Genomic DNA, 144,179 nt, shown 5'->3' with positions numbered 1-144,179 from the left:
CAGACTCTTCAGGTGAGATGATTTCCCACATAGGAAGAATGTTCAAAGGTAGTAGATATCCGAAAAGAATGATGAATGTCCACTATACTTGCACTGATTGATTTTTCTTTATTCCATTTTTTTCCCTCTAGTGGTTTTGAAAATAAGCTTCTTATTTCTATTTTTCTAGTAATTACCTTAAAATTTTAAACACTCAAGTTTATACTATTCTATAAACATTGAGAATTAATAAACCTCTATATCCTTTCTCTAAACAAGGTAAGATTTTTAGCATGCTACCACTAACCTCTCTGGCCTCAGTGCCCCCTCACTTTCTGTCTCAAGGTGTGATCATTTGAGGTTTTTTATTAACATCTTTACTGGAGTATAATTGCTTTACAATGTTGTGTTAGTTTCTGCTGTATAACAAAGTGAATCAGCTATATGTAAGCCTCTTCAATAAGTGGTGCTGGGAAAACTGGACAGCTACATGTAAAAGAATGAAATTAGAACACTTCCTAACACCATAGACAAAAATAAACTCAAAATGGATGAAAGACCTAAATGTAAGGCCAGACACTATCAAACTCTTAGAGGAAAACATAGGAAGAACACTCTTTGACATAAATCACAGCAAGATCCTTTTTGACCCACCTCCTAGAGAAATGGAAATGAAAACAAAAATAAACAAATGGGACCTAATGAAACTTAAAAGCATTTTCACAGCAAAGGAAACCATAAACAAGACGAAAAGACAACCATCAGAATGGGAGAAAATATTTACAAATCAAGCAACTGACAAGGGATTAATCTCCAAAATATACATGCAGCTCATGCAGCTCAATATCAGAAAAACAAACAACCCAATCCAAAAATGGGCAGAAGATCTAAATAGACATTTCTCCAAAGAAGATATACAGACTGCCAACAAACACATGAAAGGATGCTCAACATCACTAATCATTAGAGAAATGCAAATCAAAACTACAATGAGCATATAGTATTTGTTTTTCTGTTTCTGACTTACTTCACTCTGTATGACAGACCCTAGGTCCATCCACCTCACTACAAATAACTCAATTTCGTTTCGTTTTATGGCTGAGTAATATTTCATTGTATATAGGTGCCACATCTTCTTTATCCATTCATCTGTTGATGGACACTTAGGTTGATTCCATGTCCTAGCTATTGTAAATAGAGCTGCGGTGAACATTGTGGTACATGTCTCTTTTTGAATTATGGTTTTCTCAGGGTATATGCCCAGTAGTGGGATTGCTGGGTCATATGGTAGTTCTATTTTTAGTTTAAGGAAACTCCATGCTGTTCTCCATAGTGGCTGTATCGATTTACATTCCCACCAACAGTGCAAGAGGGGTCCCTTTTCTCCACACCCTCTCCAGCATTTATTGTTTGTAGATTTTTTGATGATGGCCATTCTGACTGGTGTGAGGTGATACCTTATTGTAGTTTTGATTTGCATTTCTCTAATGATTAGTGATGTTGAGGATCCTTTCATGTTTTCGTTGGCAATCTGTATATCTTCTTTGCAAAAATGTCTATTTAGGTCTTCTACCCATTAACATATATATATGGAATCTAAAAAGAAAAATGGTTTTGGAGAACCTAGGGGCAGTACAGAAATAAAGATGCCGATGTAGAGAATGGACTTGAGGACACGGGGAGGGGGATGGGTAAGCTGGGACGAAGTGAGAGAGTGACACTGACATATATACACTATGAAACGTAAAATAGATAGCTAGTGGGAAGCAGCCACATAGCACAGGGAGATCAGCTCGGTGCTTTGTGACCACCTAGAGGGGTGGGATAGGGAGGGTGGGAGGGAGAGGCAGAAGGAGGAGATATGGGGGATATATGTATATGTATAGCTGATTCACTTTGTTATAAAGCAGGAACTAAACTAACATACTAGCAGAAACGTCACCATTATGAAGCAGTTATACTCCAATAAAGATGTTAAAAAATAAATAAATAAAATAAATGGAGGGGGGAACTACAATGAGCTATCCTCTCACACCAGTCAGATTGGCCATCATCAAAAAATCTACAAACAATAAATGCTGGAGAGGGTGTGGAGAAAAGGGAACCCTCTTGCACTGTGGGTGGGAATGTAAATTGATACAGCCACTATGGAGAACAGTATGGAGGTTCCTTAAAAAACTAAAAAACTAAACATAGAACTACCATTTGAGATTTTAATTCCAGATTCTTATGAGTTGCTATTGCCTTAGGCATTAGCAATTATTTAGAATTACCTGAAGTTTTTACCTTTTTGTTTTTGTTGTTCGTCATTGTTTCCTGCAGTGGTGTGATGAAGCCAGCTTGCACTGACTCACAAGAGCCAATTTGTTACCAATTCTTTCAATTCTGTGTTCAGTGACGTCATGTTGGTAGCTTGATGTCAGCCATCATGGGACTATGTATACCACAGAAATCAGCGAACAGTACAAATTGGGGCTCTTCCCCCAGGGAGTCAATTGTTAAACATTTATCAGCACACCACTGGTTTCTTGTATGTCATGTCTTTCCCTTTATTGTGTTACTTTTCAGTTTTAGTACCCCCTTGAGTATTTCAGAGATGGTCTATGAATGGTAAATCTGTGAGTATATATTTGCCCTCATACTTGAATGTCAGTTTGCCTAAGAACAGGACTTACCAAAGAGACTGCTAATTGCCTAACCAAAGTCCAGTTTACCCTTTTTCCTCAGGAACTAAACCTCAATTTTCAGCACAGTACACTGCTTCTTGGAGTAAATACTATATTTTTCAATCTTTTTTCAGCCAAGTGTGGCCACAAGATCAAGTGCTGGCCAATGAAATTATAGTAAATACTGTGTGGGACTCCTAAGAAGCCTCCTTAAAGAGTACTGTCAAAACTGGGAGGAGTGTCCATTTTACTCTTCCTCCCCTTCCTTCATCTGGCTGTTTAGAATATGGGTAAGATGGCTGGAGCCCCAGCAGCTACATTAGACTGTGACATAAACTGTGGATAGAAGCCATACTTCGAGAATGGTGACAACAGAAAGACAGAAGGAGCCCGAGCACTGATAATTTCATGAAGCTGGGTTGATCTTACATGCCTCAACTTTTCTCTGACAGTTTCCATCTCTTTGCTTTATATTTGGGGAGATTTCTTCCACCTGAGTTTCCAAAAACGAATTCCTTCTTTAGCCACACCCATTCTATTATTCATCCATTTTGCTGAATTTTTTATTTTAGCAGTGAGGTTTTTAATATCTGAAGACACTCTCCTACTCTCTGATTGTAGACTAAATATTGTAATAAGCTCTTATTCTTCCTCTTGTTCAGCTCTGCTCCAAATGGATATTTAATATTCATAGATTGAGTAGAATCAAAAGCTTTTGAATTCTGGATCTCAACTTCCAAATTACTATCTGGTGCTCTATCTCTGTGAGCTCCTTGGGAATAGAGAAAATAGGAGTTGCTGAGTTAGTACTTATGTTAAATTCACTGGTAAAGATTTTTATTGAAGAATCAATTAGCAGAAAAGATACTTAAATATCCATTTCATCCTCCTCTAAATAACTTCAGGTTTGGGGTTTGAGGATGTGAACTGATAAATAGTTATCACCTAATAAAAAAACAAATAACCATTCATCATTCTGGCAGAGGAATTGATAAGCTTTTTTTGTAAAGGGCCAGATACTAAATATTTATGGTTTTGCAGGCCATACAGCCTCTGCTGCAATTACTCTGCCACTGTAGTGTGAAAGCAGCCATACACAATATATAAATGAACGGATGTGTTCCAATAAAACTTTCCTTAAGAACAGTAACATTTGATTTCATATAATTTTCAATTGTCATGAAATATTATTCTTCCTTTTATTTGTTTCAATTATTTAAAAAAATGTAAAAACCATTTTAGCTAGCTGGCCATACAAAATCAGGTAGCAGGCTGGATTTGGTCTGCAAGCCATAGTCTGCTGACCTCTGTTCTAGCTATTATTTTCAATGCCTGTTTTGGCCAGATAAATCCTGCAGTGTTTATAGCTCTCTTCTTCTTTCACCTCAATTTCCTCATCAACTAATGGATGTTTGGGAAGGGATCATAGGTGTTTCCTTTCTGTTATTTCCTTTCTACTCAGCCTCATTTGGGCCAATTTACATGCATATTGAAAGCCTATGGACTGGTCCCAGCATTATTGCTTTACTTTGACTCTGTTTTTCCTATTATTTCATTTTTAACCCAGCAGTGATGTAAGCTACATACATACATGCACATACACACACACACACATACACACAGAGGGAGGTTAAGAGAGATATTGAGATAACTATTTTTCCTTATTACTATGAGAAATTGGGGTGGCTGAGTCCATCAACATTTTGAATTTTTGTACTCCAGACAATGAATAAAGTCTGTCCCTTTACAAGAAAGGCAGGCAGTATGTCCTAATCCCAGAACTGTGAATTTTAGAGTCAAAAAGGATTAGAATATTCATTCATGCAGATCATTCCGTCTGATGGACCTTAACTACTTCTCATGTTGTGCTTCAAACCAGAAACATTTCTCTTCAGAACATGGGTTCTGGTATTTGAGGACTGAGAATTCTAATCCTTCATTGCACTAATTCCCTTAGCCAGCTGGGCTTTACTTTTCTAGTTTTACTTTTCTGAAATAAGGCCAGCCAATTTAATGATAAATAATAATGATGATGATAATAATAAGGGAGCCAACTTCCCTAGCCAGTGTTGTTAAGGAAATGAGGAGAAAGAATGTGAATTTCATGAAAATGTTTGCCAAAGCACATTGTTCCTTTGCACCTCATATCATATTTGCTTAAGAATAAATGATCTGATGTCAATAGTTTTTATTGTCCAAACAACAAGGCATTTGTAAAGGGTTCAGCCTTATTCTCTTTTTGACACATCCTTAGTAGAATAGAATTAAGGTAAATCTGTGAAGAAAGCAGACGCAGTTGCTTCAGGCTGGGCCACATTACTGAGGTCACCATGAGTGCCAGCGTCTGGTGCTCAGTGTAACAAATTCAGTAACTTGATTTTTATGGCATTCACACTGCGGTGATCAGGCTGCAGGGGACTGACTCATGCTAACCAAATTTACAGGGGACTAACTGATTAAACAGGAAGCCAATTGATTAATTTATACTGAAAAATAGAACTGCCAGCTAGCCAGTGCATTCTCTGCCAGAAGAAAAGACAATTTGAAAAACCAAATTAAAGTCCAAAGGTTGTTTGAAGAGTATAGAAATCCGGACAAGAGTTATTAGATGGATTTAAAGTACAGTCACCACGCTATGGCAGCCTGATGAGTTCTGCTTCTCTAATGGAGTGACAAACTTTTCCAGCAGATCCCAGGATTTATGTTAACTGATTAGGGACCCCTCTCTTACGGCCACTGCTGGAGACACACTGACTATAAGTTACGCTACAGAACTCCTTTTTCAAGTCTCTAAGAAAACTGTGTGATATGAAACATAGCCCAGGACACACAAACAATATTCTGTTGCCTCCACCCAATGGACCAAATATTTCTACATCAAAGTCCACTCCTTTCCCTAAACTGTTTTTCCTATAATCTTAGTCTATTCTTTGAAAATTTCCTGCCCCTTCTAGCTCTAATTGAAATTCAGCTCTCCCCTGAGAATGTCCTTTCTCCCGTTGCCTTCTTAGGTGATGGTTTTCTTTTTCTACCAAACTCCCCCATATTACTGAATCTGGAGGTGGCTTAGGTGTCCGTCTTGTTTTCTATTGCCATTTCCAGACAATTCTTCCCTCCAGCAAAACACCTTCATTTTGAATCCTGTGTCATCAGGTCAAACCACTTACAATGCCCACCTTGTTGCAGTCACCCACATAGCACCGATTCCTCGAATATTTTAGCTCTTGGCACACTGTCACTCTCTCCAGTGCTGCATCTGCCTTAATTCCTGGCGATTTCAATAATGCACACAGATAATCCTACCTGAAGCCTGAACTCTTGGTTTCTGGACCTCCTCTTCTCCAGTGACCTTGTCCTCCCCTACCATTTCAGCCACTCACTCTCATGACCAAACCCTAGAGTTAGTCATTACCAGTAACTACACTGCCTCCATGATCTGAATTTTATGCATCCCACTACCCCACCACCACTTCTTATTTTTTCCACTCCTTCCCTCTAGTACCCCATCTCCAGCAATCCTTCAATCCAATTAGGACCTATAATTCATTAATCCTCTCACCTTTTCACTATTTCTTATCCCTCGTAGACTTTACTTCCTTCAGTACACAGCTTAGATTCCATGGCCAATCACTGTAAGTTCTCTCTTGTATATATCTATACCCATGACTCCCTTGCCCTTGTCTTGCTTCATCATACCTATCTGGCAAAGTCTCCACTCTTTTTTTTTTTTTTTTGGCTGTGTTGTGTCTTTGCTGCTGTGTGGGCTTTCTCTAGTTGCAGAGAGCGGGGGCTACTCTCTGTTGCGGTGCGCCGGCTTCTCATTTTGGTGGCTTCTCTTGTTGCGGAGCACAGGCTCTAGGCGCACGGGCTTCAGTAGTTGTGACACACGGGCTCAGTAGTTGTGGTGCACGGGCTTAGTTGCTCCGCAGCATGTGGGATCTTCCAGGACCAGGGCTCGAACCTGTGTCCCCTGCATTGGCAGGTGGATTCTTAACCACTGCACCACCAGGGAAGCCCCCTCCACTCTCTTTTAATCAGATTTTCTGCCTCCTCTAAACCTGCATCTGTACAGCTAAACATGCCTGGGGAAAATATACCGAATGCCTACTGGTCTCACTGTAATTTCATGACCACTATCCTCAAGTGGACCTTTAATGCTGCTCAGTAATTTTATTACATTTACTCATTCATTCATTCTTCCACTCTTCTATACAAGTAATACCTTACTTTCTTCCCCAACCTCCAGCACCTCCCTCATCCTTCTTCTCAGCTGATGACCTTCTTTAATTCACTAGAAATTAGAAGCAATCAGATGAGATGTTGTTTCCCATACTCTCACCACCAGCTGACCTCCATCTGTGTACATACACTGCCCCCCACCATTACTATAAATAAACTCTCTGTGCTCTTAGTTAAGACCAACTCCCCAACTTGTGCACTCAACCCCAACCCATTTCACCTACTTAAAGACAGGCTTCCACCAATTCACTTTCCTCTCCTACATCATCAATTTTTCCATCTTTACTGGATCAACTCATCAGCATACAAAGATGCAGTTATGTCTCCCATCTTAAAAAATGCTTTTAATTTTATATTGCCCTCCAATTACTACCCATTTTTTCAATTCCTCTCCTCCAATTCTCTCTTAAACCCATTGTGATCAGACTTTCATCTCCACCACTTCATTAAAGCTACCCTTGTCAAGGTTACCAATGACCTCCACCTTGATGACTCCAGTGGTCACCTCTCAGTCCCTACCGTATCTGATTTACCAGAAGCATTTGACTCTCTGTACTACTTCTTCCTCCTGGAAATACTTGCTGTGGTTGGCCTCCAGGACTCCATATTCTCCTGGTCCTCTTCCACCTCACTGGCCTCTCCTTCTCAGTCTCCACTGCTGCATCATCCTCACCTCCCTCATTTTTCAGTACTGGAATTCCGTGGCAATCATTCCTTGGGCCTGTTATTCTCTCTCTACACTCACTCCTTTAGTGATCTCATCCAGCCTCATGGCTTTAAATGCCATCTACACGGTGACAACTCCCAAAGTTATATCTTCAGCCTAGATCCCTTTCCTGAATTTCAGACTCATGTATCCAATTTCCTACACTCCAGAGCGCCACTCAGATATATATATTTGACATCTCAAGATCAACATACACAAAATCAAACTCTTGACATACCTTCTCCACACATGTCTATTGCTGAAACCTGCTCCTCCTGTGGTCTTACTATATCGGTAAACGGCATCTCCACCCTTCCAGTTTTTTCAGGCCCCAAACCTTGGCATCACCTTTGATTCCTCCCTTTCTCAGATACTCACATGCAATTATCAGTAAACTCTCTTGACTCTCCTCCAAAATATAACTAGAATCTAACCTCTTCTCACCACGTCCCTTACTACCACCATGGTCTGAACCACCATCATCTCTTGCCTGGATTATTGCAATACCTTCCTAACTGGTTTTCCTGCAACACTTACCTCATTACAGTTTATTTTCAACACAGCGTACAGAGTCGATTTGGTCAAAATGAAAAATTAGATCATGTCCCTCTGCCCAAAACTTCCCCAAAGCTTCCTATCTCCCTCAAAGTCAAAGCCAATGTCCTTGCAATGGCTTATAAGACTCTATATAACCTCATTCACTCTGTTCCAGCAGCCCTGGCTTCTCCGTTCTTTATCCAACCTATCAGGCAGCTCCTGCCTTAGGGACTTTGTCCTAACTGTTTTCTCTGCCTAAAGCGGTCTTCTCCCAGGTACCACTGTGGCTCACTCACTCCTCTCTTTCAGGCTTTACATACATGATACATTATTTTATTTTTAAAAATTTATTTATTTATTTTTGGCTGCATTGGGTCTTCATTGCTGCACGCAGGCTTTCTCTAGTTGCAGCGAGCAGGGGCTACTCCTCGTTGCAGTGCACGGGCTTCTCATTGTGGTGGCTTCTCTTGTTGCAGAGCACGGGCTCTAGGCGCGGGCTTCAGTAGGTGTGGCACGTGGGCTCTAGAGTGCAGGCTCAGTAGTTGTGGCGCATGGGCTTAGTTGCTCTGCGGCATGTGGGATGTTCCCAGACCAGGGCTCGAAACTGTGTCCCCTGCATTGGCAGGCGGATTCTTAACCACTGCACCACCAACACACCACTGGAAGCCCTGATACACTATTTTAAATTGCTCCACACAAACCCAGAATTCTCTATCTTCTTCCCTGTTTTTTAAAAAAAATTTATTAACTGCTTTATTTTTCTTCATTGCATTTATTTCCATCATACAAACCATATATTCTACTTATTTGTCTTGTTTATTGTCTGTTCCCCACTACCACCACCATCTCCACTAGAATATAAGCTACATGAGGGCAGGGGGTTTTGTCTGTTTCATTCACTTCTGTATCCCCAGAGCCTAGAAGGACACCTAGATCACAGAAAGAACTTAAGAAATATGTTTAAGGCAGGGAGGGAAAATAGACATTTAAAGGGCAAAGGATTTTGGTCTATTTTGTCTCTACGGGAAATTTTCACATGAATTAAATCAGTTTCTTGGGAATACATATATATTTTGTCATAGAAATAATGGTACACAACATTGTTATTAAAAGTAATAGCTCTCTAGGGGCTTCCCTGGTGGCGCAGTGGTTGAGAGTCCGCCTGCCGATGCAGGGACACGGGTTCGTGCCCCAGTCCGGGAAGACCCCACATCCTGCGGAGCGGCTGGGCCCATGAGCCATGGCCACTGAGCCTGTGCGTCCGGAGCCTGTGCTCCGCAACGGGAGAGGCCACAACAGTGAGAGGCCCACGTACTGCAAAAAAAAAAAAAACACAAAGAAACAAAAAATAATAAAAGTAATAGCTCTCTAAATGCAATACTGTGTCCTATATTGGATCCTGAAACAACAAACGGACATTAGTGGAAATCCTAATAAGGTCTGCAGTTTAGTTAATAGTAATATACCAGTATTGGTTTCTTAATTATGACAAATGTACTATGGTAACGTAAGATGCTAACATTTGGAGAAAAATGGGTAAGGGGATCTGAGAACCCTCTCTGTATTGCCTTTACATTTTTCCTGCAAATTTAAAACTATTCAAAAATGTTTTAAGTTTATTATGTGCATGTGGGCTAGGTAGGATAACGAGCCCCCCAAATTTCTACATCCTCACCCTTGGAACCTGTGAATACGTTAGGTAATGTGGAAAAGGGGAATTAGGTCACGGATGAAATTAAGATTGCTAATAAACTGACCTTTATTTGTGGGGAGAGTATCCTGGATTATCCAGGTGAGTCCAGTGTAATCACAAGAGTCCTCAAAAGTGGAAGAGAAGAGCAGAAGGGAGAGAAAGGAAGATTTACTATCAAAGAATGCTCCAAGAGACACAACATTGCTAGCTATGAAGATGGAGGAAGGAACTAAGAATGCAGGAAGGCTTTAGAAGCTGAAAAAGGCAAGTGAACAGGTTATCTGCTAAAGAGAGAATCAGAAGGGAATACAGCCCTGCTGACACCTTGATTTTAGCCCATTGAGACCCAGTTCAGATTTCTAACCTACAGAAATCGTGAGATTAAAAATTTGTGTTGTTTTAAGACACTGAGTTTGAAGTCATTCGTTATGGCAGGAACAGGAAAGTGAATATACATAATCTGTAGTTATTACTACAACCCAGAAAGGTAGGTATCATCTCCATTTTATAGAATAGAAAACTGAGCTTCACAAAAACTAAGGTCACAGAGCAAGTAAGTCACAGAGCTGGGACTCAAACCACGTTCTGACCCTTAATTTATGCTCTATTATCAACATGCTGCCTCTCTAGTTAGGGTCTAAGCCTTGGCCCACAAATCCCTATTTAACCCATAGGATGGCCCAAATACTGTATGTCCAAAAGTTTTTAAAAAAAAAAATTTGAAAAACAAAAAGTATATTTTAGGGCTTCCCTGGTGGCGCAGTGGTTGAGGGTCCGCCTGCCGATGCAGGGGATGCGGGTTCGTGCCCCTGTCCGGGAAGATCCCACTTGCCGCGGAGCGGCTGGGCCCGTGAGCCATGGCTGCTGAGCCTGCGCGTCCGGAACCTGTGCTCTGCAACGGGAGAGGCCACAGCAATGAGAGCCCCGCGTACCGAAAAAAAAAAAGTATATTCTAAAAGGGCATATGTAGATACTTTAAAAAATACATATGCACCAGTTCTCTATCATGTTCTAATACCAGCAAATGAAATGTCATATACTTGCGTAGGTAGTGTTTGTTTTTCTTGAAGACTGCTTAAAGTAAGTCAGATTAATTAAGAAAAATAAGGAGGTAGACGAGACTTCTGTGGCGAAGCTGAAGGTGAGTTTGGGCCATTTTTCAGGGCTTTAGAGATTGAGGGCACTGGGGGTTTTTTTGTTTGTTTGTTTTGTTAATGTCTAATTTTACTTCAAAGCTTATGGATACGGATGCATCACTAGCGCTGCTCTTACCTAGCCTTGATCACGATTGTTTTCAGCTCACAAAAGAACATTGCTTTCACTCAGAAACAACGAAAAAATTGCCCCAAGCCTCAAAGCAAAATTTCGTAATCCATTTAGTTTACTCTCTCCTAGGTCCTGGGTTTCTCAGTTTGTTTTTGTCTTGGGCTCTGTGGTTTTCTATCTCCGCTTAAGATATGGGTATTTGTGTTTGGAGTTGGCAAAGTACTTTCTTCTCCATTAACTCAGTTTGATTTTGCTATTCTCGAAAACCCTTTGAGGTAGGTAAAATAGGTATTACTATTCACATTTTATAGATAAGTAAATCAAACTCAGAGAGATGGAGCTGGGACGCAGATCCAAGAGAGTCTAAAGTGAGTTCTCTTTCCACCACAACCTGCTACTTCATCCCCAAGTATGGAGCCATGCTCCACTGGAGCCTAGGTTGAGGAAGAGCTGAAAATGAGGAGATGCCCTCCCCATGGAGGAAAATTTTGAGGAAGGAAAAACCAGGAGAACAATGATGCTGTTGTTCCTATAGGGAGTGAGAGAGGGAGAAGAAAAAGACGGTGCTTATGGGATCAGGGGATGAGCGCGTGGGTCAATCATCTATGCCACTGATGGACGGTAGATGGGGAAGGCGGGGGCCCAAGGCATGGGAAGGAAAGGAGATTCACAGTTGGCAGCATCAGAGGGGAAAGCAGAAGGTAGGGAAGCCATTCATAAGTAATGGATGTTCGTAATTTGGGATTCATCTGTAAGGGATGTTTATAATTATAAGCTGGGGATAGACTCCCTGAGGAACTACTGAAGCAAACTACACGCAAGCTCTGTAAACTGTAGATCGGATTCTAACATCTCCCTAGTTTCACTTTCTAGCCCATCCTTGCTTCCAAATGCAGACCAAAGGCAGTTCCCCTGGGCACTGGGAAGCATGGGCCTTTAGGTCTGGAGCCCATATTTACCCTTCAGTCTCAGCCACCCGAAGGCTGACTCAGAGCTGTCTCTGGATTATGTTTGCTGGGATTCCTGAACCAAACATTATTCACCTCTTGGGGCCCCATGCTGGGGTCAGTTATCAGAGCTGCTCCCAATGGGAATGGTTCTCAACCTTTCGGAGATGTTTAGAGACATTTGCCTCAAGTTTACTAAATTCTCTTCACCTCTGTACTGTCGCCCCACCAACACCCACCCCCTCAATGACAACAAGGTCCCCCAGTACAATTTAGTCCTCAGCTTTCTTGGTAGCAAGAAGCTCATATTTTTGTAGACCTCATTGTATTTTCCAAACAAACATCAGCACATCTTCAACTTTCTATTTTAGTTACTTCTGGCTACTCAACTGAGATTTCCTTTTCGTCTACAATATTACTGGAGGAGCACTTATAGCATCAGGATCATGATATGATCTGTTTACTCCTACCTTTATAAAATCTAGTCTGAGAAATAACAGTGATAATCCTTATGCAAAACACTTAGCAATAACATTTCTTCAATTTCAGGTCACCATACCCAAGTCCATAGATTAATTTAGGGTGTTTTCTTCCTGATTATATGTATAAATACCTGAACCTCAAATCATGGGTTACTTCTTGTAGAGTTTCCTATAGAACAATTAGCCCGATCATGGCATGAAGGTTCTCATTACTTCAGTCCCAGAGCTCTCTCCTGTCTCCTGGCTGTCCTGTTCTCTTCCCTTTTGTCTTCATCATCCTTTGTTGTACACTGTAGGCCCCATCTGCTTTGGAGGAACCCCTCTGCATATCACCTATACATTTATGATTCTATCTGTCAAATAATTATTTTGGTTTCAAAATTAAATTTAATATGTGAATTCCAAGAACCGTACAGAACGGCTTCAGTTATCTGAAGGTGGGACTTCCAGCAGCTTTAACCATCTGGAACATGGCCTTAAGCCCAGAAAGAAATGAAAAATGTCTAGGAGCATGGAGGGCAGTAGCCATGCAAAAGCCTCCCTGCAGCCTGTGGATTAGAATGGGTGTCAAGTATGCATATTTGTTTCACAAGTGTGATGGTCAGTTTTATGTGTCCACTTGACTAGGCCACAGTCCCCGGTTATTCCATCAACTACTAATCACAGTGTTGCCGTGACAGTATTTTGTAGATGTGGTTAACATCTACAATCAGTTGATTTTATGTAAAGGGAACTACTCTTGATAATCTGGGTGGGCCTCATCTAATCAGCTGGAAGAGCAAAACTGAAGGTTCCCTGAGAAACAAGAAATCCTGCTTGTGGACTGTAGTGTCAGCTCCTGCCCAAGAGTTTCCAGCCTGCCCTTCCTGATGGCCTGCCCTACAGATTTCAGACTTGCCTAGCCAGCCTCCATAATCATGTAAGCCAATTCATATATATATATACATATTCACATATATAAAATATATGTTATGTATAATATATAAACACACACATACATTCATTTGAAAATACATTAAAAGGGAGGCAAGGAGGGGGATGTTTGAAGCTGACACACTAACAAGTGAAGTTAACAGGAAGAAAGAGGATGCCAGAATCATCAAATCATCATGAAAAAGGTTAACTTACGTTCAGCGTAGTAAAAACATAAATATGGGATACAATGCTTAAAGGAGCTTTCAAAATTCTGTCTGGGTTGACTACGAAAAATATGTCTTCTACATTAAATGAAAGCCCAAGTTTAAAAACTTGAATCATTCTGATTTTGTAGGCTAAGTAAATGATTTTGTTCTTTATTCTAAGAGAAGGATTTTGTGCGAGGGATAGCATGATCATATTTGTGTATCAATGTAATCACTCTGCCTTCTGGGTGGATATCAAACTAGAGGGAGATAAAATGGAAGTGGAGAGACCAATTAAGAAACTTGCAAGCACAGAGAACTATATTCAATATCCTATGATAAACCAAAATGGAAAAGAATATTTAAAAAATGAATGTGTATATATATTTATGCATATATATATATATATACGTATAACTGAATCACTTTGCTGTACAGCAGAAATTGACACATTGTAAATCAAGTCTACTTCAATAAAAAATATTGATAAAATAGAAAAACTAAATAAAGTAGATTCAAACCCGCCAAATAAAAAAATAAAACCTTAAAAAAATTTTTTTAAATAAAAATCACTCAAAAGAAAAAGAACTTGCAATGGTCCAGACCAGGTGAGAAAAGATGGTGGCTGGAACTAGAACTGTGGCAATGGCAATAAAGAGAAGTGGGCAGATATGGCTATATTTTGCAGGTTGAATTGATGGTTCGGACTTCCTGAGGGACTGGCTATGAGGCTGAAAGGGTGGGATGTGTCACTGATGACTGCTAGGTTTCTGGCTAATAGAACAAGATAGATGAAGGTGTCATGAGCTGACAAAGAGAACACTGGAAGGCGGCCAGGTTTGGTTGAAGGGGATGATAGAGAAGGAGAGAGAGAGAAAGAAAAGCATAAATTCTTTTGAAGACCTGTTTCATTGAAAGTTCTGGGAACCATCTAAGAGGAGATGTCAAGCTGGCAGCTAGATGTATAGGTCTGGATCTCAGAGCAAAGGTCTGGTCTGAAGATACAAACATGTGAGTCATCTGCCTATGGGTGGTAATTGAAACAGAGGCTGTAAATGAAATTACCTAAGGAGAGAGTATAGGGTAAGAAGAGATGAATAGCCTAGGACTGGGCACTGAGGAGCTTCAATGTTTAACAGCTGGATACATATGCCTGCTCATGATATAGGCTCAATAAATGTTTATTGAACTACCCTTATGAAAAAGGTAGTGATGCACCTGTTGTTGATGACTGCGCCTATAGAGATCCCAAACACACATCTTTAAATGTCATAGTAGATTCCGGCCTGAAATAGCCTCCACCCACTTGGCACCAATCCAGCCTTTCCCACAGAGATCTGGGAGATTGCTGCTAGATCTGTTTCTCACTTGCTTTCTTCTGTAGCCCAAGACACAGTCCACGCAGGCTAGTTTACTCGTGTACTTTCTTTACACCCTTCCAAACTCTACCTTGTACCAAATGGAATTAGATAGCTAGAGTCCTAGTCCTGGTATTATGATTTAAAATAACTTTAGTTTTTTTAAAAGAAAAACACACAATATACATTTTATAAAACACCCATTGGCATTTTATGAAATTACTTTGACCACATCTCCATGATTTAATCAAATATTTACTGAATGCCTACTCTTTGCACAGCCCCGTGTGGAATAGGAGAAAAGCAAAAGATATAATCTCTACCTTTGAAGAACTTTCAGTCTATTTAGAGAAACAAGAGTAACACTTGTGACACGTGCAGAAAGAAATAAAAAAGACCACATGAATCAAGTGTATATGGCAAAGCACAGGGCACTAAGGTCTATCAGAGTTCAAAGCAAAGAGCTCTAATTTACCCTCGCAGAATAAGGCCTCAGAGAGACTTGATGGAGTTGTGCTGCTCTCACAGCACCACTATTCTTGCTCGTAGGAGGAACTGGACAGAAAACATATTTGACAAGCATATCTCTAGGGGAGAAGGTTGCACAACCACCTGCAGAAACCAATTCAATCTCACATAATAGAATTTGAACTTCTTTTAAATGATTTAGGCCACTTGAGAGTTTTACAAGTCAGTTCCCAAATTAATTTAGCATTTATCTTCCAGACAGGCTATTACAGCTAACAATAAACTCCCGTTAAAGGAATTCAGATGAATGTGGCTGAGGAAAGGAGTTCCTCATTTCTCACCCCCCTTAACTTTCCTGCAGCAGTTGACACTGTTGACCCGCCACGCACGCTCCCCACTCTACCCAGCAACACACTCTTCTGGTTCCCTTCCGACCTCTCTGACGGCTAAGCCTGCAGCCCAGGATCGGGCACACAGTAGGCACTCAATATTTCTGAATGATCGAATGCTTCTTAGTCTCTTCTCCACTGACTCTTCTGCTTTCATCTAAGTTTCCATTTCTGGCTGTCTTCTCTTCTACTATACCTGCTCCTCATGAGTGATCCCACCCACTCCCACGGCTTCAGCTGCCACCTGTACTCTGACGACATCCCAATTGCATATCTCTATCTGTCCTCTAAGGCCCATCTTTCAACTGCCTATAGGAACTCTCCCAGGTGTGTTGCAGGCAATTCAAGGTCAATGTGTCCAAAGCTGAACTCATTATCTTTCTCCTTAAAGTTATATTCATTCCTGTTATGAGCGTAGGTTTACAGACCCACTATCCCTTCTGTCACTAGGGCTAAAACCTTCAAAAGCATCTTCAACCCCACACACACGCCCACCCCCAATGTCTAATCCTTGCCAGCTCCTATCAGTTTTCCCCCCATGTTATCTCTGGTAACTGTCTCTTCCTCATCATCCTCACTACCATGGCACCTTCACTGTTTAGTGCCTGGATTCTTGTCACTACTACCTCACTAGTATTCCCTACAACAATTCAACTCTCTAATTTATTTTTCACACTGTTATCAAAATATAACCGAAATCATGTCCCTCTCTCCAAAAATCGTTCTTTATTCTTATAAATCACTTTTTGGCTTCTATAGTTCTTTCATAAACTCTGTATCATTAAGAATGATTTTGGATGCAGGTAACAGAAACGCCAACTAACTTGTACAAATAGAGGGCTATTTTTCTCACATAAGACTAAGTCCAGAGGTAGGTGGTTGTTGGCATACGCTTATTGGTACCATCAAGGGCTCAGACTCTCTTCTGGTAGTTCTGCACTGCCATCCATCCTTAACATGTCGGCTTTTCATCTTCATTGCCGCCAGTAAATCAGCTACAAGACGGCTGTTAGAGCCCCAGGTATCAGGTCTGCATTCAAGGCAGAAACTAGGGTGAAGCAGACAGCATTGGCAATGTCTATATATTTTCTTCAGGAAAGAAAAACTCTGCTAGATGCCCCTCAGCAGGCTTTTGTTTATGTATCATTAGCCATAAGAATATTACTGTCATGTGGCCACCTTGAGCTCCAAGGGAGACTAACCATGTATTCGGTTTTGCAAGCCTCTGTTGCAGATGCAGGCAAGGGGGACTGGGACTGGGAATAGATGTTGGGTTATTCGACCCACAGCGTCTGCCAAGTTCCCCTTTCATGTGATCAGTACTAAAGCCTTATAAGTAGGATAATTACCTTCGTTTGCAGGTTAAGGAAATGTAGGTCCTGAGAGGTTAGGTGATTTGCCTAAGGTCACAGCTAGTTGGTGGCAGAGCCATCGATACTACTTGATGATTCCTACTGAGAGTTTTACCATGCACGGCTGTGTGAAATGAACTCTTATCTCAGAGCATAGCGTAAGCTCCACAGTACTGAAAGTCCTCAGGAATCTGACCCCAGGCTGCCTTTCCAGATTCATCTCTCATAACACCCCTCCACACTCCTTATGCACTATCCGAATTCTTGGTTACTCCTTGATCGCGGCAGATAACTGCAGGCTGCCATGCCTTTGCATGTGCTGATCCCTCAACTTGGAATGACCGTCCTTTTCTATCCTTGCCCCTAACGCCACTCTGAGGCTTTGTTTATTGAATTGAATTCTTATGCATACCTCAAGATCCAGGTTAAATTCTGCTTCCCAGCTTAAGCATTCTTTAACTACATCAGTCATTATTCCTTCTTTCTGCCAGTAGCCCTAAGCTCTAGTATAGCACTTTCTTTTACTCCATCATGATAGTTGCTTCCTTTCCTACCTGCCTCTATCATTATCCCCTTGCAGGCTCCCGAGTTTTAGTTATCTCTGTACCCATGCCTCAAGCACCTAGTAAAGCATCAGGCAAAGAGAACTGGGCCAGTGAGCATTTTCTTTGTAACAGCTTTATTGAGATATAATTCACATACCATGCAATTCACCCATATAACTCAATGGTTAGTTGTACAACAATCATCACAGTTTAAAAATGTTTCCATTACCTCAAAAAGAAATCTAATACCCTTTTAATATCACCCTACAATTCCCCACTGCCCCCTAGCCCCAGCCCTAAGCATCCACTAACCTACTTTCTGTCTCTAGAGAGTTGCCTATTCTAGACATTTCATATAAATAGAATCATCTATGTGGTGTTTTGTGTCTGGCTTTTGCACTTAACATGTTTTCGAGGTTCATCCATGTTGTAACATGAATCAGTACTCTATTCCTTTTTTTTTAAATTAATTAATTTATTTACTTTTATTTTTTGGGGGGCTGCGTTGGGTCTTCATTGCTGGGCACGGGCTTTCTCTAGTTGCGGCGAGCGGGGGCTACTCTTTGTTTCGGTGAGCAGGCTTCTCCTGTTGCAGAGCACAGGCTCTAGGCGCACAGGCTTCAGTAGTTGTGGCACGCAGGCTTCAGTAGTTGTGGCTCGCGGGCTCTAGAGCGCAGGCTCAGTAGTTGTGGCGCACGGGCTTGGTTGCTCCGCGGCATGTGGGATCTTCCTGGACCAGGGCTCGAACCTGTGTCCCCTACATTGGCAGGCAGATTCTTAACCACTATGCCACCAGGGAAGTCCCTCTATTCCTTTTTATGGTCAAATAATATTCTATTATATGGATATACCACATTATTTATCCATTCACCTGTTGATGGACATTTGGGTTGTTTCCACTTTGGACTATCGTGAATAATGCTGCTGTTAACAATGGTATAAAAATATCTGTTTGAGACCCTGCTTTCAATCATTCTGGGTATATTCCCAGAAGTGGAATTACTGGGTCATATGGTAACTCTATGTTTAACTATTTGAGGAACTGCCAGCCTGTTTTCCACAATAGCTGTATCATTTTACTTTCTCACCAGAAATATATGAGGGCTTCAGTTTCTCCACATACTTGCTAATGCTTGTTATTGTCCGACTTTTTGGTTATAGCCATCCTAATGTGTGTAAAGTAGTATCCCATTGTGGTTTTTATTTTCTTTTCCCTAATGACTAATGATGTTGAGCATCATTTAATATGCTCATTAGCCATTTGTGTAATACCTTTGGGGAAATGTCTATTCAAATCCTTTGTGCATTTTTTAAGTGAGTTGTTTATATTTTTATTATTGAGTTGTAAGAGTACTTTACATATTCTAGGTACAATTTCCTTATCAGATATAAGATCTGCAAATATAGGCCAGAAAACATTTTTAAACAAAGGAATTCCAAAATTGCTATTTAAATTTTTAGATGTTCCTTGTGAAAGCTAACATTCCAGCAAAGTTTGCTTTAAACTTCTCATAAAATTGGAGCTGGATCTCCAGGGAGAAGACTTGACCACTGAATGTAAGCAAAGCACAGTCAAGAATGCCACAAATCTTCTAAACAGTCTTATTTATGTTCTGATAGAAGGTAGCAGAATATCAACAACCCCAAATATTATCAGTTCCCCTAAATTAGTTGCAAAATGAAAATAGTAAAATAGAAATAGAAGGAAACCTCTAGCCATGGACTTCCCAGCCCCTTCTGACCACACAGAGTGTTCCCACTCTAGGAAGAGCCAATCTTATAGCCTAGCAGTTTGCAAAGTTTTTCATCAGCCTCAAGGTACCATAAGACTTCCAAAGACTCTCATCTAAGTCCTAACACTTTCTCCTGTTTTCTGTATCACTGATTGGCCTTTTCCCAGACATAGCTGGCCAATAGCACATGATTATTTCAACAATGCTGTTGAAGGGAAGAAGGTAGCAGCACATAAAACTGAACACTGGAATCCCCAGGCCACGTTCAGCATTGAGTGAGTGACCGCATAGCTGCTGACATAGGCAGCCAGTAAGGGTCTCATGATCATAAGGAAGCCAGGAGACTGTACCTGTACTAATTGTATTCCCAGTTTTTCATTCAATTAATAATTGATATATTTTCGCAGTAAGTGTATTTTACTACAAAATATGTTGTCCTGATGTTTCTAGGACTACAGTGGCTGCTCCAAAGAGCAGGGGGATTCCAGCGTTCCAGGTCACAACAACAGTAAGGATCAGACAGCCAGCTTAACTCAGTGCACTTGGAGGACTTCCTGTCTTAGGGGAAATGTGTGAATGTTTAGTGTGTTCCTTTCAGCTTTGTAATCCTCTTCCGGGAGAGTGGAAAGAAGCCAGAATCAATAGTCATAAAACCTCAGTTCCAGTCCTGGCTCAGTGTGAGCTCATTCCTACCTATGTTTTTACTGGCAAGTCTGTGTGCCTCAATTTTCATATCTTTAAAATGAAAATGATGACTATACTTGCATCAGATTGAATTGTGTAGTGGAGGAAATACAGGCACAACTCATTGTATTGCACTTCACTTTACTGCACTTTGCAGATATTGCATTATTTACAAATTGAAGGCTTGTGACAACCCTGCATTGTCAGATAATGGTTAGTATTTTTTTAGCAATAAAGTATTTTTAATTAAGTTATGTAGACTTTTTTAAGACATAATACTATTGCACATTTACTAGACTACAGGATAATGTAAACAGAACTTCTATATGTACCGAGAAACCAAAAAAAATTCATGTGACTTACTTTATTGTGATATTCGCTTTATTGCAGTCTTCTGAAAAGGAACCTGCAATATCTCCAAGGTCTGCCTGTAGACAAATAGGTTATGCAATGTGATAAGCTCTCTCTTTATAAGTCACAAAATCTAAGAGATTCACCCACTCTTTCCCTCTTTCCCCTGACCTGGTTTTCCCTTGTTTTCCATCTCCACTGAGATTACAAAGTATAAAACCTAACCAAAAGGGTTAGAAAGAAAAAGTGAATAGTTTACTTGCAGGAGAAGGGGATGAAAAGCACGAGTGGAGGGCATGAGAAACAAGGCTCCAATAGAGAAGCCAAATTATAAGCTTGGAGGGCCATGCTAAGAAGTTTAAATATTATCTTGTCAAAAATGAGAAGCCATTGAGAAGTTTTGAGCAGAACGGTACTGAACTCCTATCCGTGTGTTTAGAAAGATCACTCTTCCAGCAGTGTTGCGGGGTGCGGTGAGCTGGGGGAAAGAGACAGAGGACAGTTAGGAACAGCTGGGAAGCTATTCGCTGATCTCATATAAACTTAAGATAGTGGTAGTTATTGTGGAGAAAAGACAAATTTGGGTGGTATCTAGGAAGAATGGAGAGCATTTGATGTCTGATTCAATGTGGGGGGACGTGAAGGGGGAGGAGTAAAGGATTCTAACTTAGACAACTGGGTGAATTATAGAATCATTAACAAGAGAGGGGATACAAAATGTTTGAGAGAACATAATTTTGTTTGGGATACGTTGAGCTCAAAGTGCTCACAGCCCATCCATCTAGAGAAGCCTAGAAAAGTCTTCAAATAGGTATTTACAGGTTGAAGAGAAGGGGCAAGAGATCTGGGTTGGATTTAATTATGGGTACCTAGAGATGGTAACTGAAGCCATAATAGCAGCTGAGACAGCTTAAAGAGAGAACACAGAGTGAGAAAATGGTGTCAGTGTAAGCCCTGAGCGACAAGAGTTTCCAAGGAGCAGAGGAGGAAGAACACACAGAGAAGACTGACACAGAGGGACCAGGAAGGATGTTCAGTAGATAAGATTTTAAGAAGCAGGGAACGTTCAAAAGCATCAGATACCTATCCAGCCAAGAGTGTGGGTAGGATAAGAATGGAGAAAAGACTATTGGGGTTAGCAATTAAATAGTTAGCAATTAAATAGTGTCTGGTCATGGCCAGGTCTAAGACAATTTCAGGTGATGGGGAGAGAGCTGAAAAGTGACTGGAAGGCAATTATGAAGATACAGCAATGACGAAATACTCTTAGAAAGCTTGGTGAAAGCACTGAGCAGGGAGGTAGTTGTAAGAATAAAATGAGTCCAAGTGAGATAGTGTATAAGAAAGTTCTGTAAAACAAATTCACAGGACAGTTATTATTCCGTTAAGCAAGGGCTATTCTCCAGAAAAGGAAACACGCACTCCCACCAGCAAGTGAATGAGTCATTAGGTAAAGAAACCGGAGTTTCTGTTATTATTCCCGTTTTCATGGAAATGGCAGCACTGTCCATTCATATATGTTTTCAGGGATCTCGTTAAGAAATTACTCCCTCAGGTTGATCTGGCAGCTTCCTTTGATACCCAGAGTGGCAGAAGGCAACAAGGTATTGCATTAAGCAAAAGGCCACGAGCTTGCCACTGTCTTTTAAGGTAGGAGACAGGTTCTACCTATGTAAAGACCAATCAAGGGGCTTTGATGACTTATGCACTGAATTGATCCTGATTTGGTACTGTGTTGACCCAGCCTGGGTCTCCCAGTCAACCGCCAAGTCCTTGTATCAAACCTCACATCACACACACTTTAGTAGTGAGAAAGAGAAAAGAGAACTGGCCTCACCCAGCCTGAGTGTTCTCAGGGACAAAGCTTAGAGGGAGAGAGAGAGGGAGGGAGGGAAATAGAGAGAGAGAGAGAGAGAGAGAGAGAAAGAGAAATTGACTTGTTATTGCATAAAAATATCAGGCTATGGGGAACTATATTCAGTATCTTATAATAAACCATAATGGAAAATAATATAAAAAAGAATATATATACTTCAATTTAAAAATTAAAATACAAAATATCAGGCTATGGGCAAGTAGGAATGTTAACAGAGTGGAAATTATGACCCGTGACACTGGTTTTCTGCTATTCCAGTATCATCTGAAATAAGGAAGAAGAATTACTTTGGCAACAACAATAATTTTTTTTTTTTTACAATTGACAGAACCCCTCCACATCCATTCTGTCATTTGATCCTAACAATCTGACAAGGTAGGTTACGCAGTGACTATAGTCCCCTTTTGCAGCTGCAGTAACTAAAGGTCAGAGGGCTATAAGTGATTTCTCCACATGGCACAAACAGTAACTAGCAGAGCCAGGGTTCTGCCCCAGGTCTCCTGACTCTGAGTCCAGCACTCATTCTGCTAACTACACAGCCAGTCTAAACAAACAGCAGCCAAAGGACTCCGTGGCCCCAGCGGCACCACGGGCACAACACTAAGAAGGTAGAAACAGGTGCTCAAGGATATTTGGGGGCCTGTCTATGAGGTCAGGCTTTTGTTCCTTAGAGTTAACTTTTTCTTCCTGAACTGCAGATCACTCACTTAAATTCTTGGTGCGTTATGTAAAGATTCTTGTTTGAGTGAGACAGACAGTCTTGCCCGTGCTGTGCCCATGTCTGATTTTCTGAACAATGCTCCTCACTTTGTTAAATCCTCCTAGATTTCTTACTCATCTACCCCTCACATTCATCTGAGAAAAGCCACCACACCTGTGAATCCTACATTCTGAAATTGGAATCACAATTTGGATTTATTTCCATGTCTATTATTACTGTCAGAATATAAGATGAGGGAAAATGGACACATTAGAGAAATGAATTCAGCATAATGAAGGTCATTTTCAATTGTGACTGCCCATTATACAACTCTTTGGCTAGCATTACAGACAGATGCCATGCCATAGAATTTGTTTCCTGATATCAACTTAGCTTCTTGGCAGACCAAGGCAGCTCATTAGTAATCTTGGATCTCGTTCTATATTTGTGAGTCAACGCTAGATATTGGATAGTAGGTGAACTAGGCTTTGTGCCATTAAAATCCACAATGACATTTCCATGCAAATTCTGATTACTGAGAGGGCAGTGCCCCTTCTTAAGACCCAAGTCTGTTTTACCCTGAATTAGTAACCCTAGTGTAGGGTTAGCTAGGGAAAAAAGAAGGAAACGGAGCAGAATATGGAAGAGACAGAGGAATAGGAGAAGGAGCCAGATCTCAGTTTTAGTTTAAGAGTAACAGTTGTGGGGCTTCCCTGGTGGTGCAGTGGTTAAGAATCCGCCTGCCAATGCAGGGGACACGGGTTCGAGTCCTGGTCCGGGATGATCCCACATGCCACGGAGCAACTAAGCCCGTGCGCCACAACTACTGAGCCTGCACTCTAGAGCCCGTGAGCCACAACTACTGAGCCCATGTGCCACAACTACTGAAGCCCACGTGCCTGGAGCCTGTGCTCTGCAACAAGAGAAGCCACCGTAATGAGAAGCCTGCGCACTGCAACGAAGAGTAGCCCCTGCTCATTGCAACTGGAGAGAGGCCGCGCACAGCAGCGAAGACCCAATGCAGCCAAAAATAAATAAATTTAAAAAAAAAGAGTAACAGTTGCAAAGAACATTTTTTAAATGACCTAAAACAAGCTACAGAATAATTTTCAGGTTATTCCTATAAAGGTCTGGTGTGGCATTGTTTTGTATGTGTGTACAGGAATGGTGATCAATTTCATTTTGCTTAGTTTATGTCCTAGGGTTCTTTTTCTAATAACCTAAGTTTTTATTCTCTGGGAGTTGACTCCTACAAAGTGAAGCAAAATTAGAAATTCCAAGAGGTTCTTCCTCTGACAACCAGTCTCCCCATTTCTAGTCTTTTCCCCCATCAAGTCTATCATGCACATTTCTGCCAGTGATCTGCCCAAGAACAAATCGCACCATGGTACTCTTCTGCTTAAACGCTTCAGTGGCTCCACTCACTCCTACCCACCCTATCCTTTAGCCACACCAAATTATAAGCCATTCTGAACATACACTCTTATTCAGTGACTAGTACATCTATGAGTCTGTACTCTTTGAGTTTTCAATAACAGAAACTCAACTTGGACAAGTTTAGACAAAAAAGGAAAATTACTGAAAGTGTACTGGGATAAAGCTGAGGGAAGGGCAGGGATGCAGCTGGATCTCAGGAAAAAAATGAACCTAGGAAAACACCGTCTCTCTCGCGCTCTCGCTCACTTCCACTCCTGCGCTATCTCTCACCCCAGCTTCCGCCTTAACTTCAGCTTCATTCTCTTTCGTTGCATACTGGCATCCTTTATATGATGAAAACTATAACCAGGAACACGTCCTGAGTTTTACCTGTTACTACATCCACCAACAGATACTGAATCTATCGATTCTACTTTAAAATACCTTAGGGAAGAATTCAATCTACCCGGTTGAGAGACTTGATATAATCATGTGGTTGGGGAGAGAGCAGACAGCTCCCAGGGAAAGGGAAGGCTGTTGTATAGATATGCCATAAATGCCCGCTACGTTATATCTGCTCCCGGCCTTACCCTCATCTCTGCTTGTTGTGGTTGTTCTACTTTGGCCTACATTCTCCTCTCATTTCTCTAAACTTCTATAGAGCATGTTAATATCAACCATCTGATCCTTGGTTAGAACACTGTCTTCCTTTTTTGCTTGACTATTTCACAGGGTTATTACTTTGTATGCCAATGACATTGTAAGTGACTCGGGGGACAGGGACATAACTTGTAATTCTTTAGAGTCCTGCCACTGTTTCTACAACTGTTCTAATACATAGAAATTGCTCACATGCTTCCTGAGTTTAACTGAACATTCATTAGACTTCCATGGCAGAGAAGCTTAGATCCTAAACAGAAATAATTCATCTATCTACTCCTAGCTCTAGCCACTCAATGGAGAGAATGACATTTTATTTCATTCCTTCCATCCATTCATCCATCCATCCATTCACTGGAAAACATTTAATGAATTATTACTCTATTTCAGTTTCTGTGTTAAGTGCTGAGGATACAGAGATTAATTAGATAAGGTATCTGCCCTGGAGGGCACAGTCTGGCCAGAAAACAGACATGGAGACAAATAAATCATCAGCACACCAGCTAATGAGTGTATAACGAGAGTAGAGTACAGAGTGCTGAAGGAGCCCAGAGGAGGTGATTACAGGAGGGTCTCTGGTATTGGGATTAGAACTCCTAAGAAACAACTTCATATCTCATTGATCACAGTCTACATAAGATCATTCACCTTTGACAGTTTCCTTACAAGCCTGTGAGACTCCAAAACAAGTGAAAGAAACCAAGAGAAGCAATTTTCTCTTTTCCAAATTCTTTCCTCAGGAGTAGGATTCAGTGTCCTGACTTCTTTCTTATTAGCTCCTTGTGGGTACGTCCCACTCTCCCCTTCCAACATGGCCTTGTCTGATGGAGCAAGATAACCAGGAAATCAGGCACTCAGGTGAAAGGATCTAACAACTGGGACATTCTGCCAAATTATTCCTCTTTGGATGAGCTCCTGTTTTAAATTTTACTGGCTATTGTTTCGGATGATGTGTAAACACCCAGAATATTTCCTCTGTGAAACTACTTTGCAGAGGTAAAACTGTACTCTGATATGCAGGTCTGACTTCACTGAGATGTCAAATAGATTTTACTTCACAGCTGTTATAAGGAACCTGATGGTGGAAGAAGACATTTGGAAGGTCAGGCAGTTTGGAGTGCCGCTGCCCTTTCCACGTTCCTGATTTGGGACCAGCAGTTTTGTAAATGTCAGTTCACCATAGACTCTGGCTATGCAAAACCTCTTTGTTTACCAACTAATAAACATGCAGAAAACTACCCTTTGAAGGTTCCAAATGTGATGGGAGAGCAACCAGGTCAGCAATGCGGCGAGAACAGAAGAGAACCAAGCAGCCTTCAGCACAGGTCCAGAGAAACAAGGAGCGTTTCTACTAACCATCTGGCAGTTTTAGAAATTTATGTTCTCATCACAGATGTTGCTTCAGAATCCAGCCACACCTTCACCATGCCAACACCGCCACACAGCTGTTCTTGGGAACTGGACAGACAAATCGCACTAATGATGTGACCAGCTGCGATCTTAACTCTCAATGGGCATGAAACCACTTTCAAGGAATTTCTTGATACTAAGCTTGGGGTCTTCCCACTCTACCTAAGATACCGGGAGAGGTACCACCACCTGTGCTGGAGCAAGCAAGGCAAGGTTTGACCCCGAGCATGGCAGCTAACTGCAACATTCAAAGGAGGCTGCATTGGGTACTTCACCTGCTCACCAGCATTTAGTGGAGAGAACGAAATATGTGAATCCAACAGAGCCTTCAGATCTACCCTGTGTGGCTTGTCAGTACACACACAAAATAAAATTGCAATTAGCCATCATGCTGTATTTGCTATAACAGTGGTTTGGCACCCAAGCATTTAAAATTGCACTAGATCAACGAACTTTTCCTTGCCACTGACATCAGTTGTTAGGGAAGCTCACTCCTGGGTACTTTCTCAATAGACTCTTGGGGGTGGTTTTTTTCCTCTTATTTAAGGCAGATCTTGGAGACTTAGTTTGCTAAGTTCTTATTCCAGAATCCTTCTGGTCTTCCCATCTTCTGATACATGTAACTTATTCCTCACTTTTTTAAGGGTTGCTGTTTGCCTTACTTTGGTGTAACTCTTGTATTAAATAAATTCTGCAACAGAGTCCAGGCTACTGTTGGACACAGGAAATTAGAAATCCTGATTCACTTGGTCCAACAAGCTATATAGGAATATATGTTATTCTGATCAATGCACATGACATTTCTCCTCTCTTTTTTATTACAAAGAATTTCATATATACACATACACACACATACACACATACATATATACAGACAGAGACAAAGAGACAGAGAGAGACAGAGATGGAGAGACAGAATAGCACAATGAACCTCTATGTACCTATAACTGGCTTTAACCATTATCAACTGGCCAATCTTATTTTATCTATACCCACATACACCTCACTCTCCTACATTATTTCAAAGTAAATCCTATACATCATATAACCTCATCCATAAATATTTCAGGATATTCTCTTTTTTTCATTTTTTATTCTTTGGGCTGTGTTGGGTCTTCGTTGCCGCGCGTGGGCTTTCTCTAGTTGTGGTGAGCGGGGGCTACTCTTCGTTGTGGTGCGTGGGCTTCTCATTGCGGTGGCTTCTCTTGTTGTGGAGCGCGGGCTTCAGTAGTTGTGGCACGCAGGCTCAGTAGATGTGGCACTCAGGCTCAGTCGTCGTGGCTCACGGGCTCTAGAGTGCAGGCTCAGTAGTTGTGGCGCACGGGCTTAGGTGCTCCGTGGCATGTGGGATCTTCCCGGACCAGGGCTCGAACCTGTGTCCCCTGCACTGGCAGGCGGATTCTTTTTCTTTCTTTCTTTCTTTTTTTTTTTTTTTTTTTTTGTGGTATTCGGGCCTCTCACTGCTGCGGCCTCTCCCGTTGCGGAGCACAGGCTCCGGATGCGCAGGCTCAGCGGCCATGGCTCACGGGCCCAGCCGCTCCGCGGCATGTGGGATCTTCCCGGACCGGGGCACGAACCCGTGTCCCCTGCATCGGCAGGCAGACTCTCCACCACTGCGCCACCAGGGAAGCCCTGGCAGGCGGATTCTTAACCACTGCTCCACCAGGGAAGTCCCTGGATACAGATTCATTTTTAAACAAAATTACAGTACGATTATCACACACAACATCAAATAAAGATATCCTCTCCTCTCTTCTTAAGAACACTCTTAAAACAAGTTCGGCAGAAGACCACCTTGGAGCCTGAAGTGGAACACCATGAGAAGACTGTGTATGAGTACATGTTAGTCTACTTGGGAACCCCTGGATCTGGACTTGATGGGGCCAGGGACTTGGGGTGTAGCACTAGGTAGATGGAGGCAGCAGCCAGAGACATTGAAATTATCTCTGTTAATACAATCCCATTAATACCCACCCACTTGACAGGGCAGGAGAAATTAGTTATACCACGATATTAAATGGGGTTACTTTAAACCACCAGCTGATCATTTGAAAAAAGTTTTTAAAAAATGTTTCCCTTTCACAGTAAAGGGTTGAGTTTGTTTTGTATCATTTTAAACTGTCCACCTTCACAAAGTATAAAGCACTTTTTTTTTTTACATAGAAACTGGATTATGCATTGTTGAGAAAGGACTAGAATTGGACTCACAATACAGAGTTCTACTCTTAACCTCTGTCACTTGCTATGTGTGACATTAAAGAGGTAACTTAGTGCACTGGATTTTACTTTTTCTCATTTAGAAGTGAACCTAATAAAATTAACACACACAGTTGTTTCAAGGATGAAATGAAAAAAAATCATTGCTAGAATGCTATGAAATGTAAGATATTGTATTATTATAATATAGGTAGTTTGCAATAAAATTTGATTAAGCAATTTTTTAAATGGGGTTACTTTAACAAAAATTAGATTACATGTGGAAACTGAAACCCCTCTCATCATCCTGATCTCTTACATGTTCTCTGGTCCCTAGAGAAGCAGGAGTCTTCTTGTGCTGAGCTCCCTGTGGTCCCTGTTACATGTACTGCTGCCAGTGTCATGCTGCCAGGTCTCCCATCCCACCAACGTCTCCAGCCATGTGTCCCTAGCCTAACTGCACTGGGACCCATACTGGTGAGAACCCTCACCTCAGGAACATCCTCAGCATTTCCCCTGAATTACCAAGTATCTGTCAACTTGCCTGTAAAATAACCATTAGTTCTAATGGAGAGATGAGGCAGAAAAACTCTCCTTTTATCTCTGGTTTCCTATTTAAGGGGAACAATCTCCCCTCTGCTACCACAAGTCACCAAGATCCCCTTTCCTCAATTCTCAGTTACAGACCCTGACTCACACTCCCCCTAGTGGCTGGCCCAGTTAACGTCCACCCCCAACCCTCCACTGGGGTTAAAAGCTTTTAATTCACCCCCACCATCCCAGAGAATTCTTCTCTTGCTCCATCATCCCCAGAGTGGATTAACCACGCCCCCCCCCATAGCACCTGAGCTAACTTCTATCAGTACTTATAACACTGTACTGCCATTCTCTCACCCACTGACTGTGCATCCCTTCAGGGCCAAAAAGCAGGTCTTATTCATCTATGTGAACGCGGGGCCCAAGACAGTGCCTGGTGTACAGTAGATATTCAATGAATGTTACTTGAATCAACGTTGCTGGGAAAGATTTCTGCCTTCTCTTTCTCCACTGTAGCCTCAGCTTTGGGTTAATGGGCTCCTCTAACATATACCTCTAACCCTTGAGAAGCAAAACACACACACACACACACACACACACACACACACACACACACACACACACACTCCTACCTTTGACTGTCTTTGACTACCACATAACACCCAGAGTAAGATTTTTATGAATATTCTACTTTACTGTGTGTTATACCCGGGCATATGTATGTACTATGTCTTGTTGAACATTCTTGGCACAGAGTTATACTGAGAAGTTTAATTCACAGCAAGCAATATTTAACAACATTTGTTCAGTAGTTGGTATAGGAATCTGGCAAGCTCCCCTTCCCCCCATACTGCCAAATTCCTGTTCTTATAAGCCAAGAGTCTTTCCACTCAGGCTTTATTGCCTCTGCTGCATGCTGTCCTGACTTTCTCACTTCAACCCTTCAATTCATCACCTCTCTGTGGGATCTGGGGGCCACATAGAGGTCGCCTGTAATTCCAGCTGTGAGCCAGACTGCTTCACTCACTCCCAAACCCCCTATTACTAAGCTCGTTTTGCTAGGAGGCAGAGGCTCTTTCCTCCACTGACCTCTACCCCCAACTTTCAAGTATTCCTTTTCCTCTTAACTCCTTCGTTTCTCTTTTTTGCTTTTCTGCTTTCCAGCCTCAAAGGGAAGCCTTTCCTCTCCAATCAACAGAAAGACACCCACATGCACACACTACATCTCCATCAATGCCATGGAAAAGCCCTAGGCTTGCCAGATGTTCTCCATTTATGATCAAATCATATACAAATATATCCACAGGCTCATAAAACCTTGAGACTGGAAGAGAACTTAATGGTGCCCTAGTCCCACTGCCCTTGCAAAGCTTGAATTCCCTTGGTTTGTAATGGACTGAGGACTTCAGCTAGAAGAAAATCTAGCCACAGCAGGATCTGACTCAGTCACAGTCCTACAGGTTTAGCAGTTTACTGTGCAGGTTATCCTGCTGTTGAAAAGCAAAGCAAATGTGCTCTTTCTCATGAGCTCTTGGGGCTTGCACCAAATTACCAACAAAGAATACTGACTTTTACAAACTGAGTAGAGGTTTCAACCATGTGCACATCCACACTCCAGCATGAGCCCTCTCAGACCTTGTGCTAACACGCAGAGTTCAGAGTTGCCATATGCGGTGAGACTGGCAGTGGCCAAGAGCCCAAGCTCCCTTGAAGATGGAGGGACGAGAAGTCGACTTCACACCTTCTCAGGCTCCTCTTTTATCTCACTTTGGGGCTGTGGCCTTAACTGCTGCTTTCACCTCCGTCTTCTCTTGAATCACAGATTCTCCCAGGGGACATTGGCCTTAGTTTTAGTTGATAGTCTCCTCACAAGGCACATGTGATTTCAGTCTGAACATGATTTCAATTTGATATGCACCTTGGCCACTCTGCCTAAGAGCACGTTTTCGCTGCATATAATCTCTCTTTTAGCCCAGACTTTATATCACCCTGCTCTCAGGGTCACCATTCAAGTGCTCAGCCATGCATCCACATTAAATCTGAGAGGTGCAATATAGACTCTGCTGATTTGATACAGGAGTTTTGGATTCAATAAAGAATTTCATCCATTCATGTCAACACATACTTCATTTTCACACTTATCAAAACGGTCCTAGTTTCAATCTTTTCCTTCACTTGGTTGCACATTCCAACAGGAGACCTGTACACTTCATACAAAACAGGGACCTAGACAACTTGGCAGTTTGGATCAAAAGCCTTAAAATGTGTACGTTCCTTGACTCGGTGATCAACTTCTTTGAATACTATTAAAGAAAACAAATGTGGACAAAGATTTGGCTACAAGTGGATATTCACTGAGGCATTATTTATAAGAATGAAAAAGGAAGGAAATCATATGTCCAACAGCAAGCATCATTAAATTTTTTATTTCCATGAGATGGAATACTATAGTCATTAATAACAAGATTATAGATTTATATTTATTGGTAGTTGAAGATGTGGATAAATTGTTCATTGAAAATTTCAGGTTTCAAAGCAGCAGGTATGTTATGCTCCTTTTTTAAAAATATATGTGTGTGAATACATGTACAGCAAGATACCTGGAATTCCATGCACCAAGATATTAATGGTGGTTATCTGTAGGTGGCAGCAAGATGGGTGACGTTTTATCTTTTTCCTTATCTATATTCCTAATTTTACAACAGGAAACTTACAATGCATTCATAATTTATAAAACAGTACTAGAGACTTACAGTCCATATCAGAAAGGGTTATGGTAGAAGTAGTACAGTCAGCAACAGAGTGGTATACTAGCAGCAGCCACTGGAGCAGAATTGCTTACACACAGAACTAACAAACTACACAAATCCTCAGTGGCTTAAATAATGCAATCATTTCTTTTATTATGATTGTGCAATTTGGGCAGAGCTCAGTAGGGATGGCTTGTCCCTGCTCCACGTGGCACTAGCTGAGACAGCCCAACTGGGGCTGAAGGAGCCACTTTCAAGATAACACATTCACAAGGCCGGCAAAATGGTGGTAGCTGCCATGGGGGAGCTCAGCTAGGGTTGTTGCCCAGGAGACTTGGTTTTCTTCTCATAGGCATTTCCACAATCCTTCTTGGTCTTCTTCACAACAGAGCGCTGGGTTCCAAGAAACCCAGGTCGGAGCTGCAAGGCTTCTTATAACTTAGCTGCAGAAGTCTCAGAACATTACTAGGGCCAGCGCAGATTCAAGTGGAATAGAATTAGACTCTGCCTTTTGATAGGAGAAATAGCAAAGAATTTTTGGCCACCTTTAATCCACCACACATGGGAACACAAGTAGCTTTTCCACTTGGGCAAGGACCCAGGTCCTGGTGAAGGCTGGATATACTTTGATTTCCCATGACTCTCCCCTGAGGTATTATGTTATTATCAATACAACCATTATCCAAATAAAGAAGCATCTGTTTATGTGATAATTCTTGGAGAATGAAGAGATCATGCTCAGTAAAAAGTTGTTAGACTTTCTTCATTTCTGAATTCTTCATTTTTAAAAGTTGTAATTCCAGGGCAGCAACCCCTACTATGGTCTCCCATGATCCTTCTTTTTAAAATGGGGTATAAAAAGCACAAGTTGACACTGCTGATTACATACCATAAAACTCTGAATATGTCCCAATCTTTCCAACCTCTTGGCCTTTGTTCTTTCTGTCCTCTCTGTCTAGAATGCCTTTCTCGTATCAATGTCCTTCCTACTTATTCTTCAAAGCCCTGCTTGAGTCCTGCCTTCCTCAGATAAAATTCCCCTCTCCAACTCCCTGTCTATATATGTTTTTGCAATTATCACAGTCTGCCTTTCTAGCACAGACCTTTTCCCATAATAGATGTGCAGTAAATATTCTTTTAATGGATAAATAAATGAATGCTAGAGTTGCTGGTATGGCTGTCTTCTTTACTGAGCTAGTAGTCCCTGGCAGACAGGCTCCACATTATAGTAATCTCTATAGTCTTACTCCATCCTAAAACCAATAAAGAACCCGCAGTGAGTCTTTCCTTCTTCCTTCCTCCCTCCTTCCTTCCTTCTTTCCTTCCAACAAGTGTGTATTGAAGCCCTGCTATGTGCCAACCATTATGGTAGTCCCTGTCCTTGTGGAGCTTATATTCTGATGCACGTGACACAGGAGTAAACAAAATAATTCTAAACTGTGATAAATGCTACAAAGGAAAATAACAGTGTGCTATGAAAGAGAATAAGAGTGTGTAACATTTACCTAGACCTAAAGAATAAGCAGGAGCCGGCCAGCTGAAGAGTATTGATTGCTATGGGTGGATGATAACCCAAGCTTATCCTTGATGACCATATCTCCTGATCTTTTAACTTTCTCCGTTGCAGTTCATAGGTCTGCTGCTTTTAAAGAAAAAGAAGATTGAAGATTACTGTATTTGCATGAAATGATGTGATACATGGTATTTGCTGGAATGTGATACATGGTATAATCTCAAAGTGAATAAGTTATAGGTGAAACAAGGTTGGACACGAGTTGATAATTGTTGAAGCTGGATGATGGGTATACAGGGGTTCACTATACTATTTAATATACTTCTGCATATTTTAGAGAGTTTATATAACAAAGGTTTTTAAATAAGCATATTTGCTGACATAGTCCCTCCGTATTTTCCCTAAGATTCTCAGTTATCAATAATGCAAAAGAGAAGGGAGGCACTACAATAGAGAGCTGATGAAGGAAGAAGGCGGGAGAGGATCATGGTGAGGAACATTTCTCTCTTAGATTTCTAGATGCTGAGGGATTCTAAAGTAGTGCTTGGTGAATGTGCAGAAATTGCTAGTTCTGCCCTGCTTCCGTGGTAATAGAATCCTCCATTTTTACCTGGGTACACAGCCAGTCAGCATAAAAACTACATTTCCCGGCCCACTTTGTAGCTAAGTGAGGCTATGTGATAAGGTTCTGACCCACTGGACATGAACAGAAGTGAGTTTTGCAACTTACAGTTTGTGCCCTTAAAGAGAAGGAGCACCTCTTCCCTTCTTTTGTTCCTTCTCCCTGGCAGGAATGCAGAATTGGTCATGAGCATGATGACAGCATCTCCGGGAAAGCTAAGCCAAAAAAAAAATAAGGAGCCTGGGCACTGGACAGAACCACCAGAGCAAGATCACCAAGACAGCTCAGACCTTTATGTATAAGAGAACTAAACTCTCTTGCTTAAGCCCCTTTTATTTTGTGTGTCTCAAAAGTTTAGCCAAACTTATACTCAGCTAATGCAGTGAATTAGATCGCAAAGGAAGAAGGACTTGGAAATCTTGGTGCAAAATGTATGCTTTTAGAGAAAGTGGTTTCTGGATCAGAAAATCCTAACGCAAATGAATCAGAATGTCTCCTTAAAGCAAAACAGCCTGCAAGCATGCCAACAAACACAAAGAGTACAAATACCAAATGTCGACACATAGGCTTAACCCAACACAGAACAAGGTACATACTGTAGACAAGTCAGAGATTTAGAAAATACCTGCAACAAGGATGACAAGTGAATTCATGACATCATGAATTCATGACATCATGTTTGAAAACTGAAAAGAACAAGGCAAAGAATTCCATAAAACACCGGCAAAAGATATGAAGAGTCAATTCAGATAACAGCTAATCCAAAAGGCCAACAAGCATATGGAAAGATGTTCAAACCCACTCTTAGAGAAGTGAGAAATAATATAACACTGACATAGCACATTATGTTCATGAGACTGGCAACAATTTAAAGTGTAGCGACATCTATCTCCTATATGTGTTAGTTGAAATATAAATCATTATGGCCTTTTGATGAAACAATCTGGCAATGGCTACAAAATGTAAAATATGTGTGCCCTTCTACTGAGCAATCCCACTGCTCAGAAAAGATAATGTGGATTAAAAGCACCAATACATAATGATATACATGCAAGGATGTTTACTGCAACACTGTTCTCAGTGGCAAATTTTTTAAACAAATTGATGCCCATCAATCGGGAAATGATGGAATTTAGGTACATATACATCTATACCATGAAATATTATGGACATCAGAGAGAGAGAGAGAGGATAAGAGCTATAACAGTGGACTTGGAGAGATTTCCACAGGATACTGAAAAGTGAGAAAAACAAGATACAGAACTCTGTATATGACTCCATTTTTCAAAAGTAACAACCAAGAAAATTTTGCATGCGTGTGTGTTTGTATATGAGTACGTGGGCATGGAGATGTATATTTTTATATATGGAAATATATTTCTATATATAATATATTAAATATAAATTTAAATCTACATATGCATATAGATTTATAGTATATATATACATGAAGAGAGATTCATGAAAGAATGATTATTAAACTGTTAATGGTGGTATTGCACTGTGTTTGCTTTCTTCTTCCTCATAGTATTTGAATTTTATTTGACAGTGGGCATGTATGGTCAAAATGATTAGAAAAAATAATCTGGTGCTGGATATTTTGTTTGCATCTCCAGATTCATTCTCCACTCTCCACCCTTCTCCATCCTGCTCTGAACTCTTCCAACTTTCTCTAGAAGACAACAGGTTGATAACAATTTTTTTTATTTTTTATAACTATAAAACTGTCAAAAGTAACCTCACAACTCTATTCAGGATATGTGTGACCATAAGAAGTTCCCCAGATGTGAAGTAAAACCATAGAGCCCGGATTTCCATCTCAGGGAAACCTGAGTGCTGTTAGAGACCTTGACCTCTGTATGTGTACGCTACACTCCAGTGAGCGACCTTTGCTCCCAGAATGAGAGCCCTTGAGTTTATATTTATATAGTCCATTTGATACAGCCTCAGTCTTATTGGTTTTTTAAATCAGAACTAGAATAAAAACACAGCTCATCAGATTTTGATAGGTTTTTGTTCCTTTGCCCAGTTGCACCGCAATTGTCTGGTTTCCCATCTCCCAGGTGTGTATAAGTGTTGGGAGATCCTTCCATATAATACCAAGAGGGAAGAGTGTACTTTTGTCTTTGGAAATGAAAAACACAATCTCTTATGATCCATATAATACCAAGAGGGAAAAGTGTACTTTTGTCTTTGGAAATGAAAAACACAATCTCTTATGATCCTAGCTCCAATGAGGCCTCAGCCACGTCAGCACAGGCCACATTTAAATGGCCCCCTGAGGTCCCTGCTATTGTGATTACTGAATCAATTACTCCCATTATTAGATCACATGGCACAATATAGACCAAAATGTTTCTTGGCCAAAAGAAATATCTTACAGATGATAGCAATAGTCCTCAGAGCTTGGATGAGCCTGAAGAAGAATACTGGGTCATTACCTGGAAGAGAAATAAAAAGATTGCTAACCAGATCGTCTCTTTAATTTACATGGAAATGCAGCCTTGAGAGAAAGAAAAAGAAAGAGAGAGAGAAGCACTTATGTGTGATTAAAAAATACAAGCTGCTCCAACATTATAAATGAGCTGTGTTTCAATTGGTCGTTTATAAATCAGTGCTTTGGATCTAGAATGTGTTTTCCACAAAGACAATAAGCTCTATAGTTGAGGGGGTCCTAGGCTGGCCCTGCACAGCCCACCATCCTGAATTCAGAGAGCATCTCCATGAACCCAAGGCCTGTCAGGGAAATGGCTCATATTCTGCAGTTGTTCATAACTGGGCTTTGGAGCCAGACAGATCTGGGTTGCATCCAGACCCTTCCATTTATTATCTATGAGACCTTGGGCAAGTCACCTAAACTCTTTGCTCTTATCTCTTTCTCTGTGAAATGAGGATTATAATTTCTATCCCACAGAGTTATTGTGAAGCTTAATAAGATAACACACCAAAAGTGCCTGGCATGTGGTAGAAAATATTATATAATTACTGTTGTTAGGGGCAGAAATAAACTGTCAAAAATCAGTGGTGGGGCTTCCCCAGTGGCGCAGTGGTTGAGAATCTGCCTGCCAGTGCAGGGGACACGGGTTCGAGCCCTGGTCTGGGAGGATCCCACATGCCGCAGAGCAACTAGGCCCGTGAGCCACAACTACTGAGCCTGCGCGTCTGGAGCCTGTGCTCCGCAACAAGGGAGGCCGCGATAGTGAGAGGCCCGCGCACCGCGATGAAGAGTGGCCCCCGCTGGCCACAACTAGAGAAAGCCCTCACACAGAAACGAAGACCCAACACAGCAAAAATAAATTAATTAATTAATAAAGTCCTACACCCAACATCTTCTTTAACAACAACAAAAAAATCAGTGGTGCTTATCTTTAACATCCTTCACCCAGCATTTTCTTCATATCCATAGCTTTTATTTCTGCTCTAAGTTACCCACTAGGACACTTTACCAAAGTGCCCTCCCTGCATTAGTGTTCCATGCTACAAAATTACATGAAGTTTTTCTTCTCTGCCCTATCCCCCATCAAAACTCGTATTTAATGTGGTTTGGAAAAATCAGTGGCCTGTTAATCAGAAATAAATTGAATTTTTCAGAAGAACCCTGGTTAACTTAAATGATACTCCAATTGGTGAAACTTCAGGCAATAAAACAAAAAATTCTAGACAGCACCAGGGGAGATATTTCAGAAGCCCAGATGCCAGGAAAGTGAGAACATCTATTCATGAGAAACTTTTTAAAAGTACAACTTTGGGCTTCTGCTTCCAGGAAGATAGGGTAGATGTACATTCCCCTATTCTTCTCACTAAGTGAAACTACCCCCTTGGACACCTGCATACCATATATGAGACAACCATAAAAAGACTCTGAAACATGCAGAGAGAAAGCAGACTCTTTAGGAACCTTGGAACCCAAGAAATGACACAGTAATAAGTTCCTTAGATTTTCTTTTTGCCTCATATATTCCAGACATGGAGCTGAAGAAGCTGATAACTTGGAAACACCAACAGAAGCAGACAGAAAAAATCCCCACTGCAAGCTTTCTCTCTCTTTCCAATACATCAGGAAAGGTGAAGCCTAGGAATGAAGAAAAATTTTAGACAACAACCACTCTACTCCAGCTAAATGTAACAGAAGAAACTCTGGTCCCATTACCACCCACACAAGCAAAGACCAGATAGGGAATGTGGACTTCCATTCTTGGAAGGCTTTAATAAGACACCACAATACCCCAAGCAGTGTGCTGTCAGAGAAGGCCAACTAGGGAGTCAGAACTTTCATCCCTGCTGGTAAGTAATGACCCCAACCCACACAGTGTCATTAAAGACCACATGAGGAGGCTGTACTTCTGCCTCCATTTGAAAGTTATGAGGTGGCCCTCCTCTTCTCTGCTGGGTTAGTGTCAGACGAGGCCTAGTGGAGAGTCAAGACTTTCACCACTGTCCAGTGGTTACAAAACCATTCCCACCACAGTGTCAGTGAAGGCCATGTGTGAAGCAAGAACTCCCACCTCCACCCAACAGCAGCAAGGAGCATGCCCCCTGGGTGTCAATGTAGGCTAAGTGGGGAACCTGGATTTCTACCTCTAACTCGCAATAACAAGGCAGTGGACTCACCTTTCCCTGCCAGAATAATGTCAGAAAAAAGACAACTAAAACATAAGATTTAAATAAGATCCACAGTCTCATAATACAAAACTGACCAGGTTACAATAAAAAAATCACTGGTCATACCAACAATCAGGAAGATTTCAAAATGGATGTAGAAAGGAAATACTTGTCAACAGGAACATGACAGAAATGTTAGAACTATCTGACAAAGACTTTAAAGCAACCATGATCTAAAATGCTTTAAGTGGCAATTACAAACACTCTTGCAACAAATGAGAAAATAGAAAGCCTCAGAAAAGAAACAGAAAGTCTCATCAAAGAAATAGAATATGTTAAGAAAAACAAAGTGGAAATTTTGGAACTAAAAAATATAATAACTAAAGTTAAAAGCTTAGTGAGGGCTTCCCTGGTGGCGCAGTGGTTGAGGGTCCGCCTGCCGATGCAGGGGACATGGGTTTGTGCCCCGGTCTGGGAAGATCCCACATGCTGCAGAGCGGCTAGGCCTGTGAGCCATGGCCACTGAGCCTGCGCGTCCGGAGCCTGTGCTCCGCAACGGGAGAGGCCACAACAGTGAGAGGCCCGCGTACCGCAAAAAAAAAAAAAAAAAAAAAAAAGCTGAGTGAATAGGCTTGACAGCAAAATGGAGGTGACAGGAAAAGAATCAGCAAACTTGAAGATAGAACAATAGAAATTACTCAACTGAACAAAAGAGGAAAAATAGATTAAAAAATGAACAGAGCCCACAGGGACCTATGGGAACATAATGCAACATCTAACATTCAACGTCATCAGAGTACTACAAGGAGAGGAGAAAGAGGACAAGGCTGAAAAAGTACTCAAGGAAATAATGGCTGAAAACTTCCCAAATTTTGAAGGAGACATAAACCTACAGATTAAACTTGAGCAAATCCCAAACAGAATAAACTTAAAGATGGTCCCAGAAGGAAAAGAGAGAGAGAAAGGTGCAGAGAACTTATGTGAAGAATTAATTGCTGAAAACTCTTCTAACCTGGGAAAGGAACACATCTAGGTTCAGGAAGCAGAGAAATTCCCAAACAAGATGAACCCAAAGAGGACCACAGCAAGACACATTACAATTTAAATGGTAGAAGTTAACGATAAAGAGAGAATCTTAAAAGCAGAAAAGCAACTAATTACATAAAAAGGAACTCCCGAGTGTCCTTGTCCCCTCGGTGAGGCACAGCCACCCCCTGCCTCTGCAGGAGACCCTCCAACACTAGCAGCCGTGTGGCTGACAGCATCCTGGTGCTCCAGCCCGCTGTCAGGCCTGAGCCTCTGATGTGGGAGAGCTGAGTTCAGGACACTGGACCACCAAAGACCTCCTGGCCCCATGTAACATCAACTGGCGAGGGCTCTCCCGGAGATCTCCGTCTCAACACTAAGACACAGCTCCACTCAATGACCAGCAAGCACCAGTGCTGGACACCCCATGTCAAAAACCTAGCAAGACAGGAGCACAACCCCACACATTAGCAGAGAGGCTGCCTAAAATCATAATAAGTTCACAGACACCCCAAACTCACCACCAGACTCAGTCCTGCCCACCAGAAAGACAAGATCCAGCCTCATCCAGCAGAACACAGGCACCAGTCCCCTCCACCAGAAAGCCTACACAACCCATGAAACCAAGTTTACCCACTGTGGGCAGACACCAAACACAACGGGAACTATGAAGCTGCAGCCTGCAAAAAGGAGACCACAAGCACAGTAAGTTAAGCAAACTGAGAAGATAGAGAAATAAGCAGCAGATGAAGGAGCAAGGTAAAAACCCACCAAACTAAACAAATGAAGAGGAAATAGGCAGTCTACCTGAAAAAGAATTCAGAATAATGATAATAAAGATGATCCAAAATCTTGGAAATAGAATGGAGAAAATACAAGAAACGTTTAATAAGGACCTAAAAGAACTAAAGAGCAAACAAACAATGATGAACAACATAGTATATGAAATTAAAAATTCCCTAGAAGGAATCAATAGCAGAATAACTGAGGCAGAAGAACGGATAAGTGACCTGGAAGATAAAATAGTGGAAATAATTACCGCAGAGCATGATAAAGAAAAAAGAATGAAAAGAATTGAGGACAGTCTCAGAGACCTCTGAGACAACATTAAACGCACCAACATTCAAATTATAGGGGTCCCAGAAGAACAGAAAAAGAAAGGGACTGAGAAAATATTTGAAAAGGTTATGGTTGAAAACTTCCATAATATGGGAAAGGATATAGTCAAGTCCAGGAAGCACAGAGAGTCCCATACAGGATAAATCCAAGGAAAAACATGCCAAGACACATATTAATCAAACTATCAAAAATTAAATACAAAGAAAAAAAATTAAAAGCAGCAAGGCAAAAACAATAAATAACATACAAGGAAATCCCCATAAACTTAACAGCTGATATTTCAGAAGAAACTCTGCAAGCCAGAAGGGAGTGGCAGGACATATTTAAAGGGATGGAAGGGGAAAACTTACAACCAAGATTACTCTACCCAGCAAGGATCTCATTCAGACTGGATGGAGAAATCAAAAGTTTTACAGACAAACAAAAGCTAAAAGAATGCAGCACCAAACCAGCTCTACAACAAATGCTAAAAAAACTTCTCTAGGCAGGAAACACAGGAGAAGGAAAAGACCTACAATAACAAACCCAAAACAATTAAGAAAATGGTAACAGGAACATACATATCAATAATTACCTTAAATGTAAATGGATTAAATGCTCCAATCAAAAGACACTGACTGGCTGAATGGATACAAAAACAAGACCGTATATATGCTGTCTACAAGAAACCCACTTCAGACCTAGGGACACATACAGACTGAAAGAGAGGGGATGGAAAAAGATATTCCATGCAAATGGAAATCAAGAGAAAGCTGGAGTAGCAATTCTCATATCAGACAAAATAGACTTTAAAATAAGACTATTACAAGAGACAAAGAAGGATAGGATACTACATAATGATCAAGGGATCAATCCAAGAAGAAGGTAAAACAATTGTAAATATTTACGCACCCAACACAGGAGCACCTCAATACATAAGGCAAATACTAACAGCCATAAAAGGGGAAATCGACAGTAACACAATCATAGTAGGGAACTTTAACATGCCACTTTAACCAATGGACAGATCAACCAAAATGAAAACAAATAAGGAAAAACAAGCATTAAATGATGCATTAAACAAGATGGATATGATTGATATTTATAGGACATTCCATCCAAAAACAACAGAATACACTTTCTTCTCAAGCGCTCATGGAACATTCTCCAGGATAGATCAAACCTTGGGTCACTAATCAAGACTTGGTAAATTAAAGAAAACTGAAATCGTATCAAGTATCTTTTCTGACCACAATGCTATGAGACTAGACATCAATTACAGGGAAAAAAACTGTAAAAATTACAAACACATGGAGGCTAAACAATATGTTACTAAATAATCAACAGATCACTGAAGAAATCAAAGAGGAAATCAAAAAATACCTAGAAACAAATGACAAGGAAAACACGATGACCCAAAACCTGTGGGATGCAGCAAAAGCAGTTATAAGAGGGAAGTATATAGCAATACAATCCTACCTCAAGAGACAAGAAAAATCTCAAACAAACAACCTAAACTTATACCTAAAGCAATTAGAGAAAGAAGAACCAAAAAACCCCTAAGTTAGCAGAAGGAAAGAAATCATAAAGATCAGATCAGAAATAAATGAAAAAGAAATGAAGGAAACAATAGCAAAGCTCAAAAAACTAATAGCTGGTTCTTTAAGAAAATAAACAAAATTGATAAACCATTAGCCAGACTCATCAAGAAAAAAAGGTAGAGGACTCAAATCAATAGAATTAGAAATTAAAAAGGAGAAGCAATAACTGACATTGCAGAAATACAAAGGATCATGAGATTACTACACGCAATTATATGCCAATAAAATGAACAACCTGGAAGAAATGGAAAAATTCTTAGAAAAGAACAACCTTCTGAGACTGAAACAGGAAAAATAGAAAATATAAACAGACCAATCACAAGCACTGATATTGAGACTGTGGTTAAAAATCTTCCAACAAACAAAAGCCGATGACCAGATGGCTTCACAGGAGAATTCTATCAAACATTTAGGGAAGAGTTAACACCTATCCTTCTCAAATGCTTGCAAAATACAGCAGTGGGAGGAACACTCCCAAACTCCTTCTACGAGGCCACCAACACCCTGATACCAATACGAGACAGAGATGTCACAAAAAAACAAAACCACAGGCCAATATCACTGATAAACACAGATGCAAAAATCCTCAACAAAATATTAGCAAACAGAATCCAACAGCACATTAAAAGGATCATATACCATGTTCAAGTGGGGTTTATCCCAGGAATGCAAGAATTCTTCAATATACGCAAATCAATCAATGTGATACACCATATTAACAAACTGGAGGATAAAAGCCATATGATAATCTCAGTAGATGCAGCAAAAAGCTTTTGAAAAAATTCAACATATTTAAAGGGATGAAAGGGAAAAACCTATTTATGATAAAAACTCTCCAGAGTAAGCATAGAGGGAACTTACCTCAATATAATAAAGGTCACATATGACAAACCCACAGCCAACATCGTTCTCAATGGTGAAAAACTGAAACCATTTCCTCTAAAATCAGGAACAAGACAAGGTTGCCCACTCTCACCACTATTATTCAACATAGTTTTGGAAGTTTTAGCCAGAGAAATCAGAGAAGAAAAAGAAATAAAAGAATCCAAATTAGAAAAGAAGAAGTAAAACTGTCACTGTTTGCAGATGACATGATACTATACATAGAGAATCCTAAAGATGCTACCAGAAAACTACTAGAGCTAATCAATGAATTTGATAAAGTAGCAGGATACAACATTAATGCACAGAAATCTCTTGCATTCCTATACACTAATGATGAAAAATCTGAAAGAGAAATTAAGGAAACACTCCCATTTAGCACTGCAACAAAAAGAATAAAATACCTAGGAATAAACCTACCTAAGGAGACAAAAGACCTGTATGCAGAAAACTATAAGACACTGATGAAAGAAATTAAAGATGATACAAACAGATGGAGAGATATATCACGTTCTTTGATTGGAAGAATCAACATTGGGAAAATGACTATACTACCCAAAGCAATCTACAGATTTAGTGCAATCCCTATCAAAATACCAATGGCATTTTTCACAGAACTAGAACAAAAAATGTCACAATTTGTATGGAATCACAAAAGATCCGAATAGCCAAAGCAGTCTTGAGAATGAGAAATGGAGCTGGAGGAATCAGGCTCCCTGACTTCAGACTATAGTACAAAGCTAGTCATCAAGACAATATGGTACTGGCACAAAAACAGAAATATAGATCAATGGAACAGGATAGAAAGCCCAGAGATAAACCCATGCACATATGGTCACCTTTGTTTTTTTTTTTGGCGGTACGCGGGCCTCTCACTGTTGTGGCCTCTCCTGTTGCGGAGCACAGGCTCCATACGCGCAGGCTCAGTGGCCATGGCTCACAGGCCTAGCCGCTCTGCAGCATGTGGGATCTTCCCAGACCAGGGCACGAACCCGTGTCCCCTGCATCGGCAGGTGGACTCTCAACCACTGCACCACCAGGGAAGCCAGGTCACCTTATCTTTGATAAAGGAGGCAAGAATATACAATGGAGATAAGACAGCCCCTTCAATAAGTGGTGCAGGGAAAACTGGACAGCTACATGTAAAAGAATGAAATTAGAACATTCCTTAACACCATACACAAAAATAAACTCAAAATGGATTAAAGACCTAAATGTAAGGCCAGACACTATAAAACTCTTAGAGGAAAACATAGGCAAAACACTCTGACGTAAATCACTGCAAGATTCTTTTTGACCCACCTCCTAGAGAAATGGAAATAAAAACAAAAATAAACAAATGGGACCTAATGAAACTTTTGCACAGCAAAGGAAACCAGAAACAAGATGAAAATACAACCCTTAGAATGGGAGAAAGTATTTGCAAACAAAGCAACTGACAAAGGATTTAATCTCCAAAATTTACAAGCAACTCATGCAGCTCAATATCAAAAAAACAAACAACCCAATCCAAAAATGGGCAGAAGACCTAAATAGGCATTTCTTCAAAGAAGATATACCAATTGCCAACAAATACATGAAAGGATGCTCAACATCACTAATCATTAGAGAAATGCAATGCAAAACTACAATGAGTTATCACCTCACACTGGTTAGAATGGCCATCATCAAAAAAATCTACGAACAGTAAATGCTGGAGAGGGTGTAGAGAAAAGGGAACCCTCCTACACTGTTGGTGGGAATGTAAACTGATACAGCTTCTATGGTGAACAGTATGGAGGTTCCAATAAAAAACTAAAAATAGAACTACCATATGACCCAGCAATCCTACTACTGGGCATATACCCTGAGAAAACCATAACTCAAAAAGAGTCATGTACCACAATGTTCACTGCAGCACTATTTACAGTAGCAAGGACATGGAAGTGACCTAAGTGTCCATTGACAGATAATGGATAAGGAAGATGTGGCACATATATACAATGGAATATTACGAAACTGAGTTATTTGTAGTGAGGTGGATGGACCTAGAATCTGTCATACAGAGTGAAGCAAGTCAAAAAGAGATAAACAAATACCGTTTGCTAACATATATATATGGAATCTAAAGAACAAAATGGTTCTGAAGAACCTAGGGGCAGGACAGGAAAAAAGATGCAGACATAGAGAATGGACTTAAGGACATGGGGAGGGGGAAGGGTAAGCTGGGATGAAGTGAGAGAGTGGCACTGACATATATACACTACCAAATGTAAAATAGACAGCTAGTGGGAAGCAGCCACATAGCACAGGGGGATCAGCTCAGTGTTTTGTGACCACCAAGGGGTGGGATAGGGAGCGTGGGAGGGAGATGCAAGAGGGAGGAGATATGAGGATGTAAGTGTACATATAGCTGATTCACTTTGTTATACAGCAGAAACTAACACAACAATGTAATGCAATTATACTCCAATAGACATGTTAAAAAAAAAAGGAACTCCCACAAGACCATAAGATGTTTTTAAGCAGAAATGCTGCAGACCAGAAGGGAATGGCACTATATATTCAAAGTGATGAAAAGAAAAACCTACTGCCAACAATACTCTACCTGACAAGTATATCATTCTGATTTGAAGGAAAGATAAAGAATTTTACAGACAAGCAAAAGCTAACAGAGTTCAGTACCACTAAAATGGCTTTATAAGAAATGTTAAAGGAACTTCTCTAAGCAGAAAATAAAACACCACAACTAGAAATATGAAGATTATGAAAGAAAAGGTACAGGTAATACCTCAACCATTTATAAAGCTAGCAGGAAAGTTAAAAGATAAGAGTAGTAAAATCATCTACAGCCACAATAAGTAGTTAATGGATACAAAACAAAAAGATGTAAAATATGGCACAAAAAACATTAAACGTTGAGGGGGAGTAGAAATGCAGAGTTGTCAGAATGCATTTAAATTTAAGAGATCATCAAATTAAATATAGGTATATATATATATATATACACACACCTCTTGGTATCCACAAACCAAAAACCTATAATAGATACACACAAAAGAGAAAGGAATCCAAATATAATACTAAAGATAGTCATCAAATCACAGGGAAAAGAAAAAGAAGGGAACAAAAAAGAAGTACAAAAACAATTAGCAAAATGGCAATAAGTACATGCCTATCAATAATTACTTTAAATGTAAATGGACTAAACTCTCCAATGGAAAAACAAAGAGTGGTAGAATGGATTAAAAAAAAAAAGGCCCATATATATGCTGCCTACTAGAGACTCAATTCAGATCTAAAGGGACAGAGAGACTGAATGTAAGGGAATGGAAAATGGTATTCCATGAAAATAGAAATGAGAGGAAAGCTGGGACAGCAATATTTACATCAGATAAAAGAGACTTTAAAACGAAGATTGTAACAAGAAACAATGAAGGACATTACATAATGATAAAGGGATCAATGCAACAAGAAGATATAACAAATTGTAAATATATATGCACCCAACATGGGAGCACCTAAATACATAAAACAAATATTAACAAATATAAAGGGAGAAATTTACAGTAATACAATAATAGTAGGGGACTTTAACACCCCCACTTACATCAATGGACAGATCATTCAGACAGAAAATCAGTAAAGAAACACTGGCCTTAAATGATACATTAGACCAGATTGAATTAATAGATATATGTAAAATATTTCATCCAAAAACAGCAGAATACACATTCTTTTCAAGTACACATGGAACATTCTCCAGGATAGATCACACGCTAGGCCACAAAACAAGCCTCAAAAACTTTAAAAAGACTGAAATCATATCAAGCATCTTTTTGATGGCAACAGTATAACACTAGATTAACTAAAAGAAAAAAAAAACTGCAAAAAACCCCAAACAAATGGAGTATAAACAACATGATACTAAACAACCACTAGGTCACTGGAGAGATCAAAGAAGAAATAAAAAAATACCTAGAGACAAATGAAAATAAACACAGAACAATTCAAAATCTATGAGATGTCATTGCTGCACTATTTACAATAGCTAGGTAACGGAAGCAACCTAAATGTCCATCAACAGACAAATGGATAAAGAAGATGTGGTACATATATACAATGGAATATTACTCAGCCATAAAAAGGAATGAAATTTGGTCATTTGTAGAGATGTGGATGCACCTAGAGACTTTCATACAGAGTGAAGTCAGAAAGAGAAAAACAAATATCGTATATTAACGCATATATGTGGAATGTAGAAAAATGGTACAGATGAACCGGTTTGCAAGGCAGCAACAGAGACACAGATGTAGGGAACAAATGTATGGACACCAAGGGGGAATGCCGGTTGGGCGGGTGGTGGGATGAATTGGGAGATTGGGATTGACATATATAAAGTAATATGTATAAAATAAATAACTAACAAGAACTTGCTGTATAAAAAAAAAGTAAAATAAAATTCAAAAAAAACAAAAAACAAAATCTATGGGATGCAGTAAACACAGTTCTAAAAGGAAAGTGTATAGTGATTGCAAGCCTACCTCAGGAAACAAGAAAATTTTCAAATAAACAATCTAATCTTATACTTAAAAGAACTAGAAAAAGAAGAATAAACAAAACCCAAAATTAATAAAGGAAAGATATAATAAAGATCAGAGTAGAAATAAATGTAATAGAGACTAAAAAACAATATAAAAGATCAATGAAACTAAGAGCTAATTCTTTGGAAAGATAAACAAAATTGATAAACCTTTAGCCAGACTAATCACCAAAAAAAGAGAGAGGGTCCAAAAAATAAAATCAGAAATGATATCAGAGGAGTTATAACCAACACCACAAAAATACAAAGGATCATGAGAGATCACTCCAAATAATTGTGCACCAATAAAACTGACAACCTAGAAGGAATGGATAAATTCCTAGAAATGCATAATCTCCCAAGACCAAATCAGGAAGAAAAAAAATATGAACAGATGGATTACCAGTAATAAAGGTGAATCAGTAATTTAAAAATTCCCAGCAAACAAAAGTCCAGGACCAGATTGCATCACAGGTGAATTCTACAAAATATTAAAGAACAGTTAACACCTAACTTCTCAAACTACTCCAAAAAATGGAAGAGGAAGGAACACTTCCAAATTCATTCTATCAGGCCAGCATCACCCTGATACCAAAATCAGGCAAAGACCCCCTCCACACACACACAAAAGAAAATTATACGCTAATAGCAATGATGAACATAGATGCAAAAATTCTCAACAAAATATCAGTAAAACAGTAAATTCAACAAAACATTAAAAGGATCATACACCATAATCAACGGTGATTTATCCCAGGATGCAAGGATAGTTCAAAATCTGCACATCAATCAATGTGATACACTACATTAACACAATGAAGAATGAAAATCATATGATCATCTTAATAGATGCAGAAAGGCTTTTGACAAAATTCAATATCAATTTATGATAAAAACTCCAAACAATGTGGGTATAGAGGGAACAGACCTCAACATAATAAAGACCAAATATGACAAACCTACAGTCAACATCATACTGAAGGGTGAAAAGCTGAAAGCATTTCCTCTAAGATCAGGAACAAGACAAGGATGCCCACTCTTGTCATCTTTATTCAACATAGTACTGGAAGTCCTAGCCACGGTAATAACACAAGAAAAAGAAACAACGTGAATCCAAATTGGAAAGGAAGAAGTAAAACCGTTACTGTTTGCAGATGACATGATACTATACATAGAAATCCTAAATATGCCACCAGAAAACTAGTTGAGCTCATTAATGAATTCAGTAAGGTTGCAGGATACAAAACTAATATACAGAAATATGTTGCCTTTCTATATACTAATAACAAACTATCAGAAAGAGAAATTAAGAAAACAATCCCATTTACAAGCACAAACAATTGCATCAAAAAAAAACAAAGTACATAGTAATAAATATAACTAAAGAGGTAGAAGATCTGTACTCACAAAAATATAAGGCACAGGCCTAGAGTCTGTCATACAGAGTGAAGTAAGTCAGAAAGAGAAAAACAAACACTGTATGGTAACATATACATATATGGAATCTAAAAAAAAAATAATAAGGTCATGAAGAACCTAGGGGCAAGACGGGAATAAAGACCCAGACCTACTAGAGAATGGACTTGAGGATACGGGGAGGGGGACGGGATGGGTAAGCTGGGACAAAGTGAGAGAGTGGCATGGACATATATACACTACCAAACGTAAAATAGATAGCTAGTGGGAAACAGCCGCATAGCACAGGGAGATCAGCTCAGTGCTTTGTGACCAGCTAGAAGGGTGGGATAGGGAGGGTGAGAGGGAGGGAGACGAAAGGGGGAAGAGATATGGGGATATATGTATGTTATAACTGATTCACTTCGTTATAAAGCAGAAACTAACACACCATTGTAAAGCAATTATACTCCAATGAAAACGTTAAAAAAATAAAATATATGTTAAAAAAATAAATAAATACAAGGCACAGGGACTTTCCTGGTGGTCCACTGGTAAAGAATCTGCCTTCTAATGAAGGGGACGCAGGTTTGATTCCTGGTCAGGGAACTAAGATCCCACATGCTGCAGGGCAACTAAGCCCGTGCACCACATCTACTGAGCCCGCGCACCTCAACTAGAGAGCTCATGCACCCTGGAGCCCGCATGTCACAACTACAGAGCCCACGTGCCCTGGAGCCCGCACGTCACAACTAGAGAGAGAAAACCCACACACCACAACTAGAGAGAAGCCTCGCACTCCACAACTAGAGAGAAACGCGTGCCGCAACTAGAGAGAAGCCCATGCGCTGCAATGAATAATCCCGCATACTGCAACGAAGACCAGATATAGCCATAAATAAATAAATAAGGCACTGGTAAAAGAAACTGACGATAACACAAAGAAATGGAAAGACATACCATGCTCATGGATTGGAAGAATTAATATTCTTAAAAAGATCATATACACATATCCAGATTCAGTGCAATCTGTATCAAAATACCAATGGCATTTTTCACAGAACTAGAAAAATTCTAAAATTTGCATGGAAACACAGAAGACCCCAAGTAGGCCAAGCAATCTTGAGAAAGAAGAACAGAGCTGGAGGTATCATGCTCCCTGATTTCAAGCTATACTACAAAGCTACAGTAATGAAAATAGAATGGTACAGGCACAAAAACAGACACATAGATCAGTGGGACAGAATAGAGAGCCCAGAAATAAACACACACTTATATAGTTAACCTATGACAAAGGAGACAAGAAAATACAATGGGGGAAAAATAAGACTTCTTTTATAAATGGTGTTGACAAAACTGGACAAGCAAAAACTACATGCAAAAGAATCAAACTGAACTACTTTTCCACACATATATAAAAATAAACTCAAAATGGATTAAAGACTTAAATGTAAGACCTGAAGCCATAAAACTCCGAGAAGAAAACATAGACAGTACACTCTTTCACACTGGTCTTAGTAATATCTTTCTAGCTATGTCTCCTCAGGCAAGGGAAATAAAGCAAAAATAAGAAAATGGGACTATATTAAACTAAAAAAATTTTCACAGCAAAGCAAACTATCAACAAAATGAAAAGGCAACTTACTGAATGGGAGAAGATATTTGCAAATGATATATCTGATAAGGGGTTACTATCCAAAGTATACAAAGAACTCATATAACTAAACTTCAAAAAATAAAATAAAATAAACAACCTGATTAAAAAGTGGGCAGAGGACCTGAAAAGACATTTTTCCAAAGAAGACACATAGACAGCCAACAGACACATGAAAAAATTCTCAACATCACTAACCATCAGAGAAATGCAAATTAAAACCACAAGATACCACCACACACCTGTCAGAATGGCTGTCATCATAAAGACAAGAAATAACAAGTGTTGGCAAGGATGTGGAGAAAAAGGAACCCCTTGCACTGCTGGTAGGATTGTAAATTGATATAGCCACTATGGTAAACAGTATGGAGGTTCCACAAAAAATTAAAAATAGAACTGCCATATGATCTAGCAATTTCACTTCTGGGTATTTACTGGATGAAAACAAAAACAATAATTCAAAAAGATATGTGTGCCCCTATGTTCACTGAGGCATTATTTACAATAGCCAAGATAGGGAAGCAACTTAGGTGTCCACGGATAGATGAATGGATAAAGAAGATGTGATGTATTTTATATATATGACAGAAAATTACTCAGCCATATAAAAATGAAATCTTGCCAATTGTACAATATGGACGGGTCTAACGTATATTATGCTGAGTGAAATAAGTCAGCCAGAGAAAGACAAATACCACATGATCTCACTTATATGTGGAATCTATCAAAACAAACAAAACAAAATGAAAACAGACTCATAGATACAGAAAACAAATGGCTGATTGTCAGAGGGGAGGAGGGAGGGAGGGTAAAGTAGGTGAAGGAGATTAAGAGGTACAAGCCTCCAGTTATAAAATAAATAAGCCATAGTGATGTAATATACAGCATAAGGAATATGATCAATAATATTGTAATAATTTTGTATGGGGACAGATGGTTACTAGACTTGTGGTGATCATTTCATAATGTACACAAATATCAAATCACTATGTAGAACACCTGAAACTAACATAATATTGTGCTTCAACTATATTTTAATTTTTAAAAAGAATAAACCCAAAGAAATCCATGCCACCACATATCATAATTAAACTTCTGCAAAACTAAAGACGAAGAAAAAATCTTGAAAGCAGCCAGAGAAAAATGACACCTATCCTATAGAAGAAAAACAATTCAAATGACACAAGATTTCTCATCACAAACCATGAAGGCCAGAAATAAGTGGCACAATATTTTTCAAGTCCAGAAAATACTGCAAAACCATAATCCTATTCCCAGCAAAAACATTCCTCACAAATAAAGAAGAAATCAAGACATTTTCAGATAAGGGAAAACTAAGAGAATTTTTCACCAGCAAATCTTAATAGAATAGCTAAAGGAAGTTCCCATAACAAGAATGGAAAGATAAATAAGGAACCTTGGGATATCAGGAAGGAGGAAGAACACAGGAAAAAAAAATATGGGTAAAAAAAAAAGCTTTTCCATCTCATTCTGATTTTCTAAATTATATTAATGTTTGAAAGAAAATTATAGCACTGTCTGATGTGATTCTAAATAGGTAAATTAAATAATTAAGAAAATTATATTATAAAGAGGTCAGGGTAAAGAGATATAAAGGGAGATATTCTCTCTATACAGGCACACTTCATTTTATTGCGCACTGCTTTATTGTGCTTCACAGAGTTTGCATTTTTTACAGATTGAAGGTTTGTGAGCAACCCTTCATTGATCAAGTCTATTGACTCCATTTTTCCAAACAGCATTTGTTCATGTAGTGTCCCTTTGTCACGTTTTGGTAAATTCTTTGAATATTTCAAGCTTTTTCATTATTATTGTATCTGCTATGGGGATCTGTGATCAGTGATCTTTGATGGTACTACGGTCATTGTTATGGGGCACCAAAAACCATGCCCATAAAAGACAGTGAACTTAACTGATAAATGTGTGTGTTCTGACTGCTCCACTGACCAGCCATACCCCTCTCTCTCTCCCTCTCCTCAGGCCTCCCTATTCCCTGAGACACAACAATATTCAAGTTAGGCCAATTAATAACTCTACAATGGCCTCTAAGTGTTCAAGTGAAAGGAAGAGTCAATCAATGTGACAAATTTATGGTTGTCTTATTTTAAGAAATTGCCACAGCCACCCAACATTCAGTAATCACCACCCTGATCAGTGAGCAGCTGTCAACATCAAGGCAAGACCCTTCACCAGCAAAAATATCATGACTCACTGAAGGCTCAGATGGTGGTTAGCAGTTTTCAGCTATAAAGTATTTTTAACGCATGTACATTGTTTTTTTACACATAATGCCATTGCACACTTAATAGGATACAGTATAGTGTAAACATAACGTTTGTGTGCACTAGGAAACCAAAAAAACTAAACTCTGTTTGTCTTACTTTATTGCAACATTCACTTTATTGCAGTGGTCTGGAACTGAATCCACAATATCTACAAGGTATGCCTGTACTTCACTCTGACAGGTGAAATAACAACACCAACAGAATATAATGTTATATGTATATATAATATAACATCTACAGCAACCACTAAGAAAAAGCTATAAAAAGAGATACACTCAAAAACACTAATGATAAAATAAAATGGAGTTCAAAAATATGTTTGAGTAATAAACAGGAAAGCAGGAAAAAGAAAATAGAGATGAAAAGCAAGGAGGGGGTCTGGGGCCTGCAGTGGTGGAGGCAGCGGTGGTGGTGGCAGCAGGTCGGTGTAGAAAATGGTGCTGGTGCAGTGGACTGGGCCTCTCCCCGTGGCGCTACGGAGGGCTTGAGGCTTGCAAGCCTCACCTGCCGCACCCCACTTGCTCAAGCACTTTACAGACATGAGAAAACTGGAAGCTAAAGCTACCAAAGACATGGAAAGAAATCTTAGCAGGAAGCTTGCACAAGCCTCTTAGATAGCCTCGTCCACCAGAGGGCAGACAGCAGAAGCAAGAAAACTAAAATCCTACGGCCTGTGGAACGAAAACCACATTCACAGGAAGACAGACAAAAGGAAAACGCAGAGGGCTATGTACCAGAGGAAGGAACAAGATAAAACCCCAGAAAAACAACTAAATGAAGTGGAGATAGGGAACCTTCTAGAAAAACAATTCACAATAATGATACTGAAGATGATACAGGACGTCGGAAAAAGAATGGAGGCAAAGAGTGAGAACATGCAAGAAATGTTTAACAAAGACTTAGAAGAATTAAAGAACAAATACCAGAAGAATTAAAGAACAAACAAATAGAGATGAACAATACAATAACTGAAATGAAAAATACACTAGAAGGAATCAATAGGAGAATAACTATAGGCAGAATAACGGATAAGTGACCTGGAAGATAGAATGGTGGAATTCACTGCTGCAGAACAGAATAAGGAAAAAAGCATGAAAAGAAATGAACACAGCCTAAGAGACCTCTGGGACAACATTAAACGCAACAACATTTGCATTATAGGGGTCCCAGAAGGAGAAGAGAGAGAGAAAGGACCAGAGGAAATATTTGAAGAGATTATAGTCAAAAACTTCCCTAACATGGGAAAGGACATAGCCACCCAAGTCCAGGAAGAACAGAGAGTCCCAGGCAGGATAAACCCAAAGAGAAACACACTGAGACACATAGTAATCAAATTGAAAAATTATTGAAAGTAACAAGGGAAAAACGACAAATAACATTCAAGGGAACTCCCATAACGTTAACAGCTAATTTCTCATTAGAAACTCTACAAGCCAGAAGAGAGTGGCATAATATATTTAAAGTGATGAAAGGGAAAAACCTACAACCAAGATCAGTCTACCCAGCAAGGATCTCATTCAGATTCGATGGAGAAATCAAAAGCTTTACAGACACGCAAAAGCTAAGAGAATTGAGTTCCAGCTCTACAGCAAATGCTAAAGGAACTTCTCTGAGTGGGAAACACAAGAGAAGAAAAGGACCCACAAAAGCAAACGCAAAACAATTGATTCACTTTGTTATAAAGCAGAAACTAACACACCATTGTAAAGCAATTATACTCCAATAAAGATGTTAAAAAATATGGGCAAAGGACTTAAAAAAAACAATTAAGAAAGTGATAATAACAACATACATATTGATAATTACCTTAAACATGAATGGATTAAATGCTCCAACCAAAAGACACAGGCTTGCAGAATGGATACAAAAACAAGACCCATATATATGCTGTCTACAAGAGACCCACTTCAGACCTAGGGACACATAAAGACTTAAAGTGAGGGGATGGAAAAAGATATTCCATGCAAATGGGAATAAAAAGAAAGCTGGATGGGCTTCCCTGGTGGCGCAGTGGTTGGGAATCCGCCTGCCGATGCAGGGGACCCGCATTCGAGCTCTGGTCCGGGAGGATCCCCCATGCCGTGGAGAATCAGGTCCATGCGCCACAATTCCTGAAGCCCGCATGCCTGGAGCCCATGCTCCACAAAGGGAGAAGCCACTGCAGTGAGAGGCCCATGCACCGCAACGAAGAGTGGCCCCTGCTCGCCACAGCTAGAGAGGGCCCACATGGAGCAACGAAGACCCAATGCAGCCAAGGATGGATGGATAAATAAATAAATAAATAAGAAAGCTGGAGTAGCAATACTCATATCAGATAAAATAGACTGTAAAATAAAGAATGTTACAAGAGACAAGGAAGGACACTACATAATGATCAAGGGATCAATCCAAGAAGAACATATAACAATTATAAATATAAGTACCCAACATAGGAGCACCTCAGTACATAAGGCAACTGCTAACAGCTATAAATAAGAGAGGAATTCGACAGTAACATAATAATAGTGGGGTACTTTACCACCTCACCTACACCAATTTTCAGATCATCCAGACAGAAAATTAATAAGGAAACACAAGCTTTAAATGACACAATAGACTAGATAGATCTAATTGATATTTATAGGACATTCCATCCAAATCAGCAGATTACACTTTCTTATCAACTGCACATGTAACATTCTGCAGGATAGATCACATTTGGGTCACAAATCAAGCCTCGGTAAATTTAAGAAAACTGAAATCATATCAAGCATTTTTTCCAACCACAACACTATGAGACTAGAAATCAATTTCAAGGAAAAAAAAGTAAAAAACACAAAAACATAGAGGCTAAACAATATGTTACTAAATAACCAAGTGAACACTGAAGAAATCAGAGAGGAAATAAAATAATACCTAGAGACAAATGACGACAAAAACACAAAGATCCAAAACCTAAAGGATGCAGCAAAAGCAGTTCTAAGAGGGAAGTTTATAGCAATAAAATCCTACTTCAAGAAACAAGAAAAATCTCAAATAAACAATCTAACTTTACACCTAAAGGAACTAGAGAAAGAAGAACAAACAAAACACAAGGTTAGTATAAGGAAAGAAATCATAAAGATTAGAAATAAATAAATAAAATAGAAACAAAGAAAACTATAGGAAAGATCAATAAAACTAAAAGCTGGTTCTTTGAGAAGATAAACAAAACTTATAAACCTTTAGCCAGACTCATCAAGAAAAAGAGGGAGAGGACTCAAATCAATAAAATTAGAAATGAAAAAGGAGAAGTTACAATGAACACTGCAGAAACACAAAGCATCATACGAGACAACTACAAGCAACTTTATGCCAATAAAATGGACAACCTGGAAGAAATGGACAAATTCTTAGAAAAGCACAGCCTTCCGGGGATGAACCAGGAAGAAACAGAAAATATAAACAGACCAATCACAAGCACTGAAGTTGAGACTGTGATTAAAATTCTTCCAACAAACAAAAGCCCAGGACCCAACAGCTTCACAGACGAATTCTATCAAACATTTAGAGAAGAGCTAACACCCATCCTTCTCAAACTCTTCCAAAAAATTGCAGAGGAAGGAACACTGCCAAACTCATTCTATGAGGTCACCATCACCCTGATACCAAAACCAGACAGATACTACAAAAAAAGAAAATTACAGACCAATATCACTGATAAATATAGATGCAAAAATCCTCAAGAAAACACTAACAAACAGAAACCAACAACACATTAAAAGGATCATACACCATGATCAAGTGGGATTTAACTGAGGGATGCAAGGATTCTTCAATATACGCAAATCAAACAATGTGATACACCATATTAACAAATTGAAGAATAAAAACCATATGATCATCTGAATAGATGCAGAAAAAGGTTTTGACAAAATGCAACACCCATTTATGATAAAACCTCTCCAGAAAGTGGGCACAGAGGAAACCTACCTCAACATAATAAAGGCCATATATGACAAACCCACAGCCAACATCGTTCTCAATGGTGAAAAACTGAAACCATTTCCTCTAAGATCAGGAACAAGACAAGGTTGTCCATTCTCACCACTATTATTCAACATAGCTCTGGAAGCTTCAGCCACAGCAATCAGAGAAGAAAAAGAAATAAAAGGAATCCAAATCAGAAAAGTAGTAAAACTGTCACTGTTTGCAGATGACATGATATTACACATAGAGAATCCTAAAGATGCTACCAGAAAAGTACTAGAGCAAATTAATGAATTTGGTAAGGTAGCAGGATACAACGTTAATGCACAGAAATCTCTTGCATTCCTATATGCTAATGATGAAAAATCTGAAAGAGAATTTAAGGAAACACTCCCATTTACCACTGCAACAAAAATAATAAAATACCTAGGAATAAAGCTACCTAAGGAGACCAAAGACCTGTATGCAGAAAACTACAAGACACTGATGAAAGAAATTAAAGATGATACAAACAGATGGAGAAATACCACATCCTTGGACTGGAAGAATCAACACTGTGAAAATGACTATACAACACAAAACAATCTACAGATTCAATGCAATCCCTACCAAACTACCAATGTCATTTTTCATAAACCTAGAACAAAAAATTTCACAATTTGTATGGAAACACAAAAGATTCCGAATAGCCAAAGCAATCTTGAGAAAGAAAAATGGAGCTGGAGGAATCAGGCTCCCTGACTTCAACTATACTACAAAGCTACAGTCATCAAGACAGTATGGTACTGGCACAGAGATAGAAATACAGGTCAATGGAACAGGACAGAAAGTCCAGAGATAAACCCACGCACATATAAAAAGAGGTCACCTTATTTTTGGAGGAGGAGCAGGAGGAGGAGGAGAAGGAGGAGGAGGAGGAGATGGAGGAGGAGGAACAGCAGGAGGAGGAGGAGGAGGAGAAGGAGGAGGAGAAGAAGGAGGAGGAGAAGGAGGAGGAGGAGGAGGAGGCGGTGGAGGAGATGGAGGAAGAGGTGGAGAAGGAGGAGGAGGAGCAGGAGAAGGAGGAGGAGGAGGAGAAGGAGGAGGAGGAGGAGAAGGAGGAGGAGGAGAAGGAGGAGGAGGAGGAGGAGAAGGAGGAGGAGGAGGAGGAGATGGAGGAGGAGCAGAAGGAGGAGGAGGAGCAGGAGGAGGAGGAGGAGGTGGATTAGGAGGAGGAGCAGGAGGAGGAGGAGGAAGAGAAGGAGGAGGAGGAGGAGGTGGAGGAGGAGCAGGAGGGGGAGGAGGAGGAGCAGGAGGAGAAGCAGGAGGAGGAGCCCGAGAAGGAGGAGGAGGAAGAGGAGAAGGAGGAGGAGGAGCAGGAGGGAGAGGGGGAGGAGGAGGAGAAAGGTGAGCAGGGGGAGGAGGAGCAGGAGGAGGAGGAAGAAGAGAAGAAGGAGAAGGAGGAGGTGGAGGAGAAGCAGGAGGGGGAGGAGGAGGGGGTGAAGGAGGAGGAGGAGAAGGAGGAGGAGGAAGAGAAGGAGGAGCAGGAGGAAGAGCAGGAGGAGGAGGAGGAGCAGGAGGGGGAGGAGGAGGGGGAGGAGGAGTAGGAGGAGGAGAGGTCACCTTATTTTTGATAAAGGAGGCAAGAATATACAATGGAGAAGACAGCCTCTTCAAAAAGTGGTGCTTGGATAACTGGACAGCTACACGTAAAAGACTGAAATTAGAACACTCCCTAACACCATACACAAAAATAAACTCAAAATGGATTAAAGACATAAATGTAAGGCCATAAAACTCTTACAGAAAACTATAAAACTCTACAGAAAAACAGGTAGAACAGTCTATGACATAAATCACAGCAACATCCTTTTTGACCCACCTGCTAGAGAAATGGAAATAAAAACAAAAATTAACAAGTGGGACCTAATGAAACCTGAAAGGTTTTGCACAGCAAAGGAAAACATAAACAATACAAAAAGACAACCCCAGAAGGGGAGAAAATATTTGCAAATGAAGCAACTGACAAACTTAATCTCCAAAGTATACAAGCAGTTCATGCAGCTCAATATCAAGAAAACAAACAACCCAATCCAAAAATGGGCAGAAGACCTAAATAGGCATTTCTCCAAAGAACATATACAGACTACCAACAAACACATGAAAGGATGGTCAACATCACTAATCATTAGAGAAATGCAAATCAAAACTACAATGAGGTATCACCTCACACCAGTCAGAATGGCCATCATCAAAAAATGTACAAACAATAAATGCTGGGGAGGGTGTGGAGAAAAGGGAACCTTCTTGCACTCTTGGTGGGAATATAAATTGATACAGCCACTATGGAGAACAGTATGGAGGTTCCTTTAAAAACTAAAAATAGAACTACCATATGACACAGCAATCCCACTACAGGGCATATACCCTGAGAAAACCATAATTCAAAGTGTCATGTACCAAAATGTTCACTGCAGCTCTACTTACAATAGCCAGACATGGAAGCAACCTAAGTGTCCATCAACAGATGAGTGGATAAAGAAGATGTGGCACATATATACAATGGAATATTACTCAGCCATAAAGAGAAACGAAATTGAGTTATTTGTAGTGAGGTGGATGGACCTAGAGTCTGTCACACAGAGTGAAGTAAGTCAGAAAGAGAAAAAAAAAATACCGCATGCTAATACATATATAGGGAATCTAAAAAATGGTCATGAAGAACCTAGGGACAAGATGGGAATAAAGACGCAGACCTACCAGAGAATGGACTTGAGGACATGGGGAGGGGGAAGGGTAAGCTGGGACAAAGTGAGAGAGTGGCATTTACATATATACACTACCATATGTAAAACCGATAGCTAGTGGGAAGCAGCCACATAGCACAAGGAGATCAGCTCAGTGCTTTGTGACCACCTAGAGGGGTGGGATAGGGAGGGTGGGAGGGAGGGAGATGCAAGAGGGAAGAGATATGGGTATATATGTATAGCTGATTCACTTTGTTATAGGGCAGAAAGTGATGCACCATTGTAAAGCAATTATACTCCAATGAAGATGTTAAAAAATGGTAATGAAGAACCCAGGGACAGGACAGGAATCAAGATGCAGATGTAGAGAATGGACTTGAGGACACGGGGAGGAGGAAGGGTAAGCTGCGATGAAGAGAGAGAGTGGCATGGACTAATATATAATACCAAATGTAAAATAGATAGCTAGTGGGAAGCAGCCACAAAACATAGGGAGATCAGCTCCGTGCTTTGTGACCACCTAGAGGGGTGGGATAGGGAGGGTGGGAGGGAGATGCAAGAAGGAGAAGATATGGGGATACATGTATAGGTGATTCACTTTTTATAAAGCAGAATCTAACACACCACTGAAAGCAATTATACTCCAATACTGCTGTTAAAAAAAACAACTACAATGAGGTATCACCTCACACCAGTCAGAATGGCTACCATCAAAAAATCTACAAACAATAAATGCTGGAGAGGGTGTGGAGAAAAGGGAACCCTCTTGCACTATTGTGGGAATGTAAATTGATACAGCCACTATGGAGAACTGTAGGGAGGTTCCTTAAAAAACTAAAAATAAAACTACCATACGACCCAGCAATCCCACTAGTGGGCACATACCCTGAGAAAACTATAATTCAAAAAGAGTCATGTACCACAATGTTCACTGCAGCTGTGTTTACAATAGCCAGGACATGGAAGCAACCTAAGTGTCCATCGGCAGATGAATGGATAAAGAAAATGTGGCACATATATACAATGGAATATTACTCAGCCATAAAAAGAAACAAAATTGAGTTACTTCTAGTGAGGTGGATGGACCTAGAGTCTGCCATACAGAGTGAAGTAAGTCAGAAAGAGAAAAACAAATATCATATATTAACACATATATGTGGAATGTAGAAAAACAGTACAGATGAACTGGTTTGCAAGGCAGAAATAGAGAGACAGATGTAGAGAACAAATGTATGGACACCAAGGGGGGAAAGTGGCTGGGGTGGTGGTGGTGGGATGAATTGGGAGATTGGGATTGACATATACACACTAATATGTATAAAATAGATAACTAATAAGAACCTGCTGTATAAAAAATAAAGAAATAAAATTCAAAACTTCAAAAAAAAAAAACCCGAAGAGGGAAAACATAAAACATAAAATAAAATGGCAGACTTAAGCCCTTCATATTGATAATTACATTAAATGTGAAATGGTCTAAACACACCCACTAAAAGCAGAGATTGGCAGAATGTATTTTAAAACATGACCCAACTATATGCTATCCAAAGAAACTCACCTCAAATATAATGATATAGACAGGTTGAAAGAGAATGCATAAAAAAGACATCATGCAAAGGAAAGCAGAAGTTACTATACTAATATCAGATAAACTATACTTGAGAGCGAAGAAAATTACCAGAGACAGAAGAGATATTATATAATGAAAAAAGAGTCAATCTAAAATGAATACTTAGAGGTTATAAATATGTATGCACCAAATAACAGAGCTACAAAGTACATAAGGCTAAAACTAATAGAACTGACAAAATAGCCAAATCTATAATTATAGTAAGGAAATAAACATGCCCTCTCAAAAACTGATAGAACATCTAGACAAACAAAATATCAGCAAAGATATAGAAGACACTGACCAACAGGATCTAATCAATATTTGTAGAACAACAACACCATAATAATACATTATTTTCAAGTGCCCATGGAACAAATACCAAGACAGACCACATCCTGGGCCATAAAACAAACCTCAACAAATTTAAAAGTATTGAAATCCTGTATAGTGTGTTGTGCAATCAAAATGAAATCAGACTAGAAATCAGTAACAGAAAGATAACAGTAAAATCTCTAAACACTTGGAATCTAAAGAACTAAATAAGGTATGGGCCAAACGATCTTTGAGAATTTGATTAAATATGTAGAGTCCTCAGAAAAGTCCTCTTGCACACAAAGCTCTCTCACCACTTTTACTCAACACAGTTTTGGAAGTCCTAGCGACAGCAATCAGAGAAGAAAAAGCAATAAACTGAATCCAAATTGTAAAAGAAGAAGTAAAACTGTCACTGTTTGCAGATGACGTAATACTGTACAGAGAAAATCCTAAAAATGTTACTAGAAAACTACTGGAGCTCATCAATGAATTCGGTAAAATTGCAGGATACAAAATAAATACACAGAAATTTGTTGCATTTTTATACACTAGAAACAAAAGGTCAGCAAGAGGGCTTCCCTGGTGGTGCAGTGGTTGAGAGTCCACCTGCCGATGCAGGGGACACGGGTTTGTGCCCCGGTCCGGGAAGATCCCACATGCTGCGGAGCGGCTGGGCCCACGAGCAATGGCCGCTGAGCCTGCGCGTCCAGAGCCTGTGCTCCGCAATGGGAGAGGCCACACAGTGAGAGGCCCGCATACCGGAAAAAAAAAAAAAAAGTCAGAAAGGGAAATTAAAGAAACAACCCCATTTACCACAGCATGAAAAAGAATAAAATACCTAGGAATAAACCTACCTAAGGAGGCAAAAGACCTGTACTCAGAAAACTATGAGACACTGATGAAAGAAATTTAAGATGACACAAACAGATGGAAAGTATACCATGTTCTTGGATTGCAAGAATAAATACTGTCAAAATGACTATACTACCCAAGACAATTGACAGATTCAGTGCAATCCCTATCAAATTACCAATGGCATTTTTCAAAGAACTAGAACAAAAAAATCTTAAAATTTGTATGGAGACACAGAAGACCCTGAATAGTCAAAGCAATCTTAAGAAAGAAAAACAGAGCTGGAGAATCAGGTTCCCTGACTTCAGACTATACTACAAAGCTACAGTCATCAAGACAATATGGTACTGGCACAAAAACAGAAATATAGATCAATGGAACAGGATAGAAAGCCCAGAGATAAACCCACGCACCTAAGGTCACCTAATCTATGACAAAGGAGGCAAGAATATAAAATGGAGAAAAGACAGTCTCTTCAATAAGTGGTGCTGGGAAAACTGAACAGGTACATGTAAGAGAATGAAATTAGAACACTCCCTAACACCATACACAAAAATAAACTCAAATGGATTAAAGACTTAAATGTAACACCTCTGACTCTTAGAGGAAAACATAGGCAGAACACTCTTTGATATAAATTGCAGCAACAGCTTTTTTGACCCACCTCCTAGAGAAATGAAAATAAAAACAAAAATAAACAAATGGGACCTAATGAAACTTCAAAGCTTTTGCACAGCAAAGGAAACCAGAAAGAAGACGAAAAGACAACCCTCAAAATGGGACAAAATATTTGCAGATGAAGCAACTGACAAGGGATTAATCTCCAAAATATACAAACAGCTCATACAGCTCAATATCAAAAAAACAAACAACCCAATCAAAAAATGGGCGGAAGACCTAAATAGACATTTCTCCAAAGAAGACATACAGATGGCCAAGAGGCACATGAAAAGCTGCTTGACATCACTAATTATTAGAGAGATGCAAATCAAAACTACAATGAGGTACCACCTCACATCAGTCAGAATGGCCATCATCAAAAAATCTACAAATAGTAAATGCTGGAGAGGATGTGGAGAACAGGGAACCCTCCTACACTGTTGGTGGGAATGTAAATCGGTACAGCCACTATGGAGAACAGTATGGAGGTTCCTCATAAATAGAACTACCATATGACACAGCAATCCCACTCCTGGGCATATACTCAGAAAAAGCCATGTTTTCAAAAGACACATGCACCCAGTGTTCATTGCAGCACTATTTACAATAGCCAGGACATGGAAGCAACCTAAATGTCCATCAGCAGAGGAATGGATAAAGAAGATGTGGTATGAGACTTCCCTGTTGGTGCAGTGGGTAAGACTCCATGCTCCCAATGCAGGGGACCTGGATTAGATCCCTGGTTGGGGAACTAGATCCTGCATGCATGCCGCAACTAAGGGTTTGTATGCCTCAACTAAGATTCCACATGCCACAACTAAGAAACCCACAAGCTGCAACTAAACGATCCCACATGCCACAACTAAGAAGCCCATATGCCCCAACTAAAGATCCTGCATGCCGCAACAAAGATTCCGTGTGCCACAACCTAGATCCAGAGCAGTGTAAATAAATAGATAAAAAGAATAGCTTTGGGCTTCCCTGGTGGCGCAGTGGTTGAGAGTCCGCCTGCTGACGCAGGGGACACAGGTTCGTGCCCCAGTCTGGGAAGATCCCACATGCCATGGAGCGGCTGGGCCCGTGAGCCATGGCCGTTGAGCCTGTGCATCTAGAGCCTGTGCTCCACAATGGGAGAGGCCACAACAGTGAGAGTCCCACATACCACAAAAAAAGAAAGAAAGAAAAAAAAAGAATAGCTTAAAAAAGGTTGTGGTACATATATACAATGGAATATTCCTCAGCCATAAAAAGGAACGAAATAGTTACATTTGCAGAGACGTGGGTAGACCTAGAGACTGTCATACAGATTGAAGTAAATCAGAAGGGGAAAAACAAATATCATATAATATCGCTTATATGTGGAATCTAGAGAAATGGTACAGATGAACTTATTTGCAAAGTAGAAATAGAGACACAGATGTAGAGAAAACTTATGGATATCAAGAGGGGAAGGGTGCTGGGATGGATTGGAAGATTGGAACTGACAGATATACACTACTATGTATAAAACAGATAATAAATGAGAACCTACTGTATAGCAAAGGGAACTCTACTCAAGGCTCTGTGATGACCTAAATGGGAAGGAAATCTAAAAAAGAGGGGACATATGCATACATATAACTGATTCACTTTGCTGTACAGCAGAAACTAACACAACGTTGTAAAGCATCTATACTCCAATAAAAATTAATAAAAAAGAATATTCTTTAACACCATACACAAAAATAAAATAAAAAGGGATTAAAGACCTATATGTAAGGCCAGATACTATAAAACTCTTAGAGAAAAATATAGGCAGAACACGCTGACATAAATCACAGCAATATCTTTTTCAATCCATCTCCTAGAATAGTGGAAATAAAAACAAAAATAAACAAATGGGACCCAATTAAACTCAAAAGGTTTTGCACAGCAAAGGAAACCATAAACAAAACAAAAAGACAACCCACAGAATGGGAGAAAATATTTGCAAATGATGTGACCACCAAGGGATTAATCTCCAAAATTTACAAACAGCTCATGCACCTCAATATCAAAAAAAAATTAAAAACCAATCAGAAATGGGCAGAAGACCTAAATAGACATTTCTCTGAAGAAGACATACAGATGGCCAAGAGACACATAAAAAGTTGCTCAACATTGCTAATTATTAGAGAAATGCATATCAAAAGTACAATGAGATATCACCTCACACCAATCAGAATGGCCATTATCAAAAAGTCTACAAACAATAAATGCTGGAGAGGGTGGGGAGAAAAGGGAACCCTCCTACACTGTTGGTGGGAATGTAAATTGGTACAGCCACTATGGAGAACAGTATGGAGGTTCCTTAAGAAACTAAAAACAGAGCTACCGTATGATCCAGCAATCCCACTACTGGGCACATATTCAGAGAAAAACATGGTTCAAAAGGATACATGTACCTCAGTGTTCATTGCAGCACTGTTTACAATAGCCAAGACATGGAAGCAACCTAAATGTCCATTGACAGAGGAATGGATAAAGAGGATGTGGTACATATATACAATGGAATATTATTCAGCCATTAAAAAGAATGAAATAATGCCATTTGCAGCAACACGAATGGACCTGGAGATTATCATAGTGAGTGCAGTAAGTCAGACAGAGAAAGACAAGTATCATATGATATCGCTTATATGCAGAATCTTTAAAAATTGATAAAAATGAACTTATTTACAAAACAGAAACAGACTCATAGACTTAGAGAATGAACTTATGGTTTCCAGGGGGAAAGGTGGGAGGGAGGGATATTTAGGGAGTTTGGGATTGACATGTACACACTGCTATAGTTAAAATAGATAACCAACAAGGACCTGCTGCATAGCACAGGGAACTCTGCTCAGTACTCTGTAATAACCTACATGGGAAAATAATTTGAAAAATAATAGATACATGTGTATGTATAACTGAATCACTCTGCTGTACACCTGAAACTAACACAACACTGTTAATCAGCTATACTCCAATATAAAATTAAAAGTTAAAAAAAATAGAGTAAAGCCCCATTTTAAGAAGACACAAATTATTGTGGATACTATCATATTCATTATTTTCCTGTAAATAAAGATCTATTGAACACATAGCGATAAGCAGTATTGTATGGTATTTGGGCATGCAGTCTCCAGAATCTGACAGATCTAAGATCCTGTCACTTTCCATCAGAAAAAAAGCTGAGCCAGCTGCTTAAATTCTCACTCTGTTTCCATGTCCATAAAATGGGCATGAAAATAATATCTATTTCCTGGGGCTGTTTTGAGCATAAGTGATAAATCATGGGGAGTGTAGTATATTTGCTGATGAACATATACCTCCCACTAAGTCTGAGAAAAATAAACTTGTGCCTGACTACACACAGTGATTCAGGGGAAACAGGCGCTCTAAAGATTAAAACAGTACAAACTGCTCATGTAATAAACCCATTCATATAAGGCAGACTTGACATTTTCATAATTAAGGAAAAGTCCTTTACAAACTTATCTATTTTTAGCAAGCTGGATCGCCTTCTACTTAAATGGTAAAAGACGGCTACTTGACACACATAAGCATTTCCATATGTCTGAGGTTTCAAATCTTGTTTTAAATGAAGCAAATAATTTCAGTTACTCTTGAGGGTTTTAATTTACATACTTAATGAGTAATCCTCTTAAAATCTTAGTGAAGGACTCTACATTCAATACAGCTGACTACAGTAGAATTTTCCCCGTAGAAAATTATCACTTGCCAGCCCTGCTCTGAATTCTAATACACCCACGTAGCTTTAAGGCCACTGGGAATATCCTTTTACAAGTACGTCATTCAAAACATCAAATCCTGAGATTTGTGCCGCGGGCAGCCTTGCAGGCCCGCTGTTTGTAATCTAGATGTAGCCCGCCGGCAGCCACGGAGGTGAGCTGCTGGGATGTCCATCCGGGAAGCAGTGGCTGATCCTACAAGGGCTGCAGTGATCTGAGCACCTCCAGCCCCAGTACCTTTGGGATCTGGGGCAGCATTGGAGCCCAGGCTGTGCTCTTCCCCAGGCTGCCCCCAGCCAGTGATGGAGGATGATGGGGGATGTTAGGGCCTGGCCAGTTCTGCCCAACGTGGACCTCCTCTATGGGAAATCGTGGCGCCAGGCTTCCCTGTTGGGCTGGCCAAGACTTTCAAGAAGCCACACCTATGTCTGAGGCGCTTCATACCCAATTCTCCTTCCTCTCCCCATTCCCCTCATAGGTATCAATCATATCAGCATTATGACCTGAAGGCTCTCTTTGCCTACTCTGGCCCCTTCTCCCCTTTATCTTTCATGGGCAGTTCTCTGAATAACTATCTTGCCCTTCAACTTCATCTTGTCTTCCCAGAGGATCCAAACTGACAAACTTAAACTGTGTTTCTAAACAAGAGAAACACTTGGGTGTTCACAGGGCTTCATTTTAAACCCCTGGAGACGCCTAGAATTAATTAGGTATGGAACTTTGCAAACTGTGGGGATCCTAAAATAGCCAGTGGGGTTGAGATAACAACTATGGGTTACAGAAAGTCAAGGCAACTGGGAAGGGGGAATTTGTAACCCTGAAAAGTGGTCATGCACAAGAATCATTCAGTGCCTAGGTCTTTCCCTTCTAGTCCCTCCCCCTTTAGATACAGATGCTAAAGGAGCTGAATTTCAAATTACCAGCGTTCATCAGAACATTCAAGTTAATTGATCAATCAAGTTGGAGGGGTCCTACTTCTGCTTAATAGCTGATCAGTTTAACTGTTTAATAGCCATTTAAAAGTCAGCAGTAGCCCCCCATACATTTTGCTTGTCAAACTGAACGACGAGGGTGTTGTGAATGAGGAGATAAATATAGCATGCTGTAATTAGTGCATAAGTTAAAGATTTGTTTAATTGTGTTTTATTCCAAGAAGATGTCTAAGTGATATTCTGAATTAAATTCAAAAGCTGTTTCCACTACTTACTAACTTAGCCTTTCTTCCTGGCAGAAACCCCTGAGTTCATGTGTATTCATTAAAATCCAGTCCTAATTGCTCCCTAGTCAGCTATGAATCTTAAGAAGCTTAGCTGCTAAGTGCTTAAATTGTGTTTGCTGACAGAAAATGGAATTTCTCTAATGATTTGCTATGAAAGTCTCCATATTGTTATTATAGTGATTTCATTCATAGTAAGTTTCGGAGACTGTGCTAAGAGCATTCACATTAGGACTTACTTATTTAAAAATAAAGCAGGTGGAGCCATCTTTGGATCCTTCCTCATAGACCAGTTAACAGTATCAGCCAATGAAGGAATTCTTAAATCCATGGATGTGATAGGGTCCCACTCTAATGGACACGTGTTGATCCAATATTACTTCCTGGATCCAGAGCTTCTCTTCTAAAGATGGTGGTGGGGTTGGGTGGGGAGCAGTGGGGAGGGCAAATGAGAATCTTAGTTCCTTCACTAAGCTCCTGGATCAAGTTAGGTCCACAGAGCCCTCTGCTTCCTCTGTCCTAACCCTCACCACAGCCTCCTTGGCTACTCCCCCAACTAGTTCATAAGATCCATGAGGGTAGGGATACTGTCTGTCTTGCTCCTTTTACTGTATACCCAGCAGCACAGAATTTGGCATGATTCTGACTACCAGACTCCTACATCCCCACCCTTGAGCCCCTTGCAACTTGAGCCATTTCCAACTGACCTGCCCTTCTACATAATAATGTTAATTAAAACATAATAATATATAATAATAGTAATAATGCTCTAAAACATAATAATACAATGATAGCAGCTAACTTTTATAGAGTCACTTTGTTCTATAGACCAAGCATTTTACATGCATTATCTCCTTCAATATTCTAAAACCTATGAAATAAACAATAATTTTTTGTCTTTTTTGGATGAGAAAACAGTGATTCTGAAGGAGAAATGAGGAGATGAGATCTGGAAATGGCACTGGGAAACAAGAAGCAAGTCACCATCCCCAGTGCCTGGTCATCACAACACCAAGAAGCCACCACTCTCCCAGGTCCTGCCTTTCATGACTAGAGGGGAGAGGAATCTCACTGTGCTGTTTCCCCACCACCCACTCCCTCCTCAAGCCCATGTAATCTGGTTCTTCTCAGCACTCCATGGAAACTGCACTGAGGTCCTCAATTGTCTGCTTCTGGCAAAATCTAAATGCCTCTTCTGCATTTTCCTGTTGAATGTGGAGCTATTTGCCACTTTCCTTTCTAAGTTCCCCACCCCCTTGCCTTTCATCACCTGCCACTTCTACTGTCATCTTCCTACCCTTTTGGATCATTTGTTTTTACCTTCACTGGTTGCAAAACTTAATATCTGTTTCACTCTATGGCTACCCCCTTTTCATTCCCCCAAAATAAAAAGAACTGGCATTTTTACAGATAAGGAAACTAAAATTCAGAGAGGCTAAGTACCTGGTCAAATGCCAGGGAGAGGAAGAATGGGTGTTCAAAGTTTGGTCTCATTCTTAATTACTGTAACTTCACGGTAAATAACAACCTTCTTCTCACCTCAGTTCTGCTCCCTCACTCCCACCACTGACTTTCAACGAAGGAGAAATAACACGTGGTAGATGAAGATAGCACCTAGATGCTCAATAGGTTGTCTGTCTATTTAATATGACCCCAGAATTAGTAATTGTCAGAGGGGGAAAAAGGCTGTATTTCTTCATATCTTTCTGTTTGCACTCCTCCAATTCTGGGAACATCGTGGTTTGGGGAGACTGGAGCCCCATTTTCAGTCTCCCATAAACCCAAAGGCCAGATTTATATAAAACACCTCGAATCTGAGGGAATGAACCTGCACTGTAATCTTTGTTAAAATATCAAGGTGGAGGTGCCAAGAGCTGACTGCCAGAATGTGCACTGTCTCCTTGGAGACCCCCAAGTGAATGACAGCCCTAAAGAAGTAGCGTGGGCAATTGAGATGCACAATGAACGTACTGAGCATTACAGATGCTCTGACAATCTGTAACTGATGTGAAAGAGTAGGGTACTCCTGGCTCCTATCATTTTCATGCTCTCCCCCTGCCAGGGTCTTATTTCCTCACCAGACTGGAAGCCCCCAAAAAGACATGAAAGGGCTCTAGAAAGGTCATATGGTGTGTGGGAAGAGCATGAAACAACAGGGCAGAAGGACTGACTTCTGGTCCTATTTCCACTTCTCACTAGCTATGGAAGATGAGATCATGGGCAACATTTTAACCTCTTTTAGCCTTAATTTCATCATCTTTCAGTGGGGAATCATACTTCCAGCCCTACACGGTCATTACTGTTATTAATACTTGCAACCCCCAACAGCACCAAGCTTAATGATGGACATGTATATAATAAATCCATGTTGGATTTGCTCCCAATTCAAATGAAAAATTCTCGTCCATCAGTAAAATTAACAATTGGGTTAAATATTTGAAAAATATAAGTCATCAAAAATAGAGTGCTAAATTTAATCAGGTCAGTTAGGCAAGCAAGAAATTAACATTTATTGAGTACATATTTGTGCAAAACAGTATAAAGCCATGCTGAACAAAGACTGTGTCCTTGTCTTTAAAAGGATAATTAACACTCTGGAAAGCTAAAACATACACATTTGAAACAATTTGAGAACAACAATCAATAGTGACAATAGGTGGAACAAAAACCACATTCACAGAAAGACAGACAAGATGAAAAGGCAGAGGGCTGTGTACCAGATGAAGGAACAAGATAAAACCTGAGAAAAACAAATAAATGAAGTGGAGCTAGGCAACTTTCCAGAAAAAGAATTCAGAATAATGATAGTGAAGATGATCCAGGACCCCGGAAAAAGAATGGAGGCAAAGATCGAGAAGATGCAAGAAATGTTTAAAAAAGACCTAGAAGAATTAAAGAACAAACAAACAGAGATGAACACTACAATAACTGAAAGGAAAAAATACACTAAAAGGAATCAATAGCAGAATAACTGAGGCAGAAGAACAGATAAGTGACCTGGAAGACAGAATGCTGGAATTCACTGCCATGGAACAGAATAAAGAAAAAAGAATGAAAAGAAATGAAGACAGCTTAAGAAACCTCTGGGACAACATTAAACGCAACAACATTTGCATTATGGGAAAAGAGACAGAGAAAGGACCTGAGAAAATATTTGAAGAGACTATAGTCGAAAACTTCCCTAACATGGGAAGGGAAATAGCCACCCAAGTCCAGGAAGTGCAGAGAGTCCCATACAGGATAAACCCAAGGAGAAACACGCCAAGACACACAGTAATCAAACTGGCAAAAATTAAAGAAAAAGAAAAATTATTGAAAGCAGCAAGGGAAAAATGACAAATAACATACAAGGGAACTCCCACAAGGTTAACAGCTGATTTCTCAAGAGAAACATTACAAGCCAGAAGAGAGTGGCATGACATATTTAAAGTGATGAAAGGGAAGAACCTACAACCAAGATTACTCTACCCGGCAAGGATCTAATTCAGATTTGACGGAGAAATCAAAAGCTTTACAGACAAGCAAAAGCTAAAAGAATTCAGCACCACCAAACCAGCTCTACAACAAATGCTAAAGGAACTTCTCTAAGTGGGAAACACAAGAGAAGAAAAGGACCTACAAAAACAAACCCAAAAACAATTAAGAAAATGGTAATAGGGACATACATATTGATAATTACCTTAAACATGATGGATTAAATCCTGCAACCAAAAGACACAGGCTTGCTGAATAGATACAAAAACAAGACCCATATATATGCTGTCTACAAGAGACCCACTTCAGACCTAGGGACACATACAGACTGAAAGTGAGGGGATGGAAAAAGATATTCCAGGCAAATGGAAATCAAAAGAAAGCTGGAGTAGCAATCCTCATAAAAGATAAAATAGACCTTAGAATAAAGAATATTACAAGAGAAAATGAAGGACACTACATAATGATCAAGGGATCAATCCAAGAAGAAGATATAACAATTATAAATATATATACACCCAACATAGGAGCACCTCAATACATAAGACAACTGCTAACAGCTATAAAGAGGAAACTGACAGTAACACAATAATAGTGGGGGACTTTAACACCTCACTTACACTAAAGAACAGATCATCCAAACAGAAAATTAATAAGGAAACATAAGCTTTAAATGACACAACAGACCAGATAGATTTAATTGATATTTATAGGACATTCCATCCATGAACAGCAGATTATGCTTTCTTCTCAAGTGCACAAAGAACATTCTCCAGGATAGATCACATCTTGGGTCAAAAATCAAGCCTCAGTAAATTTAAGAAAATTGAAATCATATCAAGCATCTTTTCTGACCACAATGCTATGAGATTAGAAATCAATTACAGGGAAAACAACGTAGAAAACAACAAACACATAGAGGCTAAACAATATGATACTAAATAACCAAGAGATCACTGAAGAAATCAAAGAGGAAATCAAAAAATACCTAGAGACAAATGACAATGAAAACACGATGACGCCAAATCTATGGGATGCAGCAGTAGCAGTTCTAAGAGGGAAGTTTATAGCAATACAAGCCTACCACAAGAAACAAGAAAAATCTAAAATAAACAATCTAAGCTTACACCTCAAGGAACTAGAGAAAGAAGAACAAACAAAACCCAAAGTTAGTAGAAGGAAAGAAATCATAAAGATCAGAGCAGAAATAAATGAAATAGAAACAAAGAAAACAATAGCAAAGATGAATAAAACTAAAAGCTGGTTCTTTGAGAAGATAAACAAAATTGATATACCATTAGCCAGACTCATCAAGAAAAAGAGGGAGAGGACTCAAATCAATAAAATTAGAAATGAAAAAGCAGAAGTTACAACAGACACTGCAGAAATACAAAGCATCCTAAGAGACTACTACAGGCAACTCTATGCCAATAAAATGGACAGCCTGGAAGAAATGGACAAATTCTTAGAAAGGTATAACCTTCCAAGACTAAACCAGGAAGAAATAGAAAATATGAACAGACCAATCACAAGTAATGAAACTGAAACTGTAATTAAAAGTCTTCCAAAACACAAGAGTCCAGGACCAGATGGCTTCACAGGTGAATTCTATCAAACATTTAGAGAAGAGCTAACACCCATCCTTCTCAAATTCTTCCAAAACACTGAAGAGGAAGGAAGACTCCCAAACTCATTCTATGAAGCTACCATCAGCCTGATACCAAAACCAGACAAAGATACTACAAAAAAGAAAATTACAGACCAATATCACTGATGAATATAGATGCAAAAATCCTCAAAAAATACTAGCAAACAGAATCCAACAACACATTAAAAGGATCATACACCATGATCAAGTGGGATTTATCCCAGGGATGCAAGGATTCTTCAATATATGCAAATCAATCAATGTGATACACCATATTAACAAATTGAAGAATAAAAACCATATGATCATCTCAATAGATGCAGAAAAAGCTTTTGACAGAACTCAACACCCATTTATGATAAAAACCCTCCAGAAAGTGGGCAGAGAGGGAACCTACCTCAACATAATAAAGGCCATATACGACAAGCCCACAGCAAACATCATTCTCAATGGTGAAACACTGAAAGCATTTCCTCTAAGATCAGGAAGAAGACAAGGACGTCCACTCTCACCACTGTTATTCAACATAGTTTTGGAAGTCCTAGCCATGACAATCAGAGAATAAAAAGAAATAAATGGAACCTAAATTGGAAAAGAAGAAGTAAAACTGTCACTGTCTGCAGATGACATGATACTCTACATAGATAATCATAAAGATGCCACCAGAAATCTACCAGAGCTAATCAATGAATTTGGTAAAGTAGCAGGATACAAAATTAATGCACAGAAATCTCTTGCATTCCTATACACTAATGATGAAAAATCTGAAAGAGAAATTAAAGAAACACTCCCATTTACCACTGCAACAGAAAGAATAAAATACCTAGGAATAAACCTACCTAAGGAGACAAAAACCTGTATGCAGAAAACTACAAGACACTGATGAAAGAAATTAAAGGTGATACAAACAGATGGAGAGATATACCGTGTTCTTGGATTGGAAGAATCAATATTGTGAAAATGACTATACAACGCAAAGCAATCTACAGATTCGATGCAATCCCTATCAAATTACCAATGGCATTTTTAAGGAACTAGAACAAAAACTCTTAAAATCTGTATGGAGACACAAAAGACCCCGAATAGCCAAAGCAGTCTTGAGGGAAAAAACAAAGCTGGAGGAATCAGGCTCCCGGGCTTCAGACTATACTACAAACTACAGTCATCAAGACAATATGGTACTGGCACAAAAAAAAAATATAGATCAATGGAACAAAATAGAAAACCCAGAGATAAACCCACTTACCTATGGTCAACTAATCTATGACAAAGGAGGCAAGGATATACAATGGAGAAAGGACAGTCTCTTCAATAAGTGGTGCTGGGAAAACTGGACAGCTACGTGTAAAAGAATGAAATTAGAACACTCCCTAACACCATACACAAAAATAAACTCAAAATGGATTAGAGACCTAAATGCAAGACCAGACACTATAAAACTCTTAGAAGAAAACATAGGAAGAACACACTTTGACATAAATCACAGCAGGATCTTTTTTGATCTACCTCCTAGAGTAATGGAAATAAAACAAAAATAAACAAATGGGACCTAATGAAACTAAATGCTTTCACACAGCAAAGGAAATCATAAACAAGATGAAAAGACAACCCTCAGAATGGGAGAAAATATTTGCAAATGAATCAATGGACCAAGGATTAATCTCCAAAATATATAAACAGCTCACACAGGTCAATATTAAAAAAGCAAACAATCCAATCCAAAAATGGGCGGAAGACCTAAATAGACATTTCTCCAGAGAAGACATACACGTGGCCAACAGGCACATGAAAAGCTGCTCAACATCACTAATTATTAGAGAAAGGCAAATCAAAACTACAGTGAGGTATCACCTCACACCAGTTAGAATGGGCATCATCAGAAAATCTACAAACAACAAACGCTGGAGAGGGTGTGGAGAAAAGGGAACCGTCTTGCCCTGTTGGTGGGAATGTAAATTGATACAGCCACCATGGAGAACAGTATGGAAGTCCCTTAAAAAACTAAAAACAGAATTACCATATGACCCAGCAATCCCACTACTGGGCATATACCCAGAAAAAAACATAATTCAAAAAGGCACATGCACCCCAATGTTCATTGCTGTTACAATATGTACATTGCTGTTACAATAGCCAGGACATGGAAGCAACCTAAGTGCCCACTGACAGACGAATGGATAAAGAAGATGTGGTACGTATATACAATGGAATATTATTCAGCCATAAAAAGGAATGAAATTGGGTCATTTGTAGAGACGTTAGTGGATCTAGAGACTGTCATACAGAGTGAAGTAAGTCAGTAAGAGAAAAACAAATATCGTACGTTAACGCATATATGTGGAACCTAGAAAAATGGTACAGATGAACCGGTTTGCAGGGCAGAAATTGAGACACAGATGTAGAGAATAAACTTGTGGACACCAAGGAGGGAAAGTGGCAGGGGGCGGGGGTGGTGGTGGTGGGATGAATTGGGAGATTGGGATTGATATATATACTAATATGTATAAAATATATAACTAATAAGAACCTGCTGTATAAAATAATTTTAAAAAATAGTGATAACAATCATAAATGCTATTTATTTGGGATTTACTCTGTGCCAGGCACTGTGCTAAGCACCTCACATCTTTGACCTCTTTAGATCCTCACAACCACTCTCTGAGAGGCGTGCCTCCATTAAGTTAGTAATTAGGATATTGAAGAAGCTTCTTAAGGGCCATAAATCTGAAAAGGTCACAGCTAGAATGGGGACTCAATTTCATCCACTGCACCCATGTGAAAAAGTGCTAAAATGGGGCTTCCCTGGTGGCGCAGTGGTTGAGAGTCCGCCTGCCGATGCAGGGGACGCGGGTTCGTGCCCCAGTCCGGGAAGATCCCACATGCCGTGGAGCGGCTGGGCCCATGAGCCATGGCTGCTGAGCCTGTGCGTCCGGAGCCTGTGCTCCGCAACGGGAGAGGCCACAACAGTGAGAGGCCCGCGTACCGAAAAAAAAAAAAAAAAAAAAAAAGAATTATTGGCCTGTAGTTTTCTTTTCTTGTAATGTCTTTTCTGATTTTAGTATTAAGGGTAATACTGGCCTCATAGAATGAGTTAGAAAGTACTTCCTCTGCTTCTATCTTCTGAAAGAGATTGTAGAGAATTGGTATAATTTCTTCTTAAATGTTAAGTAGAATTCACCAGTGAACCCATCTAGGTTTAGTGCTTTCTGTTTGAAAGTTTATTAATTATTCATTCAATTTCTTTAATAGAAGTGGGCCTATTCATATTGCCTATTTCTTCTTGTGTGAGTACTGGCACTTGTTGAATTCCTTTCAAGGAATTGATCGATTTCATCTAGGTTACCAAATTTGTGGGCATCCAGTTGTTCATAATATTCTTTTTTTTTCCTGTGGTGACTACATTTTTAATTTTTTAAACATCCTATTGAAGTATAATTGCTTTACAACGGTGTGTTAGTTTCTGCTGTATAACAAAGTGAATCAGATATACATATACATACATCCCCATATCTCCTCTCTCTTGTGTCTCCCTCCCACCCTCCCTATCCTACCCCTCTAGGTGGACACAAAGCACTGAGCTGATCTCCCTATGCTATGCGGCTGCTTCCCACTAGCTATCTGTTTTACTTTTGGTAGTGTATATATGTCCATGCCACTCTCTCACTTCGTCCCAGCTTACCCTTCCCCCTCCCCGTGTCCTCAAGTCCATTCTCTATGTCTGCATCTTTACATAATATTCTTTTATTATGCATTTAATGTCCATAGGATCTGTGGTGATGTCCCCTCTTTCATTTCTTATATTAGTGTCTTATAATTTCACTTCTTATATTTGTGTCTTCTCTCTGTTTTACCTAGTTAGCCTGGCTAGATGTTTCTCGATTTTATTGCTCTTTTCAAAGAACTAACTTTTGCTTCCATTGATGTTCTCTATTGACTTCCTGTTTAATGTCCTCTAGATTTATATATGTTGTCGCAAATGGCAGGATTTCCTTTTTAAGGCTAAATAATATGCCTTTGTATGTATATAACACATTTTCTCTATCCATTCATCATTTGATGGACATTTAGGTTGCTTCCATGCCTTAACTATTGTGAATAATGCTGCAATGATCACGGTAGTGTAGATATCGATTCAAAATCATGATTTCAATTCCTTTGGATATATACCCAAAAGTGAAATTGCTGGACCTTTTGTAGTTTTAATTGAGCATTTTATGATTTATTTTCCCTCCTTTCTTAGTATATCAATTATACTTCTTTTTTTACTTTTTTTTAGTGGTTGCCCTAGAGTTTGCAGTATACATTTACAACTAATCCATAGTGCAAGTACCATATAATAACAAAATATTCCTAATTCCTTCTCCCCATCAAATTTATCATTGCTGTCATTCATTTCGCTTATACACAAGCATACATAATCAATTACATTGTTGCTATTATTTTTGAGCATACTGTTTTCTGTTAGATCAATTGATAAGAAAGATAAAAGGTTTTATTTTACCTTCTCATATTCTTTCTCCAATGCTCTTCCTTTAGATAGAGTTTCTGACCTATGCAATTTTCCTGCTCTCTGAAGAACTTCTTTTAACATTTATTACAAGGCAGGACTACTGATGACAAATTCCCTCAATTTTTGTTTGTATGAGAAAGTCTTTATTTCTCCTTCACTTTTGAAGGATAATTTTGCAGGGTACAGAATTCTAGATTGGTGTTTTTCTTTTCTCAACATTTTAAATATTGCACTCCAATCTCTTCTTGCTTGCATGGCTTCTGAGGAGAAATCAGTTATAAGTCTTATGTTTGCTTCTCTATAGGTAAGGTATTTTAAAACTCTGGCTTCTTTCAAGATTTTTTTCTTTATTTTATATTCTGTCCAGTTTGAATATGATATGCCTAAGTGTGATTGCTACTTGGCATTTATCCCACTTGGTGTTCTTTGAGCTTCCTGTACCTGTGATTTAGTGTCTGACGTTAATTTGGGGGAAAATCTCAGTCATTATTGCTGCTTCTTTTCTCTCTTTCTTTTCTTTCTGGTATTCCCAGTACGTGTATATTACACCTCTTGTAGTTGTCCTACAGTTCTTAGATGTTCTGTTCTGGGTTTTTTTTCAGTCTTTTTTCTCTTTTTCAGTTTTGGAAGTTTCTATTGTCATATCATCAAGCTCAGAAATTCTTTCCTCAGCTGTATTAATGAGCCCATCAAAAGCATTCTTTCTATTACAATGTTTTTTATCTCTATCATTTCTTTTTCATTTTTTCTTAGAATTTCCATCTCTTTGCTTACATTATCCATCTGTTCTTCCCTATTATCTACTTTTTCCATTAAAGCCCTTACGTATTAACCACAGTTTTTTAAAATAATAATTCCAACATTCCTGCCATATCTGACTCTGGTCCTGATGCTTGTTCAATCTCTTCAAACTGTGTTTTTTGCCTTTTAGTATGCCTTGTGATTTTTTTGTTGAAAGGTGGACATAATGTACTGGTGTTATGGACTGAAGGTTTGTGTCCTCCCCAAAAGTTATGTTGAAGCCCTAACCCCCTATGTGATGGTACTTAGAGGTGGAGCCTTCAGGAGGTAATTAGGTTTAGAGGAGGTCATGAGGGTGGGACCTCCACAATGAGATGAGTGTCCTCATAAGAAGAAGAATAGACAAGAGCTTGCTCTCTGCCATGTGAGGACCCAAAAAGACAGCAGCCATTTGCAAGCCAGGAAGAGGGTCCTCGCCAGGAGCTGAATCTGCTGGTATCTTGATTGTTTACTTCCCAGCCTCCATAGCTGTGATAAATAAATGTCTACTGTTTAAGTCACCCAATATATCATATTTTGTTATAGCAGCCTGAACTAAGATAACTGGGTAAAAGCAACTGTGGTCAACAGGTGTTTAGTAATATCATGATAAGGTATAGGGAGAAAGGATGCATTCTATAGCCCTATGATTAGGTCATAGTCTTTGGTGATCCTGTACCCCTGGATGACAAACTTCACCGTGCTTCTCAGTATTCCCCCCCACTTAGGTGGGACAGGATGGGTAGAGGGGGTTACAGTTGGGTGTTTCCCTTCCCCCAAGTAGGTTAGGCTCTGATAAACCCTAGCATGTGAGGTTCTAGTAAAACAGTTTCTCCTGAGGGCAGACCTTGTTAAGAAGAACAGAATGGTCTGGAGTATTTCGAAATCATTTTCTTTTCCCCTCTGCCTGCTAGAAACACGAAGGTTATCCTCTCTGATATTTACTGTGAGGACCTGGTCAAGCACCTAGAAGCAAAACTCACAAAAGTGTGGGGGCCCTCATATGACTGGCTCCCTCTGGAGTTTTTAACTACTAGAGTTGTCCACACTGACCCTCCAGCTCGGTTTACCATAACTGTAATTCATCAATTACAATTCAGGTTTTCCTACCCCAGCACTGGTTCCCATGGAGGTTTCTCCTCATGGATTTCTGCTTCATCGAGTTGTGATTCTCTGTATATGTCTGTCTGTCTCTCCAATTTGAGGGGCAGAAGTCTGCCCTGTGACCTCACTTCTCTGACAGAGCTAGGAAGAGTCGTTCGTTTTTCAGTTTGTTCAGCTTTTCATTTATTGTTAGGACAGAGTGGCAACTTCTAAGCCATAGTTATTTGTTTTTCCTACCTAAGCATACCTTCTTTAGCAACTCAGTTCCTGTTTCCTACGGTAAAGTGATAAATAGATTTGTTCGTTTTTTAAAGGAAAGTGACGTACAACAATAAAGATGAAAATCATGCTCAATTCTTTAGATGATGTTCTGTTTTCATAAACATATTTTCCTGTTATTGTAAATTTATACTAAGTAAATAATGATGGCATTAACTGGCATTCTTGGTGTGCTTTTGATCATCTTTTTCCAAAAGCGACTGCCAAGAGAACTTCCTAACAAACACCACTTAACCACTAAATGACTCTATTTCTGATATAATGATGGCTTATTTAGATATTGCTCTTCATTCCATTTTCTTCTCTATTCTATTGCTATTAACAATAATGAGATTTCCACACTTTTTCTTAAACTATAATAGATTTGTTGAGCAATTGTTTCCCTGCTGAATCTTATTGTAGAAAATGGAACATGTCTTCAGAATGATGTTTAATAGCTCTAGCCTTACACAAAGCCCTCAAGCTTAGGATCCATATCAAATTTGAGCTTTATTTATGGCCTTTATCATACTTTACTGTAATTGATTGTTCACTAGTCTGTCTCCAGACTAGACTTGGAGATCCTCAAGGGCAAAGGCCATATCGGACTCATTTCTGTATCTTCCATGTCCAGCACCAAGCCTTGGCACATAGTTGGCACTCAGGGAATATTTGTTGAACTGGGATGTACTTCCTCTTACCCTTTTTTCACTTTTTGCCAAATATTCATTCACTTACTCATTAATTGAACACATATTCATTATAAAATCGCTCCCCTCTGTGAACATGAAAGGGAACTTTTCAAGTACAACCTTTTCTGTATAACCTTTTCAAGGAAAGGTTTTAACTGTACATCATTCATGCAATAACAAAAATTTTTATTGAGTACCTCATATGTGCCTGGAATGATGCTAGGCACTGAGGCACAGTAATAAGAAGACGAGGTCTTCACTCTTATAGTGAAAGAGACAGACATTAAATAGTTATTTAATCACAGCAGCACGTGTCTCATCACAGCACAATTACACTGTTTCTAAATTGCCTTTCCTCATCTGTCTACCCCATTGGACTCATGTCCTTAAGGACGAGAACTCTGTCTATCTGCTTTACTGAGTCTCACCCTCTCAGCACCTACCACAGTGCCTGACACATGGGACGAGACCAACAAATGTTAGAGAAATGAATTAAAACATTAAAGAGTGAATGGCCAAATGAATAAAGATTATCAATATTACTATGTGGTAAAATTAACTAGGCAATCTTCATACCTCCTACTGAGCAGGTCTTCTTGGATTTACAAACAACAGATACAACTTACAGAATCATAGCCTGGTGTGGTCATGGCCTATAGAATTTAAGTACTCCCTATTCCCATCAAATTGTTCTCCTTCCCAGAGGAAGGAGAAGCATAGATAAAAGGTTAAAGGGGGGACTTCCCTGGTGGTACAGTGGTTAAGACTCTGCCCTCCCAATGCAGGGGGCCCAGGTTTGATCCCTGGTCAGGGAACTAGATCCCACATGCATGCTGCAACTAAGAGTTTGCATGCCACAACTAAGGAGCCCGCATGCTGCAACTAAGGAGCCCACATGCTGCAACTAAGGAGCCATCAAGCCTTAACTAAGGAGCCTGCCTGCTGCAACCTAGACCCGGCGCAACCAAATAAATAAATTTTTAAAAAAGTTATAGAGGACTTAAACGTATGGACACCAAGGGGGGATGAAGGGAGATGGAATGAATTGGGAGATTGGGATTGACATTACACACTATTGTAATACATACAATTGGTGACCTAAATGGGAAGGAAATCCCAAAAAAGAGGGGATATATGTATACGTATAGCTGATTCATTTTGCTGTACAGTAGAAACTAACACAACATTGTAAAGCAACTATACTCCAATAAAAATTAATTTTAAAAAAGTTAAAGAGGACTTGCAAGGAGAGACTCAATAATAATATATAACAGTTATTGATAACGGACCAAAGTCTGTGCTAAAAGGTTTACATAGATTATCTCATTAAGTATTTATAACATCTCTTTGACATGGTATAATAATTATCACCATTGGTGGAGAAAAGGGAACCCTCTTACACTGTTGTTGGGAATGTAAATTGGTACAACCATTATGGAAAATAGTACGGAGGTTCTTAAAAAACTAAAAACAGAACTACCATATGATCCAGCAATCCCACTCCTGGGCATATATCTGAGAAAACCACAATTCGAAAACATGCATGTACCCCAATGTTCATTGCAGCACTATTTACAATAGCCAAGACATGGAAGCAACCTAAATGTCCATTGACAGAGGAATGGTTAAAGAAGATGTGGTACATATATACAGCAGAACATTACTCAGCCATAAAAAAGAATGAAATAATGCCATTTGCAGCAACATGGATGGACCTAGAGATTATCATACTAAGTGAAGTAAGTCAGACAGAGAAAGACAAATATTACATATTATCACTTATATGTGGAATCTAAAAAAATGATACAAATGAACTTATTTACAAAACAGAAACAGACTCACAGACTTTGAAAACAAACTTATGGTTACCAAAGTGGAAAGGTCGGAGGAAGGATAAATTAGGAGTTTGGGATTAACATATACACGCTATTATATATAAAATAGATAATCAACAAGTACCTACTAGCACAGGGAACTCTACTCAATATTCTGTAATAACATATATTCTGAAAAAGAATGGATATATATATATATATATAAAAACTGAATCACTTTGCTGTACTCCTGAAACTAACACAACATTGCACATCAAGTATACTCTAATATAAAATAAAAATTAAATTAAAAAAATAATAATTATCACCATTGTTTTAAACATGAAGAAACTGAGGCTCAGGGAACTTAAGTGATTTTTCCATGGTCACAGCTAGTAAATAGTGTAAGTGGAAATTTAACTCAGGTCTGTCTGTCTCTAAAATAGAGCACTAAAACCCCTTGATATAGACCAATGGTCCTCAATGTGGGAAAAGGAAATCAAAATCTGCAGAGGGTCATGTAGAATGTGAAAAAAGTATATTCACCTGGTTAAAGATGCTAGATTGACAGCACATATTTATCTCCTTTCCCTCCTAAGAAGTCCCAAAATGACAGCAAAGGAATTTTTTTAAAAGGCATAAACCTATAAAGACCAAAAAGATTAAGAAAGAAGCCATCAATGGGTGAGATTTCAACAATTCTTGGAAGTAGAGCAGAAGAGGAAGCTACAACTTTAAGTGCCTACATCGGAGGATACTGGATAAGCCAGCTGATCTGCTCTGTGAAATCCCTGAGAGACTCCAATAAGATAGGGGTGTAATTCAGAACTGAATACCGGAGATTGGTTGAATATCTGTGTGTGGACTGAATATCCTCTGATGTCCCCACCCTCACCCCAAGCAGTCAGGCAAGAAACTAGAGGTTTTATCTCTGGAAAGTTGAATGAATAAGGTCATGGCTTAAAAAACACCAGGTATTCTAGAGAGCAGTGGTAAGTCTTAAAATAAGATGTCTTCAAATTCTGCTCCTGAGACTGTGAGACCCTTCTCACCCCCACCCCCAGATTCATCCCTGCTAGGCTCCAAAAATGACAACAGCCAGGCTTCTATCAACTCCTGACCCCAAGATATGGAAGAATTATTTTTGGAGAAACTGGTCTATCTGAGCAAACAATATCTCCACATACTTACAGCTGAGATTTGAGGATCCCAGTAAAGTCTGGCTCCTTGCCAAACCACTCTTCATTGTGGACTACCAGTCAACAATCTTCGCCTACACACAGACTTCTGTTAAGTGTTTTTGTGCCTCATTCTTAAATATATACAACGCACATCAATCATCATCTGACACATAATCACCATCCCACTAGAATATAAACTCCATGAAAGCAGGGGATTTGTTTTTATTTTGTTCTTTTAAAACAGTGTACTCAATACGGTTGAATGAATGAATAAATTATAGGAAGGTCTCCAACATTAAATGAACAAACAAATAAAGCATAAATAAGGGAATCCAGAACTATAACAGAGAAAATGAAAAAACCAGGAAAAAATTGTGTTTTAAAAATCTCCATATTGACATCAGTAGAAATGATGGAGTAAGGACATCCAAAAATTCTCTCCTCCATAAAAGCAATGAGAACATGGGAAAAATTGTTAGAATCAACATTTTAAGAACTCTGGATATTAACCAGAAGATTGCAGCAATTGCATTTTTCAAGAAAAATGGCTGATTTTATGTGAAAGAGTGAGCTCTGAGGCATTTTAACTCACTCTATTCCCACATTGCTCTCCCCAGCTCAAGAGTAGCCTTGAAACCTAACATCCTGCAATTACAGTGAACACAAGCAGGCTGGCAGCCACTGGAGGAAGAATGGGGTTGGATATACTATAAAACCCAGAGAAGAGAACTGTTATTATTTGGCCTATCTGGTGATTTCCTGGAAGATCCCACTCACAAGGTTTGCCATTATTTAACCAGACTAGGAGCTTGTCAAATACCTAAAATCTTTTCCCCAGGGAAAATTATAGAAAATAATAAGAGGTAGTTGACTAACTTCAAGACTGCCTTCAGGAGTAGTTAACAGTTCAAATAATAGGCTAACAAGCAAGTTTAAAAGGAAAATCTGGAGAATGAGATATCCAGGGGCTCTGAAAAGCTCTGACATAGTCCAGGGAATCTAGAAAGCCATGTGCATGTGTAATGAGAAATCAGCTCTTATTGAGAATCCCTTGTATGTCTCACACTCTTCTCAAGATTCTCCTTTTGTCTTTCTCTTTCAACAGTTGGCTTATGATGTGTCTAGGTGTGGCTCTCTTTGAGTTCTTCCTAGTTAGAATTTGTTGAACTTCTTGAATATGTAGATTATGTAGATGACCTGGGCAAAATTTATAAATTCCTAGAAAGACATAAACTAGCAAAGATGACTCAAGAAGAAATAGGAAATCTAAATAAACCTCTAAGAAGTAAAGCGATTAAGTCAGTAATCACAAAATTTCCCACAAAGGAAAGCCCAGGTCCATATGGCTTCACCAGCAAATCTTAAAGAAAAATTAACACCAATAACTTGCAAATTCATCTAAAAATAGAAGAGGAGATACTACCCAACTCATTCTACGAGGCCAGTATTACTCTGATACTAAAACAAGACAAAGACTTGAAAAGAAAACTATAAACCAATATCTCTTATGAATAGAGATGTAAAATTTCACCACAAAATACTAGCAGACTTATACAAATAACCATAAATAAATCCAGCAACATATACAAAGGATTGTACACCATGACTGAGATTTAACCCAATAATGCAAGGTTGGTTCAACATCAGAAAATCAATTGATGTAATATACCATATTAATAGAATAAAAGATAAAAACCACAAGATCACCTCAGTAGTGCATAACAGTCATTTGACACAACCAAAACCCTCTCGTGATAAAAATAAAATAAAATAAACAAACTAAGAATAGAAGTGAACTTCCTCAGTCGGGTAAAGGGCACCCTACGAAAAATCCACAGCTAACATCATACATAATGGTGAAAGACTGAAAACTTTCCTCCCCTGAGATCAAGGACAAAACAAGAATGTTCACTCTTGTCACATCTATTCAATACTGTACTGGAAGTTCTAGTCAGGGCAATTAAGAAACAAAAAGAAATAAAAGGCTTCCACATTAGAAAAGAAGTAAATCTATCTCTAACTGCAAATGATATAATTTTATGTACATGCAATCCAAAGGAATACACACCAGAAAAACTCTTAGTGCTAATAAATGTGTTCAGCAAGATTGCAGCATAAAATAACAACATACAGTAACTGATTGTACTTCTATACACTAGCAATAAACAATTCAAAATGGAATTAGGAAAATCATTCCAACTACAATAGCATCAAAAAGAATACAGTACATAGGAATAAATTTAACAGATGAAATACCCACACTGCCTTGAAGAGACTGTTGGTAGGAATATGATCATTAAAACCCGCCACTATATATAAAATAAATTACTAATAAGAACCTGCTGTATAGCACAGGGAACTCTACTCAATACTCTGTAATGGCCTATATGGGAAAAGAACCTAAAAAACAAAAAAAAAAAGAGTGGATATATGTATATGTATAACTGACTCCCTTTGCTGTACACCTGAAACTAACACAACATTGTAAATCAACTACACTCCAATAAAACTTTTTTAAAAAAAGAAAAAAAATTTTAAACGTGATTCTGAGGAGATCTCAGATGAACACGAGGAATATGTTATTGGAAACTGGAGGAAAAGTGATCCACATTATAAAGTGGCAAAGAAGTTGTGTTCTATGTTTTATGGAAAGTAGAAGTTAAAAGTGATAAACATGAATATTTAACCAAGGAGATTTCTAAGCAAAGTGTTGAAGGTGCAGCCTCATTTCTCCTTACTGTTTTCAGTAAAATAAGAGGGGAGGGATAAATTGAAGTAATTGTTAAGCAAAAAGGAACTAGAACTTGAAGATTTGGAAATTTCTCAGCCTATTCTTATTATGAAAAATGAGAAAGCATGTTCTGGAGAGAATACCAAGAGTATGGCTGGAAAATCATTTGATAAAAAGATTATAGGTGCTATTCATAGATTTAGTCAGCCATCTCAGCAGAAGCTAGGAATAGCAATGAGATTATATTAACAGAAATATTGCTGCCTTGGTCTAAAGAGGACAGAGGTTGAAATGAAGGAAGGCTCTCAGAAACACTGGGATTCTACAGGACAAAACAATAGAGCTGTCGAGCAGCAAACATGCGTTGTCCTTTAAGAAAAGGGAAGAATGACCCTGAAAGTGTTTCAGAAATCAGTAAGGCTGCCACTGCCATCATAGACGGAAGGGACAAGGCTGTCTCCTCCTCATTTTCAGCAGTGCCACAGGGACAGGGTCACCATTCACAGCTACAGGCGTGACACTGCTGTCCCAGTGGGCCCACAGGGCAGAGCACTGAGCCAAAGAGGATTATACTTGAGCTTTAAGTTCTAATGGAATTCGCCTGTATTTGTGACTGTATTTGGACATAGGGCCTTTAAAGAGGTAAAGTTAAATCAAGTCATAAGGGTGAGGCCCCAGTCCAATATTACTGGTATCCTTATAAGAAGAGAGAGACCAGAGATACACACTTGCAGAGGAAAGGCCATGTGAGGACACAGTGGGAAGACGGCCATCTGCAAGCCAAGGAAAGAGGCATCAGGAGAAATCAACCCTGCTGGCACCTTGACTTGGACTTCCAGCTTCCAGAACTGTGAGAAAATTAATTTCTGTTGTTTAAACCACCAGTCTATGGTATTTTGTTATGGCAGCCCCAGAAAACTAATAAGCCACTATAATCAGGTTTCTACAATTTGTCACCAAAAATATTCCTAAATGCTACAACATATAATAGGCAAGGGAATATATATTTATATCTATATGTGTGTGTGTAAAATTAAATAAAGAAGAATAACCCTATGGATAAAAAGGAAAGTAATACGAAGAAATGGCCCTTAAACACATGAAAAAATACTCAATCTCACTCATAATAAAAGAAACATACGTTTAAGCCACAATGAGATATAACTTTTTTCCTATTAGATTAACAAAAACAAAAGAAATGCATGATGCATGGTGAAAAAGGACACTAATACATTACTGATGGAAGAATAAATCTCTAGGAACAATATTTAAGGGGGAAATTTAGCAAAATCTATAAAAATATAAAATTCACATATTCTTTGACCCAGGAATTCTATTTCTAGGAATTGATCCTACAGACATAGTCATATGTGTGCAGACTGAAATAAGTTTAAGGCTATGCATTGAAGAATTGTTCGCAATAGCAAGCGTCTGGAAGCAACCTACATATATAGAATATTATCAATATATAGAATATTATACAGCCACTAAAATAAATGAGATAGTTCTAATTGGACTGAAATTGATATGGACTCATCTCCATGATATAAGGTTAAATGATAAAAAGCAAGGTGCAGAACTATGTGTAAATTATGTGACTATTTTAGTCACTAGAAAAAGAAAAGCAAATACACTTACATATATAGTTATATATACATAGAATATCTCTGGAAGGATACACAGAGATAATAGTGGTTACCTCAAAAAAAAAAAAAGAAAGAAAAGAAAGAAAAAGAAAGGGACACATATAGACCAACAGAACAGAATGCAGAGTTCAGAAATAGACTCACACATTGGGCTTCCCTGGTGGCGCAGTGGTTGAGAGTCCACCTGCCGATGCAGGGGACACGGGTTCATGCCCCGGTCCGGGAGGATCCCACATGCCGTGGAGCGGCTAGGCCCGTGAGTCATGGCCGCTGAGCCTGCGCATCCAGAGCCTGTGCTCTGCAACGGGAGAGGCTGCAACAGTGAGAGGCCCGCGTACCGCAAAAAAAAAAAAAAAAAGAAAGAAAAAGAAATAGACTCACACAAATATGCACGCTTTGGGGCAAAGAAAATTCAATGGGAGTAAGGGACAGTCTTTTCAACAAATGCTGCTAGAACAATTGGACAACCACTTGTAAAAAAAGAAATTAACCTAAACCTAAACCTCACACCTTATACAAAAATTAACTCAAAATAGATCATAAACCTAAACATGAATCATAAAGCTATAAAACTTTTTAGAAAAGAAACACAGGAAAAATCTTTGTGACCTTGGGTTTAGCAATTAGTTTTTAGATACAACACCAGCTCATGATTCATACAAGAAAAAAATTAACAAATAGGATTTTTGTCAAATTATAAACTTTTCCTCTGCAAAAGGTACTGTTAAGAGAATTAAAACACAAGCCACAGACTTAGACAAAATATTTGCAAACCACATATGCAACAAAGTATTGGTTTCTAGACTACATAAAGAACTCTTAAAACTTAAGAATAAGAAAATTAATAAGAATTAAATCTTTTAAATGGGAAAAATATTTGAATAGACATTTCACACCAAAGATTATTTATAAATGGCTATAAGCACATGAAACCCCACTCAAAGTCATTAGTCATTAGGGAATCGAAAATTAAAACCACGATGAGATACCACCACGCACCTATTAGAATGGCTAATAACAATAAAACTGACAATACTAAGTACTGGTGAGGATGTGGAGCAACTGGAACTCTCATACATTGCTGTTGGGAATGCAAAATGGTACAGACACCTTGAAAATCAGTTTGTCAGTTTGTTACAAAATTGAACACATGCCAACTATATGGCCCAGCAATCCCACTCCTAGGTGGGGATTTACTCAGGTGAGATGAAAACTACGTTCACTCAAAATAAAAAAAATTGTTGAATGAACGAATGAATCTACCATTATGTAAAATGACTAGATAATGTCTAAAATTGCCGAAATAAGAAATAACAATATAAGCCTATTTTAGGAATAAGGAATTAACTACCACAAGGAATAGTTAAAAAGAGTTAAAAGGGATTGACTCTCAGGGGCAAGACTGATGGATGAGAATAGTTAGAAGTGGCTGCTGTTTTTCATTCAAAGCCTTCCAGTATTAATCACTGTTTATATTTTTAAATTTTCATAAAAATTTAGAAAGCAAAAGTATGCTCTGTTATTCCATTTCTATGTTAAGTTCTGGAACTGGCAAAACGAATCTATGGTTGCCTGTTACTTAATCACAAATATTTCAGAAAAAATATCTATATACATATAAAGAAAGCAGATGAGGTAAAATGTTAATGATAGGTGTATTTGGGTAAAGGGTATGTGAACATTCTTTGTAGTATTCTTTTCCTTGCAACTTTTCTGTAAGCTTGAAATTACTTCCAAATAAAAAGTTTTTTAAAGTAACTAATTTATGGTATAAAAATCAGAAAAATGGTTGCTCTAGAGAATGAAAGAAGGGATTGACTGGGAATGAGCATAAAGGAACTTTCTTGAATGCTGGTAATGTATTATATCTTGATAGGAGTGTAGGTTATAGAGTGTGTGCATATATCAAACCTCATAGAAGAGTACTCTTAAGATTGCTACATTTTGCTTTAGGCTTTGACAGCAAGAATTTTGGCTACATCAAAACAAAAGGCAGGTTGAGCTCAAGAGCAGAAGAGTGATGAAGTCATACAGATGGCTGGCAGATATGTTTCTGAACAGATGTAAATCAGTTCTCAGCCATCTAGGAACAACTGGGCAAATGGGTTCCACTTACCACCAGCCTTCTCAGCTTATAAATCCCAGGAACACAAGTATTATGTGTGATTTATTCTAGAATACTTAACCAATGCTATTACTAGGCTTTATGCTTACAAAAGATAACTATTAGCAGGAAGTACTTGAATTGCCATTCTAATATATAAGAATAAAAAATCATTTGGGTTAACAAGAATGTAGGCTGTATTAGAAAGAGCCCTCGTGTAAGAGTTAATACATCATATTTCGATCTAATGTAGCACTCAACTGAATCACTGAGCAAGTCACTTAACCAATGTACATACTTTTCTGCCTCTGCAAAATGATGGACCTTGACTAGATAATTGCTATGGTCTCTGCAGTTCTTACATCCAATAATTCTAAAAAATGTCTCTAATTCCTAAGTATTAAACCTACCTCTCTGTCTTTACTGGATTAAAAATGGACTGCCCTGCTTCCCTGGTGGCGCAGTGGTTGAGAGTCCGCCTGCCCATGCAGGGGACACGGGTTCATGCCCCGGTCTGGGAAGATCCCACATGCCGCGGAGCGGCTGGGCCCGTGAGCCATGGCCGCTGAGCCTGCGTGTCTGGAGCCTGTGCTCTGCAGCGGGAGAGGCCACAACAGTGAGAGGCCCCCAAACCGCAAAAAAAAAAAAAAAAAAAAAAAGGACTGCCCTGTATTTTAATCTAATCACTCCTAAATGTTAGTCACATGTCCCTGGCTAGAATATACACTTTTTAGTATGGGGACTGTATCTCACATACCCTTTGTATTCACTATAGCACTTACAGAATAAGAATAGTTATTTAATATTCATTAAAGTGAAATTAACGAATTCCAAGATTTTTAAGAGATTGTTACATATTTCTATATGTACATTAATTTCAATTTAAAACAAATATTGAACTTAATAATATTCACACTAAAGTGTTTAGAAGTGATGTGTGCTGATGTCTGCAACTTACTTTCCAATAACCAAAACAAAACTCACAAAATGGATTGATGGATGGAAAGACCCATAGATGGATAGATATGTAACAAAGCAAAAATAGCAAAATGTTCATTATTAAATCCAATGATGGATGAATGTGTAAATATTTACTATAAATGTCTCTCAACTTTTCTGTATGTTTGACATTTTTCATAAGAAAATGTTGGGAGAAAAGCAAAGCATGAGAAAGTACTATGAAAGTACTATGAAAGGAGGCATAGGATTTTAAAGTTTATCAGAAAGGAACAAATCTTTTAAAAGACTGCAAAACACTGATATGGGTAAGGAAATCAAAGTTAAAGAGACTTACACACGATGGCCCAGCTTGAAAGTGGCAGAGAAAGGTCTGGAACCCACATATGTCCACTCCTGTAGCATGCAAAGTCTTCTCAACAGCAAGCCCCCAGAGGCACAGCACCACAGCCACGTGACCAGCTCTGTTTTCTGTCTAGCCTAGTACCATGCACAGTGGACACTTGGAAACCCTTAGATAAGGATGGGGGGTCATTTCTTCATCAATTTTGATCAAATTTTTATTCAGAGAGTTTTTCTTCATTTGTCAACTGAGAATTTTAAACTTCCCTTGGGATATTTGTGGGCATGAAACTCTCATCTCAGCCTTTCTTATACCTAAGATGCACTGCTTTCTCACCTTTGTTGAGTCAGATAGAAGTAGTTTGGTTAAGTAAACAGCCTGGAGAGACCTACCACTGCCTACATCAATCTTTTTGGACCAGACTGCACATTTTAAAACACAAATAACCCCAATGTTCATCAACAGGAGAATGAGAAAATTGTGATGCCGTTATACAGTGGAATAGTATGCAGCAATTAAAATTAAATTAATGCACTAGCACTGATGTAACAAAATGGATAAATCTCAAAAACATCATGTAGAAAAGAAAGGGAACGTTAACAGAAGAATTCGTTTAGCATAATATCATGTTTTAAAATTTTAAAAACATTGTAAAGCAACTATATGACAATAAAAATTAATTTAAAAAATAAGTAATTTTCACAAAAGAACACTTTAGGATCTAGTGGGATTTGAAATGAAAATAAAAACAATAATAAACAAATGGGACCTAATGAAACTTAAAAGCTTTTGCACAGCAAAGGAAACCATAAACAAGATGAAAAGACAACCCTCAGAATGGGAGAAAATATTTGCAAACAAAGCAACTGACAAAGGATTAACCTCCAAAATATACAAGCAGCTCGTGCAGCTCAATATCAAAAAAACAAAAACCCCAATCCAAAAATGGGCAGAAGACCTAAATAGACATTTCTCCAAGGAAGACATACAGATGGCCAAGAGGCACATGAAAAGCTGCTCAACATCACTAATTATTAGAGAAATGCAAATCAAAACTACAGTGAGGCATCACCTCACACCAGTCAGAATGGCCATCATTGGAAAAACTACCAACAACAAATGCTGGAGAGGGTGTGGAGAAAAGGGAACCCTCTTGTGCTGTTGGTGGGAATGTAACTTGATACAGCCACTGTGGAGAACAGCATGGAGGTTCCTTAAAGAACTAAAAATAGAATTACCATATGACCCAGCAATCCCACTACTGGGCATATACCCAGAGAAAACCATAATTCAAAAAGACACATGCACCCCAATGTTCCTAGCAGCACTATTTACAATAGCCAGGTCACGGAAGCAACATAAATGTCCATCAACAGATGAATGGATAAAGAAGATGTGCTACATTTATACAATGGAATATTACTCAGCCATAAAAAAGAACAAAATAATGCCATCTGCAGCAATATGGATGGACCTAGAGATTATCACACTAAGTGAAGTAAGCCAGACAGAGGAAGTAAACCTTGAACCTCAGTATACACTCACTGTAACACATCAGCAAGCTAGATGACACACCCACGGGCACCATGACAGTTCCAAGGCTGACCATGAAAGGCTAAAAAGTGGGCGGTGGCCCAATTCATGGAAATCCCCACCCCCTCCCCAAATAGTTGGAATAATCCTCCCACTTATTAGCCTATGAAATTATCCAGCCCATAAAAACTGAACAGGTCCACACCCACACTAGCCACAGGGCCACTCTCACTTTCTGAGACTGACCGCACTCTGCCTATGGAATACATATCTCTCTAAATAAACCTGCTTTCACTTTACTATGGCTCACTCCTGCATTCTCTCCTGCATGAAGCCAAGGACCCTCACTTGGCGGCCCATCCCAGAGACTCACCAGAGACCTAGGACATGACCATCCTCTTGTACTCCATTTTCCTGCAACAATCTCATCAACTCAGATTGGGAAGATAAGGAAAAAGCATTTTAGAGGAAGGGGAAGATCAGGAACTCCATTTAGGACATAAACTTGAGATTCCATTAAATAAATAGGTGGGATCTAAAGCCATGAAACTAAATGAGATCATCAAGAGAATGAGTCTAGACCAAAAAGAGATCCAAAGACCAAGCCCTGGGGTACTCCAGAGTAAGGTCAGGAAGATAAGGCCGCAAAAGAGAATGAGAAAGAACAGCAGTTAATTTCTCTGAGCCTTGGCTTCCTCATCCGTATAACAGGGATACAAATAGTACCTACCTATAGAGTCACTGAATTAAGTAACGGGTTTTTAAGTACTCAGAACAGTGCCTGGTGCATTGGATGCACTCACCACATGTTAACGACTACTCAACAGGGCGTAGGCCACCTTTCATTCATCCCTCTATCCTTGTCACCTCCACCTCTCTGCCTCCATCCCCACCGCCTCACCAGCGCCAGTGCATTGCCTCGATCGATATCTACTGAAGTGAATTTAATTCTCCATCTTAGTGTTCTGAAGCTGGGACTACTTTTCCAAGCAAATCCACATGGCCATTTGCAACTCATGATTTGGGGAGTCAAGAAACGAATTCCTTCATTTTGGCAAGCAGCTTCTGTTGTTAAGCCACGGCCATGTTGAAGACTCTACACACGTGCTTTTTCTCCCTAGATTTCCATTCTGAAGCAGTCATAAGTGGAAACAACACAGGAACGGAGAGAAATCCAATTTTGTTGACAAGGCCACAGATATTTAGTTTTCAAATGAAGTATCCCCCTAGGGCTTACTAATTTTCTATTTGGAATCATTTCTTCAGACCCTCAAGATATTTATAAACTCTTAACTCTGAAAAATACTGCCCATGGCAGGTCATAACTCTTTGACATGTGCCTTGTGGTTTCAGTGATCTGAACAGTGGCTACTGGGAATACTTGTGCTTTTCCCTCCTAACTTCTCCTCTGAGACTTATTTACTGAAATACTTTATTGCCTCTGCATTGAGAATAATTTAAAACTGCAGTTAAGCCTGTAGTGGTTAAGTAAAAGCATGCATCATTTGGATTGAATTTGTTGAGAATGAATCAACTGTTCACTATCTGCCGTGAAATTTTGAAACTTCTGGGCAATTAGCTCCTTGAAAAGAAAAACTGTTCTAATTTACCCGGCTACGCAGACATGCGCTCAGAAGTACCATTCAGAGCTTTAACTTTTGCCTTCTGTGTTTTAAGGTAACCATTCAATCTCAGGAAAATGTGTGAATTTAATTAATGGTATCAAAACAAAAGAAGCATTTCCAAAGTGCTCCAATCCATATGAGACCAATATGTTGACTTGTTGATGTGAATTTAATTAGTGTCTTCAAGCATTAACTGCAAAAGCCCCTTGTATCTAATCATCACATTTATATAAACCATTAGCACGGTAGTACTTGGTTTGAAATGCGTTGCTACGTAATCCAAACTGTTGTCCTACCCTGGGAGAGTCTCTAAGAAACTCAATATGTTTCCACAGAGAAACTTTTGTATCCACATCAAGTAAATTTAGGTTCAACGGCTGCACAGAAAGTAACTTAAAACTGGCCTTTAAGCATGTGAAACAGAAGTGATTTAGTGCTTGTTCTGCCTCTCCATCACTTTCTGACATGAACAAAAGGAAGGAAATCAGATTGTGCTGGCCTAACCAGTCTCAGGAAGTAGCCTAAGCGAATGACTAAACCGAGTCCCAGGGCTCCGCGCTGCACAGAGCGACAATGACTGAAGCAGTCGGTTCGTTGGGCAATATTGACTTGACAGCTTTAGGCGAAGAAATATTGCTCTGGGTGCCCCAGGAACAATTTCTCAGTAATAAGTCCATCTGTCTCCCAGCGACTCCTTTTCCCTATCTCCCAAAAAAGAGCTCTCAAAAGCAAAAAAGAATTTTAATATGGTTTTCAATGACTGTTGTATTACTCTGCGTTCCTAAAATTCGAGGGGGTACATGGTAGTGGTGATTTAAGTCTTTAGGATCAACACAATAAGAAGCTGGCCTTTTGGAGGCTAGGCTGAGACCCAAGGCAGGAGGTAATGGGACAGTAGAGAGCAGGCTCTGAGGTCAGGCTGAACTGGGTTCAAATCCCAGCTCTGCCCATACTCTGTGACCTTGCACGTGGCATTACATTTCTGCACCTCAGCTTACTCAACTGTAGAGTGGGGATAATAATAGTGCTCCATTGTATTAGTTTGCTAGGGCTACTGTAACACAGTACCGCAAACTGAGTGGCTTAAACAACAGAAATGTATTGTCTCACAGTTCAGGAGGCCAGAAGTCTCAAGACCTTAAGTGTTAGCAGGGTTGGTTCCTTATGAGGGCTGTGAGGGAAGGATCTGTTCCAGACCTCTCTTCTTGGCTTGTACATGGCCATCTTATTCCTGTGTCTCTTCACATCAGCCCCCCTTTATGCATTTCTGTCTCTGTCTCCAAATGTCCTCTTTTCATAAGGACACCAGTCATATTGAATTACGGCCCACCCTCATGACCTCATTTTAACTTGGTTACCTCTATAAACGCCCTATGAGGTACTGCAGGTTAGGTCTGCAACATGTGAGTTTTGAGGAGACAATTCAAACAAGAACACCCTCAAGTTGGTGCTGTGAGGATGTGATGAGATAATGTATGTAGCTAGCATAGTTTCTGGCTCATATGAGCACTCAACAAAAAGTAGTTAACGTCAGGCACTGTGCATATCCATACTTATTGATTTCATGGGCTCAAATAATTTTTGGTAAAGATGAAATCAATAAGTCTGTCGACACTATCCCTAGAGTCTACTTCCCTCAACTAGTACAGATGGTCAAGGTGAGAAACTATAAACCATTGCAAAAAGTAACAAGGGGGGCAAACTAGGGCATTGAGGTACCACGAAGGTAGAACTGCATTTAGGTAGCAGGAAATGATAAAAATTCCTCATCTGACAGTGAGACTGCAAAATCAGTTGTCAGCTAATCAGGCAACCTTGGGATGGGGTAAGATACTTTGAAGGCAACTTCAGTTTAGAAAAAAGACAAGTGCTTTAATATGACTAATCAAAACCCCAGAATGACAAGGCTAGAGACCTCAGTCCTATGGACTATCTTTGGGAAGACTGGAGTTCAAGTGCAATCTGAAACACTCCCTTACAGCCAGGGGAACGACAGGCTCTGCAACGGCAAATTTATCAGGTTAGTCTTTTGATAATGTGTATTCATAAACAAAGGACATATGGCCTGATCATAAAGAAATTAGATGGAATTTCTCATACATTTCTTTATACACACATGCTTAGGCAGAGAAGATGGGTCCACGGAGACTGGAAGGAAACGGCCGCGAACACAGTCAATACCGATTCTACAGTTGAGAAAGGAACTGTGTGGCAGAAGAAATATAAAGCTAGCAGTAAAGAGACGTGGCTTCTACACGTAGACCTACTACTAACTAGCTGTGTAACTTTGTGTAAATCACTTCTCTCTGGGCCTTAGTGAAACAAAGGGATTGCCCTGGATAACTGCTACATTTCCATGTTTTGGTTGATAATTAACTATTTAATACCATAAAGTAATAAATAACACACTCTAAACTATTAGTAGTGGTTCTGGGAACTGCAGACCTCACAGTGTAATTACATTGTTCCATAACGTCTATGCACTACCAAATAGATTTAAAGTTTCAGAAGGTATTCCCTCTTGAGAACCCTTGCCAACTGCCATTTTCTTTTACACGGCAGATGCCCCATTTTCTTCCTATGCATCGTATCTTAGTAAATGACACCATCCTCCACTCCGTTGTTCCTGCCAGAAATCTGAGAGATACCCTTTATTCCTCCCTCTCTTTCAACTCCCACTACCAGTCAACTACCAATTCTCGTTCATTTTATTTCCTAAATATTTCTCAGATCTATTTACTTCTACCAGCTCTACTGCCACTATCCTAGTCCAAGCTACAATCATCTGGACCGTCACGGTAGTCTTCATTGATCTACCCACTTCTACCCATGCCCACCCTCCCAGTCCATCTTCCACGTAACAACCCAAAGGCTCTTTTTTTTGAAGTTCTCATAGCACTTATTTTACTCTTCAGGAATGGTACTTCAAATACCATCACACACTTTGTTGTATACATACCTATCTCTTCCACTAGATTGCAAAATCTTGGAGATGAGGAGCGGGGTCTTACACATTTTTCTACTCTTAGTACTTAGCACATTTGGTACTTAAAAATACTAAGTTAAAACTAACTGAATTGAACTAAATTTTAATAAATAATATTAACAAATTGCATAATATTACCACAATTTTTATAAATATTTGGCTGGCATATCTGAATGTGTGCTCATATTATATACACATACTAAAATGTTAAGGATAATTTATTCAGTGAGGTGAGGTTATGGATTATATCAAGTTTATTCTGTAACTGTTTTGTAAATTTTCTTTTACAGCTTTATTGAGATATAATTGATATACCAAAAAACTGCACATATTTAATGTAAACAATCTGATGAGTTGGACATACGCATATACCCCTGAGACCATCATCAAAAGGAAGGTAAAAACCATATTCATCACCTCCAAAAGTTTCCTTGCGTCCCTTTGCTTTCGTGGGGAGTAGGGGTAAGAATACAACATGCAAATCAGATCATATTACATCCCTTCCGAAACCCACCCCCAGAGGCCTCCCACGGCACTTAGAATAAAATCCAAAGTCAATAAACCAGACCTCCGTTTCCTCAACTGTCCAGGCCCCCATCATCTCTCACCTGGACCTGCTTCTCCCACTTCCCCACCTCCTGCCTCACAATCTTTTTTTTCTCTATACAAAGTCGATGATCTTTTTACAATACATCATGGATTTGTCAATCTCATGATTAAAACCCTATAATGGCTCCCTATTACCGAATGGATTAAGTCCCAATTCCTTAGCTTGGCACTTAAGGGCTTTTCATAGTCTGCCCAACCTTCTCCCCCCTGATCCTACCTATTTCATCAGCCTCACCTTTAGACGCTCACCTCCATCTTTACTTTGTCCCAACTACACCAAATCTCTTATTTTTTTCTTTGCTTTAAAATTTTATTATGGAAAATTTCAGATGTACATCTACACAGATGTAGAAAGAATAGTACAATTAATCTCCCTATACCTATCATCCTACTTCAAAATTATCCACTCTCTGCCATTCTTGCTTCATCTATTCCCTCCCCTCCCCACCCCACAGACTTTTATTTTTCTGGAGTGTTTCAGAGCAAACCCCATATAGCACATACATTCACCTCTAAATACTCAAGTGGGTTGTTCTCACAGAGGAGAACTCACCAACCTGCTTGATGTTCTCCAAACATGTCCCACTCCTCCCTGTGCCTTTGCACAGCCTATTCCTTCTGCCTAGAGTGGGCCTGGTTCCCTCACTTCTCCACCTGACAAACTCCTAGGTACCCTTCAAAGCCCATCTCAAGTGTTACCTTCTCTGTGAAAACTTCCCTGCTTCTCCTCTGCTGTGCTCCCACAGTACTTCGTAATACCCCACACATTTACTGATAAAATAGAAATAGAAAATAATACATAAGTAGAGTTCATATTAAATTATATAATACATCATATAATGCTACTGTGTATTTCATAGTTCAAAAAATATTATAAGAATAGAATATGGTATCTAGTCTACTGAATCCCTATTGTATTCAAATTATGTGTTTGTGTGCCTGTCTCTCCTACTAAAGGGGAAGCCCTTTGAGGCAGAGAATGTTTCTGGTTCTGTCTTTTCTCACAGCTTGAGCCCACCACCCAATGCAGGTTTGTACTCCTAGCACCTAGCACAGTGTTTGGTACATAGGACTGATCTGCAAATATTTGTTAAATTAATACATTAATCAGGTGTAGTATCACAAAAAGCATATAGAATCTGGAGTTGAATAATTTACAATAGCCAAGACATGGAAGCAACCTAAATGTCCATCGACAGATGAATGGATAAAGAAGATGTGGTATATATGCACAATGGAATACTACTCAGCCATAAAAAAGAATGAAATAATGCCATCTGCAGCAATATGGATGGACCTAGAGATTATCATACTAAGTGAAGTAAGCCAGACAGAGAAAGTCAATATCTTACAAAAAAGATACAAATGAACTTATTTACAAAACAGAAATAGACTCACAGTCTTAGAAAACAAATTTATGGTTACCAAAGGGGAAAGGGGGGAGAGACAAATTAAGAGTTTGGGATTAACAGATACACACTACTATATAAAACAGATAAACAACAAGGACCTACTGTATAGCACAGGGAACTATGCTCAATATTTTGTAATAACCTATAAGGAAAAAGCATCTGAAAAAGAATAGATGTATATAACTGAATCACTGTGCTATACACCTGAAACTAACACAACACTGTGAATCAACTATACTTCAATGTTTTTTAATTTAGAAAAAAAATTTTTTAAAAGAATTTGGAGTTGAACAGACTTGGATTTAAGTTCCAGTTCCAGCAGTTATTTACAAGCTATTTTCTCTCTCTGAGCCTTGGTTTCTCATTTGACAACTGGCATAGTAATGCCTACGTCCCTGTATTGTGAGGATCAAATATGACAGTAAATACAAAAGCAATCACTAAATACAAACACCTTCCACATGTACGGCAGCAACATAACAAATGTGCAGTGTGACCTAAGGCATGAGAAGTGCTTTGCACAACGCCTAGCACATAGCACGTGCTGAATGGCTGCAAGCCACCATCATTACACTTGACGATGAGGCTGCTGCCGGCCACCTACTTGTGCATACACCTGTGTGTGTGTGAGAAGTGATTGACGGATGACCAAATAGCCCTGCCCACAGAGCAAATGCTCTTCATCTGTTGGTTCCATGGCTGTGTGCTGCTTGCACTTTCTTAGGCCTGCAGTTGATCGGCCATCAGAAACATTCCACGTTGCTGGATGCCAGGGTTCAAGAGAGCTTTAAGTTTATCCAAGCTGACGGTCAAGGCTGGAGGGACCAGACAGATCCCAGATTGCCTGCGATAGTCCCGGGTTATGTTTGTGGTCCAGACACTGTTAGTGTCTTCTTTCACTTTCAAAAGGGTTATAGTTTGGACAATGAATGATATTATGGTTAGCCTCATCAAGGATATATTTACTACTCAAGTTACTTGTTTTCAATAGGGAGAAGAAAAAATCTTAAGTGAAAGTCTTACTAGCGTCTTTTCAACAGCAATATATTTTTTATTTTTGGCGCAAGGTGGGTTTTTTGGGGGGTTTTGTTTGTTTGTTTTTGCCTCTACATGGCACATGGAAGCAGACCATTAGGGAAATTAAGAGTGGTACAAGCAGCCTTGTCTCATAGCCCCTGGGTTCATTTACATTAGGAATTATTCTGCGTCTGCATCTGCTCCTGTAATAGAGTAAGCAGGATGTCTTCCTGGACCCAGAGGGCATTCTATTCGGAGCTCTACCACCTGCACACTCTTTGGCCACTGGCCACATGGCAGGGCAGTGCCTATAGGCACAATCTGGGTAGATGATCTTCAATCCCCAGGTCTCTCCTGGACTGCAGTTTTAAGAGGGCAACTTTATTTCACATCCTCTGCCCCCAGCTACCTGGAAACTTACAGACAAGTCTCCAACCACTCCTGGCTATCGCTGGAGTTGTCAGAGGCAGGGGTGAGAACCAAGGGCCACGAACCATGTTGGCTGACTTAAATCCCTCTACTTAACCTCCTCTTAAGTTGACTGAGCCAGGCTTTGGCAACAGTTTGATACGATTCATTAAAAAGCATTCTCAGTCAGACTAGGCCACAGATATTTACATCTGCTGGTTTAGTCCCTATTAAAGCTGTTTGGCCATCGTGTATTGCAGGCAAAACCTCAATGTCAGCTGTTCCCAGTGAGAAGGAACATCGTTGTGCATGACGAGCCCAGCCATCATGAACTGTACTTGACTGAGGCCCATTCTGTGCCCAGTACAGTGAAGGAGACAAAGTCTAATTCCCACTGGGAAAAGCAGAGTGCAAACACATAGCGGGATAACTTACTCAGAGCAGGGAAGGGCTGTGCTCCTTCACTGAATCTATAGATCCCATCTATTGGACACTAGGGGAAACAGTGGTAGCTGAGACAAGCACCACTCCTGCCCTCATGGGACTTATAAGCAAGTGAGGAAGACAGACATTAAAACCGTAACTTTAAAATGCACTGAAGGTTAGAACAACAACAACAGAAGGATATAAAAGAAGGGCTTCACAGGGTCTGGGGTGGAAAAGGAGACTCTCAGGGACTGATTCCTGGAGATCTGAAAGAAGTTAGCTACACAGGAATCAACAAATTGTATTTATTCAGTCACACACATATAGTTAGCGGGTGTTTGTTGAGTGCCAGGCTCTGTGCTGAATGCCAAGGAAACTGTGTTGAACAAGGCACACTGAGTCCATCATAAAGCTTACAGTCTAGCAGAATTTCCAGAAAGTTCATGATCAAGGAGAGTTTTCAGAGACCCTGAGCATTTTTGTTCCCTCCTATCTTTCCTGGCTAGAGAAACGCAGGCAAGTTACCCTAAAATTTAAGGCAACTGGCCTCCTAGCTTCTAAAACAATCCCATCTGAGGCTGTGAAGCCTCATCTCCTTTTGAGCCTGGTGTTTGGGTAGAGGGGAAGCCTCGGTTTTAGACAGTTTGGACTCTGAGTCCAAACTATTAGGGAATCACTAACCAATTCCCTTCTGTACCTGCACACACATCTTAGTTTCTGTTCCTTACTTATTTACAAAATATCTCCGTGGCTCCCAGCATCCCCAGGCTAGTATAAGAACTCTTCTATAATAAGGATCTAGTATATAGCACATGGAACTCTACTCAATACTCTGTAATGGCCTATATGGGAAAAGAATCTAAAACAGAGTGGATATATGTATATGTATAACTGATTCACTTTGCTGTACACTTGAAACTAACACAACACTGTACATCAACTATACTCCAATAAAAATTTAAAACTAAAAAAAAGAATTCTTCTAAGACCGTGTTTCTTGGTCTATATACCCATTAGAGGTAGGCCTTACTCTTTCAAAATAACCCCCATATTCCAAAACAGACAAATTAGGTGGAAATCATTTCTAATACCCAATCATTTCCAGTGTATTTACTTTACAAAACATTTCATAGTGCAGAGAGATTTTCAGTCTAGAACATTTTCCCCAATATTTTTATTAGAAAAACATCAAAAATACAGAAAGTTTTGAAAGAACTGTACAATGAACACACACATCACCTATATTATGCAATGAACGTCTTGTTATATTTACTTTACCACATATCTAGCCATTGATCAATCTATCTTATTTTTGGATGCACTTCAAAGTAAATTGCAAACATCAGTACACTTCACCCCTAAACACTACAGTATGCTTTTTAAACTAGAGTTTAACATTTGTTTATGGTTCTTTCCTTTAGGTTAAAATTTGTAAAAGGTACAACGCATGTATCTTAAGCGTACCATTCAATGAGCTTTGACAAATGCATAAACCTGTGTAATGCAAACTTCTAACAAGGTGTAGAATATTTTTATCACCCTAGTAAATTTCCTTATGCCTCCTCTCCTAGCCAATCCCTATTCATCCACCAGTGGCAACAATTATTACCATTTTTTCACCAGAGATGGGTTTTGCTTATTCTAGAACTTCTTATAAATGGAATCATAGAGTCTGTAATCTTTTGTGTCTTTCTCCTTTCACTCAACATACTTTGGAGATTCGACCATGCTATCGCATATATCAGTATTTCATTCATTTTTATTGCTGAGCAATTTACCATTGTATGAATATTCAACTCCCATTCCATAAATTTTGGAAACCTCATTGCCTTTCAAGATTTCTGTGAATTCCCAGGAAAGAAGAGCTAAGTGCCAACGGACCAAGTAGAGAACAAAATTTAGATGACAGAAGCCAAACAAAAGTACATAACTCTGGGTTCATGTCAGGAAATGGGCTGGAGTAACCTGGAGACCAGTAAGATACAGCGGGAAGACCAGTGAGGGTTCAGAGGAGTCAGGACATGAAGACAGAACAGGATATAGGAACAAGTCAGGACTTTGAGAGTACATTCGGGGGTTGCTCAATTCCAACTGTGTTCTCCCTTTGTTCCCAGTTTGAAAAACTCCTACCAGACCAACACAGGTAGGGCAGGTCCTAATCAAACTCAGGACCTCTCTGAGGAAGCAGCATAAAAGAGTGTTTTTAGAAATAGCTAGGGCAAAGGCTCTGAGACGGAAAATCAGCTGAGGAAATGATGGGAAGTCCAGAGTGGCTAACGTAGGGAATGACAGGGAGACTGTCATGAGATAAGGCTGAATGAAGGAAGTGGACAGATCAGGAGATCCTTGTAGCCCGGTGAAGTTTAGTCTTTATCCTAACAACAACAGGAATATTTAAGGGGGGCTTTAAGGAGGAGAGGGGGGATGATTTCGTTTGTGTTTCAAAAAGGCCACAGTTGCCATGGGAGGGAAAACGATTTGGAGAACAGCAAGGGTGAAGGCAGAGATCCCAGTTAGGAAGCTATTGCAGTTGTCCAAGCGAGAGAAGGAGATCTTTGGATCATGGTAGTAACAGTAGAAGTAGCAATAAGATATAAAGACAAATTTAAGAAGTAAAACCGACAAAACTTGCTGATGGATGGATATGTGTGAGTTTGTGTCATGTCTGGAAAATGTCTGACGTATATACACTACCATGTGTAAAACAGATAGCTAGTGGGAACCTGCTCGGTGCTCTGTGATGACCTAGAGGGGTGGGATGGGGGCGGGGCGGTGGGAGGGAGGTCCAAGAGGGAGAGGATGTATGTTTACATATAACTGATTCACTTCATTGTACAGCAGAAACTAACACAACATTGTAAAGCAATCATACTCCAATTAAAAAAAAAGAAAGAAAATGTCTGGGAACATAACCACCAAGTGTTAGTAGGGACTATCTTGGGACGGGAGGTATTATTAATAGATTTTATTTTCTTCTTTGTTATTGTTTTTTTAATTACCGCAATGAATATGGACTACTTTTATAACAGGGAAAAAAGCAATAAAGTCATAACATTTTTAAATCCTAAAGAAAGGTGACGTCAGACCTTAACCATAGACATGAGTGTGCTGTGTGTTATGCTGACCCTCTTGGAGGTCCTCTCGTCTCCAGAGAATATCTAAGGTGTGTGACTACCTCCTGGGAAACTGCCTTCGGGACCTGCAGCCCAACCTTCCAATGCCCTCAGTGGCCACACATCTTCATCCTTTGGGTGTGGGCTTAGAGGGCCAGGGGTGGAAAGCTAAAAGATGTTATTTTAGTTAAAACAACCACCACCTGTGACTCCAATGTAATAAGACCTGGTTCTCCTGTTTGGTTCGTAAACTGCCTCTGAAGACAGATCCCAAAGAAAGCTTGCTTCTAGCCAGCTTCTGAGGAATGGAAGCATTCTTACATGCAGCCTACACAGCCTCCCAAGCTTAAAGGCCAAAATCTATCTCATGACCATATTTCGTATATAGTACAAGCAAACTCTCATTGTTGAACACTAATAGGAAATTCCCCCATCCTATCCCCTTCCTCCAACCAAAGGTACAAAACAGGAGCTGGGGCTCTTTTTTCCAGTTTCCTCACTTCAAACCCTAATGCTGATACCAGCCAATCAGATGTGATTTTCAGTTACAAGTGACAGCTGTTTGGGCTCTAAGAGAATAATAAGAAGAAGTCATCTAACTTTTTCAGCAATTTATTTTAAATTCTCTAAAACTTACCTCTTGTCAAGGATATATTAGATGACTCTTGGTATTTTATGGTGATGCGTAAAAATAATGTAATTATGAATGTGCCATTTGCAGAACAAAGTCAGTATCTTGGGGGAAATTGCTATTATAATTGGCTGCAATAACTATCCTGGGTTTAAGGACCTGAAATATGTAACCGCAATGCAGAAAAACTAAAGAAAGTTAAAATAAGGACTTCAGAGCTCAAATACATAACCTTCCCCAGGATCTTACTGTCTGGGCGCTCTCCACCAGATGCAGGCCTAAAAGGGAAGACACTTGTCTGCCCAACCCTCTCAACGGCTACTCGAAAATGATTAAGAGCCAGGAAAGCTGCTCAGCACTCACCTAAGACTACGGCTAGACTGAAGCTCTGCAGGACAGTGAAAGGGAAGACCCCACCTGTTTTGCCAAGTATTTGAGCAGATTTTTCAACGCAACTCTTTATTACCTGTCCAAATGGAAGAGGATTTTTACTGCCTTTACCTCTTCAGAGGAAAAGATAAGCTCTCACGGTCTGCCTTCTGATACATCTTCCAAAACTGCAAGTCTGATCACGTCACTCCCCTGCTCACATGCCTCTAGGTGCCCTCACCCTGAACCACACTGCCTACAAAATAAAAGACCTCAGCCTGACAGCCATCACCTCCTACTCTCCGGTTCCCAATTAACATTCTCAACCTATTTACCAATACACAGCATCCCCTTCACATGCTCTACGTCTTTGTAAGGACTTTGTTGTGGTGGTGGTGGTGGTTGTTGTTTGTTTGTGTTTTTTGTGGCATTTGGGGGAGTTGTTTGTTTGTGCTAGATGACATCATTTGCTAGGAGAAAATGTAGAAAAGAGGAAGAGTGCCCAGGACTCAGTCCTGGGTCACTCCAACATTTATAAGTTGGGAAGAGGAGGAAACTGAGTCTGATAAAGAAAAAAGGGGAGGCCAGAGAGGGAGGAGAAAATTCTGGGGAGTGAGGTGTCCCAGAAGCCAAGGGAGAAAAGAATTTCAAGAAAGAGGGAGCAGTCACTGGGTCAAATGCTGCTGAGACATTAAGACACAGAGGACTGAAAACTGACCACTGGATTTAACAAAACAGAGCAGGGCTGGAGAGAAGAGCATGGATATAGAGAATAAGGCAGGAGAGCCAGGGCCTCAAGAACAACAGGAACTACCTGTTACTTGAAAGGAGCTGTGCCAGTGGTATTTGGTGGCCCCAGGTTGTAGGAGTGGCTGAGGGAATTTGGGTGGCTTTGTGAACACCAAGGACTGGCAGGGGCTGGGGGAGGGGGGATTTACTGCTCATCGTTAGGAGCTTCGAGAAGACTCGGGCTCCACAAGATTCTTCCCCCTCCGCGGCAGCTACCTCCCTGGCTTTCCCAGAGGTCTTGTCCCCCATCAGCTGCTCCACCTGCTACTCAACTCATTGAAATGTCAAACCAGCTGTACCAATCAGCAGTGGCCCATCCATCCAGAGCCTGAAAAGAAATGAGGTGTAAATGCAAAAGTCAGGATGGAGAAGCCCTTACAAAATGCTCCCCATCTCCCCAGACCTGCTGTTATATTTCTTCAAGGTAGGGAGGCTTTTTCCTAAGATGCTGTGAGAGCAGGGACGGGGAAACACATGTGCAACGGAAAGCAAATGTGGCCGGGAAAGACCTGATCTTTCCCCATTCTGTTTGCAGAGCTGTACTGAACCTCGTCTGGAAACCCTACATGACATTTGACGGGGAGACTCAAAGTACCTCTATGAAGGGTTCGCGTGGGGATTGTTAATAAGGAGTACGCTCCACTGTATGTATGGATTAATCAGACTCATTAGAAGGAAAGTGTTGATAATTGTGTCCAAATGCACTTAGGTTCTGTGACAAAGACAAGAGTCACTTGGGATTTGCCTGAGATGGCCATGTGCACCCCTATTTGTACTGCAAACTATATTTAAATATCAGGTACCAGCATCAAATGGCCACTTTCTAGCAGACAACATTCTACACTGTTTTTCAACGGAATCAAATTGCTAATGCCATATCGACACAGCAAAATGATTGTAATGAACACTGCTGCTCCTCCAAGGTGGCTCAGAGAAACAGCCCTCACTTCTCTTTTGCTCTCCATCTTAACGAAGCGCAGAAGCACCCTCTCCCAGCTCCCAGGCCTGCTGCCACCAGTGCTTGTCACTAGTCATGATGCTAAAGAAAGAAGAAATGTCCCAAGTGCAAAGTCAGGCAGCATTCTCAAGCAAAGTTCTGGTCTGGAAAACCCAGAGACAAGTCCAAGATCTGCCACTAACTCACCTGGTAACCGCACTGGCACTCTCTCAGCCTCAGTTTTCCCATCAGGAAAGTGGGGGGAGTAAATGAGGTCAGTCCAGAACGACCTGCTAGGGTTTCTCTAGAACCTGTTTTCGTTCTCTTAACTGTCATTGCGCAGCCACAGAAGCACCTATACCTGATATACCTGCGCTCGGACTTCCGCTTTCCACTTAAAGGGCCAAGTCTCCCAGCTCGAGGAAGGAGGCTAGCCATAAGCTGTGGAGTGGGTTCAGCCTTTTCAAACCAACCCCCCAAGGTCTCCAGAATTTCTGTTCTAAGCATGCTTACAAGGCAGAACTTACAGGTATTCTAATACGCAGCTTTTAGTACTTAACATGAAAATTAGGAATTGGGGTCAGAAAGAAATCCCAAAGTGGCAAGTCCAACAGAGCGGACAGACCTGGGTTTGAGTCCAGACCCCTCCTCTATCCTAACTGCGTGACCTTGGGCACGTTACCTAACTTCTTGGAGTCCCAATTTTCTTATGCATAAAATGGAAATACTAACAATAGTACCTACCCCACTGGGTTCTTCTGAGGATTAAAGGAGACGAGACAGGGGCTTCCCTGGTGGCGCAGTGGTTGAGAGTCCGCGGGCCGACGCAGGGGACACGGGTTCGTGCCCCGGTCCGGGAGGATCCCACATGCCGCGGAGCGGCTGGGCCCGTGAGCCATGGCCGCTGAGCCTGCGCGTCCAGGCTCCGCAACGGGCGAGGCCCCAACAGTGAGAGGCCCGCGTACCGCAAAAAAAAAAAAGCGACGAGACACATGCCCTTCCCTGGGCATGGTGAACATTCAAAAAAGGGTAGTTCTGACAGTCAGGGCTTTCACTGCCCTCCTGTTTGTGCAACAGTGGAAGAGCAGATGTCTCCCTGTCTGCCTGGAGTTCTTTGCACACCCATATATCCATCATAGTCCTCTGACAGAGGTGGTGGTGATGTTGCTAGATACAGAGGAAAAATGAGTGGGACAGGCCCATATGTAGAAAAAAAAAGAGAAAAAAAGAAAGCAATGGCACATTTCATAGGATTCCAGATGATACATTGACTCCCTACAGTTTTGAATCCCTTGTTTTCAGCTTGGGGCTGAGACTATGGCTGTGGTTGTTTCCAGGATGAAATTGCTTTCCTTCCTCCACCCCCGGAAACAGTCTGAGAAATGCCCTACAGGTGGGGCAGAAGAACAATGGCGTCACTCCTCTTCAGCACCTGTTAGTGTTCGCACTACTTAATCCAAGGAAAATGGAGGGCGGAACCTTCCTGAGGACGGCCCCCCTGGCTCCCTCCTAGACCTTAGGGCCCTAATCTGAACTTAGAAGAGTGCATTACTTTGAAATATGCTATTTTGACTTCTCGTGCATCAAATTCAAAATCAAGATCATCTAAGCCTTGCTTAGATACCTGAAATGAGAGACATCCCCTCTCTTCTTTCACTGACCCGACAAGGCTCTTTCCAATCTCTTGTTGGGATTTCTGAAAAATGACAATACAGACTATTGCTGCTGAGAAGCATTTGGTCTACGATTGTTTTCATTTTCCCCTTCAAAAGAAACAGCAATTGAAGAAAAATAAAGTTGGATTATCTTAAATACAGGGAGAAATGCATGAGCAAACAAAAATATCACAAAATGCTCCTCTTTTTGCTGAGAAAAACAAATCTATTACTTCTTCTCTGTTGAGATCCCAAAAGCCTCATTCAGCATATGGTGTCAGGGCACTTAATAAATATTGCTTAAGGGGATGATGATGAAGATGATGATTTAAATGAGAATAAATACCTCTCTACCAGGCACACGTCTTAGCCTTCTCTTCTGTAACAGAACCAATGTCCCTTCTTTCCCATCTGTCGCTATAGATCATGTTTTCTAAAGAATATTGCTACTTACCAAATATGGCTCTTCAGACAAGTTATTTAACCTCTCTGTACTTCACCATAAGGACCATGATGACAGTTTGACCGCAAGTACACACCCCATCGATCCTGAGTTGTTCCAGGAAATGGCCAGCCACAGACAATCTTCCACTCTTAACACTGAATAAACTTTGCTGTACTGAAATGTCCCTAAAATGCTTGTTTACCCTCATGCAGCCAACCGAGGACTGCCAACCATACCTGAAGATCAATTAGAAAGTTTCCCCTGCTTCCAAAATCCCCACATTAATTGAATGCTTGCCAATCAAAGACGGTCTTCGTACTTTCTCTAACACTTTTGTACCCCCGCTGAAATAAAAGTTACTGCAGCAAGTTTATGAGTCAGCAGGCTTTGTTAATTCTGCCTCTGACTTAGTTTTCTCTTTGACACACTCAACAAATAGCAGCTACGTCAATTCATAGTTCTATACCCCACTCCACTTGCTCAGTCGGGCCTTGCACGCAGAAGGCACGCAACCCATATTAATGAAATAGTTAATAGTAAGTTAACTATAAACTTATGGTTACCAAAGGGGAAAGGGGGGAAAGGATAAATCAGGAGTTTGGGATTAAAATATACACACTACTATAGACAAAATAGATAAGCAACAAGGACCTACTATATAGCGCAGGGAACTATACTCAATATCTTATAAGAAACTAAAATGGAAAAGAATCCTAAAAAGTATATATATATACACATCTTAATAAGTTATATATATATATATGTATATATAACTGAATCACTTTGCTGTACACCTGAAACTAACACATTGTAAATCAACTATATTTCAATAAAAATTTTAAAAATAGTAAGTTAACTATTACTTTAATCAACATTTATTGAGCCTCCTACATCACTAGTCCCTGTACTAGGTGTTTTCACTCACGTTCTCTCTTTTTACCACATTATTCATCAACTCAACCTTACACAGGTTGAAAATCTTTTCATTATTTTATAGAAGCTGTGTTAATGATAAACAAGTGCTCTGTTGGCTATGAAAATTGAGATTTGGAAATCCTGGTCCCAAGACACTTATGACTTACACTTTTTTTACTTATACTTCAAAATAGTATAGCTAGTGGGATTCCCTCAGCATGCAGGAACCATGATGAATTAAATAAATAATGTTCTTCTCTCTTCCCTCATTTTGCCAACTCTTGTAATGCACTTTCCCTAATTGCCAAGATCTTCTTATCTTTTGACATTTTACACTGTGTGAGATTGTAAGGTAGGGGCAGTGGACAAAAGGTCCCCTTAAAATTAGAAGATGCACTTAAAGGTTCATTCACGATGAATGAATAAACAAAATGTGGTATATGCATACAATGCAATACTATTCAGCCTTGAAAAGGACAGAAATCCTGACACATTTTACAATGTGGATGAACCTTGAGGACATTTTGCTTAGCGAAATAAACCAGTCACAAAAAGACAAATACTCTATGATTCCATTTATAGGAGGTATCTGAAGTAGTCAAACTCATAAAAACAGAAAGTAGAATGGTTGCCATAAAAACAGAAAGTAGAATGGTTGCCAGGGGCTTGGGGGAGGGAGAAATGGGAAGTTGTTTAACGGGAACAGAGTTTCCGTTTCACAAGATGAAAAGAGTTCTAGAGATCTGTTGCACAACAAGGTGAATATACTTAACACTACTGAGCTGTACACTTAAAATAGTTATGATGGTAAATTTTATTTTATATGGTTTTTAGCACAATAAAAAAAATTAGAAGATGCAGATTCCACAGTGATCCAAGGGCCTTGATGAGGCAGCATTAATCCAAAAGCCCCAGGCATCTCCCACAATGCCTTTCATTTCGAATGAGGGCCTATCACTCAACACACGTGTGTCTCTTCCACTAGCAGGAATTCTGCAGCTTCTTATTTATGATCCTACAAGTGAGCTTTACTTCAGGGCAGGAGACTAAGGAAGCAGAAGTGCATGAGACAAGCATTTTCCCACCAACTGCTCTCCAACTGATATTGAGAAATATTCAGCTTCCTCTAAGGAACAGTGCATGGGAATTTGCAGCTGCTCTTCTCAACGATATCCCCTTATTACCAGGAGCTCTGTCAAAGTCACTCCACCTGAGCTTTTGACTAAGCTTGTGGATCAGCTGAGTCACTGTATGCATACAAAACATCTTCATAATATATATTTAAAGCCCCAGAGCCTACCTTTAAATATCTTCATTACTGTGAAACTCATCAGCAAAAAAGAGGGACTCCAAGGCAAAAGTGATCAAACAGCATGCAACTGGTGAGCACAGAGTGGCTAGGAGAGAAAACTCAGCTCCGGTTGAAATTTTACTTTGTCGATCCCGTTTGTGTGGGGGTGGGGGTGGGGTGGGGGCGGGGGGGGAGGGGTGATTCCTGGCCAATCTTGGATGTTTTAATTTATCATAGTGTTCATGTAAACAAGGCAGTTAATTGTCTAAATGTCTTAAATATTTCCAGCTTAATTGAGGAGAACATCAATGTGGTTTTTTGACCTCTAACATTTGCATAATAAACTCTAAACAAATCTCCATTACCAACTTCCCTGAAAAAGCAACATATTCTGCTAAAAATGGAAGGCTCAGAAACAGATGGGGATCACCTCCATTCTGTCCTCAAAATGTCCCTAGATTCACCGTCTACCCATGACCTTGATTCTCCTTCCTCCATACCTCCTCCATTCCCATATCCCCTGCCTACAGCAGTGCCATCCTATCCGTGAATGCTTACAAAACAGTCTCCTAATCATTTCTCTGCCATTGGATATCTGCTTCATTGTAGTAACAGCAATAACAGTAGTAGTAATAGTAATAATAATGATGACAATGACAATAGCAACAATTTATTGAGCCTCTAATACGTGCCAGGCACAGTACTAAATGTACATTTATGTACATGGATTCCTTTAATACTCATAAAAAGTGTTGTGAAATAGATACTTAACAGATGTAGAAGGCAAGTCAAAAACCTAACACACCATCAAAACCTAGTGTGGCTAGTAAGTAGAACTAGGTCTGTCTGACTCCAAAGTCCATTATCTGGGTGTCCCCTATGCCACCACTAAGACTTGTATTTTCAGAACTGGGCAAAAATTATAAAGAACTCCAGGTGTTATAATCCACATTCATACAATGCATGACAACAAAGTAAAATGTGGTTTCTCTTTTTCAACCAACCACCAGAACTTTCGTATCCAAGTGAACGATGACCTTCTGAGTGGCACCCATGGGAGGACATACACTGATTCCAAGGACATGAGCACTGATCCAATGTTCCAACACTTCTGCAGTCCTCTTTATCAGAACTGCCTCCAAAGCTCACTTTGAAGCCACACAGGAGAATCTGTCTCCTTACCAGAGAGACACAGCTCATTTCAGAATCCTAAACATTCACTGCTGAGGGTGGTCACCCACCTTGTTCACCAGTGCGGGCTCTAATGACTTTTAGCTGTTTGTTCAAATATAGCCTGTTCTCAGAGGACAAAGATTTGTCACCACTGAGAAGATTCAGAGGACTATGTGACAGGCTCTGAATGCAATTTGACAATAGAGTTGTTTCTTCCTCCCCAACATCTAGCATCTGGTTTGCCTTTTCAAAATGTCATGGCAAACAGGCAAGAAGGAATCAAGAAGTTCTTTTCTGAATTAGAAAACAAAACTTGGGCTTCAGTTTGGGTGGCACAGTGGTTAAGAATCCGCCTGACAATGCAGGGGACAAAAGGTTCGAGCCCTGCTCCGGGAAGATCCCACAAGCTGCGGAGCAACTAAGCCCGTGAACCACAACTACTGAGACTGCGCTCTAGAGCTCACGAGCCACAGCTACTGAGCCCACGAGCTACAACTACAGAGCCTGCGTGCCACAACTACTGAGCCCACGCACGTAGAGCCCATGCTCTGCAACAAGAGAAGCCACCACAACGAGAAGCCCACGCACCACAACGAAGAGTAGCCCCCGCTCACTGCAACTAGAGGAAGCCCACACGCGGCAACGAAGACCCAACACAGCCAAAAATAAATAAATAAATAAAATTTAATAATAAATAAATAAAATTTAATAATAAATAAATAAAAAAACAAAACTTTTTCCCCTAAATGTAATGACCAGTCCCAGAAAGTTTGCGTTCTCCAGCAGACATTCATAGATCCTGGAAGGGCTACTGGTGAAAACCAACTGCTAGTTGGCCTTTGCTTTGGAGTGGCCAGAAACCAACTGGCTTCCTAGGGGTTATTCACAGTGAAACAGGAAATGAACTACTTTCACCACAACGCTCCTTCAGTTGGAACTGTTTACTCCAGGAATAAATTCACTGTGGGTATAAAACTCTATTCCTACTTTATCGGATGTATGTCTGTGACAGGAGAGAGCAAGGCCCTTTGCCAGGTGGCCACTTGGAGACAAATGGGCAATGGCAAACCAGCTGTCAGTTGGTCATCCTTGCCAACACCTCTAAATATATATTTCAAGCTGTATCTACTGCTCCTAAACTATTCTAGCATATTTATTGTGCAGCAAGTAATCATCTCAACGTAAGCTTGACGTACCAAACCACACTGTTAAGTAAGATATATGCTTCGTGGATCAATTACCTTCATGCAAATAGCACATCACTTTAATTTAACACTCTTATGAAGTGTCAACCTTTTTGAATTTGAGTGCCAAAAACGATACAAAGAGGAATTATTATTTTGGTGCTAGCAATATTATGCCAACCTAACATCCCTGGGCCAAGCAACGGGACTTTGTGGATGTGGGAGGTGCGAAGAAAGGGGCACTTCAAAATAGCCTGAACAAGGGATGGCCAACCTGTGGCTCACCCTTGAGCAAACGTAAAAAAAAAACCCAAATCCATTCTGAATGGAACTGATGCTGTAACTAAATGTCATTTTATAGCCCTTAGATTATATGTTGCCTTCGAAATGCCTGGGAGCATTAGAATCAACAAGCAATGGGGGGAAAGGGAGGTTTCGTGATCTTCTTTTCAAGTAAAGCAGACAGTGGACTGAGCCATTTATCAGAGGCACTAGTGAAATCTAGCATTTGCCCTCAGATTCCGCTGAACATTTCACGCTAAACCATCCAGGGAGCAATCGTTTGGGGCAATTTATTGGAAGCTCACTGGGCTCTTGAAGCTTTCTACCACCTTCCTCTTCTCACCTTTCGTTCCCAGGCTCCCACATCCTTCTTCATCCTCTGATGGCCATCTGAGGTCACTCTCACAGACCTCCAGAAGCTGGTCTAAGATGCTGCTCCAGGTTAACATAGAGGCTTTGGGACTGCCGTAGACCTGTGTTTAACTTTGTAAGGTAACAAATTCAAGCGAAACCCAGCTGAGATACCCAACTGAGGAGCTGGTGTGAAAAGCACATTCTAAACGAAATGTATCTATAATATTCTCATTAGTAAGTAAAATTCACATTCCCACATGAACTGGAAATGCTCGATTGCTTCCCCAGGGTTTTGCCTCTTACTAGGCTGCCTTTATCAGAGTTAAGGCTCAGTCAAATATTCTTTATTTGTGCTTGCGAGTGTGCAAGCCTCTAAGAGCTCTTTAGGCATTCTCCTCCTCAGTCTGGTTTTTAATATTCCTCAGGGGAGAAAAATTTGTTTTACATGTAACCTGAGCACACGACAATGTCCAAATCATTTTATAAGCCAGTGAAAGTTGTAATGAGCACTGCTAGAAAGTTAGTGATGTCCGTAAACATTACCCACGCTCGCTGCACATTTGCCACATTGACAGAATCCATCTGCATCAAGCTATGTCTTAGCAATACTAATGTACTCTTCTGACCCTAAACACATTCAGGTTTTCTTGCCTATAAACAGAAACAGGAAGCCCTAGGTTAGAAGGGTGAAGGGCTGGCTGTGGAAGCAGATCCTTTTTCCTCTGCCATATTATTTCCTTCCATAGAGACTCTTGATTTTTGGTGAATTTGCCTGTTGGTGGGTCCCATTAGAACTCAATTGATCATGAGGATTCTGCATTTTCCCCAGCTCTCCTGGGGCTGCCAGACAGACAGAACATTCCCGATTTGCCATCTTTTTCAGCAGGGCCTGTTGCCTGACATTAATGAATCCCTCTCAAAGGCTGCATTTGCGGCCACTGAAGTCTGTGGACACATCGAGTTTGACAAAAAGTAATTTCACACGAGCTTGCCTGGTACTACCTGAGACCAGATCTTTTTATTTTCTCCCTGCATCTCTCTTCAAAATGCCACATATTTATTCAGAAGTCCAAGTGGTGAAACAGTCTCTAATGCCATCCCCCAATCAGTGGCTCCAAAGTTAGGTCACGAGAGCTGGGGCACTTGCAGACTTGGTTAAAGAATTCCTCTCGGGGCTTCCCTGGTGGTGCAGTGGTTGAGAGTCTGCCTGCTGATGCAGGGGACGCGGGTTCGTGTCCCGGTCCGGGTGGATCCCGCATGCCGCAGAGCGGCTGGGCCCGTGAGCCATGGCCACTGAGCCTGCGCGTCCGGAGCCTGTGCTCCACAACGGGAGAGGCCACAGCAGTGAGAGGCCCACGTACCACAAAAAAAAAAAATTCCTCTCCTTGGTAGTACAGCAGACCCCAAATCCCCCTTTAGGTCAAATGGGTCATCAGTATCCTACAAGGGTATTGCTGCAAATTCCCTGTGTGCCCATCCTACTGGGAAGTAAAAATATTCTAAATATCAATTGGTAATCCCTTGAAGCATGCATTGATGAGAGACTTTGTAACAGCTATGGGTACAGCCCTGGGAGGGCTGCCAAATACATGTTATGATTTAACGAACTTTTTATCACTGTGAGACAAACCAGAAATCCATTCCTAAGCGTGCAACATACTTAGAACCATTGAGCAAGTGTGTGTACATCTTCAGTAAAGTCAAAATGAACCAAATACAGTCCTGCTTTTCTGTCATTGCTAAGAGATTTCTCAGTTAGCCTGATGACATCGCCAATACTATCTTTCGCTGTTGATTCAGAAACGTACTCTGTAAGCATTTCTCCCTTTATTTGCACAGAAAGCATTCAACTACTTATTGATGATGAAACTCTCTGGTTAAAGAAAGCACTCAACTCTTTTTTAGTTAATTATTTATTTATTTGGCTATGTTGGGTCTTGGTTGCTGCGTGCAGGCTTTCTCTAGTTGTGGTGAGCGGGGGCTACTCTTTGGCGCGGTGTGCGGACTTCTCATGGCGATGGCTTCTCCTGTTGTGGAGCACAGGCCCTAGGCACACAGGCTTCAGTAGTTGTGGCTCGCGGGCTCTAGAGCGCAGGCTCAGTAGTTGTGTCGCATAGGCTTAGTTGCTCTGCGGCGTGTGGGATCTTCCTGGACCAGGGCTCAAACCCGTGTCCCCTGCACTGGCAGGCGGATTCTTAACCACTGCACCCCGAGGGAAGTCCCAGAGAGCATTCAGTTTGACTTCTTTACTTCTCCCATTTGTGGGACAGTCCCAAATGCCTCAATGGAGCAGCATAAGCAGCCGGTCAGTTTGTCTGTAATGACACCTGCATTCTCTCTTAGAGAAGACAGAGCTGAGCAGGGAGGCAGACAGGGAGAAGGGGAGAAGGAATGAAGACACTAAGGCTTTGTTAAATCCCTTGGAATAATGGTAATAGTGCTTATTTAACCCACAGTATTGGTCAAAAGTCAAAACCAAGAGGAATCATTTTCCCTATTCTTTAGGAAAATACGTGTTCTTTTAAAGTACCAATATATCTTTTCCATGGCTGGTAACATAGCTGAAATTGGGCTTGCACTGCACACGAAGCCCGGATTCACTGCCGTGTCACCTGGGTTCAAGTCCAGCCTTTTCTCTTTTCTAGCCGTCTGAGCCTGAGACAAGTCACTTCACCTCTCTGAACTGTTTCCCATCAGTAGCAAGTGGAAAATCACAGTACCTCCTGCACAACGTTGCTGTGACACTCAAAATCAAGATGAGAGGATGGGACACTATAAAGTACTCTGCAATGCACGCAGGCTCTCAAGCAGTTTATAAACATAAGGTAATGTTACCTACAGTTTAGTGATCAGCCGCGTTCATGTGGTCGCTGAGAGAAGCTGTGAGATTCCAAACTGCTTCTTGATCAACAAAACTACTTCGGATTGTATGGAGTATAATTTAGCAGTGAGTATGTTTGGTATGTCCTCATTCCCTTCAGCCTGCATCTTCCATGCATGTGGTACATGTCTATTAGGCAGAGCAGTCGGTTAAGCAGCCACTCCACCTCCCAGTCAGACTGAGTAGAAGAGTATGCCCACTCCTTCGACACAGAGCTGGGTACACTCTCTCATCTCAGTGCCTGTCTTACTGCCCCCAGGCAACAGACCTCTCCAGTGCACAACGCAGACATCTGCATATAGCTCCTGCTTCCCCGGAGGCAATCACGTTTTTACCAACACACACGAGAGAGAGAGAGAGAGAGAGAGAGAGAGAGAGAGAAATATGTAGGTAGCATGACTCCTTACTACATGCAACAAACCAGCAGCTACTTGGCTGCTGGCCATTCAAATCCTAGAGCCCATCTGGCAATAGGATTGCATTTACCCCTCCTGGGGCTCACAGATGTATACTGGATGGCAATTAGCTCAAGCCATGGCTAAACAATTTCATTCCAGCTATTTTCCACAAAGATATTCACTGCCAAATCCAGCGTGAATAACCAACTAATAACCCATTGTCATTGGTGGTTCACGTACACACTGTGTATGAGACAAGCATGTCACAGGGATGACACCAGCTTATATGAGTGTTACATTCTCATGAAGTACTTTACCACATGTTATTCTGCATTTCTCCTCGCAGTAACGTGGGAGGGGGTGGGTAAGATAGGTGCTACCCTCTCCACCTTCTAAACGATGAGGCTAAGATATAGAATGTTATGCTTCAAGTAATACAGCTGTAGCACAGGGAACTATATTCAGTATCCTATGACAAACCATGGGAAAGAATAGGAAAAAGAATATATATATGTGTGTGTATAAGTGAGTCACTTTGTTGTACAGAGGAAATTAACACAACATTGTAAATCAACTGTACTTCAATAAAATTTTTTTAAAAAGTAATACAGCTTGTCAGTGAGAGGCCCAAGCCTAGAACCCGGGCTTCCTGACTCCCAGTGCTGTCTCTAGATGCTGAGATGTCAACAGAAGGGGAGTTGTGGTCAATGTAGGCGAAAAGAGACAGAGGAGCTATCAGAAGGGCCACATCAGCACCCCCATCTCATTGGCCCATCCATACGCAGCACTTCCAAGGCAAGATCTTTGATCTTTTCAATGCAAGGTTGACTGTCCTGCTGCATGGAAAGAGAAGCACTCCAGGTTAACAGGCACATTCCCTTGCAGCCACCAACAAACACTGGGGTTAACCCAGCATCTCCTTCTCCACGGAAACTCAGCTTCCGAATTTCACCAGCCTGACGTCCGGAATCACAACGTGTAATCCCTACAACATGACTGTGAACTCACCCAGTTCCTCGGCCTCTTGGCTTCCCTCCAGGAAGAAGCAGGAGAAAAACTGCCGTGCTGCAAAGAGAACATCGCGGATCATTCATCAACACTCATGGCAAAAAAAAAAAAAAAAATCTCAAAGATAAATAGGGCTGCCCTTAAACGGGTTGCATTTTCCCGAATTTTCCCCTGGGCTGCATCTCTCAGGAGCCCACCTATTTCTCGGAAAGCTATTTTTGTTGTTTTTGTATAACGAGTATGCCTACAGGACCATGAACTTCTGCACCGGAGAAGAGCTGCAAGTAAAGCAGAGTCATGCTATTCAGTCACAGACGCAGCCAGTCATTTCATACTCCCCGGCCCTACTAATTACTGAAAATAATTATGCAACAGTGAGAGCTTTCCCCCTCGTGGTGTTTGGACTGATCATAATAGAAAGTCCTCCGGCAAACTAGAAGTCTAACAAGTGCTTTGCTCAGAGCGGGAGGGAGCGGTGAACTGGCAGCAGGAGCACATAGGAGCGGAGCCAAGGGGAACTGGAGTGATTTGGGTTCACACAGGAAATTTCTCACCTCAGACTCAATTTCCTAGTGTCTCTTCCCATATTTTAAGTGCAAAGCAAGAATAGGAGCTCGGGTGCATCCCAGCTGAACCTGAACTAGGCTCTCCCTGAACTGGAATAGGCAGCTCTTCGGTCAGGTCGGTGAAGTGACTTTCCTGGCAGAGAGAGATCACTGGCTTCAGTGACGATTCCCAGTAAGGGCTCCCAGAGGTCGTCAGTGGCAACCAGTGAATCCAAGCTGCTGCTGTAACGGAACAGGCTCATCCAGCCTCTACAGCACCCAACTCGCTGCAAATGCTCATGGTCGGTCTCATCCCTGGCACCTATATTCCATCCCTTGTTTGTTTGTTTATGATTTTTATAAGTAAAATTTATACAGACAAATGCACAAATCTTAAGTGTACCATTCGATGAGTTTTGACAAATGCCAGGATAACCCACATCCTTATCAAGAGATAGAACATATCACTCACCCCAGAAAGTTCCCTCATGCCTCTTTGTAGTCGCCATGCACCCGCGCACGCGCGCGCGCGCACACACACACACACACACACACACACAGCACCCTCAGAGCCCCACTGGTCTGACTGTTCTCACCATGGCCTATTCTAGTACTTCGTGTAACAGAAACGTATAGCCGTGCACTCTTTTGGCCAAGACTTCTTTCACCTTCATAGAGCTCCATCTACGCACTTGTTCATTCCTCTTTATTGCTAAGCAGAACTCCAATACAGGACTATACTACGGTTTATCCCTTCACCAGATGATGGACATTTGGGTTGTTTCCAGTTGTAGGTAATAAAGCTGGTATAAGCCTTCTTTCACAAGTGCTTTTGTGGAAACACGCTTCCATTTCATTTCTCTTGGGAAAATGCCTAGGCGTGGGATGGCTGGTTCACAGGGTATGTGTATGCTTAGTTAAATATGAAACTACCAGATTTTTTTCAAAGTCGTTGTGCCATTTTATGTTCCCACCAAGAGTGTATGAATACTCCAATTGCTCCACATCTTTCCCCACATGTGGCAGTCAACCTTTTTCAATTTTAGATATCCCAGTGAATGTATAATGGTATCCCATGATTTTGGTATGTATTTCCCTAATGACTAATAATGTTTAGCACTTTTTCATGTGCTTATCAGCCATTTGTATTATCTCTCTTTGGGAAGTATCTGTTCAAATCACTTGCCCATTTTAGTTGGATTTTCTCATTATTGAGTTATAAGAGTTCTTTATATATTGTGGCTATAAGTCCTTTGTCTTAGCATTGTGAATATTTTCTCCCAGTCTATGACTCACCTATTCATTTTCTGAATGATGTCACTTGGTGAGAAATTTTTACAAATTTTGATGATATTTTTATCATATTTTTCTTCTATGATTTTTGTTTTTTGTGTCCTAAAAATGTAATCGATTTTAAGTCCTGTTGATGCTCCGTCTTTAACTGGTCTTGAATCTGGCCCTTTTCCCCTTTCTTTCCCTTTTGCAAACAACCAACTCGAAGCCACCATCATCTTTTTTTTTTTTTAACATCTTTATTGGGGTATAATTGCTTTACAATGGTGTGTTAGTTTCTGCTTTATAACAAAGTGAATCAGTTATACATATACATATGTTCCCATATGTCTTCCCTCTTGCGTCTCCCTCCCTCCCACCCTCCCTATCCCACCCCTCCAGGCTGTCACAAAGCACCGAGCCAATATCCCTGTGCCATGCGGCTGCTTCCCACTAGCTATCTACCTTACGTTTGTTAGTGTATATATGTCCGTGCCTCTCTCTCACTTTGTCACACCTCACCCTTCCCCCTCCCCATATCCTCAAGTCCGTTCTCCAGTAGGTCTGTGTCTTTATTCCTGTCTTACCCCTAGGTTCTTCATGACATTTTTTCCCTTAAATTCCATATATATGGGTTAGCATACGGTATTTGTCTTTCTCTTTCTGACTTACTTCACTCTGTATGACAGACTCTAGGTCCATCCACCTCATTACAAATAGCTCAATTTCGTTTCTTTTTATGGCTGAGTAATATTCCATTGTATGTATGTGCCACATCTTCTTTATCCATTCATCCGATGACACAATCATCTTTGGTCAAGACCATTGCAAGAGCTCTTTGGAAGCCCAAATAGAACTCACAATTCCCAACTCTCCACCCTCACCCCTACCTGTCCCTCCCTTGGTCTCCCCCACCTCTTTAAAGATACTGCCATACAATTAGTCACTCAAGGTAAAACACAGAAGTCACCCAGGACTTGTCTCTTTCCCTTACCTCCAACCCATCACTAGGCACCTTTGATGTTCCCTCTTACCTGTCGCTCAAGTGCATACACATTTTTCCACCTCCTCTTCCACCACCTTAGCTCAGGCCAGCCTGACTATAGCAGCAGCTCTTAACTGGTCTCTCCAGTTCCATCCTGCTCCCTCTATTCCATTCTCCACAGAACTTAGAGTGACTTTTACAGCTACCTCTTGCTGCATAACAAAGCACCCCAAAACAAAACACTTCGTGATGGAAAACAATGACTATTTTGTTGTGCCCCTAGATTCCAGGGGTCAGGATTTGGGAAAAAGCAGAGCAGGGAAGGCTCTTCTATGCTCCTTAATATCTAGGGCCTCAGCTGAGAGGAGACTTGAATATATGTGGACTGGAATCATCTGAAGGCTACTTCACTTGTATATCTGGGCCCTGGCCTGGGATGATTTAAAGGCTGGGTTTAGCTGGGACTGTCAACCAGACAGTCTGCCTTTACGTGGCCTCTTCACGTGGCTTGGGCTTCCTCACAACTTGGTAGCCACTGGGAAGTCATATTTCTTACATGTCAATACAGTTTCCAAGAACGAATGTTCAAATTAACCTAGTGGAAGTGGAATGGCCTTGATGTCTAGCCTTGAAGTCACATAGTATCAGTTCCCTTGTAATTTACTTGTCAAAGTAGTCACTACACCCAGATTCAGCAGGAGAGGGTTATAGACCCCGCCTCTCAATGTGAGCTGTGTCAAAGAATTTGCAGCGGAGAGAGGGGGAAGATGGCGGAAGAGTAAGACGCGGAGATCACCTTCCTCCCCACAGATACATCAGAAATACATCTACACGTGGAACAACTCCTACAGAACACCTACTGAATGCTGGCAGAAGACCTCAGACCTCCAAAAAGGCAAGAAACTCCCCACGTACCTGGGTAGGGCAAAAGAAAAAAGAATAAACAGAGACAAAAGGATAGGGACGGGACCTGCACCAGTGGGAGGGAGCTGTGAAGGAGGAAAGGTTTCCACACACTAGAAGTCCCTTCGCAGGTGGAGACTGCGGGTGGCGGAGGGGGAAGCTTCGGAGCCCTAGAGGACAGCGCAGCCACAGGGATGCAGAGGGCAAAGCGGGGAGATTCCCACACAGAGGATAGGTGCCAACCGGCACTCACCAGCCCGAGAGGCTTGTCTGCTCACCTGCCGGGGCGGGCAGGGCTGGGAGCTGAGGCTGGGGCTTTGGTCGGATCCCAGGGAGAGGACTGGGGTTGGCGGCGTGAACACAGCCTGCAGGGGGTTAGTGCGCCACGGCTAGCTGGGAGGGAGTCCGGGGAAAAGTCTGGACCTGCCTAAGAGACAAGAGACTTTTTCTTCCCTCTTTGTTTCCTGGTGCGCAAGGAGAGGGTATTAAGAGCGCCGCTTAAAGGAGCTCCAGAGACGGGCGTGAGCCGCGGCTAACAGCGCGGACCCCAGAGACGGGCATGAGACGCTAAGGCTGCTGCTGCCGCCACCAAGAAGCCTGTGTGCGAGCACAGGTCACTATCCACACCCCGCTTCCGGGGAGCCTGTGCAGCCCGCCACTGCCAGGGTCCCTGGACCCAGGGACAACTCCCCCGGGAGAACGCACGGCGTGCCTCACGCTGGTGCAACGTCACGCCGCCTCTGACGCCACAGGCTCGCCCCGCACTCCGTGCCCCTCCCTCCCCGCCCGGCCTGAGTGAGCCAGAGCCCCCGAATCAGCGGCTCCTTTAACCCCGTCCTGTCTGAGCGAAGAACAGACGCCCTCCAGCGACCTACACGCAGAGGCGGGGCCAAATCCAAAGCTGAGCCCCTGGGAGCTGTGAGAACAAAGAAGAGAAAGGGAAATCTCTCCCGGCAGCCTTAGGAGCAGCGGATTAAAGCTCCATAATCAACTTGACGTACCCTGCATCTGTGGAATACATGAATAGACAACGACTCATCCCAAATTGAGGAGGTGGACTTTGAGAGCAAGATTTATGATTTTTTCCCCTTTTCCTCTTTTTGTGAGTGTGTATGTGTATGCTTCCGTGTGAGATTTTGTCTGTAGAGCATTGCTTTCACCATTTGTCCTAGGATTCTATCCGTCCTTTTTTTTTTTCTTAAAAAAATTTTTTTTTCTTAATAATTATTTTTTATTTTAATGACTTTATTTTATTTTACCTTACTTTATTTTATTTTCTTTTATCCTCTTTCTTTCTTTCTACTTTTTCTACCTTTTCTTCTGAGCCGTGTGGATGAAAGGCTCTTGGTGCTGCAGCCAGCAGTCACTGCTGTGCCTCTGAGGTCGGAGAGCCAACTTCAGGACACTGATCCACAAGAGACCTCCCAGCTCCACGTAATATCAAACGGCGAAAGTCTCCAAGAGATCTCCATCTCAACACCAACACCCAGCTTCACTCAACGACCAGCAAGCTGCAGTGCCAGACACCCTATGCCAAACAACTAGCAAGACAGGAACAGAACCCCACCCATTAGCAGGGAGGCTGCCTAAAATCATAATAAGTCCACAGACACCCCAAAACACACCACCAGACGTGGACCTGCCCACCAGAAAGACAAGATCCAGCCTCATCCACCAGAACATAGGCACTAGTCCCCGCCACCAGGAAGCCTACACAACCCACTGAAACAACTTTAGCCACTGGGGACAGACACCAAAACAACGGGAGCTACGAACCTGCAGCCTACAAAAAGGAGACCCCAAACACAGTAAGATAAGCAAAATGAGAAGACAGAAAAACACAGCAGATGAAGGAGCAAGATAAAAACCCACCAGACCTAACAAATGAAGAGGAAATAGGCAGTCTACCTGAAAAAGAATTCAGAATAATGATAGTAAAAATGATCCAAAATCTTGGAAATAAAATAGAGAAAATGCAAGAAACATTTAACAAGGACCTAAAAGAACTAAAGATGAAACAAACAATGATGAACAACACAATAAATGAAATTAAAAATACTCTAGAAGGGATCAATAGCAGAATAACTGAGGCAGTAAAACGGATAAGTGACCTGGAAGATAAAATAGTGTAAATAACTACTGCAGAGCAGAATAAAGAAAAAAGAATGAAAAGAACTGAGGACAGTCTCAGAGACCTCTGGGACAACATTAAACGCACCAACATTCGAATTATAGGGGTTCCAGAAGAAGAAGAGAAAAAGAAAGGGACTGAGAAGATATTTGAAGAGATTGTAGTTGAAAACTTCCCTAATATGGGAAAGGAAATAGTTAATCAAGTCCAGGAAGCACAGAGAGTCCCATACAGGATAAACCCAAGGAGAAATATGCCAAGACACATATTAATCAAACTGTCAAAAATTAAATACAAAGGAAACATATTAAAAGCAGCAAGGGAAAAACAACAAATAACACACAAGGGAATCCCCATAAGGTTAACAGCTGATCTTTCAGCAGAAACTCTGCAAGCCAGAAGGGACCTGCAGGACATATTTAAAGTGATGAAGGAGAAAAACCTGCAACCAAGATTACTCTACCCAGCAAGGATCTCATTCAGATTTGATGGAGAAATTAAAACCTTTACACACAAGCAAAAGCTGAGAGAGTTCAGCACCACCAAACCAGCTTTACAACAACTGCTAAAGGAACTTCTCTAGGCAAGCAGCACAAGAGAAGAAAAAGACCTACAATAACGACCCAAAACAATTAAGAAAATGGGAATAGGAACATACATATCAATAATTACCTTAACTGTAAATGGATTAAATGCTCCCACCAAAAGACACAGACTGGCTGAATGGATACAAAAACAAGACCCATATATATGCTGTCTACAAGAGACCCACTTCAGACCTAGAGACACATACAGACTGAAAGTGAGGGGATGGAAAAAGATATTCCATGCAAATGGAAATCAAAAGAAAGCTGGAGTAGCAATTCTCATATCAGACAAAATAGACTTTAAAATAAAGACTATTAGAAGAGACAAAGAAGAACACTACATAATAATCAAGGGATCAATCCAAGAAGAAGATATAACAATTGTAAGTATTTATGCACCCAACATAGGAGCACCTAAGTGCATAAGGCAAATACTAACAGCCATAAAAGGGGAAATCGACAGTAACACATTCATAATAGGGGACTTTATCACCCCACTTTCACCAATGGACAGATCATCCAAAATGAAAATAAATAAGGAAACACAAGCTTTAAATGATACATTAAACAAGATGGACTTAATTGATATTTATAGGACATTCCATCCAAAAACAACAGAACACACATTTTTCTCAAGTGCTCATGGATCATTCTCCAGGATAGATCATATCTTGGGTCACAAATCAAGCCTTGGTAAATTTAAGAAAATTGAAATCGTGTCAAGTATCTTTGCCGACCACAACGCTATGAGACTAGATATCAATTACAGGAAAAGATCTGTAAAAATTACAAACACATGGAGGCTAAACCATACACTACTTAATAACGAAGTGATCACTGAAGAAATCAAAGAGGAAATAAAAAAATACCTAGAAACATATGACAATGGAGACACAATGAACCAAAACCTATGGGATGCAGCAAAAGCAGTTCTAAGAGGGAAGTTTATAGCAATACAAGCCTACCACAAGAAACAAGAATCCTACCTTAAGAAACATGAAACATCTCGAATAAACAACCTAACCTGGCACCTAAAGCAATTAGAGAAAGAAGAACAAAAAAAACCCCAAAGTTAGCAGAAGGAAAGAAATCATAAAGATCAGATCAGAAATAAATGAAAAAGAAATAAAGGAAACAATAGCAAAGATCAATAAAACTAAAAGCTGGTTCTTTGAGAAGATAAACAAAATTGATAACCATTAGCCAGACTCATCAAGAAAAAAAGGGAGAAGACTCAAATCAATAGAATTAGAAATGAAAAAGAAGTAACAACTGACACTGCAGAAATACAAAAGATCATGAGAGATTACTACAAGCAACTCTATGCCAATAAAATGGACAACCTGGAATAAATGGACAAATTCTTAGAAATGCACAACCTGCCAAGACTGAATCAGTAAGAAATAGAAAATATGAACAGACCAATCACAAGCACTGAAATTGAAACTGTGATTAAAAAGCCCAGGACCAGATGGCTTCACAGGCGAATTCTATCAAACATTTAGAGAAGAGCTAACACCTATCTTTCTCAAACTCTTCCAAAATATAGCAGAGGGAGGAACACTCCCAAACTCATTCTACGAGGCCACCATCACCCTGATACCAAAACAAGACAAGGATGTCACAAAGAAAGAAAACTACAGGCCAATATCACTGATGAACATAGATGCAAAAATCCTCAACAAAATACTCTCAAACAGAATCCAACAGCACATTAAAAGGATCATACACCATGATCAAGTGGGGTTTATTCCAGGAATGCAAGGATTCTTCAATATACGCAAATCAATCAATGTGATACACCATATTAACAAATTGAAGGAGAAAAACATATGATCATCTCAATAGATGCAGAGAAAGCTTTCGACAAAATTCAACACCCATTTATGATAAAAACCCTCCAGAAAGTAGGCACAGAGGGAACTTTCCTCAACATAATAAAGGCCATATATGACAAACCCACAGCCAACATCATCCTCAATGGTGAAAAACTGAAACCATTTCCACTAAGATCAGGAACAAGACAAGGTTGCCCACTCTCACCACTCTTATTCAACATAGTTTTGGAAGTTTTAGCCACAGCAACCAGAGAAGAAAAGGAAATAAAAGGAATCGAAATCGGAAAAGAAGAAGTTAAGCTGTCACTGTTTGCAGATGACATGATACTACACATAGAGAATCCTAAAGATGCTACCAGAAAACTACTAGAGCTAATCAATGAATTTGGTAAAGTAGCAGGATACAAAATTAATGCACAGAAGTCTCTGGCATTCCTATACACTAATGATGAAAAATCTGAAAGTGAAAGCAAGAAAACACTCCCATTTACCATTGCAACAAAAGAATAAAATATCTAGGAATAAACCTACCTAAGGAGACAAAAGACCTGTATGCAGAAAATTATAAGACACTGATGAAAGATATTAAAGGTGATACAAATAGATTGAGAGATATACCATGTTCTTGGATTGGAAGAATCAACATTGAAAAAATGACTCTACTACCCAAAGCAATCTACAGATTCAATGCAATGCCTATCAGACTACCACTGGCATTTTTCACAGAACTAGAACAAAAATTTTTGCAATTTGTATGGAAACCCAAAAGACCCAAATAGCCAATGCAATCTTGAGAATGAAAAACGGAGCTGGAGGAATCAGGCTCCCTGACTTCGGACTATACTACAAAGCTACAGTAATCAAGACAGTATGGTACTGGCAGAAAATCAGAAATAGAGATCAATGGAAAAGGATAGAAAGCCCAGAGATAAACCCATGCACATATGGTCACCTTATCTTTGATAAAGGAGGCAGGAATGTACAGTGGAGAAAGGACAACCTCTTCAATAAATGGTGCTGGGAAAACTGGACAGGTACATGTAAAAGTATGAGATTAGATCACTCCCTAACACCATACACAGAAATAAGCTCAAAATGGATTAAAGACCTAAATGTAAGGCCAGAAACTATCAAACTGTTAGAGGAAAACATAGGCAGAACACTCTATGACATAAATCACAGCAAGATCCTTTTTGACCCACCTCCTAGAGAAATGGAAATAAAAACAAAAATAAACAAATGGAACCTAATGAAACTTCAAAGCTTTTGCACAGCAAAGGAAACCATAAACAAGACGAAAAGACAACCCTCAGAATGGGAGAAAATATTTGCAAATGAAGCAACTGACAAAGGATTAATCTCCAAAATTTACAAGCAGCTCATGCAGCTCAATAACAAAAAAACAAACAACCCAATCCAAAATGGGCAGAATACCTAAACAGACATTTCTCCAAAGAAGATATACAGACTGCCAACAAATACATGAAAGAATGCTCAACTTCATTAATCACTAGAGAAATGCAAATCAAAACTACAATTGATATCATCTCACACCGGTCAGAATGGCCATCATCAAAAAATCTAGAAACAATAAATGCTGGTGAGGGTGTGGAGAAAAGGGAACCCTCTTGCACTGCTGGTGGGAATATGAATTGGTACAGCCACTATGGAGAACAGTATGGAGGTTCCTTAAAAAACTACAAATAGAACTACCATATGACCTAGCAATCCCACTACTGGGCATATACCCTGAGAAAACCATAATTCAAAAAGGGTCATGTACCAAAATGTTCATTGCAGCTCTATTTACAATAGCCAGGAGATGCAAACAACCTAAGTGTCCATATCGGATGAATGGATAAAGAAGATGTGGCACGTATATACAATGGCATATTACTCAGCCATAAAAAGACACGAAATTGAGCTATTTGTAATGAGGTAGATGCACCTAGAGTCTGTCATACAGAGTGAAGTAAGTCAGAAAGAGAAAGACAAATACCGTATGCTAACACATATATATGGAATTTAAGAAAAAAATGTCATGAAGAACCTAGGGGTAAGACAGGAATAAAGACACAGACCTACTGGAGAACGGACTTGAGGATATGGGGAGGGGGAAGGGTAAGCTGTGACAAAGCGAGAGAGTGGCATGGACATATATACACTACCAAACATAAAATAGATAGCTAGTGGGAAGCAGCCGCATAGCACAGGGAGATCAGCTCTGGTGCTTTGTGACCACCGAGAGGGGTGCGATAGGGAGGGTGGGAGGGAGGGAGATGCAAGAGGGAAGAGATATGGGAACATATGTATATGTATAACTGATTCACTTTGTTATAAAGCAGGAACTAACACACCATTGTAAAGCAATTTTACTCCAATAAAGATGTAAAAATAATAACAATAATCACGACATGAATAAACATCATATGTATAATATATTATGTCGCATATATAATAGTCATTGAATGACTGATATGTTTGAATGCTCACAATGTATCAAGCTCTATGTGAAAGCTTTACATGGTGTACATCCCCTATTTAATTCTTACCACAATCCTTGTGAGACAGTTACTGGCACTGTGCCGATTTTTACAGATGAGGAAGTTGAAAGTCTGGAAGGGTAAGTAACTGTATTCAAGGACACACAGTTAATAAATGGCAGAGCTAGAATTCAAACCCAGGCAGTGTGATTCCATAGCCTAAGCTCTTTGACAAGGTAGTACTACTTCATGCCTACTTTAGCACACGTAGGGGAAAAAAAGACTAGGAGGAAAAAACACCAGTATGTTACCAGTACCTCATCTCTGGCTGATAGGACAAAAAGGGATTGGTACTTTCTTCTTTTGCTGTGCTTTATGTTCCAAATTCCCTACAATAATTATGCATTGCTTTTGTACTCAGGTGTTTTTAAATCAAGAATTCCATTTTTAACCAACCAAGAACTCTGGAGTTCTTAACGATCAAGTCCAGCCCTTGGTCCTGACCTCACACTTGCCACCTGGGGCAGATTCACCCCCCTGTAGTCCTCACCTAGCAGTGTCCTCTGACCCCCCTGGCCAAACCCGTCTGACTCCCAGCTGTAAGTGTAAACAGTGCTGCCTGACTGAGACTGGAGTTGGCTGTATCCCTCTTCAGCTATCCTGCCTAGTCTCAGGCTTTCTAGCTTACCTTGGTCTAACCCCTTGCTCTGCCTTTGCCCCTACACTCTCTGTCTCCCAGCAAACCATCCCCCCACCATGCCTCACCCCTATCTTTCACTCACAGAGCCTATAGGCTCAGTATGGCATCACTGCAACACCCACTGCGACAGCTGGGGGGCGGGTGGGGGGAGTCCGTGTGCAGAGTCCTTGCAGCATGCAGGATTCAGGGACAAACCACAACAGCACTCTTTCCTCTGTGACATCTTCACTTCCCTCTTCAGTTACAGACCCCAAGCTGATCACACCACTTTAATAAGGCCCTGATCAATGCTAAGGAGTTATTTTATGATTCCTGCAGGTTGTATGCCTGTTATTATTACACATCACAGCATCACATTAGCTTTCAAAAAACAAACCAGCATTGATTTGCTGACTCACTCTATGGTCTCCTATGACGCCCAGATCTTTCCATTATGTTTGCATCTCCAGGCAAGGAGAGAATTGATTTCCTGTCCAGCCCTCCATAAGAGGTTCCTGTTCACTCGCTCTTCCCAATCTCCCCCCCACCCTCCTATCCTCTGTAATGAAATTGGAGAAATGTGGAAAGCAACAAAACCCTGAGGTCTAGTTGTTACATCCTTGAAAAACAACAATCAAAATAACAAAAGCATCACAAGAAGTAAACTAAAGGCTTTTGCCTACTTTCCACCAGACCTCTCCAATTTTTGATTTAAAAACTTTACAGCCAAAATTACAGTTTATTTTATAAGCTGTAAGTCAATACAGTGGGGTAGTTAAGAGCTTAAGTTATGGAATCAGAAAGATCTGGACTTAAAAGTCAGTTCCCAAATCTCTTAGCTGTGTTACCTTGAACAAATCACTTTGCCTCTTGAGACCTCAGTTTTACCACCTGCAAAATGGGAGTAATTATAGTACAGTCAGTTCTGCAGCAATGTGGTGTATCACCGTTTTACACGTTAGATGGTTAAGAAATACATAAATACTACAATAAAGGTGGCACTTTAAAAAGACCTGATATCTACCTGTGGAAGCAGCTGTTGGGAGAGCTGCAGCTTGTGAGTTCTTGTGCCGTGGTGGAGGGTGATCTGGAAGCGAACAGAAATTTATAAAGCAGATGTGGGCGGGCGTGGCTCATATCACACACAGTGAACTAAGAGAGCTGGTGGACGTTTGAATTGTGTGTGTGTGTGTGTGTGTGCACGAGCGCACACACATGCCTGCATGCACACGCTTTGCGTACCACCATGTGGCTCAGTTCAGCTGCGTGCAGTTTCCCGTGTTCACCAAGAATTTCTCGTGGAAGAGATCACGCATAAGCAAGCACGAGGTCCATGCTATGCTCAAATTGCTCCCTAATACATCAATCGCATTAGAACAAATGCACATTTTTCAAAACTAGAGTTTATAGCAGAACTGACTGTACCAAACTCTCGGCTTGGGAAGATTACATGAAATAATGCCTTTAGCAAAAAGCCTGGCACCTGGTAAGCTCCCAGTAAATGATAGCTGCAGTTATCAAAAGCAGCACTAGTAGCTCAAACCAATGGGGCCCTACAGTGCCTGCAGGTAGAACCTGGAACCACTTGGATGTGGGTTTTCCTTCACACATCTGATGAGAGGCGACAAAAGTCTAGTAAAGCTCATGTCTGTTCAGATTCACTTTTCCCCACACCCTACCTGCTAACCAAGTGCCTGTAACATTTGCAGTTAATTCTAGAACGTCTTTTATGGCCCTAGAGTGCCAAGCAGTGGCTAAGCAGTGCAGGGTTTACAAGAGGAGCCATGGTCCCAGCCCTTTGGTCTAAAAGAGTTTCCTCTGATGGTCAGTGGGAAGGGTGAGGCATATGGGGAGCCAGGGTGGTCTGGCTGAAGGGTTTCCAATAAGCAACAGAGACACATTGTTGCTTCTGGAGCAGGGCAGTGACAGGATCGGAGCCATTGTTTAGAGCAGACGTCAGCAAACTTTGTCTGTAAGAGGCCAGATCGTAAGTTTTTAGGCTTTGCAGGCCGTATGATCTCTGTCACAACTGATCAAATCTGCTATTGTAGCAAGGAAGAAGCCATAGACAATACATACATGAATAAACATGGCTGGGTTCCAGTAAAACTTTATTTACAAATCAGACAGTGAGCAAGATCTGGTGTTTAGGCCATAGTTTGCCGATCTCTGCTATAGAGAAGTCCTATCTAATAGCATTTGGGCCACAAATGCAAGTCACAGAGATCATTTAAAATTTTTCTAGCAGCCACATTTTAAAAAGCCAAAAGAAAGAGGTGTAATTAATTTTAATAGTATATTTTATCTAGCCCAATATATCAAAATTACTGTCATTTCAACATGTAATTAACAAACCAATTATTAAGGAGATATTTTACATTCTTTTTATCATACCAAGTCTTTGAAATCGGTTATGGGTTGAACTGAATTTCTCAAAAAGATGTTAAAGTCCTAACCCCCAGTACCTGTGACTATGACCTCATCTGAAAGAGGGTCTTTGCAGATGATCACGTTAAGGTGAGGTCATTAGGGTGGGCTCTAATCCAGTAGGACTGTTATCCTCATTAAAGGGGGAAACTTGGACACAGAGAGAGACACACACAAAGAGAAAAGGCCAAGTAAAGACAAAGGCGGAGGTTGGGGTGACGTAGCAGAAGCCAAGGAACGCCCAACATTGACAGCAAACCACCGGAAGCTAGGGGAGAGGCAGGGAACAGATTCTCCCTTAGAGCCCTCAGAAATAACCAGCCCTGCTGACACCTTGATCTCAGACTTTTAGCCTCCAGACTAGGAGGAAATAGATTTCTGTTGTTTAAGCCACCCAATTTGTGGTACTTTGTTACGGCAGCCCTAGCTAACGAATACGAAATCTAAGTCTTTGTATTTTACATTTACAGCCCAACTCAATTCATACTAACCACATTCCAAGTGCTTGACAGCCATCCATGGCTACTGGCTACCATACTGGAGAGTGCAGCTTGAGAGAGAGCAATTTGGCTACCCAAAAATCGGTTGACTAGCTTAGGGAAAGAAAGGAGTCAGGGAAACAGGGAGCTTGAGGATTAGGTATAAACAAAGAACTTTTTAAAAGCCTTGACCTTCCTTGAAAACGTATTAAATGGGATAATGCTAGGTGTTTACTTTCTCTTAATAGTTTGGGGGCCCTCAGGAACCGACCACGGCACAGCCAAGGAGTGCTCCGTTTTCTTTAGCTTTGGCCAAAGTCATTTCATTCCAGAGTTCTGTTTTTGCTTCTATGGTGTGTGATCATTTTTATCTCCCAACTGATTTCCTTTGAACTCAATATGTGATATTTTCCCTTGAAGTTCATCATTTTATTGATCTTACTCTCCCATTAACTGTATTCGTGCATGCAATATATCATCTGAAGTGACAGGAAGATGGTAACAAAAAGTCAAGTTCCATTTTTGATATTTGACTTCTGACAGCTTTCAAGCTCCTTTCCCCTTTTTGCCTTTTGCCCCCCATCTAGCAAGCCAATAAGAAAGGCTGGGCACTCTCTCCCCCGGTGCTGGTGAGAAAGTTCAAACCCAAAACACCCCAACCCAACCCACGTGCAGGAATCTTCACCACGGCGCCATCTTCTACCCACACTAAAAACCAGAGCCACTCACCCGCTCCTTCACTCAAGCCAAGTGGATGGGCTTGAATGCCTGCCCTACTCTCCCAGAAAGCCTCGCGATATGAATAATAAACCTTTTCACACCCTCTTGGTGCATGTGTGACATCATCACCTCAATATCCGAACCAATCTGGGGTGGGGGGTAGGGGGTATGATACTGCCCTTCCATGGAGGAACTCCAAGACAGTTGGTGCTGAGAGCAGTATCGTCTAAAAGATGCCCGACGCCTCCTGGAGCTCTTTCTTCTGTTGTTTTCAGTGAACTACCTGGATCCACAGCCTGCTGGCAGATATACTCTGCGCTGCTATCTACTGCCTGCTGCCTAGCGTGCTCTTTGAACTGTGCTGCTGCCTGCTGGTGAGCTTGCATTGGAGTTGCTGCCGCATTTAATAAGCCCTAGCAAGCCTCGGTCACTGATTTAACCTACCCAAGCCGGAAGTTTTGCATTTAGGGCCAAGGCTATGGGACTGGGACCCTTCTTAAAGTGGCCCTGAGTTGGGTATCTCAGCGTGGACCTACCTGTCTCAGATTGGGTCACGTGTCTCAATTCCTGCACAAGCTATGACTGATGCTAGCCTCAGGGGAACAACTCTCACCCTGTGATTGTTGGGTGTATATTTCAACCAGGCACTGGTCCTATTCTATACAGTGTCCAGGGAAAAGACTGATAATGTGCGATGTGATGGTCACGGGTGGTCACTGGTGTAAAGGAGAACAGTTGCCACGTGGAGTGCTGAGGTCACATTCCTAAGATCAGATGGCATATTAGGACCCTACATGCCTCTGGTGCGACAAGCATCTTGATCACCAATAGGGGAAAACCCCCCTGGTCCCCCTGTGGCATAGACCTTTATGAAAAGCATGCTTAATGCTTTGTTCCCAACCCTCTTAAAGAACCAGAGGACACCATCGCCTTATTAGATGATTGTAGAATGGATCAATGAAGACTCTGGGTCCTACTGAGTGCCACATCTAATCAACACACCAAGAGGTTAATTCAGACTCAACTTAAGCCCAGAGCGTCTAGACCCAGTAAAACAATAATTGCCTTAAGGAAGGTTGCTAACCCTGACCAGGGTAGAGAGGGGTCCTCCAATACAAGGTATATCCAGTAAGGACCAAAACGAACAAACAAAAAGAAACCAAAAAAAAATTGATGTGGGGCGGGGGGAGGAGAGAAACTGAAACAGAGGCCTGCAGTTTGACCCAATCGTATATCCAGATCGTACGAAAACGATTTATGCAACAGAAAGGTAAAAGTTTGCTGGTGGGCTTTGCACTTCTCAAACAGGTTCTAAATTAACTTTAACGTCTGCTGAAATGCACCAATTGGCAAACTTTCATGGCCTTAATTGATACTGGGGCCCAAATTACAGTTGTACCTGTAAGTCTCACTAAATTTAAACAAGGTATCCTCTATACTCTTAGGGAATTACCAAACATCAAGTATAGGGAGAAATGGTGTGCCTCACCTTAACCATCGGAACCGCTGCCTTGACTAAATTCCCCACGGTCACAGGGCCCATTGCCCTAACATGTCCCACAGTGGGCACGGATGCTCCAATCCAATGAGTAATAAATTGAAATAAAATTAAATATTTGGTATTTACAACTGGTGTGACAGAAACAGAACCACATGGACCTCCTCCCTGATTAAAATCAGCCAAGGGAAGACATACACGGGGCCAAGTCCAGGAAAGTTCCAAATGTGGAGCTTCCAGCTGTCCTCTCTCCACAGAGTCATGGACAGCCTTCCTTTCCTGGCACCGGTATGTGACGATACACATGGAGTATAGCCCATCAGGGAAGCTCACCTGAGCCCTGAGTCCAGAGTCTTTACTGGGGCTTGACTGCATAAGCCTGGCTGGCCATCCATGTGGCTGACCTCAATCTCCGGCCCCTCCAGAAGTCAAGTGATACCCCATGACCCAAAGCTCCCACACTAAATCAGACTGTTAGTGTGGCCCAAGGCCCTGAGACAAACAAAGATATTCCTATCAGGCATGGCATTTCAAGGGCTTAGATATTAACTCCAAGAAGCTGAGGGCAAAGGTTGGACCTGTCTTTGGGCAAGATTAAATTCTTTACTACACAGCTCTCGTAACTAATATTATTGAAATTACTGGATCCAATCCACCGATCAACAACTGGAAAATGTTTTGCTATTAAATATTTGGTGAATGTGTTCTATTCAGCGGCTATTTCCACAGTCTCTCAGCTGAAGTTTGCCCTCATCTTCAAAGAGACATAATACACCTGACCCAGCTACACACGGAGTATCTCAGCAACGCTGCCATTGCACACAATCTGTGCAGGGAAGATCTCAACAGCATCCAACTTTCCTTAGGAGCACAGGTATAATATCCCACTGATGACATCTTCCTCTGAAGGGATTCATCTGACACACTCATTCAGGACACAAAAATATTCACAAAGGAGCTCACAAAACGGGATGAGCCACTGCCCCACACCGAGTACTAAGCAGGCCCCGCCATTTGGTTAAACTCCTGGGAATCATTTGGCCAGCCAAGGGCCACTCCACCCTGACACTGTCAAGAAACCACTACTGACCCTTTCAGCACCCACATCACTCAAACAAGCTGAACAACTTTGAGGCACTTTGGGGTTCCCAAGGCGACGTATTCTTTGTTTACAAATTTTACGTAAGCCCACTTATGCTGTTACTTACAAATCAGCCCACCTTGAATGAGGTTCCCACCAACAAAAGGCTCTAGAATGTGTCCAAACTGCAAGACAACAGGCAATCCCATTAGTGTCTTCCAGAGAGTCCTTCACTGTAGAGGCTGCAGCAACCTCCTCTCATGCCTTCTGCAGTCTCTGGACCACCTAGGATGGCTACAAGTTGTCTATGGAAAAAACCTTTCTTTTTTCTGGTGCAAAAACTGTTCACCTCAGCCCCACGCTACATGCATTAGAGCAACAACTGCTGGCTATTCGAGCGTACAGGGCCCTTCTGAAGATGGAAACTCTCCCAGGAGACTCTCTGCACCCAGTTGCCCGGGATGCTTTTGATCATGGCAGCGGCACCCCTCCTTATTGAAATGAAAATGATATTTACATGATGGGGCCAAACCTGGGCCCTCTGGCATATCCCACCTATAGGAATGTGTGGCCGCCTCTGTCCTCAGGCCCCTGACAGATCCAACGGTGCTGAAGGAGACTACCCCTGTCCCAGACTCAACAATCACCTGGGGAGCCCCTTGGGATCAACTACAGATCCGAAAAGGGAGTTTGTACACTTTACAGATAGCAGCGCTGCTGTTCATCATCTAAACTAGATGTCCCTAATCAGGGACAGGACCCAAGTGTCATCAAAACTGACCCAACTGCAGGCCATCATCTTAGCACTAGAGGATACCCTGGCCAACAATCGGTCCCATCTGCATTTTTTTTTTTTACAGACTCTTGGGCCACTGCCAATGGTCTGGCCGCCTGGTCTGACCAATGGCTACAAAAATTCCTTATCCAAGGTTGCCTATTTGGGGTAAAGAACTCTGGGAATTTATTGCCTCACAGATACCGGAAATATAAATCAAGGTCACACATGTCTTTGCATGCATTTAACGCTACAATACAAGGTCTCAGCAAGGCATTCCTTATCCTCTTCAGAGTTCCACACAGCACTGATAGTGAACGAGGCATTCATCTCACTTCTCAGCATACACAATGCTGGGCTCTCGAACAAGGTATCCAAAGGAACGTTCATCACCCTCACCGGTCTCAAGCTGCAGGCCGCACAGAGCACCTTAATGGCTTTACTTAAACAAGTTCAAGTTCAATGAAATGAAATATGGCACAATTCAGTCATCAGTGAAACATCAGAGATCAACTGTAATAAAGATTATGACTCCACGTTCTATGTTTGATCGCTGATGGCTTTCCGGCCCCACCTCCCCTTTCTCTTTTGCCCCACGTTTGCACAAGCCCAGAAGAAAGTCCAGGTGATCCCTCCTTTCGTGCCAGCAGGGAAGTTCAAGCCATCAAAATCTCAGGGAACCCTCACCCCTACCCCATGCCCTAATCACAATGAAAGCAAATAAAACCACGAGCCTCTTCCTTCATTCAAGTTAAATGGACCTGCTTGGGAGCCTGCCCTGCTTGCCCCAGAAAGCCTCACGATGGAATGGCTGTTTCATTCCATCCTGGCACATGTATGATATCATCAGCCTTGACTTCAAAACCAATCTGAGGCAAAGAGTTGATTCCATCCTCCTCAGGGCAACCACAAAACAGAGATTCTATCAATTAATAACTAATATAAAATGTACCATCCCATTTCTGATGAAAGCCAACCGCACCTCCAGAAGTAATTGACTTCTAGTCACAAAGGGGGATTTTTGCCACTGTATCCATGAGGAAAGAAGACATTTTAGAAGCTTATATAACATGTCACATACCTCCCCCACTCCCACTTAGGTACAGATTAATTTCCCCTTAAATATATTTGCAAAAGCTTACTTTTCTAGCCAGGCAGGAAAGAATGCAACATTCAAAGTCATCATCTGTACAGAAATCCTGATAAAGAGTTTTAAAAAACTGCAAAGTCACAGCTAGCCTGGTATTGTTAATCCTTGAAAAGGAGAGTCAGCGTTGCCCAAGAAAGTTTTGTTAATACGATAACCATGACACACTTGGCCAACAACAACAACAAAAAGTAACCGTAGTAGGATTGAAATCCTGAGTAGGTTTTATAGAAATGAAGGGTCTGTAAGAGGTTATACAGTGAAAATGATATTGACAAATGCCATGGCAACCAAAACTGCTTGTCACCTTGTGAAAATTAAAATCTTCCTGATGGGGCTTCCCTGGTGGCGCAGTGGTTGAGAGTCCACCTGCCGATGCAGGGGACACGGGTTCGTGCCCCGTCCGAGAGGATCCCACATGCCGCGGAGCGGCTGGGCCCGTGAGCCATGGCCGCTGGGCCTGCGCGTCTGGAGCCTGTGCTCCGCAACGGGAGAGGCCACAGCAGTGAGAGGCCCGCGTACCGCAAAAAATAAATAAAATAAAATAAAGTAAAATAAAATAAAATCTTCCCGATGGTCAGGCATTTGGTGTGTGTCTGTAAATGAGTGTATGAATAAAAAGCTTCCCTCGAAATAAAAGCCATTCCAGGGCTGCTAGCACTGTTCAGGAAAGGGGGAACTTCGATTCTGGAAATGGCTGTTTTGCAGTCTAATCTTCCACAGAAGATATCAATTTCAGCTTCCGATGAAAACAGAAAGGAGAAATCTGTATTCATGTGAGCATGTTGTGTGGAAAGGCGCCTCCAGAGCCAGCCACTGCACCGCCCGCTCGTCAGCCACGCTGTGCTCCCTGGCAGGGCTCTGCAGAGATACTGTATTTCCGCACAACGAGATTTCGCTTTCTCCCTTTGCCAAACACTGACCACAGCCCTCACTCACAGAGTTCTTTCTGGGTCTAACTTCCATTCTTCTTGCCCTGGTTTCAGTGCTTCTCATTTTTCTGGAGATTGTTTTCCTTCTACCTTATTGGTAGATTTGATGATGGTTCAGCATCCTGTCAGCTTTGAGATAAGTCCTCAGCTCTTTAATCCAGCCTTGTCCGTGGCTTTATAAATTCAGAAATATTTCCATTCCATCACTACGTTCACCCTGACATTAGTCCCTCTTGAACATAAGTACTCCTCTCTCTCTCCTAGAGTCACTGCGCTTTGCTATTCCCATGTGGAAGGAATTCTAATGGAAGGCTTCTTTCTCCCTCTGCTTCTCCCCTCCCCCCCTCCACACACATGTGAGACTTCTCAGGACCCACATTCTCAACAAAGCAGAAAGCACTACAATAACTTGAACGCTTCCTGTGAGTTGTCCACTGGATGACCCCCTCTGATCCCCATTCAGCCCTACAGGTTGTCATCCCTCTTCTCCGTATGAGGAAACTGAGGCTGAGAATCAGAGGGGAACCCTTGCAGTACTAGTGCTCTTCGCAACTGAGATCCCCAGCTTAACTCTTAGCTGCCCCCAGCACTCCTGCAGCCTCAGGCTGCCACAGCTCCCCATCATCAGACCTGGAGATCAAAGGCAGGGTCACAGGGGGCCAGGCCACTCCCTCCATGCCTCCCACCTTGAAAAGTGCTAATAATGCCATGAAAATATCCAATGGCCCTTTCTGGGAGTCCAGCCTGAGGTCCACCAACCAACCCCATCTTCCAAGAAGACCAAGTACACGAAACAAACAAACCAGTGCCCCTTTGGCTCTCTGTCTCCTTCTCTCAGGGGTCCAGCTCACGTCCCGCTAAACCAGAGGTATATAGGCCTGTGCTAAGTCCTGAGCAGTGGGAATCTTCCTCAATATTTCTCCTGGTATTCCCTCCCCAATTTTCCCCTTGCAAGGAGGTTGCACAGTTACACAGAGGAGCAAGCGTTTGAACACCGGCAGAAGAAATCAAGTTTGAGCTTTGAACCTTGCACATGTGCAACAATAAAATTAAAAATATAGAGGACAGGTGATGAAAAAGGAAAAAGAAGATAAATGCACATTTAAGAAGACCCACACAATGGGAGTGCTCCTGTAAGCCTTGGGTTTTCTTAAAAGTGACATGCAATTGTTTCTTGCAATTTTATTTCTCTTATCATTTTCTCTCTCCAACCTCTTACAGATCTGCCTTTCACAGAAAACACATTTGGTGATGGGTACTGAATTGGAACACTCTACTTGTGATAAACCTGTCCTGCCGAGTTTATATAAAAGGAGAGGAGAGGGGAGAAAAAAACTCAAGTAAGAGAAGATAATACCATAATTGAGACAATAATAATTCTTCTTCTTACTTTTGCCGTTAAAAACATTTTAACACTTTAAGGGATGAATACATAGCCTCCCAGCCTCTGCTATTCAATAATACAATTCATTACGAGGGAGCAGAGAGAAATCTCCGTGGCATTAAGAACACCGAGCAAGGGGGAAATGAAGGCCGGTGTTACAAGCCCTATGGCCAAATTCAGAAATGAATGATAATTAGATTGCAGTTCAAAATGCGCAGGCGATCCAGACACACTTTTTGAATCCCATCCACATCTGCAGAAGGAAGGGGTAGACGACGCCTGGAATGCTGTCTTTCAAAAGTATTAATGATGCACTATAAATTTCGTCCACGTATTAATAATTCAGTCCTGATTAAACGCCGGTGCTGATAGCAACCCACATTTCGACACAGCGGGCCCTCGCAAATTTATTTTCCCTTTGTTAAATCCCGTTTACTTAATAGTTTGTTGAGACATCGACTGAAGCTGCGCGGGGGTGAAAATCCATTTCTACGTCTGATCAGATACAGCGTTTTCTAAACGGCAGCGCCGCGTTCCACTGACACGCGGGCATCTCCCCGGCTTCCCGGGGCTGCAGATTACGTTTAGTTCCCAGTTGGTGACCAGAGGGAGAACCCCCCTTTCTCCTCCGAGTGCTTCCCCAAACGCAAATGGTGGCGAGGGCAGCAGATGGCAGCGACCTGGGCGCTGCAGGATGGGGGCTGGCAGTGGCACCGTCTGAACAGGACGGGCATCGTGGTCCCGAGGGGGCGCGGTGGGAACCCGGGCTGTGTTCTCCTGCAGGAGCCGCCATCGGGAGGAGACGGCGCCCTCGGGGCAAAGGCCGAGCGCCCCGTTTTAGGCACAGTTTTGCTAAAGAAATAAAAGACACGGAGCGCCCCTGGGTCTGCGCCCTGTGGTCCAGGCGGAACTCAGGACACCCGGGAAGGGAGGTGGAGGCGCGCGGCGGTGCCAGGGATCTTCGCAATCATCTTCTCTGGGTCGGGGCGGGCTGGGGGTGCGGGCACCCGCGCAGTGACCGCTCTGGGGCACCAGAGGGCGCCATGCGCACAGCTTGCTTGCGCCGCGAGCCGGGCACCGGCGGGGAGTTGGGGGCCTCCGGGAGGGCAGGGACAGGAGCGAGTCTTAACCTGCCTGCCCGCCCGCCTGAACAACCGGCCCTCCCCCGCCCCCGGTAGCGCGCGGCCCCGGGCCTCCCTCTGCAGCCCACAGGGAGGGGACTGCCCTTCTCGGAAACATCCGATCAGATAACATCTGATGACAACCCAGCAAAACGCAAATGAAGGAGGGGGAAGCATCCATAACACCTACGGGAGCTCAAGCAAATGTCATTTTTAAACTGCTGAGGATGAGCAATTGCCGTCAGACCCTATCCTGCCGCACCTCACAAATCCCTTGGAGCTGGCTGCGTCCTGAGGTAGACCCCAACTCCGAGACGCAAGGTGCCACACACCAAGGGGGCGTCCTGGAGGGATGCACAGAACTGCATCACAATTACCCAAATAGCGCCTACTATTTGCCATTGCTGCTCTGAGTACTTTCACATCAATCATTTTATTTAATCCTCAAAACAATCCCACAAGGCATCCTTAGCCTCACTTTACAAATGCGGAAACTGCAGCTCAGAAGGGGTATAGAATCTGTCCGAGTTCATACGAAAACCACGTTCTTTTCACCGTCCACACCACCTCCCTGATAGGGAACACAGCTGGCCAAATGACTGCTTACACACCCCTTCAAGCCAGCAAGAAATACTGGAGCTAAAAGCATGTATATGAGTTCATAAAGCTAACCCTGGCTCTAATCCTTTTTCACTTTGGAAATAACCCCCAAACCTTCCTCCAGTGTCCTTTGAATGCTGTACCTCAGCCTCGCTGAAGAAAGCCTTCCCCACTTGAGTTAGGAAGTGATTGCACACATCAGGAGCCACAGTGGCCCCAGACACCCAGAGTCTTTTAGACTCTCAGGCATGGGCTCTTGCCAGCATTTGCAAGATCTGCTTTCTGTGCACAGAGGAATGGAAAAGCATCCAGCAAGTGGTCCAGAGGTATCACCAAGCACACTGGTATGAGCTGCTGGTGCCAGGGTCCCACCTCCTTCCAGAAGCCTGTGTCAGCTCCTTCAGCCCACATTAGCTTCTTCTGCCTGTGAGCTCCCCCCAGCACTTAATGTAGGAGCCATCCTGTAGTGACTTGCTTGTTTCCATCTCCTGTTCTCTGATTCTCTCACGTGTGTCCATCTCCCCAGAGAGCTGGCGAGAACCATGGGAGCAGAGGCCATGTCAGCACTGAGCATGTAGCAGCTCTCGGGGACTTGTGAAATTGAATTATGGTTGCATCTCTGCTTACAACATCTATCACTTTCCACCAATTAAACAAGGTGCCCCTGTTTGCTTTTTCTTCTAGCTTTGGGGTTTGTTTATTTGAAACAGTGAGGCCTGCTGACAGGTAGAGTTTATAACAAGACAACAGTAATTGTGAAAATGTGAATTATTTCCTTTGCAAAATGCAATGTTCATTGTGTCGTCTCTTCTTGTTTGGATCCCTGTTTCACATTTCTTTTACACCTGTATTTTGATAACAGGTACTCATCTATGCTATAGAAAGCCAAATACAAATGAATATTAATAGGAAACACCACTGTCTGGAAAATTCCCATCTTCTCCACCATTTGCCAGAACGTGCTTAGAGTGTTGTGTAGCAATCAGATGCGCTGGGCTGGCTATCTCTCCCTCTCACTCATAATGCAGTACCCAAACTGGCTGTTACTGATAAGGAATGGAAAAATGGGCAGTGAAGAGGAGGAAGCAAGGATTGATAAGGAAACATGAAGAAAAAGGTGGAATGGGGGGAGGTGCTGGAAACTGGGAAAGCAACGAGGCAGTATGTATATTACAGAACCCAGTAACTGGAGAGATGAAGTGTTATGCACTGAATATTTGTGTCCCTCCCCCCAAATTCATATGTCAACATCCTAACCCCTAATGTGATGGTATTTGGAGGTGGGGCCTTTAGGAGGTGCCCAGGTCACAAAGGTGGAGCCCTCATGAATTGGGTTAGTGCCCTTATAAAAGAAACCTCAGAGAGCTCTCTCATCCCTTCTACCATGTGAGGACACAGTGAGAAGACAGCAGTCTATGAACCAGGAAGCAGGCTGTCACCAGACACTGAATCTATTGCTGCCTTGATCTTGGACTTTCCAGCCTCCAGAACCATGAGAAATAAGTTT

Source organism: Grampus griseus (assembly GCF_964374135.1).
Source record: "Grampus griseus genome assembly, chromosome: X".
NCBI classification, from domain to species: domain Eukaryota; kingdom Metazoa; phylum Chordata; class Mammalia; order Artiodactyla; family Delphinidae; genus Grampus; species Grampus griseus.
Note: the sequence above shows the minus strand (reverse complement) of the source record.